This window comes from Rhamphochromis longiceps, linkage group LG6 (assembly GCF_057381845.1).
Source record: "Rhamphochromis longiceps isolate RC_006_pf linkage group LG6, R_longiceps_female_GT1.1, whole genome shotgun sequence".
Lineage (NCBI taxonomy): Eukaryota > Metazoa > Chordata > Actinopteri > Cichliformes > Cichlidae > Rhamphochromis > Rhamphochromis longiceps.
Genome location: NC_140562.1, coordinates 25439236 through 25583080, shown reverse-complemented (window position 1 = coordinate 25583080; position 143845 = coordinate 25439236). Strand labels below are relative to the sequence as shown.

Sequence of the window (143845 nt, the reverse complement as noted above, 5' to 3'; positions counted from 1 at the left end):
TGGCCACTTTCTCATTACTTTCATATATTGTTTTAGTAAGTATCCAAAACATACAAGTTTCACACAAGACAGATACAAACTTTATAAGATTTATATATATCTTTTCCATATGGGTAGGATTCAAATGTTTCATTTTATACACAGACTGTCAACATTTTTAGAAAAGTAGATTCTGTTATTTGAGGGATCTTACCCAGATTTGATGTATTTGTTTACTTACTTTGATCTCCTGGATCTTTCTTATCTCCTGAATTTGTATTTTTTCTCGTTTCCTTTTTCATGTTAATTTTTGAGACCTTGTAAAATGGAAAATGTCACCGTGATGAGGGAATACTTCTTCAAATGTGTGCGCTTGTCTTTCCTAAGCTGTTTAAGCGAGTTCCGTAAGTGAGCTTTCAAAATAAACTCAGGAGTAGGGATGGGTATCGTTTCGGTTTTATCCGATACCGGTGCCAAACCGGTACTTTTGAAACGGTGCCGGTGCTCAAACCGGTGCTTAAAGAATGGAGAGCACAAAATTGGTCCAAAAACCTCTCATGTTCAGCTGTTTTTTGTAAAAAGATAACAATGTTAGCCTTTTCTGCAGCTATGGGGCATATATGGCATCACTCTTGGCTGGAAGCAGTGCTTAATCAATGGAAAAAACACAAACTTTGTCCTAAACCTCTCATGTTTAACTGTTTTCCACTTTTTCTTTGGTCTTTTTAGCCTTTTTGGCCAGGGTGAAGCGAGTATCTGCCATCAAACAAGAGGACAGCTGCATGTAGCTATGATGATGTTTGCTAGTTCACCTTACCTGCATTAATGTAATAACGTGGTTAGCCTACTCAACGTAAATTACACACGAACAACATTAAGCTACTCACGCAGAGAAGAACGGCTGCTGCTGCATCATCATCCGTCATCATTTCTGCTACACTGGCAGGGCTAGGGGCCAGGACTCTCCTCTTCGTGTTTTTGGGGGATGTTGCATAACAGGCAACCCACCCGCAGTAGATGTGCTCGGTGTGAGGTCTCGCAGCAAGCTATCAAATACGGCGCATTTCTCGGCTTTAAAAAAACGCTATGCGTCGCTAGGTGTTTCGTCGGATTCGAGGTGTTACCTCCTTTGACAGTATCACAGTATCAGCTTAAAGCACTTGTTGCAGGCTGCTGAGTTTGCATATATTGCTGTGAAGTACAGCCAGACTTTTGACCGCTTCGCCTTGGACATTTTTAATCTGTAGCTCTGCTCTAAAAGAACGCACGTACCTGGACCCGCCTACTATCCTCGGAAACGTAAAATGATTGGCTAGACGTGTATCACAGCTCAGGAAAAAAAAGCACCGAAATAAAGCACCGAAATGTGCGCTGCTTTTCGGTCTGGTTACTACCGTTTATGTCAGAACCGGTGCCATCATGGCACCGGACACCGGTACCCATCCCTACTCAGGAGACTATGGCATCAGAACCTTGCCTTTCAGTGACATCACCGACTGCCAGTAAAAGTGCTCCTAAGTAGTTTAAAGAAAAACACTATGGCAGACAAAGCCATAATAATTCATATAATTTAATGAGAAGTCGATATACCTACCTATAAATTTTGTTTTTTAAATTGTGCATTTATTTTTTATATAGTGTAACTACTGGACCTTATTTCTCTTTTTAAATCTAGAGACAACCACGTTTTTGAGGTTGTATCACCTTTCCCATAGCTATTCATTTGTGTGAATAGCTATGGGTTAACTAGCTATTGGTGTTAATTTACTGATTAACTTATAAAACACATGCTCAACTTACTGAAAAAGTCCCACAGTGGCTTCCATCCTTATGTTGGTTTGTCCAGTTTACGGCAGAACACATCAAACCTGGGGCCCATGTCAGCCCTACTTGCGGCCGTATATTTAAGTGAAGAAATATAAAGCAATTTGGCACTTGAAGAGCCTTTTTTGTTAGCGGGGGATTTATTTATTTTTGAGTCCAATGTTAAAATGCGTTCTTAAAAAAGTTTAAAAAAAAATTAATATGAAGGTCTAACCCAGGAGTCAGCAACCTTTCTGATGATAAGTGCCATCTAAAATTTCCTTAGAAGTCAACGTGCCATATGATTGCATTAGCAATAAATTTAATAACGCTCTATATCAACAGTTACACACTATATAGACCAACTTTATAGAATTATATTTGTTCACAGATGTTGGCATAGAGCAGATCAGCTATTTTGAAACAAAAAATACACTTTTTTTTCATCAGTAACAAGAACTCCATAACAGCAAATAAACTGTACAACAGAAAAATATCTCCCAAACACTAATATCTTAAACCGAGCAACCAGCTGTGCACTTAATCGACCCCTCACTCAACTAATTAGCCTACCTTTACCAGTGTCCACGGAGGAAGACGCTTGCTCCCTGTCTTCACTCGTAGGCTCAGCAAGTTTAATCTTCTTCGGTGCACTGGTTGTGCCCGCTCCATCTTGCTGGGCCTTACGCTTCACTGCTTTGACCTGGTGTGTATCTGAGCTGGTGGAAGGAGCAGCCTGCTCAGTGACCCTCCTTCTTTTTACGGGGGTCTTCTTTTCTGGACTGGCCTTTCTTTTAGCCATCCTGCTCTTAGAGTCTATAAACAACAACAACAACACAGTAGTGAAAAAGAGTGCTCGACATCAGGACCGGAAGGATTTTGATGCCATTTTAGGAAGTATTGGTTAAATTATAATAACAAGTTTATCCTTTTGATAAAAAACAGAGCAACACGAGTCCATACTAGGTCTACTAAGACTTAGATCTTCATGACACTTGTTGATCTGTTTTTACTGCTGAGTCCAAGAATAAACTTGTCACATTATTTTACCAAAAGACAAAGTGCCCCATTAACCTTTCTTTGATTAGACGTGTTGTAATTATGTTGTTTTCAGTCAAACATACCCATATGGAAAAGAAATAGTACAAATTTATAAAAGACTTGCATAAGATGTGGCCTACTTCATGCAGTGAATCATATCAGGCTTATATGATTTACTCATGAAAGTGGCCACTTTCTCATTACTTTCATATATTGTTTTAGTAAGTATCCAAAACATACAAGTTTCACACAAGACAGATACAAACTTTATAAGATTTATATATATCTTTTCCATATGGGTAGGATTCAAATGTTTCATTTTATACACAGACTGTCAACATTTTTAGAAAAGTAGATTCTGTTATTTGAGGGATTTTACCCAGATTTGATGTATTTGTTTACTTACTTTGATCTCCTGGATCTTTCTTATCTCCTGAATTTGTATTTTTTCTCGTTTCCTTTTTCATGTTAATTTTTGAGACCGTTTAAAAGTGAAAATGTCACCGTGATGAGGGAATACTTCTTCAAATGTGTGCGCTTGTCTTTCCTAAGCTGTTTAAGCGAGTTCCGTAAGTGAGCTTTCAAAATAAACTCAGGAGACTATGGCAACAGAACCTTGCCTTTCAGTGACATCACCGACTGCCAGTAAAAGTGTTCCTAAGTAGTTTAAAGAAAAACACTATGGCAGACAAAGCCATAATAATTCATATAATTTAATGAGAAGTCGATATACCTACCTATAAATTTTGTTTTTTAAATTGTGCATTTATTTTTTTATATAGTGTAACTACTGGACCTTATTTCTCTTTTTAAATCTAGAGGCAACCACGTTTTTGAGGTTGTATCACCTTTCCATTTTCTATTAAAGTACATTAATTAATGTGTACTTTGTTTTCTAAAATAAAAACATCATAGTTACCCAATACCCCGTTGTTGTGTGAATAGCTATGGGTTAACTAGCTATTGGTGTTAATTTACTGATTAACTTATAAAACACATGCTCAACTTACTGAAAAAGTCCCACAGTGGCTTCCATCCCTATGTTGGTTTGTCCAGTTTACGGCAGAACACATCAAACCTGGGGCCCATGTCAGCCCTACTTGCGGCCGTATATTTAGTGAAGAAATATAAAGCAATTTGGCACTTGAAGAGCCTTTTTTGTTAGCGGGGGATTTATTTATTTTTGAGTCCAATGTTAAAATGCGTTCTTAAAAAAGTTTTAAAAAAAAATTAATATGAAGGTCTAACCCAGGAGTCAGCAACCTTTCTGATGATAAGTGCCATCTAAAATTTCCTTAGAAGTCAACGTGCCATATGATTGCATTAGCAATAAATTTAATAACGCTCTATATCAACAGTTACACACTATATAGACCAACTTTATAGAATTATATTTGTTCGCAGATGTTGGCATAGAGTAGATCAGCTATTTTGAAACAAAAAATACACTTTTTTTTCATCAGTAACAAGAACTCCATAACAGCAAATAAACTGTACAACAGAAAATGTAAATGCTATTTATGGTCTCCTCAAAACAATGATAAGAAAAATAAACTGGGCCAATATGGCATGTTTGTTAGTACAGGGATGGACATAGAGCTGGGCGATATATCGAGTTTTTTAAAAATATCGATATATTTTTATATTAGATATAAGATGTGACCATATCCTTTATATCGATATATACGTTATAATTATAGTTGTGGAGCCAGAAGTTTGCCTCTCTTTCGTCCACTTTTGTCTCTACGCAACGTTACTCGGCCTCGCCTCTCCTTCACTGAACACAACTCCCCCTCCTCCCCCATAGCTTCACCTGCAGGCAGCGACAAGATGAACACGGCAAATCTCCGTTAACGAGTTACTGCGCATCGCTCCGTGCGTGGGGCTGGACGGCGTCAACGTGCTAACGAGCTAACCACGCTAACGCCATGCAGCCCACAGGGGCTGCACAGCCTAAAATCCTTTCATTTTCTCAAAAGTTGACAGCGCGCCTTATGTATGAATTCTGGTTGTGCTTGATGACCGCGAACCGATTTTATGTGGAACACGGCGCTCAGCAATCTGTCAAAAAATGTTTTAGTACGACTTTGGTAAGCTACGGAGCTGCACCGCTTGATGGATTGTCGGAGCATTACGGCTACCGAGGAGCCTCGCGTAGTAATATGCACTGTGCTTCAACGTAATATTACCGTATTGTGTGTGTATAAGGACCATAAATGGCACCTGAAGCGGATTTCAAACTCCAGGCTGTCAGTCACGCAGTAGAAGTTGGGAACAGAGCAGCTGTGAAATCTGCCCTTGTTATTATGCTCAGCGTCTTTTAGTTTAAATTTTGACTGCACAATTGTGAGCTTTTTGTTATGGACAAAAACAACATACTTTTCTTTTATTTATGGAGCATTATTTTTAATAAATGCTCATAATTTATTTTTGAGTAGTTTTTTTCATGTACATCTATGCTTTATTTTAATAAAAGTGCCTGTGTGACATCTGAGACACAGCTTTGACTAAGAACTCTCTTTTTGTTCTTACTTTATGGCTTTAAAAAAATATCGAGATATAGATCTTATATCGCCATCCAGCTAAAAAATATCGAGATATGAATTTTGGGTCATATCGCCCAGCCCTAGATGGACATGTTAATGTGACCTTTGGTCTCCCACTCAGAGACACAGGTCTACGAGTGTCCAGCATGCAGACGGCTACCTGAGGACACTCTTCGTGTGAGAGAAAATCTGCTCACACAGATATGTAGAGCCAAATACTGTCAATAAGGCCTCTGCAATGTTCTGAAGACAGTTAAACTTGTCAGGTAGTGATGTCCAGCAGGTGAAAATGCAAGCTCCATGAACAGGCACACCTATGGATTCCAGCTGTGTTCGTAGTTCTGCAAACTTTGACCCCCACAGAGTCAACCTTTTCAGTTCAGTCAGCTGCATTTCAATGTCATCTGTGTCCAGCCAGATTCCATACCCAAATCCACTTGCTCATTAAAGCTTTCTGGTTTGATCATAAAAGAAAACATTGGTCCATACACCTAAAAGCCCCGAAAACGCATTGTGAATTCTGCTCGAGTCTACGGATGTATCCGTGTATTTCCGCGGTGCTGATGCTGCGCTGAGCGGAGAGCTCCTGAAGCCTTTGAAGTGTCGGAATGTGGAAATTTCAACATCGCTTGAAAAAACTACCAGCTAGCAAAGTCCCTCTCACTGGTAGGCTACGTTATTTTTAGCCAACTACAAGTTGAATCTGGTACATGGGGTTGTTAGTTTAGATACCGTCATTAAGAAGCAGTACAACTAATGTGTCTACGCGAGTTAATTTGCGATGTGCTCCGCTGGCACGGCCATTAATTTTTTAATACACCTTCTCAGATTAATTCACTGGGTGTCGTGCCATCAGTTAACCCTTCGCGTGCCAGCTGCGTGGCAGGAGTGCCCAGGATTGCCGACCCCTGGTCTAACCCATGCGAAATACAGGGCTGCAAATTCCCCTCGTCATCTAAAACGATTGCCTATTATTGTCACAAGGGGGCGCTTTGATGCAGTCTTGCTGCGTTACGACCTTGCGTCTTGTGCTCAGGAAGCATTGGCTGTCTCTTCCTATGAGAGCTTCGCAATAATGGCGGTCAAGTGTTTTTTCAACAAAGTATGCAGTGCTGCAAACTAGATAATGAGACCAAATTGTTTGTTTTTTTTTACATATCAATGCTAATAAGCTACTCTTTTATTAGGCCCCGAACTCTGACCACAAAGGGAATAACGTGTGTCGAGTTATTTGTGTTGGAGTTATTTGTCCCGGTGAGTCACTCGCTTTCGTTAGCTACCTGTTAAGTTTAGACAATGTATTTTTCCCGCCGATTAAGCTCAGAAACATTTGAAAAAAACTAAACAAAACACCAATACAATCGGGAACTGTGAGAATGTATTGTGTTGTTTTACTTATCTTGTTGTTCCTTACAGTAAGTACTAGGGGTGCAACGATACACAAAATTCACGGTTCGGTTCGGTTCGATACTTTGGTGTCACGGTTCGATATTTTTTCGATACAAAAAAAATGTTCATGCCTTTTTAATTTGTCATTTATTAAAATTATAAATATATATTTTAACTCAAAAGTACAGTTTTTAAATTTAACCCTAACCCTTGTGCGCGTTTTTTATTTTGACAGCGAATGCGCACCTGCGGACCACTTATGTGCAGCCCTGGTTATTTAGCTCGTCATATTGCAGCCACAGAAATTCTTTTGTCCATGAAACCATGAAGCTGCACTTTCTTTTTGCCTTGTAGTCTGATTTGTCATAACTTCTCTGTTTTGTGGTAAGCTTTTCTTTGGCTGTCACTTCTTCACCCTGACCTGTCTTATTTGGCTCAGAAGAAATGAAATATATATCCTCCTGCTTTTACACACGCACTCACATAAGCTCAGCGATTCTCTGCGCGATCAACCTCTCACATGTTTAAGCTTGCTGCGGGAGATTTCACTTGTCATGTTTGCATAGTGAGCTAACGATTAATAAGACGATGTCAGAGGAATTGGTGCACAAATTTTCATCACTCACAGATCAGTGCTGTCGCTCTCTATACACAGTTCGCGCGATTGCAAAGTGAAAGCAAAAAAACAAGCGCAAATTCAAACGCGATTTCAATATGTCACATATTGACAGTGGCTCACCGATGCCAATGACATAATTACCCAGCTACATTTCTGAAAGAATGCAAAAGCATTGACATATATTTTTCTTCCTACAATAGCCCGACGGGCAGGGAAGAGATAGATTTTGGTAGCCCGACTGAAAAAAATCGCTAGCCCCAGGACGTCAGGCTAGCGATATTGCAAGCCCTGTATCTGATTGAGGAATCACTCATCTTTGGAAAAGAGAGTTTATTACAGAGAAATGGCTCTTTCCAAAATAAAAGCTATACTATCCGCTTCTTCCGGGCTATATTCTCAGCAGCATAAGGAGAATCATGTGCTAACAGCTGTCTAAATGACTCGGCTAAAGTTAGTAGCATGCTTGTTGTTTTTGTCTTTGCACTAGGATGATGTCGGCGTAAATGTGCAGTCATATTCGTTGTGTTCCCACTAGTGATTTCAGGTTAATCTCGTTGAAATGACCTTAACGCCACAACACGGCAAATCTCCGTTAACGAGCTACCGCCGATCGCCCCGTGCATGGGGCTAGACGGCCAACACGTTAACGAGCTAACTGCGCTAACACACTAGCTCCCACCCATGTAATTGAGCATTGCGTGGCACATCCAACATACTGTTTTACTTTAGTCCATGACTCGCTTACCTTCAGAGTCATACGTCACATGAAAACCAAAATAATTCCAAACGCCAGATCTGGAGAGCTTAACTTCTGTCTTGCTAGCTTGCCCTGCGCTCTTCCTTCTGACTATGCTGTCTGTGTTGAGCACTCAGTGGATCTGCGCTCGACAGTGCAGCCTAGGCGGAGTAGTCGAACGCAGATTCACTGAGCGCTCAACACAGACAGCATTGTCAGAAGGAAAGTTGATAAAATAAATTACAAATGTTGTATTGTTCGATACATATGCGTATCGAACGGTTCAATATCGATATGAATATCGTTGCACCCCTAGTAAGTACAATAAGTGTTTAATGTTCTAAGCTACAGATGGTACTGCCGATGCTAGGTGTGATGCTATAGCTGCTATGTGCGGTTACTCAGGACTCAGGGAGGGGCGGCCCTCTGCTGCTACCGGTTGGTGTGAGAGAAGGAAAACGGGATAAAGACATGCTGTGGAAGAGAGACAGAGATTAATAACAGGTACGATTCAATGCAGAGAGGTCTATTAACTAGGGTTTTGCGATAGAAACGATATACGATAGAGATTTTGACTATACCGCTCTATCACGATAGCGAATGTTGATGATGTCATCAAGCTGCGCCTGTTTTGGTCGAAAGCATCGCAGTGGCTACAACCATTATCATCTGCAAATTATGCTCACAGTCATAGCAAAGAGATGAAGCACTTTTGAAATATGGGGAAAGCCAAAAACTGCGCTTCCTCCACTTCCGTAACATTGATACATTAATGTTGAATTCTCTCGCAGCTGCTCTATTCCCATGTTGTTGCAGTATATTAATAACTAACCTCGTATTGTGGATGAATAATCTCAGTTGTTCTCCTGACTGAAGTTTGCCCCGTGTATAGCATCCTGCTATGCGATTGCATTTGTCCCTGACCACCAGAATCCCTCACGTTAACCTTTATTAACACTTAAGTTGGCTTTATTAAACATTAGATCTCTAGCTGGGAAAACATTTTTAATTAATGATTTAATCACTGAGCACAGCCTTGATTTTATGTTTTTAACTGAAACTTGGTTGGACCAAAGTAACAGTGGAGCTGTTCTCATCGAGACGACCCCTCCTAACTACAGTTTTATCAGTGAGGTCAGGGCGAGCAGGAGAGGAGGAGGGGTTGCTGTCTTATTTAATGAATCATTTCAATGTAAGCAGCTATCTCCTGGAAGTTTTCAGTCTTTTGAATATGTGGCTTTACAGCTGAAGGCCCCATCCAAAGTTGTGTTTCTTAATGTTTACAGGCCTCCCAAATACTGCACAGACTTTTTTAATGACCTCAGTGAACTGCTGTCTGTGATCTGTGTTGATTTTGACTGTGTAATTATTGCTGGGGATTTTAACATTCATGTGGACAACCCTCAGGACAAAGGGACTAAAGACCTGAGTAACACTCTGGGCAACTTTGGGCTGACTCAGCATGTAACAGAGGCCACACATAATAGAGGACACACTCTTGACCTACTGATCTCCAAAGGCCTGAGCATTTCAAAGGTTACTGTGTCTGATGTGGGCCTGTCTGATCATTACTGTGTTTTCTTTGAAAGTAAAATCTCAGCCCACACAAATATATCAACAACAGTGATCACAAAACGGTGTATAACTGAACACAGTAGTGCAATTTTTAACCAGGTCTTCCCATTAACACCTGACCTGTCCAGAGGGTCAGTCAATGAGCTCGTCAATAGCTTCAATGCTAACATGTTAAATGTAATGGACACTATTGCTCCCATTAAGGTGAAGGTTATCTCTGGAAGGAAAAAGTCTCCATGGAGAAACTCCACACTGGTGAAAAATGAAAAAAGAGAGTGTAGGAAAGCTGAGCGCAGATGGAGAAAAACAAACCTCCAGGTTCATTATGACATTTATAAAGAGAAACTTCACAATTATAATTTACAACTGAGGAATGCAAGGAGGTCCTACTTCTCTGACATCATCACTAAAAACAGCCATAATGCTCGGGTCTTATTTTCTACAGTTGACAGGCTAACAAACCCCCCTGTGTCAGTGGCAGCTGAACTTCATTCGACCATGGCCTGCAATGACTTTGCCAAATTCTTCACTGAAAAAATCCAAAAAATTAGACAAGCAATTGGTACATCAACAGCAGATCCAGGATATGTACTGTGTCCACCAAAAAACTGTTTAAACACCATGAAACAGTTTCAACCTATTAACAGCAAAGACCTGGAGGACATCTTAGGTCAACTGAACTCCTCCTCCTGCTGTTTAGATGTCCTGCCAACAAGTTTTTTCAAAAAGGTCTCAAAGACTTTAGAGTCAGACCTGTTACAGATCGTCAACTTTTCTTTATTATCAGGTGTGTTTCCAGAATCACTAAAAACTGCTGTAATCAAACCTATACTGAAAAAGGACAATCTTGACAAGACACAAATGAACAACTACAGGCCGATCTCAAATCTCCCGTTTTTAAGTAAGATCATTGAAAAAGCAGTTTCTCAACAGCTCAGTTACTTCTTAAAACAGAATAATTGCTACGATGCCTTCCAGTCAGGTTTTAGACAGAACCACAGCACTGAAACCGCTCTGACCAAAGTGTTTAATGACATATGTCTGAATACAGACAGTGGAAAAATGTCAGTCCTAGTTTTACTGGATCTCAGTGCAGCATTTGATACAGTTGACCACAACATATTACTCAAACGACTGGAGAACTGGACAGGTCTTTCAGGAACTGTACTAAACTGGTTCAAAACATACGTAGAAAACAGGAAATACTTTGTATCAATAGGTAACTTCACATCTGAGCAGACAAGTATCACATGTGGAGTTCCCCAAGGTTCCATCTTGGGACCCCTTCTGTTTAACATCTACATGCTCCCACTGGCACAGATTATAAACAACAACAAAATAAACTATCACAGCTATGCAGATGACACACAAATATATATCACAATGTCACCAGGAGACCGAGGCCCTGTACAGGCTCTTGGTAAATGCATTGAGGAAATCAATGACTGGTTGTGCCACAATTTTCTCCAGCTAAACAAAAACAAAACTGAGGTAATAGTCTTTGGCGCCAAAGAAAAACGATTACAGGTCACCAGAGAACTTCAATCTATACATCTAAAAACCACAAACCAGGCGAGAAATTTGGGTGTAGTGATGGATGCAGACCTAAACTTAGAAAAACACATTAAGACAATAACAAAGTCAGCTTACTATCACCTCAAGAATATATCAAGGATAAAAGATCTGATGTCTCAACAGGACCTGGAAAAACTAGTCCATGCATTCATCTTTAGTAGGCTTGATTACTGTAACAGCATCTTTACAGGTCTACCTAAAAAATCAGTCAGACAACTACAGCTCATTCAGAACTCTGCTGCTCGAGTCCTCACTAAGACCAAAAAAGTGGACCACATCAGTCCAGCTCTGAGGTCCTTACACTGGCTGCCTGTCCGTCAGAGGATAGACTTTAAAGTTCTGATGCTGGCCTATAAAGCTCTGAATGGTTTAGGACCAAAATACATCAATGACCTCCTGACCCAGTATGAACCATCCAGATCCCTCAGGTCATCTGGATCCGGTCTTTTATCAGTTCCCAGAGTCAGAACCAGACACGGAGAAGCTGCATTCAGCTTTTATGCTCCTTATATCTGGAACAAACTCCCAGAAAGCCTCAGATCAGCTGAAACACTCAGTTTATTTAAATCCAGGTTGAAGACTCACCTGTTCTCAGCTGCATTTGAATAAAGCACCAAATCCACACTTTAAGCTTAAATGTCAAAACTTACATTTAACTACTGATTTTATCTACTGTTCTGATTTTATCTGTTTTGATTTTATATACTGTTGTTTGTTTGTTTGTTTGTTAATTAGTTAGTTTGTTTTAATCAATTTTAAATCATGCTTTTTATTTGTTCTTGTTTCTAATGTCTCTGTAAAGCACTTTGAATCACCTTGTTGTTGAATTGTGCTATACAAATAAACTTGCCTTGCCTTGCCTTGCCTTTATCGAGTGGGGAAAAAAGTTGGCGTTCATCCTCCAGCTTCACTGTGCTAATGTTATGCTAACATAGCTGTGTCGCTAGCAATCGCGTAGCACAACATTATATTCCAGGTAGTCCAACTTCAGTAACCATACAAACGCCACTGCTGTTTAGTTTTCTGTCTTCATTTATGTCGGAAGTGGTAGCAGAGCTGTACGTTTTAGTTAGTTTCAAAAATCTCTGTCAGAACATGGTATGTCATGTTTAGGTGGAAAGTAGCGAGCTAACTTCCTGCTAACTTCTAACTCCGTTAAATTTAATAACTTCTGTTTTCATGGATGCCTGGATGTTAAACTTAATTGTTACACCTGGTAAAGCAGCAACGATGATGATTTTATTAAAGATTAAAGAATTTAGACCGTTTTTAACTCTGTGTTCGTTTGACTTTGGGACCTGAAATGGACGGCATTTTGGACCCAGAGTATTCCGCGAAGCTCCTACTACGGCAGCCGTAATTCTCTGACAATCCATCAAGCAGTGCGGCTTACCAAAGTTGTACTAAAACATTTTTTAACAGATCTCTGCACGCCCAAATCGGTTCGAGGTCAGTAAGCACAACCAGAATTCATACATAAGGCGCACTCTCGATTTTTGAGAAAATTAAAGGATTTTAAGTGTGCTTTATAGCGTGGAAAATACGTTATACAGAAGAAAAGAATATATCACGATATATATCGTTACCACGCATGCTTCAAATTATATCACATTAACACATAGTGAGTGAGAAAGGTGACTAGAAAGGAAAAACTCAATGCATCATGGGAATCCCCAGCAGCCTATGTCTATTGCAGCATAACCAAGGGAGGATTCAGGGTCACCTGGTCCAGCCCTAACTATATGCTTTAGCAAAAAGGAAAGTTTTAAGCCTAATCTTAAAAGTAGAGATAGTGTCTGTCTCCCGAATCCAAACTGGAAGCTGGTTCCACAGAAGAGGGGCCTGAAAACTGAAGGCTCTGCCTCCCATTCTACTTTTAAATACTCTAAGAACAACAAGTAGGCCTGGAGTGCGAGAGCAAAGTGCTCTAATAGGGTGATATGGCACTACAAGGTCATTAAGATAAGATAAGGGCTGATTATTTAAGACCTTGAATGTGAGGAGCAGGATTTTGAATTCAATTCTAGATTTAACAGGGAGCCAATGCAGGGAAGCCAATACAGGAGAAATCTGCTCTCTTTCTAGTCCCTGTTAGGACTCTTGCTGCAGCATTTTGGATAACTGAAGGCTTTTCAGGGAGTTTCTAGGACTTCCCGATAGTAATGAATTACAGTAGTCCAGCCTAGAAGTAATAAATGCATGAACTAGTTCAGCGTCACTCTGAGACAGGATATTTCTAATTTTAGAGATGTTGCCCAAATGGAAGAAAGCAGTCCTACATATTTGTTTAATATGTGCATTGACGGACATGTCTTGCTCAGAGAGGGGCAGCCATCTGCTGTGAGCGGTTGTGGTTGAGGGGAAGAATTCTTTGAATTTGATATTTCGGTGTGTTTTAATTAGCTGTAACCTCCCCTGTGTTTCTATGACTAGTTGAGTGTTAGTCTCTTGTCTCTGTGTGTAATTAGTTCAGTTTCTGTTTTCAGTTTTTTGTCTCTTGTACTTTGCCTTTAGTTTTATTTTCAATTGCTCTATTATTTAGATTGAGCTCAGCTGTGTCTTCTTGCACTTATTCAATTTCAAGTCACTTTTATTAATGTAGCGCCAACATCACAACAACGTTTGCCTCCTATGCACTTTATATTGAAAGGTAAAGACCTGACAATAATGCAAAGGAAAGAAAGAAAAGCCCATGTCACAAACTGGAAATGAGAGTGCAGTTGGACCTAAGAGCAGACTCAATCACTTGAAATATTTACAAGATTTATTCATGAGAGGAATCAACTTAAACAGGAGCACGGTCATTAACAGAAACTCTGCACAGGTGACGTGGAAAACCAGGGGGCAGAGAAACAGTCGGGCATGCGGAACACAGGAAGAGCACGGGCTGGAACTTCTGCAACAGAGGAGAGAGGCGTGACTGGACTGGGAAACGAGTGAGAGAAGGCAGAGTGAGAGAGACAAGGCCAACTTTTACAGACAGGTAAGAGAGCGCAGACGGTCATTAGCATCACAGTGGATTCTTTTGTCACACATTAGGTGATCAGTCAAACAGCTCTATTAAATTTATGGAATTCACATTGAGTATAGATGGATATTAAGAAATATGGCTGGGTATCGTCACTGATTTCTAGAATCGATTCGATTCCGATTCACAAGGTCCCGAATCGATTCGATCCACGATTTGATTTGTTTCGATTCGATTTGAATCAGGGAAATTTTGCCTCAGACAGTCAGAAATATTATAATTCTGATCACTTATCAGTACATATCTATATTTTTCTATCTATAAAAAGAAAGCTGACGCTTGCGAGACTTGGTCTGGGTTTTTATAGCAGATGACATTAAAAATATTGTGCAGTCAAAAACGAAGTGAAGCAGAGCACAGTTACAGAGGTTTGATTAGAGACACAGCTAAGCGTACGTGCCGGCGGGTGAGAAAGCCACATCTCAGTGATTCTGATCCGTCGGGTCCGCGTTTTTTGTTTACATCTTTGTGCAGAATCCGTGTACCTGCTCTCATTTACTGTTTTAGCGGTTTGGTGGTTGTAGAAATTTTGTGAGGTTTAACCTGAGATTCTGGCGTTTCGGGCAAAATAAATTTCTATTTAAAAATCGATTCAGGTTTTAATGAATCGATATCACGTTATCCAAGCCAGAATCGATTTTAATCGATAAATCGATCATCAAAACCCACCCCTATTAAGAAATATAAAATTTTCACTACTGAATGGACATTAATGATTCAATTCAACCTTAACTATAGCAACAAGTCACATCTGTTGTCTAGAGGCACTTTACATTGGAAGGCAGAGACCCTATACTATTAGAAAATGAATCCCACCAATCAGAGAGCCCACTATGAGCAAACAATCAGCAACAGTGGGAAGGAAAAACTGTTGCAACCTCTGTTAGATCCAGGAAATCTGTTGAGACGCATTAGAGGTTAGGGCAACAGATGCAAGTCTTCAGAGCAGTGACAGTGTGACTTTCGTTGTGCATACTTTAACCTGATTGAGTTTTCAGTTTTCTTACTTGTCAAAATGCATCATGAGTAAAAAACAATCCTTGACATGGTAATGAAAGAGTATTCTCAGCAAAGTTGAGTTAAACAAGTTTTAATGGAAGTTTAAGTTAAATCTTTTGATTTTTACTAATTTTGATTACATCAACGTAATTTTATTACATTAACCTAATCAAATAAGGCCAATTTTGATGAAGCTCCTGACCCAGCCCAAGCTCTCTATGAAGACGAGGAAAAACTCCCCGGGGGGCCAGAATGATGGGAAGAAACCTCGGGAAAGCCAATTCAAAGAGAGATCCCCTTTCCTGGGATGGCTGGGGGGGTTACAGGAATTTCAGGATAGCAAAATTTAGAATTGGCCAAAAAAAACCAAAAAACAACCTTTTCCTGTTAAAAAAAACCAAAAAAATGAAAGAAAGACAAAAATAGAAAGTTAGGTCACGTATCACACTTATATGATAATATATGAAATGTGTGTGTGTGAGAGATGGGTTTATCTGAGCCAGGGGTGACGCTGGAGGTCCCCCAGCGTTGGGCGCTTCTCCGGGACATCGGTTAAACACGCATCCAGGAAATTCCGGCAGTCTGGAAAGAAAGAAAGGAGAGAAAAGATGAAGATGATAGTTCCAGTGATCCAAGCCATCAGTGAATCTTGAAGTGTGATGTTTTCTTACGTGGGGACAGATGCTCGTTGAATTTCAGTTCGTTTTCAATGAACGTCATGATATTAAAGTCCCCCACATGAAGCGCTTCGTACAGCACCACTCCCATTTGCCACACCGTGGTGGGTCCAGGCCTGTATTTTTTGCCCCAGTAACATTCGGGAGGGCTGTGGATAGGTGTACCTAATAAACAGACACAATTACAATTTCTTCTAAAACAAAAGGCACAAATTGCTACATCTGTGAAGAGCAGGAGCTGAATATGTTACCATAGAAGAAGCAGAACTGCGATTGCTCCGTAGCAAAGCAGCTCAGGCCAAAGTCAATGATACGAACTCGAGGCACATCTGAGCCGGTCTCAATCAGAATGTTCTCACTCTTGATGTCCCGGTGAAAGATGTCTTTCTCTTCCAGGTCCTTTGCTGCATCAACCAGTTGCTTCAGAATGACCTGGAAAAGATGAAAAAGACAGTAATGAGTCAACAGGTTGATGCTTCTCTGATACTCTGTGCTTTCAGTGCTGTACAGTCTAAGGCTCTTCCAGTCAACTTACCTTGGCCTTTCCTTCTGGTAAACATCCTCCATTTTCTCTTATGTAGTCAAACAGGTCCACCGCGGGGACAGGTCTCTCCTGCACCAGGATCAGCTCTGTGCCAAAGTCAAACCAGTCCAACAGAGACACAGGAGCCGACGTTCCCACTGATCCATCTGCTTCAGCTGCAAGCTTCAGCAAAATGGCCACTTCCACTGAGACTTCCTTCCCGTTTTCATCCTGATATATTACAACAAAGTGGATGATGAGGAACAGATGTTTCACAGGTGAACGCTGCACTCAGTCCAGGAATGTAAAAACAGTTCAAGTGTTGCACACTTACCGTCACTTTGATGGGGATTCTGTTCTTGGGAACGTGTTTGATGGCTACCTAAAAGACACAGAGCATTGGTGAGCATTTCCTCAGTATGACATCATTAAAGGTGTAAAACGGCACCTTTAATGCTCAGCTGACGATATTATCCGTTATCTGCATTACTGCCTGTCTTACTCCCACCATCTGAACACTTACTGGGAAATGATCTGTTATCCTGTAGCCAGCAAACACTGCTCCACAGCCGCCATTTCCTAGATGGTGCTCCTGCACATATCTGGCTTGGTATTCCCCTGAAAAGACCCAAATGTTGTTTTACTACAGCTGTGACACAAATTACTCTCTGCTGTACCCTAAATGTTCATTTTGCTCTTCACCTGAGTATAAAAGCCAAGCTGCTTGCTACTTACGTTGCTGGTCGGCTGCTGGATTTTGGACGACGTTTTTGGTTTTGTCCTTTTTCTTTTTCTTGGGTGACTCTTTGCTGTCTCCCGCAGACTTGTTTCTGCCATTTTTTGTGCACCCCTTTGTGTTTTGACTGCAGTCTGCAGATGTGGAAAACAGCAAAAGCACATCAGCGTATTAGATCATACACACAAATATCTCCCAAACACTAATATCTTAAACCGAGCAACCAGCTGTGCACTTAATCTACCCCTCACTCAACTAATTAGCCTACCTTTACCAGTGTCCACGGAGGAAGACGCTTGCTCCCTGTCTCCACTCGTAGGCTCAGCAAGTTTAATCTTCTTCGGTGCACTGGTTGTGCCCGCTCCATCTTGCTGGGCCTTACGCTTCCCTGCTTTGACCTGGTGTGTATCTGAGCTGGTGGAAGGAGCAGCCTGCTCAGTGACCCTCCCTCTTTTTACGGGGGTCTTCTTTTCAGGACTGGCCTTTCTTTTAGCCATCCTGCTCTTAGAGTCTATAAACAACAACAACAACAACACAGTAGTGAAAAAGAGTGCTCGACATCAGGACTGGAAGGATTTTGATGCCATTTTAGGAAGTATTGGTTAAATTATAATAACAAGTTTATCCTTTTGATAAAAAACAGAGCAACACGACTCCATACTAGGTCTACTAAGACTTAGATCTTCATGACACTTGTTGATCTGTTTTTACTGCTGAGTCCAAGAATAAACTTGTCACATTATTTTACCAAAAGACAAAGTGCCCCATTAACCTTTCTTTGATTAGACGTGTTGTAATTATGCTATTTTCAGTCAAACATACCCATATGGAAAAGAAATAGTACAAATTTATAAAAGACTTGCATAAGATGTGGCCTACTTCATACAGTGAATCATATCAGGCTTATATGATTTACTCGTGAAAGTGGCCACTTTCTCATTACTTTCATATATTGTTTTAGTAAGTATCCAAAACATACAAGTTTCACACAAGACAGATACAAACTTTATAAGATTTATATATATCTTTTCCATATGGGTAGGATTCAAATGTTTCATTTTATACACAGACTGTCAACATTTTTAGAAAAGTAGATTCTGTTATTTGAGGGATTTTACCCAGATTTGATGTATTTGTTTACTTACTTTGATCTCCTGGATCTTTCTTATCTCCTGAATTTGTATTTTTTCTCGTTTCCTTTTTCATGTTAATTTTTGAGACCTTGTAAAATGGAAAATGTCACCGTGATGAGGGAATACTTCTTCAAATGTGTGCGCTTGTCTTTCCTAAGCTGTTTAAGCGAGTTCCGTAAGTGAGCTTTCAAAATAAACTCAGGAGTAGGGATGGGTATCGTTTCGGTTTTATCCGATACCGGTGCCAAACCGGTACTTTTGAAACGGTGCCGGTGCTCAAACCGGTGCTTAAAGAATGGAGAGCACAAAATTGGTCCAAAAACCTCTCATGTTCAGCTGTTTTTTGTAAAAAGATAACAATGTTAGCCTTTTCTGCAGCTATGGGGCATATATGGCATCACTCTTGGCTGGAAGCAGTGCTTAATCAATGGAAAAAACACAAACTTTGTCCTAAACCTCTCATGTTTAACTGTTTTCCACTTTTTCTTTGGTCTTTTTAGCCTTTTTGGCCAGGGTGAAGCGAGTATCTGCCATCAAACAAGAGGACAGCTGCATGTAGCTATGATGATGTTTGCTAGTTCACCTTACCTGCATTAATGTAATAACGTGGTTAGCCTACTCAACGTAAATTACACACGAACAACATTAAGCTACTCACGCAGAGAAGAACGGCTGCTGCTGCATCATCATCCGTCATCATTTCTGCTACACTGGCAGGGCTAGGGGCCAGGACTCTCCTCTTCGTGTTTTTGGGGGATGTTGCATAACAGGCAACCCACCCGCAGTAGATGTGCTCGGTGTGAGGTCTCGCAGCAAGCTATCAAATACGGCGCATTTCTCGGCTTTAAAAAAACGCTATGCGTCGCCAGGTGTTTCGTCGGATTCGAGGTGTTACCTCCTTTGACAGTATCACAGTATCAGCTTAAAGCACTTGTTGCAGGCTGCTGAGTTTGCATATATTGCTGTGAAGTACAGCCAGACTTTTGACCGCTTCGCCTTGGACATTTTTAATCTGTAGCTCTGCTCTAAAAGAACGCACGTACCTGGACCCGCCTACTATCCTCGGAAACGTAAAATGATTGGCTAGAAGTTTATCACAGCTCAGGAAAAAAAAGCACCGAAATAAAGCACCGAAATGTGCGCTGCTTTTCGGTCTGGTTACTACCGTTTATGTCAGAACCGGTGCCATCATGGCACCGGACACCGGTACCCATCCCTACTCAGGAGACTATGGCATCAGAACCTTGCCTTTCAGTGACATCACCGACTGCCAGTAAAAGTGCTCCTAAGTAGTTTAAAGAAAAACACTATGGCAGACAAAGCCATAATAATTCATATAATTTAATGAGAAGTCGATATACCTACCTATAAATTTTGTTTTTTAAATTGTGCATTTATTTTTTTATATAGTGTAACTACTGGACCTTATTTCTCTTTTTAAATCTAGAGACAACCACGTTTTTGAGGTTGTATCACCTTTCCCATAGCTATTCATTTGTGTGAATAGCTATGGGTTAACTAGCTATTGGTGTTAATTTACTGATTAACTTATAAAACACATGCTCAACTTACTGAAAAAGTCCCACAGTGGCTTCCATCCTTATGTTGGTTTGTCCAGTTTACGGCAGAACACATCAAACCTGGGGCCCATGTCAGCCCTACTTGCGGCCGTATATTTAAGTGAAGAAATATAAAGCAATTTGGCACTTGAAGAGCCTTTTTTGTTAGCGGGGGATTTATTTATTTTTGAGTCCAATGTTAAAATGCGTTCTTAAAAAAGTTTAAAAAAAAAATTAATATGAAGGTCTAACCCAGGAGTCAGCAACCTTTCTGATGATAAGTGCCATCTAAAATTTCCTTAGAAGTCAACGTGCCATATGATTGCATTAGCAATAAATTTAATAATGCTCTATATCAACAGTTACACACTATATAGACCAACTTTATAGAATTATATTTGTTCGCAAATGTTGGCATAGAGCAGATCAGCTATTTTGAAACAAAAAATACACTTTTTTTTCATCAGTAACAAGAACTCCATAACAGCAAATGAACTGTACAACAGAAAAATATCTCCCAAACACTAATATCTTAAACCGAGCAACCAGCTGTGCACTTAATCTACCCCTCACTCAACTAATTAGCCTACCTTTACCAGTGTCCACGGAGGAAGACGCTTGCTCCCTGTCTTCACTCGTAGGCTCAGCAAGTTTAATCTTCTTCGGTGCACTGGTTGTGCCCGCTCCATCTTGCTGGGCCTTACGCTTCACTGCTTTGACCTGGTGTGTATCTGAGCTGGTGGAAGGAGCAGCCTGCTCAGTGACCCTCCCTCTTTTTACGGGGGTCTTCTTTTCAGGACTGGCCTTTCTTTTAGCCATCCTGCTCTTAGAGTCTATAAACAACAACAACAACAACAACACAGTAGTGAAAAAGAGTGCTCGACATCAGGACTGGAAGGATTTTGATGCCATTTTAGGAAGTATTGGTTAAATTATAATAACAAGTTTATCCTTTTGATAAAAAACAGAGCAACACGACTCCATACTAGGTCTACTAAGACTTAGATCTTCATGACACTTGTTGATCTGTTTTTACTGCTGAGTCCAAGAATAAACTTGTCACATTATTTTACCAAAAGACAAAGTGCCCCATTAACCTTTCTTTGATTAGACGTGTTGTAATTATGCTATTTTCAGTCAAACATACCCATATGGAAAAGAAATAGTACAAATTTATAAAAGACTTGCATAAGATGTGGCCTACTTCATGCAGTGAATCATATCAGGCTTATATGATTTACTCGTGAAAGTGGCCACTTTCTCATTACTTTCATATATTGTTTTAGTAAGTATCCAAAACATACAAGTTTCACACAAGACAGATACAAACTTTATAAGATTTATATATATCTTTTCCATATGGGTAGGATTCAAATGTTTCATTTTATACACAGACTGTCAACATTTTTAGAAAAGTAGATTCTGTTATTTGAGGGATTTTACCCAGATTTGATGTATTTGTTTACTTACTTTGATCTCCTGGATCTTTCTTATCTCCTGAATTTGTATTTTTTCTCGTTTCCTTTTTCATGTTAATTTTTGAGACCGTTTAAAAGTGAAAATGTCACCGTGATGAGGGAATACTTCTTCAAATGTGTGCGCTTGTCTTTCCTAAGCTGTTTAAGCGAGTTCCGTAAGTGAGCTTTCAAAATAAACTCAGGAGACTATGGCAACAGAACCTTGCCTTTCAGTGACATCACCGACTGCCAGTAAAAGTGTTCCTAAGTAGTTTAAAGAAAAACACTATGGCAGACAAAGCCATAATAATTCATATAATTTAATGAGAAGTCGATATACCTACCTATAAATTTTGTTTTTTAAATTGTGCATTTATTTTTTTATATAGTGTAACTACTGGACCTTATTTCTCTTTTTAAATCTAGAGACAACCACGTTTTTGAGGTTGTATCACCTTTCCCATAGCTATTCATTTGTGTGAATAGCTATGGGTTAACTAGCTATTGGTGTTAATTTACTGATTAACTTATAAAACACATGCTCAACTTACTGAAAAAGTCCCACAGTGGCTTCCATCCTTATGTTGGTTTGTCCAGTTTACGGCAGAACACATCAAACCTGGGGCCCATGTCAGCCCTACTTGCGGCCGTATATTTAAGTGAAGAAATATAAAGCAATTTGGCACTTGAAGAGCCTTTTTTGTTAGCGGGGGATTTATTTATTTTTGAGTCCAATGTTAAAATGCGTTCTTAAAAAAGTTTTTTAAAAAAATTAATATGAAGGTCTAACCCAGGAGTCAGCAACCTTTCTGATGATAAGTGCCATCTAAAATTTCCTTAGAAGTCAACGTGCCATATGATTGCATTAGCAATAAATTTAATAACGCTCTATATCAACAGTTACACACTATATAGACCAACTTTATAGAATTATATTTGTTCGCAGATGTTGGCATAGAGCAGATCAGCTATTTTGAAACAAAAAATACACTTTTTTTCATCAGTAACAAGAACTCCATAACAGCAAATGAACTGTACAACAGAAAAATATCTCCCAAACACTAATATCTTAAACCGAGCAACCAGCTGTGCACTTAATCTACCCCTCACTCAACTAATTAGCCTACCTTTACCAGTGTCCACGGAGGAAGACGCTTGCTCCCTGTCTCCACTCGTAGGCTCAGCAAGTTTAATCTTCTTCGGTGCACTGGTTGTGCCCGCTCCATCTTGCTGGGCCTTACTCTTCACTGCTTTGACCTGGTGTGTATCTGAGCTGGTGGAAGGAGCAGCCTGCTCAGTGACCCTCCCTCTTTTTACGGGGGTCTTCTTTTCAGGACTGGCCTTTCTTTTAGCCATCCTGCTCTTAGAGTCTATAAACAACAACAACAACACAGTAGTGAAAAAGAGTGCTCGACATTTTAGGAAGTATTGGTTAAATTATAATAACAAGTTTATCCTTTTGATAAAAAACAGAGCAACACGACTCCATACTAGGTCTACTAAGACTTAGATCTTCATGACACTTGTTGATCTGTTTTTACTGCTGAGTCCAAGAATAAACTTGTCACATTATTTTACCAAAAGACAAAGTGCCCCATTAACCTTTCTTTGATTAGACGTGTTGTAATTATGTTGTTTTCAGTCAAACATACCCATATGGAAAAGAAATAGTACAAATTTATAAAAGACTTGCATAAGATGTGGCCTACTTCATGCAGTGAATCATATCAGGCTTATATGATTTACTCGTGAAAGTGGCCACTTTCTCATTACTTTCATATATTGTTTTAGTAAGTATCCAAAACATACAAGTTTCACACAAGACAGATACAAACTTTATAAGATTTATATATATCTTTTCCATATGGGTAGGATTCAAATGTTTCATTTTATACACAGACTGTCAACATTTTTAGAAAAGTAGATTCTGTTATTTGAGGGATTTTACCCAGATTTGATGTATTTGTTTACTTACTTTGATCTCCTGGATCTTTCTTATCTCCTGAATTTGTATTTTTTCTCGTTTCCTTTTTCATGTTAATTTTTGAGACCGTTTAAAAGTGAAAATGTCACCGTGATGAGGGAATACTTCTTCAAATGTGTGCGCTTGTCTTTCCTAAGCTGTTTAAGCGAGTTCCGTAAGTGAGCTTTCAAAATAAACTCAGGAGACTATGGCAACAGAACCTTGCCTTTCAGTGACATCACCGACTGCCAGTAAAAGTGTTCCTAAGTAGTTTAAAGAAAAACACTATGGCAGACAAAGCCATAATAATTCATATAATTTAATGAGAAGTCGATATACCTACCTATAAATTTTGTCTTTTAAATTGTGCATTTATTTTTTATATAGTGGAACTACTGGACCTTATTTCTCTTTTTAAATCTAGAGGCAACCACGTTTTTGAGGTTGTATCACCTTTCCATTTTCTATTAAAGTACATTAATTCATGTGTACTTTGTTTTCTAAAATAAAAACATCATAGTTACCCAATACCCCGTTGTTGTGTGAATAGCTATGGGTTAACTAGCTATTGGTGTTAATTTACTGATTAACTTATAAAACACATGCTCAACTTACTGAAAAAGTCCCACAGTGGCTTCCATCCTTATGTTGGTTTGTCCAGTTTACGGCAGAACACATCAAACCTGGGGCCCATGTCAGCCCTACTTGCGGCCGTATATTTAAGTGAAGAAATATAAAGCAATTTGGCACTTGAAGAGCCTTTTTTGTTAGCGGGGGATTTATTTATTTTTGAGTCCAATGTTAAAATGCGTTCTTAAAAAAGTTTTAAAAAAAAATTAATATGAAGGTCTAACCCAGGAGTCAGCAACCTTTCTGATGATAAGTGCCATCTAAAATTTCCTTAGAAGTCAACGTGCCATATGATTGCATTAGCAATAAATTTAATAACGCTCTATATCAACAGTTACACACTATATAGACCAACTTTATAGAATTATATTTGTTCGCAGATGTTGGCATAGAGCAGATCAGCTATTTTGAAACAAAAAATACACTTTTTTTTCATCAGTAACAAGAACTCCATAACAGCAAATAAACTGTACAACAGAAATGTAAATGCTATTTTTGGTCTCCTCAAAACAATGATAAGAAAAATAAACTGGGCCAATATGGCATGTTTGTTAGTACAGGGATGGACATAGAGCTGGGCGATATATCGAGTTTTTTAAAAAATATCGATATATTTTTATATTAGATATAAGATGTGACCATATCCTTTATATCGATATATACGTTATAATTATAGTTGTGGAGCCAGAAGTTTGCCTCTCTTTCGTCCACTTTTGTCTCTACGCAACGTTACTCGGCCTCGCCTCTCCTTCACTGAACACAACTCCCCCTCCTCCCCCATAGCTTCACCTGCAGGCAGCGATAAGATGAACACGGCAAATCTCCGTTAACGAGTTACTGCGCATCGCTCCGTGCGTGGGGCTGGACGGCGTCAACGTGCTAACGAGCTAACCACGCTAACGCCATGCAGCCCACAGGGGCTGCACAGCCTAAAATCCTTTCATTTTCTCAAAAGTTGACAGCGCGCCTTATGTATGAATTCTGGTTGTGCCTGATGACCGCGAACCGATTTTATGTGGAACACGGCGCTCAGCAATCTGTCAAAAAATGTTTTAGTACGACTTTGGTAAGCTACGGAGCTGCACCGCTTGATGGATTGTCGGAGCATTACGGCTACCGAGGAGCCTCGCGTAGTAATACGCACTGTGCTTCAACGTAATATTACCGTATTGTGTGTGTATAAGGACCATAAATGGCACCTGAAGCGGATTTCAAACTCCAGGCTGTCAGTCACGCAGTAGAAGTTGGGAACAGAGCAGCTGTGAAATCTGCCCTTGTTATTATGCTCAGCCTCTTTTAGTTTAAATTTTGACTGCACAATTGTGAGCTTTTTGTTATGGACAAAAACAACATACTTTTCTTTTATTTATGGAGCATTATTTTTAATAAATGCTCATAATTTATTTTTGAGTAGTTTTTTTCATGTACATCTATGCTTTATTTTAATAAAAGTGCCTGTGTGACATCTGAGACACAGCTTTGACTAAGAACTCTCTTTTTGTTCTTACTTTATGGCTTTAAAAAAATATCGAGATATACATCTTATATCGCCATCCAGCTAAAAAATATCGAGATATGAATTTTGGGTCATATCGCCCAGCCCTAGATGGACATGTTAATGTGACCTTTGGTCTCCCACTCAGAGACACAGGTCTACGAGTGTCCAGCATGCAGACGGCTACCTGAGGACACTCTTCGTGTGAGAGAAAATCTGCTCACACAGATATGTAGAGCCAAATACTGTCAATAAGGCCTCTGCAATGTTCTGAAGACAGTTAAACTTGTCAGGTAGTGATGTCCAGCAGGTGAAAATGCAAGCTCCATGAACACGCACAGCTGTGGATTCCAGCTGTTTTATTTGTGTTTTGACTTTGACCTAATACTTCATCCATTCATTCGTTCATTCATTCGTTGTGTGAATCTCTAATATAAGTGAATAGCAGGGTCAGGGTTTTTCTGTTATCCTTGTATACAGATCCACTGCAGTTTGATGCGCTGCTCACTCAGAGATAAGATTATACATGTTCAGTCATTACGCTGACACCAGGAGCATAATGGCTGTCATTACGCTTTTTCTTATTTTAGGGGATAAAACCCCCTATAACTACAGATAACAGCAACCAATATGTAAATTATTCAAATGCATTTGATTAATAAGGGTTGTATTATTCCTTTTAAGTTCTGGAAATTAAATACGTTTTGTGGTTAAAGTTTGCTAAGTGTTATCAGTTGCTATGAATTTGTATAAATAGCTTAAACTAATATTGTCTAATCATAAACGATTGGTGTTGTATATAATACAGCTTTAAAAAACTTGAAGGATTTAGCTTTGTGATTATTTTTGTTTTTTCAAAGCCGGTGGCGTAACTGGACATTTTACTTTCTGACTCAGTCTTACTCAAGGAAGCATGAAGCCTGAGTCATCAGTAAAAAGTATAGTATAATTGTGAGGTTCTGCTCCTGTGGAACTAGCTCCCAGTTTAGATTTGGAGACACATGCTGTCTCTACTTTTAAGATCAAACAAAACTTTCCTTTTTGATTAAACCTCAGGTGACTCTGAACCATCCCTTAAGCTTTGCAGGCTCAGAGTGCAGGATGCACAGAGGTTCTCCTCCACTATGTAACTCTCAGTGCTGTCATCTCCTCAACCAGTTACAAGCAGATACCTCCCCTGCCCATATCCTGGTTCTGTCAGAGATTTCTTCCTGTTAAAAAGGAGTTCTTTCTATCCGTTGTTGCCAGTCACTTGCTCACAGGGGATTATCTGGTTGTTTGATCAGTTATGAATCTGCATTTGTGTTTGTAATAAATAATCTATTCCATATTTATTGATAGTAATTTAGTATTTATTCAGTAAAGTTAATTGTTGTTGTTATTACAGTGATTCATTTTTATTTATTTATACAAATACAATTAAACATTTTAAAATATATTCTTTTTAAGTCAAGTTAAACCTTACCTTTGATCTTTGTATTCATTTATTTATTTTTAATATTGATTCCATCTATTAATTTTGCACACTCAGCCAATAGGCATCAGTATAAATAACAAAAATATCTTAAGAAGTTTCTTATGCTTCCACAAAGTGTCACAAAAATATCACCAAATTTTAATTTGCTCTTATATTTATCAGTGAAAACTACAGAAAAAATTCCATTCATCAATTTGTAGCACAATGCGAGTAAGAATGCAAACATACTTTTGGATCTGAGACGGGCTCAAACCTAATGGAGGTCATTAAACATGTAAATCAACAAAAAGTACAATTACATCACAGACCACAAAATATAAGGAGCCACCAACACACTGTAGAAAAGTTTGATTCTCTTCGTCCTCTCAAAAACATAAACAAAAACAAAACCCAGATGCACCAGGCCGTCCACTTGTTTAAATGACAAAAGTAACACTTTAAAAAAAAAATTACACTGAGCACACTAGATCTAAAGATGAGACCTGTTGCCATCCTTGTGTAATTTGGCATACTTGAACCTTTTTCCATCTCCGGTCTTCACAGCCACCCTTCCATTTAGGCCAATTCTGATGAGGCATCAGTGAACAGATCAGCTGAAGGGCCAGATGAATCTCTCAGGTTCGGTGTTAGCTCTGTTGTATTTTTACCTGTTTCTTAAAGACATGTAGTGTTCTTTTCTTCCATTTCCTTGAACTTCCTCAATTCTGTTCATTGTGAGATGGACAGAATCAACTATCTGAGACATGCTGAGATATGTTAGCATTAGGTTAATTTTCAGTTTGGTGAGCTACTTGGGAATTACTTAAATACGATTATACCTTTTAAACTGTGTTACCGTTGACATTTTTCATAGATTCAACCAAAAACAAGGAAACAAATGTGTTTTCATGACAGGATGTTACTAACAAAATGCCAAAGATACAATTTAAAAATGGGTCTTCACTAAGTTGTCTGAGTGTAGACAAAACGCTGGTTCATCCCTTGAATTAGCTGCCTTTGAATTACTCATTGACTTATGAGTGACCTAAAATAAACATTTCACTGAAAATGAGTGAAAAGTCACCCAATGTCAAAAGAAAAACAAAAGAAAGCCAAGAGAACTATTAGTTAACAAAGCAGTCTGTGCCCTGATGCACTGGATTATAACATTAGTGAGAGGTGCTGGTTACTCCCATATCATCAGTGGTTTGGTATCTGATAGTCTGGTGTTATATTTTGCACCGCAGTGAGAAAAGGTAATTAAAACTGACAATGGATCAGCTGTCCCACTAGCGAGTAGATTCACAGTACACTTCCATTTTTTTAACCAACCAGAATAGGTCAAGGTCGGCTGTGCAGCAGGCAGGAATTGGACCTAAAACGTCAGACTTGGGAAACAAGAGGTAAACTTAGAAGCAGCTTTATTGCTTAGCCTTTACCAAAGCACAAAATAATAACAGCTCAACTAATTCTCATTCACACAATGAAGAGGGAACCAACCATGAGGGAGAACAAAAAGAGCAGATTGAGACTAAGACAATATGTCCACATAGGATGATGAGGAAAATACTAAAGGTGAGCAGATCCATCCAGATATTGACAGTATTAATACCAATGCTGGAAATGGTATCAGAGTGAGAGTATCTTGATAGGATTGATCCTTTGTTTCTGTCTTCTAAGTTCAGCAGCATGTAGCCCACTGAATGTCTTCAATTAGTTGTTTTTAGGAAATAAATAGATACACCTCAGACATGCACTCTGAAAAATATCTGAACCTTTTTGTGTTGACTATCATATCTATTTTATTTATATCCCATAGGACATTTAAACAACAGAAGCTGACCCAGAGTGCTTTAGAAACAGGCACATATACATTTCATGTTTAAAAAAACAAACAAACAAACAAACAAACAAACAAACAAACAAAAAAACAGTTTCAAATACATGAAAAGCTGAATGGTGTGTTTTGTTGTGCTAACTAATTATTGTGGAAATTAAAAATCACAGTGACTTAGTGGTTGTTAAAATTTAGAATTCAATGCAAATTCATGATGCTTCATCTCATAAATAATTACACACTGCTCTTTGATACATAAGCTGCTTATTAAAAGTTAAATGTATCAGTTTTGGTATTGGCAATACTAGCCATTTATTTTATTTTGGCATTGGATTAATACCAAAATTTAAAGTATCGCAAACCACCACTAAATATAAAGCACAAGAGACAAGAGGCCACCAGATGAAAACAACTACCAGTGAGACCAAGCCTCAGACATACTAACTTGACACAGACTCAAAACACAGAGGCAAGACTGAACGAACAGAATGGGAATACATCAAAAACCATCAAGGAGCTAGAGGCACAGATACAGGTAATTGTTGTGAGTGAAGTTGCCCCCCCACCCTCTACAAATCAAACAAATTTGATGTCAAATGTTTGTGCAACATATATGGATATATGAACGTGTAGCCTAAGATCTATATTATTAAATGGTAAATATGTGACGGTCAGTATTCGGGTTGTTACTCTAAAAAAAAAAAGAAAAAAAAAAAGTAATTTAATAGTTACGCGGTAGGTTACTCAATTACTTTCTGGACAAAGTAATTTGTTACATTACTTTCTTGTTACTCAACAAAGTGACCTGAGACACATTGTCACATAATCATCAGGTAACAATAAAAACGTGAGGCTGCAGGAAGTCCTGGACTCAGATAAATGCAGGAAAACCAAATGGGCTGTTTCAACACATAATTATTACTATGTACAGGTAAACATTCAAACATGTAAAAATCAAAACATTTAAGCATTAAATATAAATGAAATATGGATTTACTTTAAAGTTGTGTTAGCAGTGTAATACAGCCATTTCTCTACTGGGCACAGTTCGCACTTTACCATCACGCTCTTGTCCTTTCTGCAATAAAAATAAAAGTAATCTGCACATCTCCACTCCAGCATTTTCCTCTTCCACCACACAAACTGAAATCAGTAAATGACTGTAGCACAACTGCACAGGAAGCAAAAAAACTTTTGTGTGAAATTTTAAAAAAAATTCTGTCCAGCTTGCAGATAACTTTCGAACCTTTGTCACACAAATTACAACATATCTAGCCGTAATGTGATTACTGAACTAACAGTAATGCATTACATTATAGCATTACAGTAACACTAATGACAATGAGAGTGCATCAGAGACCATGTGAAAGAGTAATGTAAAAGTAATGTAACGAGCAGTGTAACAAATTTTATTCTCCTGCAAGTATTTTAGTAACAAAATGCATTACTTTTAAAAATGGTAATAATTAATGTATGGTAAATGGCCTGTACCCAGTCATCCACCCATTCACACACTGGTGGAGGCAGCTACAGTTGTAGGCACAGCTGCCCTGGGGCAGACTGACAGAAGCGAGGCTGCCATATCGCGCCATCGGCCCTTCTGGCCAACACCAGTAGGCGGTAGGTGAAGCGTCTTGCCCAAGGACACAACGACCGAGACTGTCCGAGCCGGGGCTCGAACCGACAACCTTCTGATTACAAGGCGAACTCCCAACTCTTGAGCCACGATCGCCCCATGTATACTGCATTTCTTATTTTAAATAAACAACACTAATTCTGATCACTTGGTAAGCAAAACAATTTTATTTCCATTTGTTTGCCATGCAATCCTGTGGTTTGAACAGAGGGAATTCCAGGTATTCTTTGTGCTTGATAGCCAAAAACACACAAATGACATCGTTAAGTGATGACATTTGACTAGTGTAGTCTGCCATTGTTGCTGTTACCCATGGCACTATGGACTTACCAGGAAAGTGAAGACATACACACGTAATGATGTGGTTTAGTGTTTCCAAACCGATTCTTAGGTTTTTACAAGCCCAGTACATGATTCTAGAAAAAGAGTAAGAGCTTGTAATCCATCAAAGGTCACTTTAAACCACGGTGTCAGCAGAGAGTCATTTGCAGAACATGAATGTTGGAGGAGTTGCATATTAATGGAAGGACGATGGGACAGAAGCACACTCTGCACTCAGCATGAGTCATCCTTCATCTGACCTGTGGTACATTTGGTCGTTATGAAAATGCCACGACTGAGATTTTCATCTGTGCAATGATGGAAAAAACTAATGGGTCAAAAATTATTCTGGAAGACTTTACGTAGCATACTAATACAACTAATTTTCTGCATTTTATTCTTTTGGCATTTTACCCTGCACCACAGTGCCTACTCTTACTGCCTTTTGCCACCTGCGACTCCACTTAACTGGTGCAGTGAAGAGTCCACATTTCCTCAATTATGTCCCATCTGTTAAACCAGCAAACAGTGGTGTATTTTGAATTATGAAATTCACTTGAACAATGCCTACATGTGTTAGCATTTGGCTTGTTTCTGAAGCCATGTTTTGTATTTTTTAGGTCTCTACCTACCAATATGCCACTTTATGACTACTAATTACCTGCACAACATTTAAATGCAGCTGAATTCAGATTTGCACACTCTGGTAGTTTTCAGTGCTGATTTTCTATTTTGTGTTTTTTGTGAGATTACAGGTCACTGCCTATTTTGACTAGCATTCATTAGTAGACTGCTGATAAAAGCAGGGTTTCACGATCAAACCATTGAAAGGCAAGATAAACTAAAATATAGGCACTGGCTATAATTACAGGAATGATTGAAGATCAGCAATAACAAAAGTTTCTATTGTTATATAACTGATATAAAGTATTCCGAAACATTTTCAGTGGCTATTTAAATACACTGAAGCCATGCACGGAATAGGTTATATGCAGCTTTTACCAGTGTGTCATCAGGCAGGCTGCAAATTCAACATTTCTAATAAAATGGTTCATATTCACTTACTATCGGTGTTACTCTTTCGACATGTGTTACAAATTGAACTGTCAGTTTTAGCTTTTTTGTACTGCAAATTCTTAGCTGAGATAAGATATATTTATTGCAAAAGTTTTTGTGTTAAAGCTGAAAAAACAAACAAACGAACAAAATGCCTTACATAAGTAAGATGAACTGAAACTCAATGGCCACTTTGGTAAATACACCTGTTTAGCTGCTCGTTATCAGAAATCTCTAATCAGCCAATCACATTGCATCAACCCAGTGTGTTTATGGATGTAGAGATGGTCGAGAAGACCTGCTGTAGTTCAAACTGAACAGAAAAGGGAAGAAAGGTGATTTAATCGACTGTGAATGTGCTGTAGGTGTTGGTGCTGGGTATTTTAGAGTCTTTCAGAAATTGCTAACCTACTGGGATTTTCTACTAGACCTTCTTCCGGTCTTGCAGAGAATGGTCTGAAAAGAGAAAATATCCAGTGAGCTGTAGCTCCCTCGGTCAAAATCTCTTGCTGATTCTAGATGTCAGAGGAGAATGGCCACACTGCTTTGATCTGATGGCAACATTAACTCAAATAACCACTTTTTAAAGCCAAGCTATGCAGAAAAAGATCACTCACTGCAGAACTCACAAGAGACGCTACTGTTGGAAATCAATGCAGCTTCATGCTACAGTTCATACAGCCTCACCAAAATTGGACAATAGAAAACTGGAAAAATGTTTCCTCGTCTGATGAGTCTCGAGTTTTGCTGTCATTTGGATGGCAGGTTCAGAATTTGGTATAAACAACATGAAAACTTGGATCCAACCTGAGCTTTTCCATATTTTCTTCTCCTCATTGGCCTACTGATAATCTAGAATGAAATTTAAAATCTTTCTCCTCACATGCAATGTCTTGACGATTTACAGATTTTATTGTATTAATAACCCCAAACAGAGCACTTCGCTCTCAGACTGCTGGCTTACCTGTGGTTTAGGGCTGTTCGATATAACGATATATATCGGATGACGATATAAAAACGTCTATCGTTTCATTTTATGCTATCGCTTGTTTCATGGTGTCACAAAATAAACTGTTTACAGCATTTTTTCATCCTTTTGATGGTCACTGTAATGGCTATATTAATTTCTTCTTTCTCTCTTTCTCTTATATGTAATATAACCACACTACAGACGGACAAGCGCCTGTTTTTATGCGTTGTCGTTAGCAACAACAACGGTAACACAATCGCGTGTCCGCTTGTTTATGTTTCACATAAACCTTTCACAATAAAGCTCAAGATCCCGTTGAGACTTTTCAAAATAAACTGAATCACGTGAAAGAGCAGATTATTTACGGCTGAGAATTTAAAAAAGAGCCGCCAGGTGCTAAAAAAAAAAACCTTAGACTGAAACGTTAGAACAAGCTTTTCCCCGCAGCACGCCGTGTAATAAATACTCACAAAGAAAACGGCGGCCGTTACAACTTATGTCTAAAAATGTATTGTTTCATGCATCGGTTAAAACACTCGACTCCAGATACATGACGCACAGCTGGAAACACTTCCCGCAAGACGAGCTGCCTGAGATTCACATAATTTACAAAAAATGTTACATTTTTGTGATTTATATCGTTATCGGGATGATAGAATTCTTATATCGGGATATGAGATTTAGATTTTGTTCATATCGCACAGCCCTACTGTGGTTCCTAAAAATCCTAAAATTGAATTTAGTTGAATTCCTTGATGTAGTCACCTGCTGGTGGTGTAATAGTGTAGGGGATATTTGTATTGGCTCACTTGGACCACTTAGCATCAATTGATAAAAGGAATTCAACATTTTTCATATCACAAGCTTTGTGTGCAAGAGAAATGGCAACCAGCAGAGAGAGTGTCAGGAATAAGTAAAAGTGACCTTGAAAATTGTTTTTCTCTACATTAACATTCTGCAGGGATCAGAAGCATTTCTGAAAGTAGTATTCCAGTTTACCTTGTTGTTGACATAGACAGTGCTTCTGTACTCATGTCAAACTTGTCAGTCAAATTCATTTGACTCTTCTGGGATCCAGCAGGATATTCATGTATTACAACTATCAGTTCAACGCATCCACGTTCATGCTGACTACTCCTAGCTGCAGTTTCAATTTTCTCAACTGAAAAGCTGAAGAAACTCGAACTTCCCTTTATAAATGTTAATTTTTGGTCTTTTTGTTCACTTTCTCTCAGAGTACAGTGACATTTTTCTTTGTCCTTTTACGGCCCACTATTGATGATTGGTACTAGAGCACTCAGCCTCACGACAGCTGTCTCAAACACAAATCACGGTTAAATAAAAGAATTGTGCTGTAGGCGTCTTTTTCCCTGAACTTGTATATTGTTGCTCTAGCTGTTGTGCAATTGCTGGCTGATAATATGCAGCTTAGAAATTATTTCTTTCTTCACATATATATCAAATACTCCTCTCACCCCTGCAGGCAGTCTATCCTTCAAGTTTCACTGCTACCAGAGGCCTGGTACCAGTCAAAAGTTTGGACACACCTTCTCATTTAATAGTTTTTCTTTATTTTTACTACTTTCTGCATTGTAGATACATACTGACATCAAATATATGAAGTAAGATATTTGGAATTAGGCAGCAAAGAAAACATGATAAATAACTCTAAATATGTTTAATATTTTAGATTCCTCAAAGTATCCACCCTTTGCTTTGTTGACAGCACTACAAACCCTTGGCCGTCTCTCAGTGAGCTTCATGATGTAGTCACCTGAAATGGTTTTCACGGGTGAGAATTGTCAGAGTTCATTGGTGGAATTTTCTGCCTTCTCAATGGGGTCGAGACCATCAGTTGTGTTGTGTAGAAGTCAGGTTGGTACACAGCTGACAGCCCTTAGCCTATCAGCTAAGTAAAGAGATATGACAGTGCATCATTATTAGGGCTGAATGATATATCGCATTTGCGATAATATCGCGACATGATCAAGTGCAATTTTCTAACCGCAAAGGCTGCGATTATATTATACAATTCATGGGCTGCATCCTCCTGAGGCCGCATTTGTAGACCGATTACGTCACAGCGACGCGCCGAAGGCTGTCCAAATTACTACCATATCCCAGAATTCATAGCGCGGCCCAGCCAAACTCCAGTTTCCAGCAATGGCGGCCGCTACTAAGTTTTAAAATTACTCATACTAATCTTTCTGGGTCACAAAATAAACTTTTAACATATTTTCAGGCGAGAAAGTAGTTGTGTAAACATCAAATATCTGCTCGGTTTATCAAGATATCCCATATTTGCAAAAGTGCTTCGACGTTTTCAGAGGCGTCTGCTACCCACCAGCTCGACAGCTAGCCGGGAGCTCGAGGGTTACTGATGCGGCCGAGAACGGCACAACTCCCGGCACATCATTTTCAGATCACCGTGGAGTTTCGCTGCTCGGGTTAAACGTAATATATAAGTCACTTAGACAACCTAAAAATGTTATTGTTGGGCTTTTTTCAGTGTTTTGTTTGTTCGTGAGTAAATCGGTTTGGCTGAGATTAAAGTTATTAGATTAGATAAAATAAAACTTTATTAATCCCCCGGGTGGGTTCCTCCTTGGTTTTCACACAGCTGACTAAACGTCAAACAGAAAACTTATTAAACAGAAGTATGAGACAGTCGAGAATTTACACCAGTGTCTGGTTATATTTTAGATAGCAAGAAGCAGACGGCCGAGTTTATTAAACTCGACCGAGACAGCGGTGACGCTAATCAGAAGGCTAGACCGTCCAATTTCACGCCTTTAAACTTTAAAGGCGTGTTTGTGTGTGTGTTTATACAATTGCTATTATGTTTGCACTTTATGTGTAATGTTACTGACTGCAGAGATCAGTAAGATGTGTGTATTTTTTATTTATTAGTTTTATTTATTTAATATTATTTTTTAATTGAATGACTGTCTAGTAGTTCACAGATGTCGAAAAACTGAGTGTGGTAAAGCCACTGATTTTTTTTATGTATATTTCTGCAATCTGCACATTGTACTGACTTTCATTTTAATGTTTACACCAGGGTTCCTTGTCAGCACTTTATGCTCAGATGTTTGTAAGCTAAAAATAAACTATTGTGTATGTTCAAATATACTGTTGTGATTGAAGAAGTTAAATAAAAATGTCAGTCATCAATTCATGCATCACCTCATGTCATCATAACAGAGGTCTGTCTTCCAGGAAAGAACAGTTTAAAATTAATGTAATATAGTATTGGCCATACTATATGATGTATTGCTTGTCTTTGTTTAATAATACAGAAGACAAATACCTTAAAAAATAATCGCATATCGCATCGCAATCGCAATATTGGGGCAAAAAAAATCGCAATTAGATTATTTTCCATAATCGTTCAGCCCTAATCATTATTTTAAGAATTGAAGGTCAGTCAGTCTGGAAAATTGCTAAAACGTTGTCCCCAAGTACAGTTGTAAAAACCATTAAGTGCTATGATGAAACTGGCCCACATAAGGACTGCCCCAGGAAAGGAAGACCAAGAGTCACATCTGCTGCTGAGGATAAATTCATCCGAGTCACAAGTTAACAGCACCTTAGATTAGAGGTCAAATAAATGCCTCACAGATTTCCAGTAGGAGACACATCAACTGTTCAGAGGACTGTGTGAATCAGGCCTTTATGGTCAAATAGCTGCTAAGAAACCACTACTAAGGAAAAGCAACAAGCAGAAGAGGTTAGTTTGGGCCAAAAAACACAAGGAATGGACATTAGACCAGTGGGAATCTGTGCTTTGGTCTGATGAGTCCAAATTTGAGATCTTTTTATTTATTTGACCTCTGGATACAGACACAAAATGCAGTTCTTCATGGGTCATGAGACACGCATGTGTTTCCAAACAGCGAGTGAGGAGCACAAATGTATTTTCCGCTGTGTTGCCAACAGCAAAGTGCTGAAAGCTGCAGGTCTTTGAGTGGTCCGGAAGGAGACTGGTTCAAATGTGAGTCATCCCCATAGATGCCCGCATTTCAAAGGGCAGCTTTGGAGCAGGAACAAGGATGTTTACACCCTGGTATAAAATAAAAAATTCTGTCTTTACTCTCGTGTGACAAATACACAAAGCATGATATTTTTTAATTCAAATGTTTAAGCTGTAATAAGGTTTATTTGTCATTGTTAGGGGCACAGCTGTTTTGATTTTAAGGTGGACGAAGACATAGGTGTCTGACATGTCTGTTTGCTGTGTGTCAGGTTACCTAATTTCGATCACGAAACTGTTCCGCTTTGGTGAGGGTCAGTGTCTGCATTATGGGCGCAGGGCATCCAGGCCCATTCAAAAATTGTCACCATGACCCCTCAGATGAATTCTCCTGTCAGACTTTAACAACTATGAGAAAAATTAAGTCATGTAGTTTGGTAATGAAAAAGTCATTGCTCCCTTCAATGCATTCTCCTTGGATCTCACAAATCTCCGCCCGTGTGTTACTGTCCAGTGCCTCAAGACTCCTCACATCACCAGTCCGCATATTATTCCCTGTTGCCAGTTTGCAAATAAATCTTTTAAGCCAGCCTTATTATGACAAGGTTATAATGTGGGTGTATTTTGGAGCATTTTAACATTATTATCTAACAAGTGGAGTGATATAGCTTTCTTAGTGGTAAAGCTAGGTATCTAAGATGATTACATACCAGCTTTACTGAGTTGAATTCTACTATATGTATATCTACTATGCTTGTTAAACTGTAATCAGTGGCATCAGCGTTGGTCCATATTGAGACTGTGTGAACTCCTGGGATCTGTAGATTCATTATCATTCTGTTCCAGGTGAATGTTCCTGGATAAATGTACCCATCAGGTCAAGTAAAAAATTTTCTGTCATAATGTGAATGAATAACTGTGTGGTTATAGCAACGCATCAAGGCTGTGAAAAAGAACTACTCTTTTATTGAATAAACCTTGTACATTTTAGTTAGTGATTTTTTTTCTTTTCTATTTGGACCCATTTTTAAGGGTTATTTCTATGTAAAAGGTTTTTTTTAGTGTGAACATGCTTTCAGCCTGGAAAAGACAACAGCAAAAACCAAGAAAATTATGTACTAATCTATTTGTGTCTCTGCTGCATTCACATGGCCTCTGGTCAGTCTTCGCAGGATCTTTCGAACATATTTAGGTAGAAAAGAAAGTGCTAGTGTCAGATCCTATTTGGGCCGGGTGAGGGTCAGTGTCCGCATTATGGGCCCAGGGCATCCAGGCCCATTCAAAAATGTCACCGTCAGCTGAACTCTCCTGCCAGGCTTTAACAACCATAAAAAAAAAAAAAAATTAAGTCATACAGTTTGGTAATGAATCCTACTCGGGCCAGCAGCTGTGGTGACAACATCTCAAAATCATGCACTTTTACATGATAAAAGTATCATATCATAATATCAGTGGTACATCATCTTCTTCCCTGGATGGTTTGCAGTGAAGTCCATGTTGGCAGTCTGGTTTCTTTGTACTGTTATAATTGGGATCTTCATTGGATCATGGTGTATGGTGGTTTCACAGGCTTTTTCTTTTTTTGCTCTAAGCATGTCATCCTACCACTACACTCACTGGACACTTTATTTGGTGTACCTGTTCATCTATTTGTTAACACTAATATCTAATGAGCCAATCACATTGCAGCAAGTCCATGCATTTAGGCATGTAGAAACAGCAATGACAACCATCTGAAGTTCAAACTGAGCAACAAAAGGAGGGGAAAACATTTAAGTGACTTTGAATGTGGCATGTTTTGCTCATGTTAGATGGGCTGGTCTGCGTGTCCCAGAAACTACTGATCTACTGTGTCTGTGAAGGTTCTCAGTCATCCAGGTCATCGTAGTCAAAGGAGCTTGCAAAGAAAAGCATCTGGACTTCTTTAAGTTACTTGAAGATGTTTCACCTCTCATCCGAGAAGCTTCTTCAGTTCTAAGGTCAAATGGTGGAGAGTCCCAGATATAAACCTAGTGGGAGAAACCCCCCACAGAGGGACAAAAGGACCCCCTGATGATCCTCTAATCGCCTGAGCCATTGAGGTTGCCGTTCTCTTCAATGTGCACAGTGCAGTCCAGGAAAGGCAAACAGTTGTCCTTTGTGTCTTCCCTGGTGAACTTGATGTTTTTTCCACAGCGTTAATGTGCGCAGTGAAGGATTCCACTTCTTGTGTCTTGATTTTGACCCAGGTGTCGTCTACATATCTGTACCAGTGGCTGGGTACTCTTCCTTTGAAAGAGCCAAGAGCCTTCCTTTCCACTTCCTCCATGTAAAGGTTGGCTACAATAGGTGACACGGGGGAGCCCTCAACATCGAAGTTTACCGGAAGCCCACACACACGGACCAGTACCTCCTCTTTGACTCCCATCACCCTCTGGAACACAAATGTTCCCTCTAAGCCTGAAGGAAAAAAGAAGGAACACACACATGTAAAGGAAGCACTCAAAACGTGCGGCTATCCTAAATGGGCGTTCTTAAAGTCAGCAAAGAGGCACAGAAAAGAAGACCAGACACCAGCGAGGGAGGATAAGAAAGACAGACGCAACAACATTGTCATCCCCTATGTAGCCGGTGTATCAGAGTTTTCTCCCAGCATGACATCCCGGTGCATTTCAGACCCAGCAACACGCTCAGACAAAAACTGGTTCACCCGAAAGACAAAACACCAAAACACAGACTTAACAATGTGGTGTATGCTGTACAGTGCAGCGAGGAATGCCCAGACCTCTACATTGGAGAGACCAAACAGCCACTTCACAAGCGCATGGCACAACACAGAAGAGCCACCTCCACAGGACAAGACTCAGCAGTCCATCTGCATCTTAAGGATAAAGGTCACTCTTTCGAGGATGCCAATGTTCACATTTTGGACAGAGAGGACAGATGGTTTGAAAGAGGAGTGAAAGAAGCCATCTATGTCCACTGTGAGCGACCATCTTTGAACAGAGGCGGGGGTTTACGACACCAACTCTCTGCCATCTATAATCCAGTTTTGAGATCCCTTCCCAGACGCCTTAACGCCCACTCACATCCTGGGCCATCTGATCTCAGGAATTCGCATGATAAGGTGGGGCCAGGTTTCACAATGAACTCACCCGAAACTCTGGCTGATTGGGACCCACACCCAGTTTCACACCTTGGCCCAGGCGATTAGAGGATCATCAGGGGGTCCTTTTGTCCCTCTGTGGGGGGATACTCCCACTAGGTTTATATCTGGGACTCTCCACCATTTGACCTTAGAACTGAAGAAGCTTCTCGGATGAGAGGTGAAACGTCTTCAAGTAACTTAAAGTCCAGACGCTTTTCTTTGAAAGCTCCTTTGACTACTGATCTACTGGGAAATAGCCATATCTGGGGTTTACAGAGAATGGTGTAAAAAAGACAAAATATCTAATGAGCTCCAGTTTTCTGGGTGAAGTTGCCTTGTTGATGCCAGGGATCAAAGGAGACTGCTTCAAGCTGACTGGAACGCAACAGCAAATAACCAATGGACACATCAAACTTTTAAGCAGCTGGAATACAGCAGCAGAAGAGCACACCAGATGCCACTTCTACCATCTCAGAAAAAGAAAATGAGTATGAGGTTAGCATGGGCTCACAAAACTAGATGACAGAAGATTGTAACAATTCAGCAATTGATTGAGTAATGCTACTGACCGTGTCCATTCCTTTATGAGCACTGTGTACCCACCATCCAGCATGATAACACATGTCACGAAGCTCAAATATCTCAAACTGGTTTCTTGAACATGACAGTGAGTTCACTGTACTCAAGTGGCCAAAATCTGAGGAATGTTTCCAGTACCTTGTTGAATCTGGAGACACTGAAATCTGCAGGCTGATATTTTAAGAACCTTAGGTGCCTATTAAAAGGTTTTTAGAAATTTATTTTTTCACAATATATGACTTCTGTACATAAGTTCAAATAATTCTTCAAATGAAATCAAAAAGATTTTATTTTCCAGTCCAAAATAAGTTAACAGATGAATTGGTTCATGAATTCACGATTGCTCTGGAGTGAGGCTTGCTCTTATCTTTGAGATGATGTTCCCAGCTGCTGATAACCATGATAAAGCTGCTCTCTGTCACAACTTCAGTCATTTGAGAGGTGCATGAGCCTCTTTTCAGGACAAACTCATCTATACGCCTTTGATTAATACTATTAAAACACAAAACTGAATTATAAGAGGCCGTTACTAATCACAAATTTGGTTATATATCAGTTTCTCAGATGGTGTAGATTTCAATGCCAATTAAAATCTTTTAACTGATTATGTATATCATTAATTATTGACATTGTCTAACCCACAGATTAACTACCCAACGTAAGGTGGAATAGGTTTCAGAATAAACGCTAATATTAATGTGAGAGAAAAAATAGGAGAAAGTGAAGCTACTTCAGTCTAATGGTTCACTGTTGCATTTCACTCATTAGCTAACAAAACTGAAACAGTGTTTGCTTAGCAAGTATCAACCTGAGAAGTTTTTTTTGTTGTCTGTGAAATGCTTTCACATTTTTTGAAACCTCAGTTTCCATTTTCTTTCATCCTCCTCTGTTACATTTGGCTACATTCTTCTTTGTTAGTATTGAGTGAAGTCTTGGCAGATGATATAGATCAGGGGTCACCAACACTGTGCCCGCGGGCACCAGGTCGCCCGCAAGGACCACATGAGTCGCCCGCGGGCCTGTTCTAAAAATAGCTCACCTTAACAACTTACCAGTAAGCTGCATCTATTTTTATTTTTTCTTGCTATTTTTTTTTTTAATCACAATTGCATTGGCGTTAATTTGTTAGAGATAATATATATAAAAAAAGTTTATTATTAAATATTAGATCATGATCTAATATTTAGTGCTAGCTGGTCTCCACGGAAACAGTTGCCGTGAAGACCAGCAAAGGCAAAGGTGAGGAGATGAGGAAAACATGGCGGAAAAAAGGAAGAAAACATAATTTTCACAGTGAATGGGAGGAAGAGTTCTTTTTTACCTCTGTGAAAGATTCATGCGTGTGTCTCATTTGCGGGGCAACTGTGGCAACGGCAAAGCGGCACAACGTGGAGAGACATTTCCGAACGTGTCACACAAGCTACCATGCATGCTAACTACCCAAAGGGCAGCACACTGTGAGCGGAAAAGGCCCGCGAATTAAAGGCAGGTTTGAGCAAACAGCAGTCTTTTTTCACGAGACCGGTGAAAAACTCTCAAAAAGCAACCGAAGCCTCATTTAGAGCTACACATTTCATGATTAAGAAAAAGAAGGCATTTTTAGACGGGGAGTATTTCAAAGAAGCAATGATGATAATTGCAAAAACTGTGCTTAAAGACGAGAAATATGGAAACGATGTAATCTCCACTCTCTCTGATGTCCAGCTGGGGGCAACTACAATTGTTAGAAGAGTGTCGGCTATGTCCGGGAACTTGGCCGATCAGTTGGATCAGGATCTGGCAAAGTGCAGTTGGTTTAGCATCCAGTGTGACGAGTCCGTCGACAGCAGCAGTACAGCACAGCTGATGGTCTTTATCCGGATGGTATTTGATGGTTTCTCCACAAAAGAAGAACTTCTGACACTACTGCCGCTAAAGACAACAACGAAGGGAGTTGACATCTATAACGCGGTGAAGGAGTTTTTCGCGAAGAAAAAGGTACCGTTGGAAAAGCTGGTATCAGTGACTACCGACGGGGCTCCTGCTATGATCGGCCGACATACGGGATTCATCGCTCACTGTAAAGGTGACACAGAGTTCCCAAACTTCATGCATTACCACTGCATCATTCACCAGCAGGCGTTATGCGCAAAGGTGATCGGCTTTGAGCACGTCATGACTCCCGTCGTGAAGATCATAAACAGCATCCGCTTCAGAGCTAAACAGCACAGAACATTCAAGGTGCTATTGGAGGAGCTGTCAGCTGAATATGGTGACCTGCTACTACATACGGAAATCCGATGGCTCAGCAGGGGACGGATTTTGCTTCGTTTTTTGTCACTTTTGGGTGAAATCAAGGAGTTCATGCAATCCAAAGGGGAAGACACATCTCTGCTGGAGGACACTGAGTGGACACTTGACCTTGCGTTTTTAACAGACATTACTGGGAAACTGAACCATTTGAACTGTGAGCTGCAAGGCAAAGGTAAGACTGTTGCTGACATGATTAGTGCTTTAAATGGATTTAAAGCCCAGATGAACATTTTCTCTGTGCATTTACAGAGAAAAAAGGTGCTGCACTTTCCCTCTGTGCAGATGGTGCTGAAAGACAATGCTTCTGCATCTGAGACTTTTGACAAAGTTGCAGAAAAGTACACTCAAGTCATAAACCGACTTGGTCAAGAGTTTGAGAACAGGTTTTGTGACCTTGATCAGCTTGAGCCATGTGTCTCATTTGTTTCCAATCCTTTCATGAATGTGGACACAACATGCATTGCTGAGCAACTAAGTTCAATGTTCAGCTTGGATGCTGGACAGGTGGAAATCGAAATTGTAACATTGCAAAATGACGTCCACCTCAAAGCCTATCTGGGTGCACCAAACTTTTGGTGCCTTGTTGACACAGACAAGTACAGTGGTGTGTGCACAGCAGCTATGAAGGTTGCCAGCCTGTTTGGTTCAACCTATCTTTGTGAATCAGCCTTTTCTGACATGAACTTCATCAAGAACAAACACAGAACACGCCTCTCCGATGCACATCTGCAAGACTCACTCAGAGTTGCAGTGTCAAGTTATACCCCAGATTACAACACACTGGTGAACAGCATGCAATGCCAGGTTTCCCACTAACAGACAAAGAAAGCCATATTAGATGTTCTCAGTGGCAACATTACAGTGTCATGTCAAAGTTGAATTTAATTATTGAAAAACAAATGTGTTTGTTAAGTGTAACATGTGACAATTTGCTTTAAAATGCTGCCAATTTGGTGAAAAGTTCTGTAAAATTTGAAAGTTGATTTTTTTGTATGTTACATACATACAAAAATAATGTATGTAACAGTGCATGATTTGTTAAAATTTGTTAGTGGTAAGTGAAAATGTTGTAGAAGTGATCACTTCAAAATGTAAATACTTGCAGAGATATATAGAAATAAAGCGTTGCATATTGATATTTATGTTTCCTACCTTGTTTCCTAATTGCATTCTTTATAATTATGGTGAAAAATAATTAACATAATTAGTGTCCGTACATAGATGAATATCATTAATTATTAATGATAACACATAATTAAGTTAAACTGAGGAAATTTGTTATTTGAGAAGTGTGTGTCAAACTGGTAGCCCTTCACATTAATCGGTACCCAAGAAGTAGCTCTCACTTTCAAAAAGGTTGGTGACCCCTAATATAGATGATACTGCCCCCATGGCTTCCTGTAATGTACTGCAGTTACAAAAACACATTTACTAGTATTAGTATATAACAATAAAATTCAGCGTCAACAAATTTTTGTAGTTGACGTCATCAATTATGCCGACACATTGTTGCAGCCCTAAAGATGAACAACCATATTTGCATATACAGCAATTGATTTTTTTTTTTCCATTTTGTTCATTATTTTTTGCCTCCTGCCATTTCTCACCTCCTGAAAGCACAAAATAGTGAACCACAGAATTCTGACAAACAACCAGGAATCATCAGTATTCCAAATAAGCAGGACTGAGCCAAGCAGTCATGTAATGAAGCTGTTCTATCCTCCTGACTACCAGGAAAAAAAAATGTCCAATCAAAAAATTTTTTAAATCCCCCAATGTTTGTAAAGTAATTAGAAGACTGAAATAATTTTTTGGGAAAAAAAAGTTTACATTTTTTAGATATCACATGTCCACTGCAGAGGACATTGGAAGGCCGAACGTGTAAAAATGAACTTTGATGGCAAACATTTGCTTCAACTCTTCACCAAGGAGAAGTTTGAACTCAAGGAACTTTAGTGGTTTCTTCCCCCAAAACTGCAAGTCACTGCTATACTGAAGCCACGAGTTGGTGATTGCCAGATCAAAAAAGTAGAAAACTGCACATACTGTCAATTTCTGAGTGTGAGAGACCATCCTGTAGAAACTCAACATTCAATATGGTCCACGTCACCTATATTGGTAGTGTACTCAGCAATTGCCAGTGGACTTGGCACATGGACAAACCTTTTGTTTTTCTTAAACCATCTTGTGCGTCTGTCCTGAGGTTGATTGCCATAGGCAGAGGATGCCATGACAACTGTCCAACCACTTAATGACAGCAAGTTCAGGTCTGAGTACCATCCCTGATGCTCCTCCTTTCTTCTTCAAGGGCTTATTCCCTATGATCTTCTTCATCAGACAACTCAAGATCTGAGTTTCCCCTCATCAAACTGCAATAAATTTCTTTCTGCTTCTAAAAAGGACTCCTTTTCTGGTCATTTAAAAAAAAAACAGAACAAAATGGAAGAAATGACTACAAATGTCCACTACGGAGGACATTTTTTTAAACACTTCAATACTATACTAAAATGAAGTTAGAATTAAGCATACTATGTTTTAATGTGTTATTAAGAGACTTATTTAAAATATGCTAACATTTATAGCTAAAAATTCCCCAATAAGAAGTTTTATGCACTTTTCTTCCCATAAAATGTCCTTGCAGCGATGGCTGCCATGTTCCTTAATGAAAAAACTAAAGTTCCCAAAGCTCCACCCCTTCACATTTGGTATCATTGGAAAGCCCTAAATGTCCTCTGTAGATACCAAAAGGAGGTAATTCTGTAGTATGCAGTGCATGGGAGATATTCAGGTTTAGAAAGGTGCTCTACAGAGGACAAATTTGCATTGCTGGTAGTCAGGAGGCTATATGGATATTGCTTTTCTTCAGAATATGTCTACTGCCCATAAACATGTAGTGAAATCAGAAGCATATGTATTTTTTTCATTTTTAGCTTTTTTCTTTTTGTTTTCTTCCACATGAAGAACTAAAGATAATACATGTTGCTGTTGTTGAAACCAGCTGTTATTGTCTAATGATAATTCAGTTTTATTCGCTTTAAAAAAAAGTATTTTTACAAAAAGTTGACAGGTGTGTTTATAGCTACTATTCTGATCAGTGTTGCCAACTTAGCGACTTTGTTGCTATATTTAGCGAGTTTTCAGACCCCCTTGGTGACTTTTTTTTTCTAAAAAAGCGACTAGCGACAAATCTGGCCACTTTTTCTGATGTTATTGGAGACTTATTTATGCTGCTGTGGGCACCTCACCCGTGCCAAAGCCCCCAGCTGCTATCAGGGCAGGAGATGTGCACACCTGTGCGTCCAAACTGCAAATGAATCACGCACGAGCAAAGTCAGTTCTTTTACTCTTATGCTGTTTTGTGGATCACAAGGTTTAAAACTACTTATACACACACACACACACACACACACACACACACACACACACACACACACACACACACACACACACCCTATTTCAGGTCACTCTTTCCGGTCCAAGCCGGATAAAGGAGCAAGGTTGGTATTGTGACATGGAAAAAAAAACAATTGCTAAAAGAAATTTTATTTGTAATTCTAAATAAATTCTAAATGCATTTAGGACGTTTGTTACTCACTTTATGTCTCTTCCACGATGTTATTTCTCTCTCCAACAACGTAGGTAACAATGACATTAGCATGACCAATTATGCAAATTAGGCAAGGACGTCGTTTAGCGACTTCTAGCGACTTTTAGGACAGCCAGTAGCGATTTTTCTTACTGAGGTGTTGGCAACACTGATTCTGATATCCTGTGTGGTAAAAAAAATAAGCTGTTGTCCTCCATGGATTGTAAGATTTGAAAAGATAAACACAGCTTCCAAATTTTAAAAATGAAGCCAGCACAGTTCAGTGCAGGGTTGCTTGCTGTGCTTTCAAAAAGTAGTTTGACTGCATCAAAGTCTCCCCCGCGCAGACATCTGTTTTATATTCTGTTCCAAATATTACTAAATAGAACAGATGCTCATTTTTTTCATTACGAGTTTAGAGCAGGGCTGGACTGGGACAAAAAAAAATCAGCCCGGGCATTTTGACTAGAGACCGGCCCACCAGGCATTATAGGAAAAGCCATAAAGCCTTTGAATGAAAACAAATGCTGTTGTGACAGTGATGTACAGTCTTGTTGGTATATGTATGATTTCTATACATTTTACATCAGATAAAAACTTTGGTTGTAAGATTCAGATAATTATTTAATAAAAGCGAGACATTTTAAATGAGAATAAGAAAAAAGTATTTCTTTGTGCCCCCCTTTCCCTGTTAATGCCCTACCTGGCCCCCCTGGAAAAACTTTGCTAGACCCACCCCTGCACAGTTACCAGCTGTCAGCTACATAGAAAAGGATCCTGGTGTCATTTGTCTCTCAGAAACAGTTCATAACTTCCCTTCAACTCATTCATGTCACCTAAAAGGTAAACCTGTTTCTCCATCACCTCTTCAGCTCTGATGATTCAGTAAGGACATCTCCTGGTTTCATCTTCATGTTTCCCTCAATATCCATCCATTCCCTTCCGCTTTTCCTCATCAGAGGAATTTGTTAATTTGTTATATACCTGTTAGAATTGTAGAAGCATGTGTAAATTAGCAGCAAAACAAGTGCAATTAGTTTGTAAAAGCTGCACTGTTGATAAAATATGAAGCAAAATAGAAATGGCCTCGACCATAACAAGGAAGTTCGAGTTCTATCAGGCAAGCAAGGTAACAACTTGGCAGGCTGCTAATGAAAACTAATGTGAAAGTGGTCACAAGTGGATCAGGCAGAACAGACGATGTAACCCTGTTTCACCTTCAAGTGGGCAGTGGGAGTAGCAGGATGTGCACTGCAGCATGAAAAACACCCTGATGAAACATTAACAATTACTTTCTTTGATAATGTCAAGTAAACATGCAAAGCGCTGATAAGAATGGCATTACCAAGCGAAGCTCTTTATCTACAAGCAGATCTTATCTATAACTATAACAGAATTTTTCTATAACTAAGTTTACACTGTTTAAACAAGGATCCAAAGCCTGCACTGCAGCTTATTGTTAGAAGAAAAACTCAGAAAAAAGGTTTAAAAAAATGTTCTGCTGGCATTTAATTTGAAGATAAGAGAAGCGTTTTGCAAACACTTTGAATCCCCAGGGGTTAAATATCTCATACCGTCTTTCTGCTCAAACAAAGTTTTTGTCACCTCCATAAAAAATAATCTGTGTGTGTGTGTGTGTGTGTGTGTGTGTGTGTGTCTTTGAACAACTGTACAAATCCCGTGTCCTGTTATTTTTCTCTCAGCCTTTCTCAGTAAAAATATGTTTTCATGTTCAGCTGGTGTTTTCAAAAGTGGCTTAATGCTTCTAGCACTTTTTGTTTTATGCAAATCCTTGCTAGTTGCCAGAAGCTTTTTCCTCTGTTCCCTAACTCATACAATTGCATCTTATAACTTTGAGAGCATTCAAACTCAGAAGGGTTAAATTATATTGATTTTGTACCTAAGACAAAAAGTAAATTTATAAATTTAAACATTTATGTTCTTCGATCAGTCCCTTCTTGTTTTAAACAATTCAGGGAGAGAAGAGTAAAAACACACACATAGTATACAGAATTAAATAGGGAAAAGTTTTTTTTTTTGCTGTTGTTTGTTTTTGACTATATTTCTTGAAAATCAAATATTCAGTATAAGCACCAACCTTAGGAGCTCAAACAAAATCAAATTCAAAAATCAGCCTTATTCAGTCCTTAAGGCTGCCTTCAAAAGTCCCTGCTGACTCGTGTTAAAATGCACCAATTTAAAGAAATAAACCTTTCATCTAAAGATGGTCGCTAAAAGTGTAGACAGCGATTGCTATTTCCGCTTTTATTTGACCTCCATGAGACTGATGAGAAAAATCTGGTCTTGGCACATAAGTGCTACAGTACCTGTTCACCTGTGCACAAAAATAATGAAAGCAAGTGAATTTAACTAGAAAGCAACAGTCCATTCTATGTTGTTAGCATCTCAAATTCATCAGAAAAGCTGAACCCTTCAAAGAGCGCAAAATGTGGTTGAAAGACTTCTGAGGCTTTCAGCATCTCCATGGCGACAACCTGTGTGAGACTAAGCATGTGAAGCTGGAAACGGGCAGAAACCACACAGATGTGTCATGCATAGAGCTCACAGCATATACTGGCTGCTAATAGTTTTAATTTCCTCTTGAACACATTTTCTTTGAGGGGAGCACATTTTCTCGTAACTGTCTAAAAATCTGAATTTTAAATCGTTTTTTAAAATATCTACAGCACATCAGCAGTAACGAGCATTCTGACTGGTTTACCAGCATTAGAAGCCCAGCTCCATGCATTAAAAAAAAGACTTACTTCTTACTAGCAACAGTGCCGCACTTATGGACACTCTCGAATCCTGCTAAGGCATTTTGGCAGTTGGTTTTTTTTGTTTGTTTTTTGTTTTTTGCTAAATGGAAAAGTGCATTCCCGCTGACCATTTTTAAGCACAGCAAGAGATATCAGTACACAAAGACGTGCTGTTTGAACAGTGATATTTCCAGTGTTGGGACTAACGCGTTATTAAGTACATTATTAAATACAGTCCAGCCCTGTGTGCAGCTCATCTGCAGTCTGGTGTTACCTACATCTTCCTATTCGGAAGGCTGAATTTCCGAGTTCTGAGTACAATCAAAATCACCACGACTGCAGTTTTTGTGTTGGATGTAAAAAGCGCACATGACGCTGTGACGTAGGCTAGAATCATGGCAGCAGTCAATGACGGTCCAGGTGTGGGATTTCTCTTGTGGAAATATGCACATTATTTTTCCTTTCTATTGGTAGGTGGCACAGTGCACTTGTGGCAAGTAAGCAAGCTAGAAGACTGGCAAAGTTATGGAAGCAGCACATTAACAAGAGAATTCTGAGTAAAACCAAAGTTACTTTCCCTAGTAACTAGTTACTTTGAAAGTAACGAGTAACTTGAAGTAACTGAGTTACTTTTGATGGAACTAGTAATGTAACTAAGTTTCTAATTTAAAGTAACTTACCCAACACTGGATATTTCTGATGGCTGCACATGCCACTGTGAGACTAATGGAGGTAATGGAGCACTTTGCATGTACCTGCTTATTCTTACGCAGCCAACAAAAAGCATATGCATACAGCACCACTTCACACACAAAATCTAAAAATGTTTTCAGCTTGCTAGAATAATAATTTAATGGAATTCATAGCCAAAGAAAACTCACTTTCCTGTGCAATGCTTTAAGGCTCTACTATTTAGAACACAGTTTGTCACCTCCAGATTGAATTATATGATACAGACAAAGATAAAGTCTGTTCAAGCAGCTAGGGGTTTTTTGTTATCTGGGGTGTTTTTTGGGTGAGATTCACCCTTTATTCAGTGTTTGATGTGAGAATATAATCTTTCAAGCGCAGGTTCTATAAGTGCTTTAGTCGTTTGAAAAAGACATGCTCGACTGGAGTTGGGGGAGATGCAGTTTATGTTAGATGAAAGGCACAGCTGATGAGATGGGGTGAGAATACAATCCTTCTCATCACAAAGGTCAAATGAAAGCACATCAAAATGCCTTATTTTTCCATCGCTATTAAAGTAAACATTTGGCAAGTGATGATAAAGCAGTCGACTCTGTACTGAACAAAAATGCATAAATACACACAATGTGCAATGTACTGTTTTAAAATAAGGAGGATTTAAAATGTATAACGTGCTGGCAGAAAATTGCCAGGACATTTTCTGTGTTTTATGGATTTTATTTTTTTTACTTTTTTCTTCTTAAAACCAGGTTTAAGCCCTGATCTTGCACATTTTCAAATTACCTGTATATCATTCTGTTTTAGGTTCACTCCATATTTTTCCCCTGGCCATCCACACTGCACCTGCGTGGCTCTATACTGAAGCTGTAACGTTTCTTTCAAAGCCTCTCCCGGAAGTGGCTTAAGCACATTAGCTTAAGTACTGCACACTACTTAATTACAATTTAGAGGCACTTCTGTTTTTTCATTTTGAGAAACTTTAGACTTGAAGATTTGCCAGCGGTATTTTTCTTTGCTTGTTTTTAGCAACAGAAAAATACACAAACAAGTTATGAAATCTGAACCGTAATATTTGATATTTATTTATTTATTTATTTTTAAAGTCTGTTGACTAATCATCTGCTGAAAGATATTTCAGAGTTTTCAGTGTATCCAGGAAATCCAGATAAGGGATATCCAGCTCAAAACTTCCTGTGTCATGTGTTGTTGTTTTTTTAATATGCAACAATTTTTAAAAAGCTAATAAAAGGCTGCGCTTTCATCTGATAATGGCTATGGGATTTCATTTTGGCAAATGCAATCATTCTTTTGCTCTCCAGACAGGCTGTTTATCTGAATGCAATGAAAGCCTGCTAGGACTCTGGCTCTGAATGAAAACCAGGAAGTTTGCAGTACCATAAATCTCTGTATATAATTGTGATGGATGCATGCAACCACACAACTGAGATACTTAGTTACCTGACCTCCGCTCCAGTCCTTCCTGGTTTGGCTGAAAGAGGAGGATGAGGGTGGAGCTGGTTTAAATGCAGAAGCCAATAAAGTGGACTGGACCATCTATTGTGATCATGCAGGGGGAATGGGGTTCTTCTTGAATGATGGTTAGCTGTTATCTCTTTAGTTTTCACCTTTGGTGTATATAATGGTTTATTCATTTGCTATATAACTGGAGCTGTTTCTCATTTGGGCAGGTCAGTTTGTTGAGTTATGTTTTTGTTAAATGACTTTTGAGTGGCGGTCTGTTAAGTTAACCTCTTTTATGGGCCCACTTGGTTCTTAAAAACTTTATTTTTTGTTATTTTGAATTTTTGTAATCATCTTGTCCTTTTTGGGGGTATAATAAAACCCATTTTTTTGAAGATTACATTTGTGCCTGTGTGTTCCTGGCTGCTTGGATCATGACAATTGGTGGCAGCAGTGGGATACAGCCAGTTTAAAAAAAAATACACACACACACAAAAAAGGCACAGTTGTTTTTTTTGGGGTTTTTTTTTTTTTTTTGAGATTTAAGATTAGTTTATTTAATAACCATTTCCACAACAACCAACATTCAGAATTAGCATCATCACAATATTTCATATCAGGATACAATGATAGAATCTGAGACACAAAGGCTATATACACTACACAATTAAAAACCAAATGATGAACCAGATAACTAGTGAATAAGATAATTAGCTAATCAAATTATTCAAAAGACACGTTTGATGCATTACAACAGAATAGAAAATTATTTTCACAAGGCACATTTATTGAACAACAATGGGACTGTCTTGCATGCAAATGACTATTTGCATGAGATAAAAGTTTCAGGGTTTTTTTTTCTTTCTCCCCACTCCTTATCAAACCATGCAGAGAGGAGCAAGGAGTGTGAGAGTAGTCCGAGGAGATGTACCAAGCCAGCAAATGGGCTCAGAAGGACAAGTCGATGCAGAACAGGAGGAGAATGGAGCTTCTGGAGGGGTAGACAGCACTGAGGGCCAAGGTAGGGAGCCAACGATATCGGATCTGATCTCTCTTCTCCGTTCACATATGGGCCAGCAGGAGGCCAGAGAGGCTAAACAGAAGGAGGAAAGTGCAAAGCAAGAACAACGTTTTAAAGCACTTCAACACCAGTTTCAGTTGTTACAGGTAGAAGCACAAGCCCGCACTTCTCCAGTGCCTGAAGGTCAGGCAGCTGAATCACCTGATCCAGAATCTCTAGATGATGACATTCTTCCTCAAGCTGGTCTTGGTATATCAGTTACTGGTTCATCAGGTCAGTCCCATTTTCTGGAGCCTAAGTTACAAAAACTCACCAACGAGGATGATATTGAACATTTTTTGATTACCTTCGAACGCATTGCAATGGCCTGTCGGTGGCAGAGACATGATTGGGTTTTTCACCTTGTACCGCTGCTTACGGGCAAAGCAAGAGGTGCATATGTACATATTGATGTTGATGATTTTTTGAATTATGACAAGGTTAAGGCAGCTATTCTTTATAAATATGATATCAATCCTGAGACCTATAGGCAGAGATTTCGATCTCTTGATGTAAACCCTGCAGAAAGCCCTAAAGAGTTGTATGCACGGCTGAAGGAGCTTTATGTAAAATGGGTCCACCCTGAAGATAAAACCGTTCAGGACATTGGGGAAATCATCATCCTTGAGCAATATTTACGAATGCTATCTCCTGAGTTGCAGGTGTGGGTAAAAGAGCATAATCCACCCTCTGCTGCAGAGGCTGCAAAGCTGGCGTTAGTATCTTGCCCAAGGATATTTGGCATCCTGGAGGCAGCCTGGGATCAAACCACCGACCTTCTGATTAGTGGGTGACCTGCTCTGCCACCTGAGCTACAGCCACAGTACAATGTTGCTGTTGAGGGGTTTCTGCTGCTCCTGCTGCTGATAGTGCTGGAGGGCAGGGCTGTGTTGATCTGAGACTCTAGACATTAAAAAGTCCATAGGAGAGACGGTAGCTGATTAAACAAGTATCATGAGATATTAACAAAATGCAAAGATTGGTGACAGCGCTTGGAACCATAAGGACACAAAAAACTGTGAGAAATAATTTAGGCTCTGTCTGTGAATCAGTCTGTGTCTCTGAGTTAACTTGTGTTTCTCCTACAGCTCCGGACCGCAACAAATGCGCGTGCTCTTTGTGAGCTCGTTCCCGGCTCGTAACCAGCGCGTTCTGCCGTCAAGGGCGATCATTGGTTAATAGTGATCATGTGACTGATGCAAGCCAGATCCTTTTATTTAGCAAAACTGTGATTAATAGTTAAATATTATTGTTGAGGGGCACAGACAGGACTTCGCACGCACACATTAAAAAAATAATAATAATAATTTTAAAAAAAAAAGTTCCCTCAACAAAAGGGCACTTTGGGCACCCATCAGGAAAGGGGCGGGTGCTCAAGCCGCCCCCCCCCCCCCTCTGCACGTGCCTGTCAGAGAGGAAGTGTCATTAAAATGCATGAAATAGCAAGTTAAAGACCCAACGTATAAGACAGAACTCAGATCATTGGTGGCCAATTAATATTTCCTGGGACTGTTGTGGAGGGCAACTCCGATAAGCTTACAAAGAGATAAATTTAACACTGAGCTGAATGAACTTCAGCTTATTGGTGCAGCCTTTCACTACAGTTCGATGTTCACATGTGGCCACTTGGGAAAATCTTTTGCCTGCCTTAGAATTAGATGATCCCCTCTGAGCAGTAGAAAGGTAGCGATATTAAGGAGGAAGAACCCTCATTAGACAGGAAGAGACTTCTGACACAGGCATCAATCCAAAGTGACCAATAGGGAAAAATTGATAAATATGACTGACATTGCTGTCATCAAGCTGCCCAAACTTCTGTTTTGACAGAGCTGGTCATACTTGTTGATGATCAATTAATCAAGTGAATTTGATTATCGGCACCTAGCTGCTACTTATGCACTTACTACCTATGGAAAGAAGTAAACGTGTACTTAGTTTTTAACAGGACTGGATAAAGTATTTTAGACACTTTCTTTTTCATATTCCTGTATATGTAGCCTTAAGAGTTTGCATCCAGATATACTGCAATCTAGACAGCATTTTTTACTCGTGTTGCGTGTTTCAGCAAAACACCTATGATTTGAAAAATATGTCACAGAGGCGCTGCTCAGAAGCTGAACAGTACTGCTTATCAAGCAAGAATGGAAAAACAATTCTCTTTCTTTTCAAAAGAACAGTAAATGATCCTTTCAGTTCTGAAAGGGTTACAGCGTTGTTAAAAGAAGATGAGATGCAGCGCAATGCAACACAATGCTCCCGGCCTTCTGGAAATGTGTTGGTGCCATTAAATTAAAAAATCTGTTCAAAAAATGTTCAAGATGGGCTTTACGTCTACCAACAACTGCTCACACTGCCAAACCAATTCACCGGACAATTATATCCACGCTCTTTGGTTCTGTCCACCAGTTCAGAAGTTTTGGCGCGAGATATGTGAAGACTTATCAAAGTGTCTGAAATGTAACATTCCAACTTCCCCCTTTGTGTGTTTGTTGGGCAGCTTAGATAATGTCACTTCAAAAAAGAATATCGCCCATATGGTTTTCACTGCCCTATGCATAGCCAAGAAAACAGTCCTCATGAACTGGAAAAATAAAAATAATCTTAATTCTAACCAATATAGAAATTATCTATTAGATTACATTAGTCTTGATACAGAAACTGCTCTCCACATGAGATCGATTGCTCTGGGCTCCTTTGATCAGCTCCATCACCTAGTGGGGGTGGGGGGTCATAGTTTGGTCCATCAGGGTGTACACCTCACCCCTGGCGTCGTTGCCCACCTCTCAATTTTAAATACACGTAGACATTGAGGGCTAGCAGGAGGGACTATGCGCTTACCTGCTGCTCTCTGGCAGGTAGCTCCATGCCCTCCTGGGTTTTAAATGCACCTTAGAACACACATGCATCAACACTACAATGAGCAGGTGGAGGGAGGTTTGGAGTCTTCTCTCACCCCCGTTCTCTGCGGCCTGCTGGAGCGGGGGGGCTAGGAGGAGGAGTTGGCCATCCGACTGCGGTCTGGAGTGTGGGGCCTCCCTGCTGCTGCGGAGTCGAGGCGGTCTGCCTCCCCCCACCGCAGGGAAAAGGGTAACACCACCTGGGTCTGGGTGCAGTTCCCCCTCCAGGGGCAAGGGTACCTAGACCCGGTTCGTAGAGTACGCTTGGGGAGTGTGATCGTGTGTACAGCGTCTCTTTATGTCTGTCTCCACGTTGGTTGAGTGTGGAGTGAGTGCATATGAGAGCATGAGGGTGGGAATGGATGTTTGTGTCTGTGTGTGCCTGTATGTCTGTGTCTATATGTCAGGTTGGGTATCAGACGCCACCTTTCTGGGGACATCTCAGGCCCTCCAAGGTTTGGAGGCCTATCTCCCCCCACCACCACTTCCCCTGCCAGTGGCGGACTCCCTCAGGTGTCGGTGCGTTGGTGGTGGTGATCACACCCACAAACTACACCCTTTTTGGCTCCTACCTCAAAGCACACTGTGTTCTGTTGATCTTATGTGCTGCACAATAATGTTTAATATTTAGTATTTACTGTCATATTCCCATATATCATTGTGATGCTGTTTATTCTATTACTCTTGTTCTCTTCTGCTTGTTTTCTTTTTTCTTTCTCAACAGGTGATCGATAGATGCATTTTTTTTCTTTTTTTTCTCTGCCCGTTCTGTTGGTTTTTGTCTTTTGCCCTTCTCCCCCGTCCCTCTTCTCAGCTGTTTCTCTTTCCCTCTTTCTTTCTCCCCTTCTTTCCCCCAGTCAAGTCTGTCCCGTATTCAGCAAGTGAAAATAAAAGAAACAATAAAAGGTGAATCAAATGGACCATTACGGCAAGGCTGGGATGGTCAGTTTGGTAAAGTAAATCCGTTGGGCATCTTTCTTTGCCTTTAGACAACAATTCTGATGGCAAAAGAGCCAAACGGGACAGACAAAAAATAAATAAATAAATAAAAATAAATTAAAAAATCTCTTTCTAAAAGCAAGAAAATACAAGGTTTCAAGTATTTGCAAGTATTTGCAATGTTGTCTTGGTACTTTGTGTTTTCAGATACATTGAATATGTTACTAATTAGCAAATAATTATTGTGTTTTCTATTTACAATTTACACAATGTGCAATCTTTTGTAATGATACTTTAATAATGTCTGTCATTGCAGACAGTAAAGCCTTGCTGCAAATGAGCAAAAATCATTTTCACACTGCAAACAAGTGCATTGTCAAAACAGCAATTAAGATGATAGGTGATTTATTTGGAGCAGGTTAAAGTGATCTCTTTTCCATCCATAAATACATCTCCCACCTGTACCAAAATATAATGATGCAGAAGTGCAAATGGGTCTTTTTGTGCTACAGTGTTTGATTCCAGTACTTCAAAGGGTCATAATGTTACAGCAGGGGCATGATGACATTGCATCTCCACAAAATCATAGTTGTCTGTTCACTCTTTTGGAGCAGATGAGGCTAAATCTGTATGCTAAACTAGAATAGTTCCACCACCTCAGGTAATGTAAATTAAATAAATAACCTGTTGAATTATTATACCTCTTCTAAGGTCCTTGTAGTTTACCTTAGTATTTTGACTTTATACTCCAGCTCCCGTATTTAAGAGGGAATATTTCTCTTTTTTTTTATTCCACCGAGTTTATCTGAGAACTATTACAGCATATTAGGACTTAACATCATCAACATGAAAACTTAACATCATACAGTTATCATAAGCTCAGCTCAGTGTATTTAAACTCGAATGTTGGTACTTTACTACAGCGGTCCCCAACCCCCGGGCCTCGGACCGGTAGCGGTCCATGAGTCGTTTGGTACCGGGCCGCGAGAGTTGAGGCTCAGGTGTGAAATGTATAGTTTTCAGGGTTTTTATCAATTTTCAGCGTTATTTTGTTATCGTTTTTATCGTTTACTTGGTTTTCCTTGGTCTTTTCACGTGTGCTATGAATAAATGTTCTTTTTTTCGGTACCGGTACTAGTTTTATTTTGTTGTATTTATCCGCGACACCTTAAAGACCGGTCCATGAAAATATTGTCGGGCATAAACCGGTCCGTGGCGCAAAAAAAAAGGTTGGGGACCGCTGCTTTACTACAGGAAATGTGAGATGAGAGATGAGATAGCCTTTATTTGTCAGTTGCAGGTCTTTTTCCCGAAGATGACCGACCTTGCCGACTGTACATGCAATACACAAACATCACATTGGGGAGACAGGTCAGGCTAGGTAGCGAGGAAAAAAAACATCGAAATGTGTAACATGTAAACATGCTGTAGTACTGCAAAAAGGACATCTTTTGTGATCCTATTCTTCTTCTTTGGCTGCTCCATTTAAGGGGTCACTGCAGCGCCTCAACTGCCTCCATCTCACCCTGTCCCTTGCATTCTTCTCTTTCACATCAACCCTCTGATCTTTCCCTTTCTCTCCTTCTACATCCCTTGTCCAGTATATCCATTATCCCTCTGCACATGTCCAGACCTTCTCAGCCTTGACTATCTATCTATCTATCTATCTATCTATCTATCTATCTATCTATCTATCTATCTATCTATCTATCTATCTATCTATCTATCTATCTATCTATCTATCTATCTATCTATCTATCTATCTATCTATCTATGCCCTTGCATGAATTGTAATTACCTATGTAATAAAGTATTAATGGGAACAATTTTTTATCATGAGTAAAGCATTCAATCAAGTTACGCAAATATATATTTAAATTTAAAATGTGGGAGTGAAAACAGAAAAATGAAGGTACATCAAGGGGTAAAATGTTCCCATTTCATATTAACTATTCAGACATGTTTCAAAGTCTAAAAGTTCTTCTAGACTTTATAATTATTATGTAAATGGGAAAGAATTTCTCTCCTAAATATCGTAATGTATTTATCTATAACTATATCTGCCATTTGTTTCAGCGTTCGTATTTTCATTTTCCCTACGTATGACGCGGGTTTGGCGCGGTAGTAGTTTCTGGTGACGAAACATTTAGGACATATGTCACATGTAAACCGACCAATCAAATCGCTGTAAAGATTAAAAAAGAAAAAGAAAAAACAGCCCCCTCGTCTGCGCAGACTCAGTCACTGAGGAAGAGTCAGAGCTCGCGTCCCACAGAGGATTTCACGTCTCCCTAAAAAGGTACAAAATTGCCACTTTTTTGTATCGTTTCAGGTGTCATCGGTGGTCACAAGTTTAGTTTAACGCTATTAATAGTCGCTGTCTGTATTAGAATGTAAACGGTAAGCCTGTTTGGTTGGGGTTTACTTATGTTTTTGTGGTAACCGGCAAAAGCAAGCTAATCCGGCTAACGTTACCAAGTAGTAGTTAGCTTGGCAGCTTTATGTAAATGCTAACGTCAGCTTTTGTTTCATTGAGCACCTCTGGGCTCCCCTCGTGCGACTTTGAGTGACCACATTCACACTCACCCAGCCTATGAAAAGCTTCATTAGAGGCGGCTTAAAACACAAAACAAGTACAGTTCACAGGTTGACACATTCAGTGTAGTCTGATATTAAGCTATGGTTCTCTGCAGTCAGAGTACCATTGACAGATTAGGGAACTTGTATTGTAATTACGATGTTTTTGCTGCAAATTGTTAAATTAGAGTCCAGCGGACTCTTAGATGACCTGTGAAAGCTCATTTGGTTGAACACGAGCATGGGTATGTTTTTAATGGCACTTGTTGTTTTGTGACTGAATGGGAAGATTTAATGTACTTTCCCATACAGTGCAAGTTACTATCATGAGTCAGCTAAAATCATTGAAATCCACCTGGTCCCCTGTGAATGAGTTAACTTTTTTTTTTAAATTTTTCACAATAACTTTGCTATAATTAATGGGGCAGTATAAGGTTTAATATTTATATATATATAGAGGACATGGGGATGGGTAGAAATGTTATGCTTTATGTACAAAACAAGTGCTCTGCGAATGTCTGATCAGAAGTAAATGTGACTACAGCAGTAATGATCATGTAATACAGCATAATGATCTTTTCTGAATTCAAGCCTGTTAATTTTTGCCATAAAGTTCAAATGTTAAAGTTGAACCTAAGAAAAGGCGTCATTTTAGCACAGAGTATAAAATGTCCGCAGTGAGGACCTTGGTTTCCTGTCGGTTTTCTCATCTCTCTGCTGCAAAAGCAACCTGAATGAGAAACGTTTCCACTGACAGGTCATAAATTTTGTTGTGTAATGTGTGACCTAAGGCAAACGTGCTCCGTTTTTACATAAAAAATGCTTGTGTTGCTCCCAAACACATCCAGGCTGACAAGTCTTGCTACTGCTGTTAAAGAAAGGTCAATTGTGCTCATTTCCTCTCCGACTTTTGTTGATGGTGATTCCTGATTATTCTGATTCACAGCTTCCTTTGCTTCCTTCTATTCATGGATTGAATTGCATTTGTGTTTCTGTGTATCTTTATGCATTAGCTCTTAGGAGCTCATCATCACCTGTAAAGCTGTATAAGTATCGGGTTGACGGGACTGAAGGAAGCGGCACGTCGTACGGGGAGCTGCCTGCTGAAATCGCCATGAGTTACAAACCCATTGCTCCTGCACCATCTGGCTCCAACCACACTCCACCAGGTACTTTAGGACCAGCTTTAATGTTGTGCAGTGCCGTTATTAGCATGTTGTCAGTTTCCTGTGGTGTGTATGTATAAAACAGTTCACACTGTGACTATGTTCAACAGTCCCATTGCCTTCATAAACCAGTGCTGCCCCACACAATATTTTATCAGTCATTAACAATACAGCATAATAGTATTATTAAACTATTTTTTAAGATTTTACATTTGAAACAAAATTGCTTGTGTTTTAGGTTCAGCCTTTAATGTGTTCTATCTCTTCTCTCCTTCTGGCCAGGGTCTTCTGTGCCCTCTCCCTCTCTTCCATCGTCGTCCAACTTCAGGCCAGCCTTCAGTGACTTTGGCCCGCCCTCCATGGGCTTTGTTCAGGTACAACAACAATTTAATTGCTCTGATACTTGAATACAGACTGCTTTAGTAAAGAGTTGTCATGTTTTTACTGAAGCATAGGTCACCAAACATGGATTTTCAACCACTCTGATTATGTCAATACTGGACCTTAACTGAGTAAATAAATTAAAAAAAAAAACAACTTGTGTATTCACATACTTTTCACACTCATGTCCCAGCCTGGGGTTTGATTAAATTCACCTCTTTACTGTTACTGAATTATTTCTGAAAGGCGTGATAAAATCTGCTTTATTTGAAGCTGCACAGAAGTTTGTTTTTGTTCCCATACATCCAGCAAAAAGTGAAGCATTAGGAGTTAAACAGTTAAGTTTAAGTAAGTTAAGTTAAAGCATTACAACATACAAGAAGATACTATAGAAATGTCTATCAGTAAAGTCACCCTCTAAGGTAGTAGAAAAAAATGTGCCTTTCTGCACTACTTATTAGTGCTATATTGATTAAGTACAGTAAATATTGTTGGCAGTGGAAGGCGGTCACGGTTTGACTGAAGCATGTTTCATTAGCATAAATTGAAACCACTGAAGGGAACTTGATTTCAAAAGAGTTCTGAGAGGACATGGGAGCAGTTACATTATTGTTAGATGAGACAGTGAATACTTGAACACTACAATACTACATCATTGCAGTATTATAATTATTTCATCATTGTTACACAATGTTCCCTCTAAGCTGCGCGCGTGCGCAATTGCGCACAGCTGGCACAGTCTCTGTGCAGAAAAAATCTGCATTGCGCACAAAAAAAATCCTTACCTGAATTGAAATTAAAGTAAATACGTTAACAATTCTGTTTTATAGTGTTAGTCAGTGAGTGACTGGCTGCTCCCCTATGGGATTAGAACGATGCCACCTTATCCCATAGTCCAGCCAATGATGCGATTCACATTCGTATATACGCAGCTAATCAACGTCGTTGACAAGCTATGACAGCGTCCTTCTGTGCCGACACTGGTGTTTTAGCCAGCAAAGCGGCGTGGCTGATGTGGAGTGAAGCCACATTAATGACAACGTGTACAACCATTGGAGATGTGAGCAGGACAGACGGGAAAAAGTCTGGACTTTATACCACTTTTTAAATTGTGTTGATAGGTCATGTGAAACCAGAGTTGTGATAAAAAAAGAAATATACAATGTTTGGTTTTCTTTCTTCCTTCCTGAAACAGTAAAAACAGCGTTTTATAAGGAAAACGCTCGAACGCAATCTCCGCCTGTTAGCAAAGACAAAACCAAAACACCCCCACTCTTTCCTATTGGTCGAAAAATGTACCATGTCGAGCAATCAAAACATGGCATTTAGTTGTAAAGAAACGGGAGGAAGTTTTAGAAGTTACGGCGGTTTTGAGATGTGAGTGATTTGGGACATTTAGCGCAAATCTTGTGTAGTTAGTGTGTAGTGTATTCAATAGTTTTGTTGTGTGTGTCAGAACTAAATGTTACAGGTGTTACAGGAGTGATGCATCTCCTGTTGTCAGGCCTGCAGGTATCAGGCTTTTGATGTTCTCCTTTATCATAGTGGACAGAAATTATTTTCTTGGTGGCACAAATAATTTGTGTGGCATCAGATTTGATGCAGAACACCTGATTGTTCTGTAAATAGTGTGAAATGTTTGTTTAAAAAAAACCTTTTAGGTAAACAGCTGCAAAAAACTTTGTTGTTTGCAAAACTCAGTTACTTTTTTGAAGAAGTAACTATATAATTAATTGCCCAGCATTGGTCTTTATATACTGTATTTTGCAGACAGAGAGTTACAGGACTCTCTCCCAGACCTCAGACTCATAATACAAGTCAGAGCTTTATAAAAAAAATAAAGTTGTGTTTTCAAAATTGGAGTTCAAGTTATTTGTACTTCCAATAGTGTTAACATACTACACAGGTCATGAACAAGATTTCTTTTAAATTTTCATTGTAAGTGGGCTAAAGCAGTTAATTAAAAGTAGTCTAACATAAATGTAAATGCTGTAATTTGATTATTTTAATAAACCATGTAACTTGGATGGATTCGATGCTGGCGTGATCACAGTGCACAAGTCTGCTGTTGCTCACAGTGGTCCAAGGGTCCGCTCAGGGAGTTTGTGTGTTCGCTCAGACACATGAAAAATTAGAGGGAACATTGTTGTTACATCTGCTGTAAAAAGCAAACATATTTTTCATGTCATTCTACAAAAAAAGAAAAAAAATCTACATTTTTTCATTCATGTCTGGTGTGTATGTGGAACTGTGACATGACTAACGTTTTTTACTACTTTCCCAAACAGCCTGTGAAAGTGTCCCAAGGGTCCACCTACAGTGAGCTCCTGTCTGTCATTGAGGAGATGAGCCGTGAGATCAGGCCCACGTATGCAGGGAGCAAGAGCGCTATGGAGAGGCTAAAGAGAGGTATGTTTTAGTAGTCAAAAGTGCATGTCAGTAGGATTCAGATCATTGTTGTTGTTGTTTCGGTGTTTGGGGGGTGGGGTGAAGTTTTTTGTTTTTTTTTAATGCATCTATTATGCAAATGGAATCAGAGGAAGACTGGTGAACTGTTCACTTGCCTTAGCTCTTTGGTGAATGTGGATTTCACACAGCTTATTCTGAAAATGCTTATTTACTAGCTGCAGTAACAGTGCTCTGTTATTATCCTTTTATATAAAGAAAATTGTCTCTGACTCCAGCTGAAGACTTAAAGCCCAATAAACACATTTATAAGAAATTTGCCAGGTAAAGCCCCCCATGACAGCTGGAAGTTATCACAGTCAGTTATCCACTAAGACACATTTGTCAAAGTGTGGGGCACAGTGAAGAATTTAGTGAAACTGAGTTGCATACATGCATTTAAAAGATAAGGTTTGTCACATGACTGTGCAGTCCTGTGAAACTATAAGTACACTCTATTATTTGGTAGCTTGTGTACATTTAGCAGCAATAACTAAAAATAAGTTCTCATTTTCTGTATGGCTGAGTTTCATATCTTTGGAGTAATGATCCCACTCTTCTTTACAAAGCTGCTTCAGTTCATTGAAGTTTGCAGGGATTTGTTCTGTACCTCCACCACTCTGATAGTTCAAGACAGATGTTTGTGCTGATATGCTGTGTTTGATTTGTGTTGTGCTGTGCATTACCCAGAATATCTCCACTTTAGTCTTGTGTGTCCAAAATGCATCATTCCAGAAGTCTTGTGTATCCACAGTATCTACACCTCCTTTGGTCTTATTGTAGAACAGGATCAGTTGTGCTTTTTTTCCCTTCTCTGGTATTTTCATCCACCATTTTGTTGAGTCCAGATTTGTGCATCACAAACCAAGAAGATCTTTAGGCCATACTCGACGGGCTTGTTTGGATTATATTGTAAAAATCTGAACCTTCCCGTGAATGGCACAAGCGTTTGTCTACAGTGACACAATCACTGGGGATAAACTGTGTGTTAGTTCTTGTTGTGTAAAATAACCTAAGTGGTTGCACTCTTTGTGGTCCACAAAAATATATTCCTGACACTCACACTTTGTAAGAATATAGGGTAATTCCATAGGAAACAAATGCAGGAAGTTTGGGGTAAAAACACAAAAACTAGAATTTTATTAAAAGTATAAAAGGAAAGTTAAAATTTTAAATGGCATGATAGCCAAAAAGTGTTTTTGAGGTATAGCTGGAATATGAAATGACAGCAACTTTTCACTAATTAGGTAAGAAAACAACATTAGCGGGTCTTCTTTGAAATACTTTTATGGGTTAAATCAACTCAGTTTTCTTGGTTAATGAGAGACCTCTAACTTGGCAGTAATGACTGTTGCGTTTGTTGTATTTGAGGTTTTTTTAAATTTCTTTATTTTTTTGTAAACTTGCCTTGTGTTTGTGTCATACAGGTATAATCCATGCCCGTGCACTGGTCAGGGAGTGTCTTGCAGAGACGGAGAGAAGCGCCCGCACATAACCTTTTGGACAAATCCCTCCACCTGGCACTGTTTTTCCTGTGACACCTGCCCACATCGTGATCCCCATTCGATGTTTTATAACCTTTTTTTTTTTTTTTTTGTTATTATAAATTAAATCCTTCCTCTTTCCACTGGCTTTTTAGAGGTGCATTATGCCCCCTTGTATCTGTTCACAGCATTTCCCCCTCGCCCATTTTGGTAAAGACAAACTTTCTGCAACTCGTTGGGCGTACGCAAACAGAAAATTTTATATCTATTTTAAAAATGTGGGGAATTTCAGCACATTTTTAGGTCAAGCTGGGGATATCAAAGTGGATGGGAATGTTTATATTTGTTCAACAATGGGATTTGACCAAGAAAGTTGACTTTTTTAAAAGATGTCCCCACTGCACCAGTGCTCCTGTGTCGATTTTGAACATCCAGTTTTCAACCCATGAGCATTTTCTGTTATTCTGTACATCTTGAATATCCTCCTGTTCCTTTCACCCTTGTTTTGTTTTCCATATTTTGTAAACACACATCGGATGTTTCTCATTCCCAAGAACTCTGTATATCTCATGTCAGTTTGTTAGTATGGAAATTTTGTAAACCAGATTTTTGAGATTCGGTATGTATAAATAAAAAAAAAAATCACAAAAAAACTGTAAAATGCTTTTTAGGTTTTTAAGATGTTACAGTAGGTTTTATCAAACAAATGTGACTCAACATCTTTGAATGGAGTGTTTTTTGTTTTTATAAAAGTAGTTGAAATGTTTATTGACCTTGGAAATAGTGTTTTGACAACATACTTGGCAGATTTATTTCTTTATTTTTAGGAAATTAAACTCAACGGCCTTAATCTAGAAAACGTTTAAAGAGCAAGGACAGTTTGTTTTTTTTCACTCAAGACTTCTGATTGATAGAAAACATCCAATTTTTTTTTTTAAATAAATCCAGCTCTATAGGCCATATTTAACAAAACACAAAGCTGAGGATAAACACAGATTTATTTACAGTTCCACAATCACAACCTCAATAACATGTCACTGCAGGCAAGCTTGGGCTAAATGACGCACTGCTTCACATGAACAGTAGAGTAGCTCTTTCTAAGCAAGTGAATGAGATACTGTGAGTTTGCGCAGAGTACATCTTGACATAAAAATAAAGGTAGTATTTAGTACATACGTGAAATAAGTACACAGTAGAAAGCAAAGACAATGAAAGTGTTTTATAAGATTTTCGCAGAGGTTACGTTTCATGGCCCACGTATCATGTAGTCATGGTGATTCTGCTGTGACCATAATAGAAAGGGGGTGCGAGGCAAAGATGAGATACATGATTGTCCAAAAAAACAAGATTTTCTGATCATTTTGATCATGGTAATGGGCTCCCAAATTGCAGATAAGTTGATCATTAAAAGGAAAACGCTCCCTTTAAGAAGGTAAATGGAAAAAAAAACAAACCTTCCTTTAAATTAATATTACAGACTGAATTAATGGCTGTGCCTTACATTACAGTCCTCTAAAAAAACTGGGTTTTCACTTTAAATTCCAGCTACAACAAACATTTTCAAATCAAAATCTTAATTTAACATTTAGAGGACTAAAGCTGCAATGCAAGTTTTGTTTGCGCATCGACCCGTGGCTGGGTGTTTGGCTTGGATGGAATAAAAGTGAAACGCCGAGCGCACCGACTGTTTCTCTCCTCCATCTTGAAATTAACAGGCATCCTCTCGAGTCCAACTCATCGAGACTTCAACCCTGCAAGAAGGAAGGAGTATAACACGCTTCATTAAAACACAATACGACTTACTTACAAAACAAGCTCCTCACTTGCGGGCCTGTGAATATGATCAGTGCAATTAGGAAAAACTCAAACTGCACTGACTGTAGTGGCAGTAGCTGGTGGCGTGTTGTAGTTGAACAGGTCCTTGTAGCGACCCTTTTCCTCCTTCTGTTTGGAGCGGATCCTCTCCTCCATGGTTTTCAGCTCCTTGGCCACAGACGGTCCCAGAGAAGGATCCAGTTCCAAGAGCTTCGCGAAGTCGGCTCGCGCCTCCGTCTCGTTCCACACAGCAGCGTGGGCTTTAGCGCGCTTGTAAAGGGCCTTTACATTGTCTGTTAGGAGGAGGAAGAACAGCTATTCAAACTACAGCATTGGTGACACAGGGCAGGGATAGCTCAGTAGGTAAAGTGGTTGCCCATGATTGGAAGGTCAGGGGTTGAATCCACTGAACGGCTACCCTGAGGTACCCCTGAGCAAGGTACTGTAGCCACCCACTGCTCCTCGGGCGCTGCACTGGTGGCTGCCCACTGCTTCACTGGGTGAATGGGTTAAATGCAGAGGAGTAATTTCTCTACAGAGACTAACACATACACATCATTATTAGATAGGAGCTCAACTGGCTTGTTATCCATCATAATTTGCAAATTATTGTAATGTGTGACATGCAGAAAGAACGTTTTTTCTAAACCTAACAAGAATTTAAATCCACTGAGAAGTCGAGGAGGCCCGAAAACACTCGTTTTATTAAAATCTGACTACCACAGTAGCAGGAGGAGCAATTCTTGTGCCTTGCCATCACATCAATCCTTCGGACGGATGAGCTAACGAGAATAGCAGCGTCCAATAATATTAATGACAGTGAGACGCTTTTCCATGCCATAATAACCCTGAACAACTGCACAGTTCACTTGTATGGCATGAGATATAGTTTAGTGTTTGTATGTGCAGAGGGCAATTGTGAAGCAATCAGCTGTCACAAGTAAAATAACCTACGTATAATGATTTATTTTATTATGCTGAGCACCCTTGTGTTGGTGATAAAACTCCCAAATGGTAAAGAATAAATGCCAAAAATAGTAACAGTATTTTACCATTTTAATATAGAAATGAAAAAAAAAAAAAAACAAGACTAATACGACAACCACAACTGATACGATCAGTCAGGTTCAGGCTGGTTTCTGCGTCTGTTCAACTTTCTGTGTAATACCCCGGAGTGGATCGGAGGACATGGGCATGACATCGATGCGTGGTTGCATCTGTGGCCACGAGGTGGAACCAGGTGATCCACTGACCCAGCTCCAGACCTAAGCCAGGAGGTGCGACTTATCTTTGACGATGAGGCTAGTAGTTGTGGCGGTGTCAGAGTCAAGCGTAAGAGGGGTAAATAATTGAAGTTATGCAATCTGCGACAACTTTGACAAAACTGACTCTAACAGAGTCACATTTGTTTAAAAAAAAAAAAAAAAAAAGATTAAAAGATGTATTTTACCAAGTTTCTTAGCAACGATGATGTGCCACAGAAAGGCAAAAGGGAGAAAGCAACTAATGCTGTATTATAAGCAAGACGCTACAGGGCTCTTGAGTGCGACCAATTTGGTCGCAAATGCGACCAAATTTTTCAGTGGTGCGACTAAAAAAAAAACCCATTTGGTTGCACCTGTGCGACCAACTGTTCAGGTAGCAAAAAAAAAAAAAAAAAAAAATCTGCAACCTTCCCTGTGGTCAACAACAGACACACATTTTGCCCCTATCGTGGAATAACCTATCAGAGATAGTAAGGGGCGGGACCTCTCTGATTGGCCGTGGTCCAGTTGAAAGTGCAGGTGGAAGTGGGAGGTGAGTAGCTTGAATAAAGCGATATCAATTCATTAAATCCTGAATCGACTTTTAAATATAACTGTGTTTTGCCAGAAACGCCAGATTCTCAGATTAAAGCTCACAAAACCATTTCAACAACAACCAAACAGCAAATGAGAGCAGGTACACGGATTCCACACAAAGACGTAAACACAGAACGACCCGACGCATCAGAATCAACTTTGTCTTTCTCGGCTTTCTCACCCGACGGCCCGTAGACGGACACGCTGTCGGAGCTTAGCGATTCTGATGCGTCCGTTCCGCGCTGTGATAACGTCTTTTTGAAAACCGGAATCGAATGGATTATAGAAATCAGTGATGATACCCAGCCCTAGTGAGCAGCCTAGGCACGACAGAAGTGGATGTAGCTGCAATAGGAAAAGAACTATTGCTAACTTTTCTGTTAAGTTAAGGCCTGATCCGTCTGAAATTCATAGCCAGTGCTCTGACACGGTGTCATCAATCTTTGAATGCTGAAAAAGCACAGTGTATCCAGAAAAACACATTATATTATATCAATTATTATAAAATTTGTGTGCCCCTAACTTTTGTGCCGGTACGCCTAACTTTTTAAAGTTAGGCGTACCGGTACGCCCATGGCAAAAAGTTCGTCTAGAGCCCTGCGCTAACGTTTAAGTGGTGTCATCCGTCAGCAGTGAAATTGGTGCAAACTAACTAAATTTGAGTCATGCAGCCTTACTCTCGTATTTGAAGAGAAGGGACGAGCAGTGTTCGATGACCTCGTAATACTGGCCCTCGAGCAAGAGGCACTGACAGTAGTTGAGAAGCAGTGTTGTGATCATCCCGTCCAACTTTAACCAACTTTCATCTCCAGGTTGCTCCTGAATAAAAGATTTCACAAAGTATTAACAAAATGACAAGAGACACAAATCTTAATTCCACTTGAAAACATATTCAAGGAAGGAAATGTATGACAGCAATGTGTCCATGGTTATCAGTGCACAAAATGCATGACTGTCCCCCAACCTTGATCTGTAGGTTTTTAAGGCAGGCGATGCCATTGTAGTATTTGTCTCTGGCCTCACTGATGTGGCCTTCTTTGAAGAGCTTGTTGCCCTCCTCGTGGATCTGAGGCACAAAACTGAGTTTCTCTTTATCCGTCATGGCCCACACATCCAGCTGGAATGACCCGGGAGGAAGAACCTGGGCAGGTAGAGAGACACATGAAGTATATTTAGTATATTTGATGCACCTACTAATGGAATATAATGAGTGTATTTACTGAGGAAGAAATTTGAAAAATATATATTTTTCACTAGTATTTTCTTTCCTTTTTCATGATCCCATGAAAAGCTTGAAAATATTTCATATAGATAGAATATAGATTAAACAACTTTACAGTTAATACAAAGTTAATACAGGCTGAAACAACTATTTGATTTATAGCTAATTAACTGAAAATTATTCTAATAATGATTTTTCATATAAAAATAACACATTTTTACAGTACCAGCTTTTGACAAGTGAGATTCTGCTGCCTTTTAGCTCATTTAGTCATTGATCTACTTAATGGATAACGTAATGATAATAAAATAATAATATTATCCTTCACATTTAAAAATCTGACAAATCAAACATGCAGAGCTACCTGCTGTGGTGACGTTTTGTGAATAAAAAAAAAAGCTCTATTAAGTTTGGACTACTGGTAAGATCAAACAAGCATAATTAAGGTGTCACTTTGGACTAACAGCACAATCTTTAATGGCCTAATCAATAAAGAAAATACAAAAATATATATGTACAAAAACTCAAGTACTGTGTTGGTGCTATTACTGGAACCCAACCCAGCACCACCATTGATGTTGCTCTCCTTCCTGCTCACCTCCAGCAGCTCGATAGTAAAGACAAGTGGCTGTGGATTGGCTTGGAGATGATCCAGGTCCTTGTGGCCCAGAGAGTGGTGCGAGTGGATCTGGGCAATGCCACAACAGTGCCTCTGGCCTTCCAGAGGGTCCTTACCAACACTGATGTTTCTTAAGGACTGGGACACAAGCGGATAAAGTGCTGTGTGCTGAGGAATGAGACAGAGATACAATCAGCCCTGAGGAAGAACGAACTGTTAAACCAATCAATTCCAGTATCACCAGCTTACCAACCTTGGTGTCACAGGTAAATTCTGCAACTTCTCCTTCTCTCATAGTGATGACCAGTCTTTCCCACACAGCCAATTTAAACTTTTTGCCCAGGATGAGCTCCATGGGTTTACTGCGGCCCCCCATGGTTCTGGAGTCATCCAGCACGGTGCCCTCACACAGGCTGGTGCGGTAGTGAAAGACCACCTGATCATAAAAAGGGAAATGGTGTTATTACCTAAAAGAAGGAAGAATTAGCACCCCCAAATGACATATCTGTAAAGGTCTGCGTTGTATCACACTGTGACCAATCACAAAAATGAAAAATTGACTGACGTGAGAGCTCGACGAATCAGAATTTACAAACACAGGCCGTCCTGTTCCCGCCCCTATCTTTCCATCAGATGAAACAGAGGGGGGGAAACGAACCAGGCCTAAAACGATCCTAACCCCGTCTACTACTGTATCACCATAAATCGACAAAACACTCTAGCTTGTCGGTGATGTGTGTACACAGAAGCGTCCGATACAGCAAAGACTCGGACTGACTCGAGTCCAAAGTGTTAGCAAAGGTATAAACGCCGATAGCATTAGCTAACGTACCTCGTCGCGTTACTCAGACTAAAGCCTGGATTGAACCCGATCAGTCGCTGGGACCGGAGGTCTTACCTTAGTTCCATTGGGAAAGGTCGATAAGTCTCCTTTACCGGGACTGGTTAATTTCTTTTTAATTCCCTCCGCGAGAAGCTTGCGAGCCTCTTCCTCCATCCTCGGTCGACTCTCAGTTCACGAGATATCACGATCTTTCGCGAGTGCTGTCGTTTCGTAAGACGTCATTAGGGGCGTCATCTAGCGCGAGCTTTTCGTTTTAAAAGAAAAACAGCTGTAATGGTTTACAATTGTAGATGCTCAGAAACAAACACGCAAAATAACGAAATAAATAGATTAAAAAGACTATTATTTACCTACGCTTTTATTACATTGATATTACCTCCTGGTAAGAACAGTCCCGATGTCGCCAGATGATGGCGCTCTCGAATATCGGGATAATGCAACGTATTTGTTTTAATTACAAACACACACAAAACGTTTCATATGTTTTTACTTTTTATGAGTTCTCTATGTACATTACTGTGCAAAAGTCTTGAGCCACCCCCTCACCTTTTTATATTTTCTTTCCGAGGAGAGAGACTTAATTGTGTCTTGCAGGTCTTTCAGAGATTTTCTTTAGACATTGGCTGCTTTTTTCTTCTTCTTTTTTTTAAAGTTTTTTTTACTCATTTTCAGTCCAGACCTTGTACCTTACAATTTTTAGAGGAATGTTTGTTTGTTTGTTAAGTAACTTAACACTGACCCACAAATCATTCAAGCACAAAACAAATCCAGTGAAGACTTGACACAGGACCTGAGAGATTCTTAATAGAGCCATCTACTGTTGACTGAAGACTCATCAGAAACTGTCTAACTGGAAGGGTGGCTGTCAGGAAGCCATTCTGAAGGAAGGAGACCAGAGAGAAAAGGCGGAGGTACAGTCATCTGTAAAACACAGCGAAGCCTCTGTCGTGGTCGGTGCATTTCAGCCAGTGATGTTGAAGATCGTGCCACATTTGATGGGAATATGAACACAGAAAAGTGCCATCAGATTTTGACCCACCATGCAATATAATCTGGAAAGCATCTGATGGGCAACAGCTTCATTTTCAGCATGACAGTTATCTCAAACACACTGCCAGCAGCATACACACCATGCTTATCTGTTATTTCTCCTCCTCTGTGTGGATGTGAAAGTCTGCAACCCACTGATTTCCCACACTCTACCTGCTAGCCTCCGGCAGATGGACTTGCATCATTTTTGTGAATTACCACTATTTTTTCTCATCGTAATGGTCCAAACATTGTAGCTTCATACAGAGTGATCATCAGTGCAGATCACCAAGAACCCTGTTATTTTTAAGAAAGTGCTACCTTACTCCTGGCTCAGCAGTTATCTGACCAGTATGACAGGAAAGCAGCAGAACCCAAGTGTCCTTCATTGGGTTTGTTATTATTGCTGTTATTTCTTTTTAAAACTGGGATCACTGGAGATTTAGATATTTAGAATAATCTATTGTCAATTTAAATGGAAATAGTTTCTGTTTATTGGGTCCAATTGCTCTTTTTAAGAGTCAATTAAATCAACCCTGAACATTCAAGTGCTTGTTTAGCTTACTTTCATATGCACACTCTACAGAGATTAAAAGCCTGCTGGTTTGTCATACTCATAACTGGTCTGATCAGGCTTGAAGTACCAAACCAGTGGCAGTATATGTAGCACAGTGCTGCAATTCAATTCATTCTAATAGATATACTGTGATTCTAGCCATAAACCCATCTGTCCTAGAGTAACACCCTATTAGAAACACCACATTCACTAAGGTATAAGCATCCAGAGTAATGTTTGAAATGTTGGAGACTCATACATCTTATGCATTTTTACTAGATGTGTAGACTTTATATTTTTATATTGTTTTAAGGTTAAATGAATAAAAGAAAGTGCAGGTTTATCAGTTTGCTTTAAAAATGTACAAGGATCAAATCAGGTGTCATGTCTTATCTGATCTGGCCACTTTTTGAATTATGGCAAATGTGAGCTCTGAAAACTTGTTCTAGCTCTTTTCTGTAGTACTGATTCTCTCTTCATCTTCACCTCTCCACTACCTCTGTTTTTTAATGTGCATGCCACATGCCTCATCTTCTCTATTCTCACCTGCTCTGTCCTGTTGTTGCTTCTGCTCATTAAAAAAAGATGTGATCAGCATATGCTCCTCCAAATCTTACCAAATTTCATTTTATTGTCCTATCAATTAATACTCTAATTAATATGATGTTTATTTATGTGAAAAACAAATTAATGCACTTTGGAATTGTTTTGTAGATTTAACAGAGGGAATGGCATCAAATCATGTGTGTTAATCACAGGCTTAAAATGGGTTCTTTGCTTAGTTGTCTGTTACAGGTAGACCTAACACTGACTGATTTAGGTGCCTTTTTATGCTTGAATGATTCATAGGTCAGTATTTTAAATAAAAATCTATAAAAATGGTTAGATACAAGGACCGGTCTACTGCTCAAGACCAGTGTCTCTAAGCACATTTTTAATTTAAGCTGAATGATGAGACTCCTCCAGGGCAGTAGGTCCAAAAATGTTATCTACTATTTTTTTTTTTTACTGTTTTAATTAACTTATTTTGTGGTGCATTTTGTAATATTTGCCAGCATAATGAAAATAGCCTTTTTGTTATATTTGTGACTAAAAATTTTATGTTAAAGTATTCTACATGTTTCATTTTACATTACTGTGAAATATAACCATATACCATCCAGAAATGATCACTAATTGACTTTTGCAATGTGAAGTTTATTAGTTTTTTTTAGTGTGTGCTCAAATATGGGACTTTTTCATATTTTAAGGCAATAGGATTTTTTGATGTATCCCGGTTCAGATCAAATTTCAGGCTTTTATCCTTAATAGCTTGTTCAGACAGGTTCAAACACGGCCTCAAAATCTGAAAAAGAAACATGCTGGAAGCAGGTCAATGGACCATTTAAAAAGAAAGTATTACATTTAAATTGAAAGTAAATTTAACAGCAATTATTACATATATCCAAACTTTGGACCATGAAATTGTATATAACAAATATATGTGTGTGTGTATGTGTGTGTTTGTGCAATCCTAATGCTTCTGTTAAATAGATTTGATCCATCAGCCTTTAAAAGCAGACCCAAAGCTACTTCTCAATTAGCCTTACAAATTGAATAAATGCGTAATACCTTTCAGAACAGTGGATGAATAGAGTGAGTAAACACGTTCTTAGAACCAAGAAATAGCAGAAGGTCAAAAATAGATTTCTCTGAAAAATGCACTCAATAACAGATGCAGAGGTAAATGCCTGATTTTGAACAATATAACATCTACATTTTAAATATATATTGTGAAATATATCATGATTTAAAGGAATGGCTTTTCATTAAAACCAACTGACACAAATTAAAATATACAACATTTTATTGTAATTTCACAGTCATCTTTCACTTAAAACAGAATACACAGGCGAGACGGTGGTCTTTTTGGTATACACATACAGTAATGTCAGTTCATGGAGTGGAAATATAGTGAAGGCGCTGAGTGGTAAAAGTAGGAGTGGTCAATATGTCAAACAAACCAAAAACAAAGAAAAACAACAAAAAACAGGTCAATATATCTTATGAGTGTCAAAATACCATTAATTATAACATAGTTGAAAGAAATGTAGTGAACATGTCTGGTCACATGAAATTTCATTTTTCAAAATAAGGTAGGTAGAACAGTTTGAAGCCTCTTCTACCACGGACTGCACAGCTGATGTAAATCACATGGTACACTGCGGGCGAACACACAGAATGGCAATATTAGCATTCATCAAAACAAAGCTTTGCACATAAAAAGACAAGTAAAAGGTTTAAGAGATAAAATGAACAAAATTACCTCCAGGGATAAACAGAAGAAATCCAGGAATGAAGAAAATAGCACTTGAAATACCTGTGGGGACAGTTTTATCAGCTACAGTCAAGAGAAAACACACACAACGCTTTGAGTTCTTAATTAGATTAAGAAAGTACTACTTAACTACCGGTCCATTTAACATTTACATGCTCTGAAACAGCCAGAAATGCTAAGTTAAATTAGAGGATTGATGAAGTTTGCCTGTACAGTAAATCTGAAGCTACAGCTGCATAAATATTGAAAATGACTAACTACTCTTTTGACAAGATTAACACGTTGTTGTTGGAAATCACTGCTTAGTTTTCTAACAACATTAATAAAAGGTGTGAACAAGAAGGTGAAAAAGTATCTTATGATTATAAATTATGTGGCTGAAAGGAAGGCATAAAAATGGAGAAATGGTAAATGGCCTGCATTTGTATAGCGCTTTTCTAGTCCATAGGACCCCAAAGCGCTTTACACTACATTCAGTCATTCACCCATTCACACACACATTCACACACTGGCGATGGCAAGCTACATTGTAGCCACAGCTGCCCTGGGGCTCACTGACAGAGGCGAGGCTGCCGGACACAGGCGTCACCGGGCCCTCTGACCACCACCAGTAGGCAAACATGGGGTTAGTATCTTGCCCAAGGATATTTGACATGCAGCCAGGAGGCAGCCTGGGATCGAACCACCGACCTTCTGATTAGTGGCTGACCTGCTCTGCCACCTGAGCTACAGCCACCCCAGAAATGGACACCAGAAACAGCCAAACTGCAAATTCCTAATATATAACCATCAATATCGATGGTACTTTCACTTTAGTTAGGCAAAATTTAAGTGGTGGTATCAAAGATTTCAGCTGTAGCTCAATCTGTGATATTTGCAGCTGCCTGTGGGAACAGCAAACCACATTTATAACTACAGCTCACAGAATTTTGTTGTAATTTTCATAAACAAACCAGGAAATAATTGGCCTCTTTCCTTCACTATGTGATCTCATTTTATGTTGCACATGAAAGGAGTCTGAACAGTGTAAAACACTTGAAAAAAGAATGCTTGCACAGCTGGGCTGCACTTACAGACTTTCTGGTTATAAGCAAAAGGAAAAAATAGTGCATACTTTACAACATTTTAAAGTACATGTCTAAAAGTACATGTCTAAAGGCCCCTATAATTAGATGGAATTTTATTGGATTTAATTTAAAACGACACTGTAATTAGATTTACCCACAAATACTTAAAGGTAGTTACACAAGAATAAGGGGGTAACGAGTCAGTTTTTCACACGAATTATACTGCAAGTAAATGTAAGTAGTGTGTAAGTAATTTTAAGTAAGTAAGCAATTTAGTGGGAAAACAAACAGACAAGCTTGAGCCATATTATGCAGCGGCTTGATCTTGCCTAACTTGTTTTTCTACAAAATTACTTATTTAAAATTACTCATGCAGTACTTAAAAACGTACTTACACTCTACTTAAATTTACTTGCAGAGTATAATTTTGCTTTGTTTCCTGTAAAAATCTGGCTTGTTACCTTTAAGTATATAATTATATTGTAATTTCAAATTAAATACATTGAATTCCTTTTAGTTACAGGGTAAATACTCTCTTTGTGATTATAAGGTGTTACTAAATAATGCAATACTTGAGCCGTATGCACAATTACTATTATGCTAGTTCATTTGGAGGCAGATGGTGACTTAGCAGATGTACATTTTAAAGAAAATCTTAAAGGGGTGAGTAGAATAATTCATCAACTAATGTATGACAAAATAGCACAGAAGTTGATGCAGATGTGATTAATAATGTGTTGCTAACTTTCAAAATTCTCTACTTAAAAAAAAGGGGGTAAGAGAGCTCCCCCCCCCCCCCCCCACCCACCCACAATTCTTGTGGTGATGATGCTCAAGAAAAGGCTTGGGAGCAGTGATAAGAGCATGAATTGCTCTGAACAGGACTCGGGGTTATGGAAGTATGCCCAGTCAACTTTAGATAACGAAAGTTCTTAAGCAGATTTTACAGCTTAATTGCAGAGATGCACCTGCTCCTGTAGCTACTTATGAAAGGCAAATTGATCTAATTTCATCTATTTTGACTCTGGTGACATTTTCTTAATATGTTGTGGGTGAGCTCATCCCAAAGAGCACATTAATTGCTTGATTTCTGCCTCAAGCTGGAGAGGAGACACTCTATACAAAAAAGGCAGACACGACTAATTTAAAGTGCCTAACTCGCGGTGAGCATTTGAAGCTGATATTCGTGGAATGTGTTGACCAATTTAATGGGAGGTGCTGATTTTTGTAAAGGGGAAAAGCAAGGCTCATTTGATCTGAAAAGACTTTTTAAAACTTGCCTGACAGACTTTAATTCATTATGAATCCTGGTTGTACAGCCAAAGAAATTCTGAATAACAGTTCTGAACATATAGATACTTGATAAAATGCGCTGGGTTTGGACAGAAATACAAGATGAGAAGTATTGAACACTCAGCTTTTTAGAGGTTTGGAGGCAGAAAAATCAAAAGGGACACTACTAATCAAAGACAAGGCAAGAGAGGTTCAAGATAGTTAAACATGTGACACACAGAGCCACTACCGGGCCCAGCAGACCTCTGCACTATATGGAATGTGAAGTGTGATCTCATTCAATACAAACTTATCGCAAGCATGCAGTCAGAGCATTGCACTAGGGCTGCACAATTAACCAAATTTGAAACTCAATCACAAACATGATTGACCAGTGCTGCAAATGCTTGTTCTGTCAATTGAGTACAAAGCAAAAGTAAATCAAGCGCCCCTTAAATCAGTGCCTCATCACGTGCCTGCATAAATAACGAAATTCAAATGTCTGGTAAGGCAGAAGGTGAAGAGCTTGCTCCTTGAAGCAGATCCTCATCTGCTGTTTGGTAATACTTCAGATTTAGCACAAGAGATATTAACCAAGAATACTTCATACGCAAGGAGTTTGCACTGCAAGGCAACACGAACTAAGTTATTCAACCACCTGCAAACACACCACAAGAGTATATGAATAGATGAAGGCCAAGAAAAACAATGCAATGTTTGCTAACATGAATCATCCAATGTCAGCTCATGTCCATAAAAGCAAGGGTGGATACGACACATCACAGTAACCACCCAGCTCACAAAGACATACCGAAATCACCAACCAATTGAATTCCATTTGGCCAAAGATAGAAACACAGTGAGTAATGGAGGGTTCAGAAAAAATGGTCAACTTACTGGAAAAAAGATATTTTATTTCCACAAGATTTTTCCAATGTGGCAAAGCCTGTCCTGTCTGCAAAACATTGCAGGTATAATGTGGAGGGATACACAGCTGTGGACTACTATGAACTTTATTCACACCCATACTACACTTACAATGATCTAACTAAAGATTTCCCTGACAGTAAGAAACAGTGATTCTTGTATAGGTTTGTTGCTACATTACAAACATTCTGCTGACAACATTGTGTGTAGTAACAATGCGTAAGCTTGAAGAAGTTATTTTAGAGGACAAGTAGAAGTTTTAGGTGTTCTAGGTGAACTTGTGATCACCGTCTACAGCCTAAACCTTAAGCCATCTGTCATTTCCAAGTGCAAATGCTCCTTCGGTTCCCAGAAACGGAGGGACTTTTCAGCTGAATTTAAATTATCAGGGTGGCTGTTCCCCCAGGTGTAACCATAAAGTAAAACCTCCAGGCATCCAAGAAAAAGAGGATTTAAAGAGGTTCAGTGGAGTTTGAGGTTAGCGGGAAGTCGGCCAACTAGTTGCTACAAAGATTATGCACCATGTTATCATTTATTTACAAAACCCCCCAAAAATGTTCAGATGCTGAAGATGCTGAGCGAGGGTTAAATTGTTCTCAACAAAAGCAGATGCTGACTGAGACAAACCATCATGGCAAGTCTGAGATGACCCCTATGCACTAAGGTCAGTCAGCATGAAATATTTGCACTTTTCACTTTCAAGTGTAGGACAGTTATCTACCATGGATATAATAAAGCCACCGGTTGCTAGGGAAACATGTGTTTTCTGACTGGTTGGCAGTGGTTGTTGGAGGAGATTGAAAACCTCAGAGCGACTACTTTGGCTGGATTATCACCTTAATTGTCATAAGGCGGTACAAAAAACAAAGAAACAAGCAAAAAAGGCCCACTGTACATGATTCTTGTTATGATTCTGTCACTCCAGTCGTAAAAGCAGACAGACTGTGAGATCTGGACTAAGAACTATACTGTCCTGTAGCAGGCAAGGACTATGGCAGCTTTCTGTGTGTTCTTTTGTGTGTCAAGATAACACAGAGATCCTCCCACTTGTGGGAAAGCACACCAGCACTAATGGACTCTAATAAAAACATTCCATTCTGAATTATACTATTTAATCCACTATATAAGTCCTGCATTCATTCATGTTTGGTCTGTTTATGATTTGAAAGAAGTTGAGAAGTGACGCGCTTCTTTGTGTATGCTTGCATTTGGACTAACATGCATTTCTAAAAAACAACAACAACAGTCTAAATGCTTTGCATGTCAATATTTTATCTTCCTTACCTGCACTTGGATTGAGCTGTATGACAATACCTGTGAAAATAAGAGCTAAAACAAAAACAGCACAAACATTATAGGTTTGAAAGGTTCTGTTTTTATTAGTTTGGTTATTCCGGCAATAACTCTGTCATAATCTGTTGATCAGTGCAGGGGGACAAAGTTCACTGTGCAAAGTGCCAAGACTATCATTGCCTGACACAACACGGAACAAACTACCCGGTGTAGCATTGCAAAACAATTTGGAGTGGTGCCTTTGTGTTAATGTTAGAGCGTCATTTTGAAGTGAACTTAGAATCAGAAAGAAGAGGTGTGTTTGTCCTTTTCGACTGCAGTCATTTAACTGGAGATTAGCAATTCTTTTGAGTTTAAAACCAAAATTAAATTAAAATCACTAAACCATCTACAGTGGGAGCAGGCAGCCCTTGTTACTGTGATGCTCCCACAGCCAAAATGAATCAGGTAAACATGAGAAAAACAAGTTTCTCTCAGTAAATTGTTCTGGTTTGTGTGTTTCATACTTAATAAGTAACAAAAACATGTACTTACCAACTCCAGTGATGAGGAGAAGGAATGAAGAGAGAACAACCCTTCTGTTTTTCTTCACCAGCGGATGGGACACCCACCTAGGCGAAACGTGTTTTTAAAGTAACCGTGTTTGTTATGCTTCTCCGTGAGAGAAGACCGAACTTACCCGCAGCAGTGCGCAGAAAGCTGCGTGACTGAACTCAAGGTGCTGAAGGACCACTGAGAGCTGCAGTAAGACAGCGTTGCAGGGTCACTGTGGAGAAAGCAGAAACACGCTTCATCTCACATTCACAGAAGAAGCAGGGAAAAGAAAAATCACGCCTGAACTACAGAGCCCACCTGATTTTGAAGAAGTTATTGAAAGAGGAATTCCCGTTGTTGCCCAAGGCGTCTTCATTTTCCAGATTCTAAAACAAGAGGAGATGGTGGATGTCATATAAACGGCAAAGAAAAATGTATAGCTCGCAGAGAGGAAGCAAAAGTAATACTGTTATTATAGTCGCTGTTTTTTTTTCCCTATTTCTTAAGGACGTGACTTTCAGATATGTTCATCTGCTGTAGAAATTTATTAGGCCTCCCACTTCTTCTTTTGTCCACACATGCCCAGTTTGTCCAGTTTTATTTTTGAGGACACACTGCACATCATGCTAGGAATCTTCTTGTTGGTGCCAAATGTTTATTTCATTGTGTTAAACTGTGTTATCTCTGGCATTGCTCATATATTCGCCAGAGGAAATGGGAACAAATTATGTGTTTGTGTGACAGGCTGCTAGGAATGAAGTGCCAGGAAATATCATTTAAAACTGGTTCTTTGCTAAGTTGTCTGTTAAGTGTAGACACAGTACAGGCTCATGCCTGGAGTTAGATACTGCTTTTATCCTTGAATGATTCAGGCAGGCAGTGTAAAGTGGAGAAAAAAAAACTGGAGAACTAATACCTAACACCACTTTGCTGCTTGTAAGCAAAATAAATAGAAATGAAGGGCAGCTCAAGACTTTTGAACAGTAATCTACAAGAGTCACTGGCCTTCACAAATATGTTGTGACACGTTTAAAATAGTTCTTTTCACACGGTTAACAGCCCAGCTCCATCACATCTTACAGATTCCATTTTACCAGAACTTACTGTATCTATGTGTGTTTCCATAAATCCCTCCTTGACTTTCATAACTTGAACAGCCACACTTGGCACACAAGCCCAACTTAGGCATCTGCCAATTGTTTTTTATATCACATATTATGATTTTATTATGTTGCCTAGCTACCGCCAGTCACAAAATGACCAGTTTTAACTTTTATGCTCCTATAACACATTGTAAAAACATCCTATTGTTTTAATTTCATTGCAATAATGTCTCATTCACATCCACAAAAGTTTAATTATGCATTCAGTATTAGGATGGATGAGGGTGCCTAGCAACCACCTAGCAACAGGCTAAAATGAGCAGCTTTTACTGTATAAACAATATCTACCACCACTACTTTTCTTAAACTTTTCTCAGTGTTGGTAACTATATCTGTTTGCAGCAGAACAGCACAAAGAGATCACAGATAATTGGTGTGTACAAGTTGTGCTAATACAGCACTGTGCTGTCAGTGTCAGTCTTTGTGGCTCCTACAGTTCTCCAGAGTATAATGGGAGGCAGAGCCTTGAGCTACTAGACACATCTTTTGTGGAAATAGCTCCCAGTTTAGGCTGTGGACAGACACCCTCTCTCTTCCTTTCTTTAAGGTTGAAATATTTCCTTTTTTGAAGATTACAGTCAGAGCTAGATGAGGTAATGCAAAATTTAAAAAAAAAAAAATGCTGCTTTATGTTCAAACTGCTAGCAGAAGCTCTCGTGAAGCCTGCTCTTTCACTCCACATAGATTCAAATCATCTCATTGTTACACGTCATTAAAATTGTGTGCTCCCAAGGTTTATTTCTTTTCTTCTTTATTCTTTGCCATCTTTTCATGCTCTTGTTTTCTTTCTTCTTTTGTTTCATTTCACTGGCTGCTGCCGATTGCTGCCCACCTTAAGCCTGGATCTTCTCTTTCAGTCCTAAAAATGATAAGTTAGCTGTCTTCCTTGCTCACAGGGACTTGCTGAATTCTTGAGTTTGTAGCTACGAATTCGTAGTGTTGTTATAAAAACACTACAAGCTAAAACTGATACCAATCAAAAAGGAATTAGACAGCCTCTCACTGGAAATGTAACAGCAACATGAAAACAGAAATGCAAACAATGTTTTGTATCTCTTGTGTGCATGCTACCTGATACTTGAGGTTAGTGGGTTCAGGGGAGGCGGCAGCAGGTGAGGGATGATTCTGAGGTTTGGAGAAACTCAAAGGGCCAAATGTCATCTCTCCTCCTCCTTCTCTGTCCTTCCATCCCTGCGGCTCTCCGTCAGTCACAACCCCCTCCTCATCTCCCTCCAGCACAAACGCATCGTCGATGGTAAACTGTGTTGCCATGGTGATTCCCTCTTACACCCTGAGGTCCTGTAGCCGGATGCTCACTGTGATTTAAGAGTAATAACGAATGTTTTATGGATTTTTAATCCCTCAAACCGCAGGAAACAGCCTGTGAAAATACTAACTCAGCAGCTGCTGAGTTTTCTCTCACCAATCACAGCATTTCCCTTTAAACGTTTAAAGTTCGCTCATACATGCTACACTACATAAAAACTAAATAAAGTAACTCCACCACTTTCGAATTAGTTTAAAAGGCGAAAACAGCTGCCGTGCTGCCTACACGTAACAGCGGATGGGATCGAGGCTAAGTACAACAGAGCAGAGGCTACACGGCTTTCCTGTAGGTCTCTGCCATTGTTTGTCCTCATTCTTCTGTCCGATCAGATGACCAGGAGGAAAACTTACTGTCTTAAGTAAATCCTTTCTCCTGCGAAGAAACTTCGACTTCTGAACTTTGTTCGGAGACGAGTCACATTTTTGTAAGCCCTGGAAAAAGTGGTTTTAAAGCCTTCTGTTAGCAGTATCTTAGTTTTTCTTCTGTAGTGCGACTTCTTTAGAAGTTTGGACTCTCTTCTTTTTTTTGGCAACCGGCAATCGATTAGATACGACTGATTACGCCCAAAGCGCTCTCTTCGCGTGCGAGCCAGGGCGCCGAATCGAGTGTCGTTTTATCGATCGATCCGCTAACTTTTGTTATGAAGGAGAAAAAACTCAAGAAACTGGGTCAATCATTACAATTTATGAAATTCCTACGAAAAAATAGATGGCAAAGCATTACATAAGTCACTCGAAATTTCTCTACAGTAAGTGGAAATTTTTTAGTTTAAAGCATGAAATTGTGAGACAATAATTCAAAAAGGCATTCACTGTGTGCGTGTGTGTATGCTGAATAATATAAGATAGCTAAAACAGATTAACGAATAAGTTAGGATAAATGATAAATACGATAAAATGAATAGGAAGAAACTGAAAAGAAATGAACAAACGTAAGTCACACAGCTGTCACATGATGTGTGTGCAGCTTTTTGTTGCAAGTTAGAGATATGTTATATAATTTAATACAATGCATCTCGTTAAAGATGGTCACGTTTGGTTCTCACTAACTTCAGGGATAGTATAGAACTAGCAAAGCTGTATTTTATTCGACGCAGTTTGTCAGTCTTCTTTCATAATTTTGATCAAGTGTAAAAACACAGTAAATATATAAAAAAAAGATTTATTTTATTAAAAGCACGAATCAATTCAAAAACATCTTGACCTTGGTTGTTTAGGGCAAAACCTATCAGAATATCAACAAAAGTGTATGTTTGCATATTCGTGTTCATGGACTGTGGTCATCTAATGGAGGAAGGGCATCCTGTACCCACAAGCCAGTAATATATTACCAAGGCTAAATAATGTCAATTAAAGAGCTGGAATCTATTTTGTGCGTTTTTATCTTTTGCTTTTAATCAAACAGCATTCCAGCTTTTCATTTACTGGAGTTTTAGTGTATTTTGTTTTAACATATTCAATATTCATTAGCAGTGCACTTAAGAACTGATAACAACAAATCAGCTAAATTAATGTATTCTCCATTTGGATATAAACACACATATAGATTTACTGGATCTTTGTATTTACATGCATAATAAATTTGGTAAAGCTGCCTCTTCTCCCATAACTAGAATGATTTTTTTTAAAGGCTCTAAGGAAGTATTTATTTTTATATATAACTTGCTTTGAAATGTCTCCAGTTATGGGTATGCTGATGAAGAGGAAAACCAGTTGAGATAGTCGACACACTACAGTGAAAAATTAATATTTCACAGGACTTGATGCTGTCCAACGCATTCAGGTGTGTGTTAATGCAATGCCATATTCCCTCAAGTATTAGTCATCTCAGCAAATCACCTAAGGCCAAACTGTGTGATGCTCAGAGAAACTGCAAAATACTGCACGTCTTAGTTCATAAAAATACAATAAGACAAAGACTCAACAACAAAGGTTTGCCAGGAGAAAGCCTCTTTTCTCTAAAAATAACATGGTAGCATCTGAACAAACAACAAAACGCACGCGACATTATCCTTTGCACAGATTAAACCAAAGCAGAGATGTTTGGCCATAATGCACAGAGACACATTTGTTGAATCCCAAACACAGCATAGCAGCACAAGTACCTCATACCAGCTGTAAAGCACAGTCGTGGTGAGGTGATGATTTGGGCTTGGGTATGGACACTTTGAAGCCACTGAGTTGGCCATTTAACTCCTCTGTACACCAGAGTCAAATGTGAGGCAGTCTCTTTGGCACCTAAAGTCCAAACTGGGTTATGCAACAAGCAAGTCTACAACAGAAATGCTGAAAAAGACAAGAAATCTTATTCTTATTGAAATGCTGTGGTGAGACCTTAAAAGCACTGTAAACATACGAGTGCCTATAAACCTCAATGAACGAAAGGGACTTTGTAAAGAAGAGTGGGTCAAAATTCCTCCACAACAATGTGAGAAACTGATAGTTATACAGAAATTGTGGTTCTACAAGCTAAACTGAATCATGGGGTGTACGATTTTTTCACAGTACTCTGTGCAGGATTGCATAGAGTACTGTGAAAGCTGCCTTTGTTACATGACTGTAAAAGATGCAAGAGAGCCAGTTTCCAAAAATGGTAACACTTAACTGTAACCGATTTTATTGGCAGTTTTGTTGGGTTTTTTGTATGTATGTTTATTTGTTTTAAAATGATTTTCATATTTTATGTGTTGGGTAACATCCCAATCCCAAATAAATTAAAAATTATATCTCAGCAAAAAACAACAACAAACAAACAAACACTTGTTCATTCATTCAAAACCAAGCACAAGAAAATCCAATAAATAATAATACAAAAAATTTGATTAGGAAATAAAAGTAATGTAGAGAACCGTTGAGTAAACTATGCTTCAGATTAGGTACACCACCTATACCAGGTTTATCTATATTAATGAAATAGCAGTTGTTGTTGTTGTTTTTGTTTTTCCACTGATATTATATGAGGTTTTTGTGGCTCCATGTTGTGGTGCTTTGCACCTGAGAGGATCCACAAATCTTTCTGCGGTTGTGTTTAGAAGGACATGTAAAAAACAATCTGCCAAATCAAACATGCAGAGCTGCCCACCGTCTCACCCCTTTGAGAATTAGGAAGCAACCGAAAAAAACTTTAAAGTCGTTCTGTTGTAAGATGTTTCTACACAAATAGTAAGTAAAGTAAAGATGTCGCCTGCCAGTTAGGACAAGCTGGGTTTTTACTTTTTTATGTCCTTGTTTCTCTACCCACCACAACCTTCAGCAAACTAACATAAAAGGGAGTGAAACTGTCTGTCTTCCCCCATAATACCCGTGTTTCATTTTTCTTAGCTGAGATGATGTGTTTTGCAAATTCTGCACTAAAGCACTGATACTAGAAGTAATGAAATTTATTTGAAATTATGTTTGAAGGTGAAATAAACACTGAAATTTGAATATTTTCACTTAGTACCTGTTGCCAACATGTGAAATCATGTGATTTCCAACAAGTCAGAAGACTTGCATTATGCAAACAAACATCTCTAAACCAACAATCACAGATTAGTCATTGTTGGTTGCAGTTCAGGCGAGCAGATAGTAAGAGCTGCTGGTTGCAGTGGACACTGGTTCAATGTCAGAGAAACCTTACTGACAAATACTCGTATCAGGACCGAATCTGGACGCACAGAAATTCAAGAGCTGTAAGTTATGTATTTGCATGTGTGTGTGTGTGTGTGTGTGTGTGTGTGTGTGTGTGTGTGTGTGTGTACGACTAACCCAACTCGAATATGTTCAGCTACTTCCTAAAATATGTAAACATATCTGACATGAACAGGAAAATGTGCATATGTGTCTTTTGATTTTTGGAAATCTAACGAGGCAGTGAAATCCTTGTAATTACAACAGTTTAAGAAACTTTGAATGCAGACTGATATCACTACTTCACAGACTGCGCCACATATTGATCTCTCCTCCGGCTTGGTGCCACATTAATTTTGAAATCCTCTCTCGTTTGCAGATGGGACAAAAGGCCACACTTTGCTTCCTCCTGCAGCTCATTTTTGAGGTAAATCTGAAGTAGTGCAGGACAATATCTTTACTAATCCACAGAAACTTAAATGGCAGGTGTTTTGTCTCTTAAATTTGTAAAGGTTTCATTTGATGTCTTTCTTTCCTCCTGGTCAGCTGTCATCATGCACACAAATCAGGGTGATACCTGACTCTACGCTGGAGCTTCCCTGTCTCCCAGCAAATAATCACTTCATCGGAGTGGAAGCAATCACATGGAAATTCAATGGTTTTAAACGGCTTCTGTTTTTAGTGTGATGCAAATTTTTGCTGCTTTTATGTACATATATGTATATAACACATGGCCTTCTTTAAACTACAGGTGCCATCCTGCTTCAAAACTATCAGCCCGTCGCTTCAGACTTTTCCCTCCGCTTTCAGTCTGTCACTAAAACCAAAGAGGGCACGTACGAGTGTCTGTTAAAGGGGAGCGATATGGAAATAGTACGAAGGTTTGACGTCATAGTTGATGGTGAGACTCTTTCGTCATCATACGACCACTTTTAATTTTACAGTTAGTGGAGCAACGAACAATAAAGTGTTTGCTGTTTGTCTGCTTTTTGTTTCTTTTTGCAGAATTCACTGACTATCAAATGAAAGTATTTACAAAGTCAGATGTTAAACTCCCTTGCAATATCCCAAGTTCCAGAGAAGTCAGCGCCAATGCACTGTGGTTCAAAGAAAGTGCAAACGGAAGAATAAAGTTGAATCTTGACGATGACTCCGCAGATGATAATAAAAAAATAGAGCTGATTTTTCCACTAGACCACGATCAGAGCATCATGGTCATAAACGCTGGCATGGAGGATGCTGGTATTTATGAATGTGAACTGGATGATGGAAAAAAGCTGAGCTCTATAAACCTTACTGTGGAAGGTAGGGGGCTTGTCAAATTTAATAGAGATTTAATAGATTTAATGATTTCCACTGCGCGTTGAGTCAGTAAGGGGGGGGAAAGGATCGATTAGTTGCATAAAACATTTTTATTTATGATTTGTTTCAGTTTTAGCTCCTCCTACAGCTCTTCCTCACACATGCCAAGGCTCCACCTCACCATGGGAGCCCTGCCCGGAGGAGAACAGCCGCACAGCAGAACCCATACTGAAGGAGTCCATGACAGAGTTTTCAATGAAGCTGTATTATTATCTCAGAGAAATATATCCTTCTGGCAACATGCTCTTCTCTCCTGTCAGCATCGGTGGGGTGCTCTCCCATTTGTTGTTAGGTACGAAAAGAGAGGCGAGTCGCTATTTTAATGTAATCACGTTGCAAATGTTTAGCATTCATCATGTTCTCCAGTGAATCCTTTAAAGTTTTCCAGTTTCATGCATCACCATGTTAAATTTGAGATAAACCAACCAGATAAACCTGCAGGTAAAAAGTTAAGATACCGTTTTATGTTTCAGTTCGGCAGAATTTTAGAGGGTGAATTAATACAGTAATGAACAAAGCTAAAGAAATAACAGGTTACAGGTTGATATTAAGTTCCTCTTCCAAAAAAAATTCTGTTTCTGAACTGGTCTGGCTTTCGTTAGGTATTATTGGTTAACGTCTTATGTGGTTAGCTCTGTGATAGACCTTTCCAGGATGTGCCCAGCTTTTAGCCCTATGACAGCTGAAGAAAACGAGTAGAAGATGATCGATGATTGGAAATGAACTGAATGGATGTTTTGAAGTGTAACTCAAAAATAGAAATGATGCTGTGATCATACAGCACTGCAATCTTCTGTGAATGTCCTGGACTTACAATGTTTCTGAGCTCATCAGCGTAACTAGTGAAACTGTTTATTTGACCACTCCTAATATTCCCGCTCTCTCCCTGTGTTGGAGAGTGTTTTATATATGAAGCCTAAGGATGGCCCGTTTTTCTTCTATTATGTCTTTTGACCAGATGTTATGAGTTAAAAAAAAAAAAAGCTTCCAAATGTAAATGTTGCACCTGAAATAATCTTCAGATCTTTCACCTGCTGAATTTATTAAGAAATAACAACAACAAAAAAAAAAAAGCTCACAGCTGTCCACAGCACAGTGCATTTTCCCATTACATTTAAGACATTTAGAGGGCTGTGTAAAGGTCATGCCATATTTTTTTCTTAAACTAAAGGAGCCCCTGGAGTAAATGTTTCAAATAACTGTGACTTAAAAATGTTTTGGTACACAGCTAAAAAGACAAAAAATACACCAGTGTCTCAAAAATCTATGGATTCAACTGTATTTTTAAAATCAAACATGGCTTGCAGCTTCCTATAATGTACTAAACGTATTGTTATTGTCTAATTGTACCTTCAGGTGCAAGGAACGATACCCGTAAGGCCATTGAGAGCGCTATCTGCGTGCCTCACGACTTCCACTGCGTTCACTCCCAGATGAAGAAGCTGAGAGAGAAGCTGGCCGGCTCCCTGCTGATGGCCTCTCAGATCTACTATAATTCACGTATTACTATCACAGTGTGAAGTATATCACAGAGCAGAAAATCACAGAGATAAAATGATTTCTATTTCGGCTCTCCTCCTTAGACATGAATCTGAGTGAGTCCTTTACCGACCAGTCGATCCAGTTTTATGATGCGGAGCCCACAAAGCTGCTGAATACCACTGAGGAAAACACACAGATGATCAACAGCTGGGTGGCAGAAAAGACCCAAAATAAAATCACAAAGTTGCTTGACTTTGTCCCACAAAGTTCACAGCTGATCCTGCTCAACGCCGTCTCCTTCAGCGGTCAGTAAACTGTGCGCACACCTTCTGCACATTTCAAAAATGTGGAGACTGATAAACTGTGTTTACATGTGTTTTAGGTCAGTGGAAGGTCAAGTTTAACCCAAACAATAAAAAAGGATATTTCACAAAATTTAATGGTGATGTGGTAACGGTGCCTCTTCTCTATCATGACAAGTACATGGCAACTATGATGTATGATCCTCACCTAAAGGCACAGGTAAGGAACAAACCACCAACTGACACTTTTCACAGCAATATGTGTCTAAATCCTACACAGACCTTTCTGCCACAGGCAACAGAAGTGACATCCTGTCTTCATCGATTCCTACAGGAAACATGCGTGTTATGTTTCTTTAATGTTGAGCTTTTCATCTTTAATGCACATCTAAACTGCTCTACTAACTCACAAAACATACAGTTTGAACAGTAGCTTTATGTTTAAATTTCATCTGTCATTTTACGGTTATTTTAATTTTATATCACAATTACTATGCAGTTTATTCCTGTATAAGTAAATATGCTAAAATACTTCAGATCTATAGCATTCAATTTCCTGTTCCCCAAAGGGTCAGTTTCTTGTCTCTAGTCTTGTCTCTTGAGCTATGACAGGTATCAGAGTCGTAACCAGAATCCAGCATCTGATAGTCCATGATTCCGGCGACCTGCAGTCCTGTGCAAAAGTCTTGAGCCACCTCTCCTTTCCTTATATTTTACTTCCAAGGAACCAGACGGTATCATTTTTTAAAGTGGTCTGCAGCTCTCCAGGCTTTCTGAAGGTCCCTTTATAGTTTTTCTTTGGACATCGGTTGCTTTTTCTTTCACTCATTTTCAGTCCAGGCCTGTGTAACTGACCATTTTCATAAGAATGCTATTACTACAAAAATGGGAAAAGTTTTTTTGTTCCTCAAGCCATTTAACACTGACCATTGAAATGAACAAACAAGTAAAGAAACAATTTTAAATTCTATCTTCAGGCACAAACACAATTTGTATATTTTTTTTGTTGACTCTATGCAAAATAACAAAGATAACACAGTTATAAGAGCATTAAATAGTATTTTTGCACCAACAAGGTGATTCTAAAAAAGCTTTTATCTAAAGGGTTGGTGTATTTCAGCATGCTGTGCAGTGTGCCCTTAAAAAAAAAGAGGAAAATGGACAAGTGGAAGACCAAAAAACAAAAGCTATCTATGTTTCCTCAGAGAGTTCAGGCTGTGTTGAAGAATAAAAGCAGATTTTGACTTTCAGGCACGTTAGAATTGTACAAACTCAGTTTTTGTCATATATATCATATTTTCATTATATTGCTAAACATTTTCCAAGGAAAATGAGCGATGGCTCAAGACTTTTGCACAACAGTAGATATCTTTAAGTTGATAAACACGTCGGTGGCCTCAGTGCACCGTGGTTTTGCTCAGATGAGTTAGAGAGTCAACAGTTACTAAATTTACTGCACCACTGGTGCATTTTCTTTTTTCACTCCTTACAAAACAATACACAGAGAATATTTCCATCTCATGGACAACCAGATGACTTAAACAAAGTTAATGCCAGCCAAACAGTTACAGGCACTGATACTATCATGCGTATTACGATGATGAGATACATTTTTTTACATCTCAGGTTTATTTTAAATGCCAGTGGTAAAAACAGATGGTCTCATAATGATCTCTTTTGTCACTTATTAACACTTCCAGTATTTTTTTAATCTTTTTTGGCCAACAGGTGGCGAGGTTTGCCCTCACAGGAGACAGCAGTCTTTACATCCTGCTGCCTTCCACCAACACAGAGGCAAAGCTGCAGGAGATCGAGCAGAAGATGACCGACAGGACTGTGGTTCAAATGATACAAAACATGAAAACAGCATCTCCTCAGCATATTGAGGTCACTCTGCCCAAAATCAAACTGAATTTCCAGCCGGAAATGAACACGCTTATCAAGAAACTAGGTTGGTTCATCTTCTGTGCTCTCTTCTCTTTCCAACCCAACATCTGACCTTTTTTTGTATTACCAAAAATAAACACCACCCATGCCTTCATCCTGTGCAGTTTAGCTAGCAGTAAACATTAGGTTCCCATTTATGAAATATGTCTCTACGTTTGCTTTTTGATCTCAAAGCATCTCCACCACATGCTTGGCTCTCTTACCTGCTTTCACCCTCACTACTACCTTTTCTGTACTTTTCACTCCCTTTCCAGGACTGTCAGTGCTTTACGAGGGTGCCGACCTGTGTGGCCTCTACCCTCAGGAGAAACTGTTCCTGGACGACGCCAAACACAGAGCCTTCCTCGCACTGACCGAACAAGGAGTGGAGGCCGGCGCTGTCACCACCTTGTCGTTCTCCCGCTCCTTCCCTTCCTTCTCAGCCCTGCGGCCTTTCATCATGCTGCTGTGGAGTGACCACACCAATGTGCCGCTCTTTATTGGCAGGTTGACCGAGCCGTGAGAGGAGAACATAACGAGGGATGGGGAGTAAAATGTGCAGGAAACGACAGGCAATGTTTAACAAAGGCTGCTTTGCTGCTGTGTTTGAAGTAATTTGAAGAATTTTTCTGAAAATTCAGTTGTTAAGAATCAATATTGCTTTAAATAGTCTAGTTACTAAAGTGAGCAGTGACTTGTGGATTTGGATTATCTTCCGAGATGATGATAAATAAACACATATCTACACAACACACATGGTGCTTATCTTATGTTCTTGAAGAATCACATGTTCAAAGGAGGACAGACGCCCACTGATACAGCTCTGATTTATTTTGAGAAGTACTTACACAAACCCACCACAGGATGGCAGCCATACTGTGTGATTGACATGGACAGTGAATACACAGGGACTGCAACAGTGATTTTCCCATCTCATTCCCTCCTCAGCCCTCCCACATCATCACCACTGATAATAATTCAAGGAAGACGAGTGTCAAAATCGGCGACAGTAAAGGTTTTTTGTTCGTTAAAGCGAGAGCTTGCTCGGAAAAGCGAAGCGAACTGAGCAAAAAAGATACCCTGAATCGTCGTATTCACAAACAAATACACAGATGGCGAGGAGTCTGAATGCATGGCACGTCGGCATTCAGAACGATCAGCTAAGGTTGCACTCTATTATACAAGCTGATGGGGATTGCTAAACATGCAGCTGTACTGCAGATTGAAATGATTACATAAGCAAAGCAGGGTCAATAGACAAAGAGTCAGAAAATTCAGTGACTGTAAACAAAACGAACAGATCCAGAGACGGAAACAAATAACCACCCAGCCAGAAATGTGAACTCTATTTGATCACTGCCAACCAGAAATGTATCCTTAATGCCTGGATAATACGATAATGTTGTTTTGGTTTGATTATCTCACTGCTGACGTGCTGGGAGTCTCAATGTGCATAGACAGAGTGCAGAATAAACCTACCACCCTTTTCTAAATCTTACTGAATGAAAATATCCTGAAGCCTAAAAGTGTTTTTTATTAGTGTCCAAGCCCTTTATTCTTATCCTAATCCAACTTTGGAGGATCTACTCTCTCTCTCTCTTTTTTTTTTTGTTTTTTTTGCTGTCAGCAATCAGACATTCACAAGGTTATCGAAGGACACCAAGAATATGAGCAGCCAGATCGATTCAACAGTTAGAAAACTCCCCGAGGCCACTGACCCACCGTGCATGTGCTTCTCTGAACAAGTGTATGGCCAGAGCTGCTGTGACAGATGAACCAGGGGACGACATCTGATATCCTGGCAGGCATGTAGATAAGTTTTATATATATGAAAATGCTGAAATGTGCACAAAGATCCACGGCATGCATGCAGCCCGATGAAAATGGGATCTTATTGTTGTTGGATCTGTGCGTTTCCACTGACCCTGAAGGATGTAATCCCCCTTTACACCGAGAGGTTAAATTATAGGAAGGCTCTTGTACCAAAAGCAAAGTTGTATCTGAACAGGAATTCCTGTGTTTAATAGACGTGTAGATGATTTAGAAGAGACCTGATATTTAACAGGTCAAAAATAACGGGACAATCAGACGAAACACTGACTCCGTCTGATGGCTGATCTCACCTTCAGCCAGATGTCTTCTACCAATATCGAATGTCTGAGGTCGTGCAGATGTGGGTTAGGGAACCTTTTCGAGCTGTTTATAAAAATCAGATAACCGAACTAATCAAATTCCTGTATCTTTAAATTCAAAATATGTGACACCGCACTGACGAAAGAAGATGTTGCATAACTGGTGTTTCTGTTGGAGCAAAAATTACATCAGAAATGCTGCAACACAGTGCAGGATACTCTGAAAGACATCGTTTTGCCTGCTGTGGACACAGCTTTGGGCTTTCATCAGACAGGAGCAGTCAAAGGTTACGCACCACAGTATTTGCCTTTCTTAAAGTTGCTCTTTTGGCTTTCTGGCAGTGGGAGACAGAGATAGCAAAGGCCTGGAACAAGTGGCCAGGCGCACTCGCACCACTGAGGCCTGCGGTGGTAACAGAGGATTTCTCTCTTTTGTCCTTTTTTAAAAAACATTCCCTCGCACCTCTGCGCTTCTGAATTCGGATGGAGACGTTTTGAATGGGGCATGACGTGAATACAGATTAACAGACGCTGCACAGGCAGAAAAAGCAGGCACTCATAGTCTCACAGCCTTCACGCACGCGCACATTTTGACACATTATCGTCTCATGTGAAGGTGGATAAAACACCACTGTCACCAGAAGACAATGAAAATACATAAAAACAATGAAAAGGTAAAGGTAGAAATCCACCGAACGGATCTTTTTGTGCTTTATAATACGGTGTGTTGTTTTGCATTAGATAGACATCCACGAAGATAAGAGACTTCTCACGACAATCATCCTTTCGTAACATCCCTCCCCCGCTCCTGCATCTGCGTACCACATAATGAGTCACAAAGGGTGCACATACTGTCAGGTACTTTCACTGAATGAATTTTGAGTGCATTAGTCTCAAATCTGGTCATTATGCATAAAATTTGAATGGACATGAGCAACTTCTACAATACAGTACGGTCTAAAGCACAATTTAGTGAGCTTTGTTTTGTTACGTCAACACTTTAATGAGGACATTGTCACAATTTGGTTTACCTTGGAAAAGAAAAGTATTCAGATTACACCTTATTACCATCACTAATATTAGTATGAATATCATATACTAATACTCTGCGCCGTATTTATTGGCAATATGAGACAGATTTTAATCAGTATTGTTATTGCATGTTTTATCCTTTGTTCTTATTTCTTCCTTACTCACATTCTGTTATCGGCCATCGTTCAGTGAGACATAAATGTGTGTGTGTGTGGTATAGTGCATTTGCATGTGTGTGCATTTATGCGTTTGTATCATGAATATCTTGTATAATCTAGTCCGGTTTGTCACTGCTTGGGGCTCCTTGCTGCGTGAGCGTATGCCAGTACTCGACTTTCTTCCCTTTGTTTTTGAGACACTCGAACCAGTGTCTGAGTCTCTCTCCGCTCGCATTGATGCCCAGCTCCACTCCTCCTGCAAACACAGAGAGAGAGAAGCAGAGGAAACAGAGAGGAGTCAAGAGGCGAAGGAAAACTTGTTTGCTGGTGAGGACGATAAAAGGAGACAAAAACTGGGAGGAGGTGAAGATGACTAATAAGGAAACAAAATAACTAACAAACTAAAGAAAGAAAAATTTGAGTTTGCTTTTCATTTTTTTTAAAATACTCTTTATGAATCTGAAATTCCTGATCCTTTTAGCATAGCTATCAGAGGGAAAACAATCACAACACTCACTTATGTGAAATGTTTGCAGGGACCAAAGAATGGTCCAGATCTTTCTAAAGAGCCCCCAAAAATCTGGGAAATACTGGATCATCCTTACCAATGCACTGTACATTATCCTGGGACCTTACAAAACATTATCTTTACAGTTTAAGTAACACATTTCTCATGAATTGGAGTGGCAGTGTAGAGTGGAATATAATCAAGTTCAGTACCTCAAAATTGGTACATTAGTACAAGGCGTGTTTAAAGATTGATTGAATCTACCAACAAAAAGCAAAAAAACAAAGCATCTCTGCTTTAAATTTTACCCCTGTCTGCTCCTAGATCTTCTCCTTGTGAAGCACTGTGAGCATTAAGGCACATCTGCTATGCTTGGACTGCTCCCCAGAAGTTCCAAACATAACGAGAGTTAATTGTCCAGTTTTAGCGGTCATTATTGGGGAAGCCTGCAGACTCCAAGCTTGAAGAAGGGGCATTAGTTAGGAGCACAAGCAGGAGCATATGCTCACAGCTTTATCAACTCTTTCAGGGTTTTGCATTGTGAATTTGCTCCAAAGGAGTCCAACTGGACCACAATTTGTGTCCCGAGGCTTCAAAAGAAGAACCATAACTGCACACAGCTTTAGTTATGGAGCTCGCCCTCGTGCCACCATCCACCTACCAGTGCTGGGTAATCACATTACAGTTTTCTTCAAAGTAACGTGAACTGTGATGAATTCAATAATTACACCTACTGTAATACTGTTACAGATGTTAGTGATTAATGATCATCAAATGCGACTTTTTCCTCCTAAACATTTCCCTAATCAGCTGATTTCAGTTGGGCAGGGAGTGGACTGCAGCCTTTGAGAGGTGGCATATGGATGTTGCTTTTATTTTTATTTTTTATTGCATGATAAGAACAATAGCCTGATCGTAAAGTGCAGATTGCATCCAGGACAGAAGCAGCTACCCATTGCTTGTGATAAGAGAGCCAATGCTCTCTGTACAGACAGCATGCTAACACAAAGCTAGCCAAGAACACAGAGTGAAGTGTAGGGATGGGAACTGATAAGAATTCAGTGCTGCCGATTCCATTACTGATTCTCCTATTGAGTTCTCACTGGCTCTGCTTTGAGAGTGACCACCATCGCTAAGCAGCATGTCATAAATGCTACATTTATGCAAATTTCTCTGTAAAACGACCTGAAACACACTGTCTCATAATTACCATTTAACAATATAAACTGAGGCTACACACCAACACAAATGCCAATCCTAACGAGGACACACATGTGATCTTTCTCTTAGTGTTTAGGTATGAACACAAAGTTAACAGCACAAAGCAAAGATGAGAACCAGCACAGAGACTTTCAAGTGATTCTACTGTAGAAACATGAACAGGTGGAAAGGAAAGCTGCAGCCTGACCGATCATCAGTTTGTTACCTGTTGAATTTAGGGTCTGGCTGCTTGGCTGGGGTCAGCATTCACTCAGCTTTATCACCACTCTGGGTTCTTGGCTAGCTTAGCGTTAGCATGCTGTCTACAGGATGCAGTTTGGACTTTATCATTGTGCTCTTGTCCATTTGTACAATACAAATAATGCTAATCTCCATATCCACTCTACACACTATTTTCCACCTCCTGAACATTAACTGAAATCACCTGATTGTAGCTCAAGTGCAACTGAAAAGATAAGTTGATAGGCAATGACTGATCAATACTGATTGATAGGAGAGCACACTAATAATCCCCGTCCCTAGTGAAGTTAAAGCTGAGTGTATGTATGCTGCCCCCCAGCACAGCAGCCAGAGCAAAAACAGCAATGATCAGTCAGTCTTGCAGGACTTTTGTCTTATGTTCTAACAGAACACCACTGTGGCGATTGCTGTAAAGTGTTTTTGGGGTTGTTGACTTTGTACTCATATTTAAACACTAAAAGAAAGGTCTCTGGTGTCCTTATTGAGACAGGAATCTGTGTCAGTGTTTAGAAGGTAAAATGCATCTCATGCTATGCTAAATGAGTAACACAAGAGTAATGTAATTACTGAGTATTTCAACTAGTTTTTTCTCCAAGGACTGATTAATGCATTACTTTTAAAAAAGTGACAAATACCTTCTTCTGAGTAGTAACCCCAACATGGCCACTAGCATGACCACACACATAGCACAATCATCGTAGCTCTGAGATCCAGCTTCTAAATGTGATCATCCTTCCTAAAATATAATTAAAAGTGTGAGGAAGGAAGGGAATCCAGTGTGGGATAGAGATGAGCAATTGCAGATCATAGTTAGACTTCCAGGAAGCAAGTCGAGGAACACTCAGGGCGAATCATAACTACATGACCTTAAGAACAGCAGCAATATTAATAAATGTATGTTTTCTGTGAAGAAGTGCAAATCAGTTGTTGTTGGGGTTTTTTGTTTTTTAACTTTGTTGTTAAAAAGTAATCTTTAATAATATTTAATTAGGAACAGCCAACAATGCATTATATTAAAATTTATGTAAATATCTTTATTTGCTGCCAGACTGTCATGTAAGGACAGAAGGAAGCAAAAAGGCCTTCATGTCAAATTTTCCCTGACGGAGAGAAAGAGAAATTTAAGGTAGCTGGAAAATAACAATAAATTGAAATTTTGATGACTGATTTTACAAGAATTGGATGCGCTGGGAATAAACAAGTGGAGAAACAAGAAATACTTCAAGTGAGGTAATGGAGCCACTGGAGGAGGAGCGCAACGTATGATAAAGCTGCACACAGCTGTCACGCTGGGGATACAAAGTCTTTCTCTTGGCTGTGATTGCATAAGAGTGCCTCAGAAACTGACAGCCATGAGCAAACAAAGCTCGGTTTTTGATCTACGCCTTTTCTGAGCACGGGACCGAGCGTCGCCTGAGACGCTGCTGCTGGGAGGAGAAGAGGAGCGATCTACAGATCATCCCTCGCTTTCCTCTCACAGAATCATGCAACTTGTAGAACAGGTCTAAACCTGTTGACAGAGTTTCGATAGGATAATCACGCACAACACTTTGTCAGTTTCGCTGCACGCCCCCGCAGCACTCCCACCACCTCCCAACAGTGATCGATGGAGTGTTCCCCGGGCCCGCTGGCTGATAGTGACAAACGAATGGCCAGCCATCCTGACACACACTGGGGGACAGAAGAAGGATGAGGAACTGGAGCCGGGGGGAGACGTGGCGGCTGACGCACAGGCTGGTGGGCTGGTGCGTGCCAAAACTCGCATGGTTTTACCCCTGCTCTCTCCTCACTTCTCCTCCGCTGCAGATCCCTCTCATTAAACCCCACCAGCGGATGAATAACTGCTTGTGGTGAACCAAGCATTTAGCAGAGCCATAGATCTGAAAGAATCAATAGGCGTCAAAGTTCCTACTGAAACACTGAACTGCATCTGAATTTCTCTGTTCCACACAACTTTCCAATCCTTTTATGGGTGGAGGCGTGTCCAGCAGTGTTTTTGGGCCATCAGATCAACAGTTTTACAAACACCAACCTATTAATGTTCGATCACTCAAAGTCCCTCACAGGACTGACACCTGTAGGTGAACACGAGTAGGTGAAGGTAAATTAAGGTAAATAAGTGTTTAAAAGAGAAACCATTAAGACTTGCTGTATATTAAATTACATTTGACTTTTTAAGCAAGCATGTCGCATAGCTTTATATGTTAAATATTAAGCTTATTAATTTGGGTAACCTGATCTTATCCCTCATAAACATCAAGCAATAATTAAAGTCTTTTTTTTGTATGTGTATACATTCAAAGCTCTCGACTTCCACAGTTTTAAATGCAACATGTTCAAATACAACACATTTTAAATGAAAAGCACTAAGGGAAGCACAGATGGCTTTAAAATTTCTAAAGGACACTTTTTACCTGCCCTCAAAATTTGAACTGGAGCTTGATTTGATGGCAGCGCAGTAACTGGATTCATGGGTTTCTGTCTGTGCAGTTGTGGCATCATTACATTGCAATAAACATAAAGTCTCTTGCGATTTGGCATCGTGATTAAAACCAAGATTGAACTGAATCGGAGATATCAGACTTGGAACACAGTCCCACTGTTTTGAGACTGTGCTCGCGTGGCCTTTTCATCAACTCTTTATCCGCTTTTTTAGCTTTGAGACTTGACTTTGAAGGGAACCGATTGGAAACAGCTCAGAGGTTTAGATTTGGCTCATGGTGAAGATGAAATTTCCCAACTCTCTTCATGCGCATGTTGCTCCCTCAGTTTATCCATTCGATTCATTGCTTGAGTTTACTCACCTCTGTGATGTGACATCCTCTACATACAGTGGCTTGCAATAGTATTCGGCCCCCTTGAACTTTTCCACATTTTGTCACATTACAGCCACAAACATGAATCAATTTTATTGGAATTCCACGTGAAAGACCAACACAAAGTGGTGTACAGGTGAGAAGTGGAACGAAAATCATACATGATTCCAAACATTTATACAAATAAATAACTGCAAAGTGGGGTGTGCATAATTATTCAGCCCCCTTTGGTCTGAGTGCAGTCAGTTGCCCATAGACATTGCCTGATGAGTGCTAATGACTAAATAGAGTGCACCTGTGTGTAATCTAATGTCAGTACAAATACAGCTGCTCTGTGACGACCTCAGAGGTTGTCTAAGAGAATATTAGGAGCAACAACACCATGAAGTCCAAAGAACTCACGAGACAGGTCATGGATAAAGTTATTGAGAAATTTAAAGCAGGCTTAGGCTACAAAAAGATTTCCCAAGCCTTGAACATCCCACTATTAGTCGTGCACTGCACAAAGTTGGCCTTTATGGAAGAGTGGCAAGAAGAAAGTCATTGTTAAAAGAAAACCATAAGAATTCCCGTTTGCAGTTTGCCACAAGCCATGTGGGGGACACAGCAAACAGGAAGAAGGTGCTCTGGTCAGATGAGACCAAAATGGAACTTTTTGGCCAAAATGCAAAACGCTATGTGTGGTGGAAAACTAACACTGCACATCACTCTGAACACACTCTGTCAAATATGGTGGTGGCAGTATCATGCCCTGGGGGTGCTTCTCTTCAGCAGGGACAGGGAAGCTGGTCAGAGTTGATGGGAAGATGGATGGAGCCAAATACAGGGCAACCTTGGAAGAAAACCTGTTGGAGTCTGCAAAAGACGTGAGACTGGGGCGGAGGTTTACCTTCCAGCAGGACAACGACCCTAAACATAAAGCCAGGGCAGCAATGGAACGGTTTAAAACAAAACATGTCCATGTGTTAGAATGGCCCAGTCAAAGTCCAGATCTAAATCCAATCGAGAATCTGTGGCAAGATCTGAAAACTGCTGTTCACAAACGCTGTCCATCTAACCTGACTGAGCTGGAGCTGTTTTGCAAAGAAGAATGGGCAAGAATTTCAGTCTGTAGATGTGCAAAGCTGGTAGAGACATACCCTAAAAGACTGGCAGCTGTAACTGCAGCAAAAGGTGGTTCTACAAAGTATTGACTCAGGGGGCTGAATAATTACACACACCCCACTTTGCAGTTATTTGTTTGTAAAAAATGTTTGGAATCATGTATGATTTTCGTTCCACTTCTCACCTGTACACCACTTTGTGTTGGTCTTTCACGTGGAATTCCAATAAAACTGATTCATGTTTGTGGCTGTAATGTGACAAAATGTGGAAAAGTTGCAATACTTTTGCAAGCCACTGTATTCTGCTACGACAGTAAGCCTGTTTTCTAATGGTAACGCTTACAGAAGACCACTGCACTGGAACTATGCTTGCTCGACCTCTTTATCAACTGTTTTTCTCCATCTCTCCTTTTTTTTTGTTTCTGTGTCATTTTTCTCTCAGACCCAATTAACATCATGGGCAGGCTGCTGTAGCTAAACCTGTAATGATAATGGTCGGGGAAATGGTTGTTATCTGGGGCTGTGTGTGGATCTGATGGCCTTTTCCCCCAGCAGGGCTTATAAGTCATTGGGTTTATCTAAACAGGGGGTGTCTCCCTTCAGCCTACCGTCTCTCCCACACACAAACACACACGTGCGCACACTCGCGCACACTCACATTAGACAAAGTAAAATGCTTTGATCTGAAGGCCTCCGAGCTCATAGGGTGGTAATCCATTCTCACTGTGCCTCCCTACCAGTTCTCCATCACTCCTTAAGCTCCCATGTTCTCCGTTGCTGTGATATACACACCGGGCCATGCCAAAGCTTTTTAGCAGTCTGATGAAGCTGCAACCATCTAATGTGCCAAGTCTATGAAGGATGTGGACCCAGAGAAAATCGTCTTCCTTTTTGAGTTTTCCCCTCCATTTCCTGTTCCACTCAAACTCTTCTTTGCTCGCTCAATCGTTCTCCTCAAGCCTCATAATTACTTCTCATCTCTCTAGTTTTCTTCCCCCTCTCTCTACCCACACTCAGCCTGTTTTTTTCCTCCTTCTTTTTTTATCTTTCTGCTCCGCTTTCATTTCAACAGTCTGCTACGGTCACATTCTTTGCTTTGCTGCTTTCCTCTCCACTCCTCCCCTCCACACTACAGCGTTTCTGAGCCTACCTATGAAGTCGTTGCTCATTCCCAAGTCATAGTCCCACACAGTGATCTCCAGGGTCTTCTTCGCCAGCTGGTCCAAGGATACTTCATATGAAAACTCCTGTGCAGGTGGGGTACATGAGAGCATATTTACATCAATGATTCATAAACAGGTGATTGAAAGGAACTGAATTCCTAACTCAGCACGTGTTCTGTGATACGCTGGGTGCACCTGCAGGATATGACACAGTCCCTTTAAGGTATGCTTAAATTGCCATGCTTTACATTGGGAGCTCAGTAGAGAAATCAAAGAAGTTGTTAGCTGCGGTGTGGTTAATTGCAGAGAAAGTGTGGAGCTGTACCTCATTGAATTCGGGATTGAGAGTCTTTTTCTTCACGGAAGTCTTGTATTTGGACTTTTTCCCCATATCTGGCTGTAAGACGCTGAGAAAGAGAGAGAAACCAGATAAAGACATGAATTCAGCGTGATCTTGGGGAATCAGGGAACATGCTGTACAACCCCTGGAAAACAGGCTGTCAGAAACTATTACTCAAATAGCCACGGTCAATGTCTTAGTTAATCTTTGCCTATATTTCATGAAATTCTGCTACTTGTAGGTTAGTGTTAGTGTTACTGACAAACAAATGGAAATGATCACACACATGCATATTTAGCATTGCTGTGCAGTAATTAGTGTTAGGCACAAATAGAGACAGTTTACCATCTGTCTCTAGTGGAGTGGAGACGGATGGTAAACAGATATTCTTACACCACCAGTTTTGCACAGATTAACATACAGTGATTGTATTTTGTTTGAGAAAGTGAGTGATCTCAAATGTAAAATAGGTTTGTGCAACAGAGATCTTTGAACTCCTGTCAAACAGAGCCAGAACTTCATTATCAAACCAGCTAATCCACAACTTTTTAAAATCTTTGTCCGTAAAGTTGACAGTAAAGTCTGCTGAATAGCAGAAACAAAAAGGGAGAATGAAATTTTGCAAAATGTCTTTATGAGATAACTTCAACCCAGAAGTGTTTTGAACAATGGCAGGGACAGAGAGCAGCTGAAAGAGAACGAGAAAGAGACAGAGGAGGATTGTAGACCACAGCAAGATCATAATCGTGCTGATGTTGGAGGAGTATACGCTCCAGAGAAGAGGCAACAGAAGGGTCGCTGGAGGGCAACGGGATTCATCATCAGCATAAATTCAAAGTCAAGATGTTCAGGCAGTGAGATATCACACTCTTCCAGCCTTTCACTGTCAATGACGAATCCTGGCCTGACAGCTGATGCATGCAGAGCTGGAATCAGAGCGAGTGAAGGATGGAGGGGATGCAGGTGGAGCAGGAGGAGGGGGAACTGACAGAGAGCAAGGTGGCACAAAGTTTGAATCTACTGTTGGATTCTAGTGCCTTTTAATGTAAACTTTAATGCTTATCTGTCAGCTTAGTATCTGAGTGCACTCCCTTCATCAATGCAGACCTTTTCTTTGTCAACTAGAAAGAGAAAAAAACAACAGATGCTTAAGATTTTATGATGGAGAGTTCAAATGTTGTGTCCACTAGGTGGCAGCACATCAACCACCATGACAAGGTGAATGCGTTTGTAAACTGCAGCTTGTTCAGGTTCAGCAGACAAAAAGACAACATTTACATCCCACACATCCCAAACCATTCATGGCTCTCCAGTAACTTCATTCCACAAACTCATGGTATCAAAGAAAGACATAACTGTGGGGGGTAAAAAAAACAATTTAATGTAAAATACACAACAGAATAAAAATACTATTAAGGCTTTGGATCAGATTCGTACTGATGAGTTCCAGGAATCTAAATCTGAGGTCTGTGCTTCCTCTTTGTGCTGCTTATCCAACATCTTTTTAATTTCCTCTGCTGATCCTGTTCTAGATGTAGGAAACAGGCCCATGTTCAATGGTAATAGTCACAATTTATCAAGCAAGCCTGGAATCTCTTTATTGTGGGTAAAGTAAGTTAATGTACTTCATCTTTCATAAGTTGAGATAATCTACACGGAAGCTAATAAAAAGCCAGAAACTGTGGTGTCATTTGTTTTCACTTAGTTAGGCTGCTGTAACGCGAGTGCAGGAAATAACATTATAATCTGTGCGGCCTACCCAGCAGACTGTTTGGGGTAAACATGAATGATGAATCAACATACATCCATGATGTACAGATGTTTTTATGTTCCATCATAATGCCAAATCAGAAGTCAAGACTCATCAAATAAGGCAACATTTTCCAGTCTGTTGTCCAGTTTCGGTGAGCCCAACAAAGTGACAAATGAGTGTATACAACTCAAAGTCGGTCCAGTTTCGTACATCAGATTAGCCTGACAACCAAATGCATCAGAGTCTGTCTTCTTAGAGAGAAGTTAAATATCTCTGAGCAATTCAAAATAAGTATCCCCTGGGTAACAAACTAACTGTGTGCCTATTAAAGTCCCAATTACTGTGTTGTTCCAGTAAAAGCCATCAACTTAAATGTTTCAAACAATGTATAAAGACGAGACACAGGCTCAGCTAAATGTTTAAAGCATTAAAAAGCTCATTATCGCCACAAGATGCATCCTACCTGGTGTTTACATAATAGTTTGGTTTACTTCACAAGAAATAAAAAAGAAATCTTAAAGAAACTAATGAATCAATTAAGACAGTCGGCCAAGCAAAGCATCTTTTTAACCCCCAGCACGTGAGGCGGTGAAGTGAAAGCTCGAGGACATCCGAGCCTTAGCTCTGCCGACTCACATTCTGCATACGCCTCCAAGGGCAACTCACGCGGGAGAACTCATATTTTCAGAATAACAAAACATTCTTTGACACCAACGTTCGTAATTAAGATCGGGTAAATGGAAATAAAGGCCACAAAGGAGCAACCGAACTGTGCCCAATTTGCCACAGAAAATTCAATGTGAAAAATAATTCACGACGCAGGATGCTGGTCCACAGAGATACGGGAGGATAATCCCCTCAGTTTTTCACTAACAGTTTCTTTAAAAAGAACAGTGGGGAACAGCAAACTAAGTAACCACATGTTTATGTGCCGTATACGTACACCGTTTTAGCTCTGTGTCACCGGCTGACAGTGACTGATAAGGTTAGCGAGCTACCGCAGCTGCTGCTGACAACCTTTAAACGCTGTTCACGAGACAAACTGTGTTTGTAATGTGAGGCAACATGAACAAGCAGGACTCATCTTTAAAAAGCCCCATAAGGCGTGGACAAAGAAATGAGAACGCCTCCCCGTACACATACTATTAAGAAATCTAATGCAGCTACACTACTACTCAAAATGTTATGGTTTGTCTACTGGGAGTGACCAGGATGGACAGGATTAGTACATCGAGCGGCAAGGCTGAGATAGTTTGGACATGTGCAGAAGAGGGATTGTGGATGTACTGGATGAAGGGTATAAAAAGGGGAAGACCACAGAGAAGATTCACAGAGTGAAGGGTTGGTGTGACAGGAGCATGAAACAGAGATAAAGGAAGATGTTCCACTGTGGTGACCTCTAAAATAAGGAGTCAAAAGAAGATAAAGATATATATTAATAATATTTTTCATATCCTTTTCTTTCTTTTTTAAGAGTTAGGAGATGTCCTCCAATGCACATTTGTGCAATATCTCTAAAGTTAGAAACATCCTGTTTCTACAGTAGACAGGCCTGACAGCTGAATGCTCTGCCTCCCAGAGTTTATGTGTGACAAAAGCCAATAGTGGAGGCTATTATAGTACAGGCAGTTCCATAAGAATCAATCAGTGCACCCTAACTCACCCCATTAGAATCAACTGGTTATTTTCCATGATGACTGCATGACTAGACTGGAAAATTAACCACAAGTTAGCCTGCAGTCTGAGAGTGAAGCACTCTGTTTATTGGAATAATATGGTACTCTGAGGTCTTTGAGATATGATGGGGTCTGATTATTCACTATCGTGTATGTGAGGAGAATTTTTTTAGTTTTGGATTTAACAGGGAGCCGATGAACAGAAGCTAATATGGGGAAAAAAACTATGGTCTCTCTTTCTAGCCCCTGTTAGAACTCTCACTGCAGCTGGAGAAAACTTCAAAAAGTAAATCTGGGTAAATGTGCACGGGTTATACAACCATCCAGCATTGGTGGCTGGTCCAAACAACTTACAGTGCATTTGATACCAGGTTCATCTTTTGGTCACAATTCCGTCTGTGTCAAAATAATGTCCCAGTTTAGTCAAACAGTCATTGAAAAATAATCATTTGATTCTAATGGGGTCCATTAGGGTCAGCTGATTGATTTTCTAATGGAAGTGCACTGTTCATTTCATCATTATGCCAGTCCCCTATAGGCTCTTCTGACACATGAACTCTGGAAAATGCTGGGAAAGGACATCACACTGATTTTATACTTGAGAGCTAGCAGAGTAAAAATGATTTAGTCCCGTCACTCTCACTGATAGGAGCAACATATCCAAACTGGCCCGGACAGTAAGACAGTCCATCACAGGGGTAACAAAGCAAGAGCACACTCTCACATCCACACCTACGGCACACCTACCTCATTAATCAGCCTAACAAGCATGCAGTGCTAACTGCTGCATCGCCATGCTGTTGTTGTTATTTTAATAGATGCATTAAAAATTAAATGAAATGTGTAGTCAGGACAGCAGAATCAACTTCTTTATTTTTGCCCAAAATGTTTCTTTCCACCATGGGACCCACATGACGACTTGACAACTCTCCAAAAAATTCGGTACCACCGTGGTGGCAGGTTGAGGCAGAGGCTGACAGAAGAATGAGAGCAGCCCTGTGAGTGAGAGGGGGGAAATTGCTGAAAATGACAGGGGTAGATGGAAGAGAGGGAGCCAACGTTAAAAACAGGGAACAAAAATAAGTTATGACACACAGATGTGCCAAAAAAAAAAAAGGAGTCACAATTAGAAGAGAGGAGCTAAATATATGCCTGCTGCAGCGGAGCCTCATGATCTTTTTACTTCGTTGTGCAAGAACAGAGAGATAACCAAACTGTAAAGCACGGCGGTGTGCTTGGTCAGCATGAAGGATTTGACATGTTTGCACTTTTTCTGCCCTTACATGGCTTTTTTTTTTCCGACAGACTTTTCTTTTTCATGTTTTAGATTGTGCATAAAGATCAGGGTAAAAGACTCAGGGCTCTTTTGAAAGATGTCGAATAATTTAGTCTTTAAAATGCTAATTTGTCCTTTAAATGGAAGACAAATTAGTTCTAAGATAATTCTGACCTTGTGTCACTTGATTGGCTTCTAAAAGCTTAACGAGAGAGAGAGAGACTGACTGGACTCCTTATGCAGTCATCTCTTCTCTTTTGGCCTGGTTCCCTGTGGCTTTCATATATAAATATATGCACACAGAAATGAAGAATGGTTGCTTTTTTGAACCTTTATGCCATATTATTTATAATGTTATTATTTAATAGTAAAAATGTGTAGCCTATACAGGGAAATAAAACAGTGGTTAGCATGGACGTTCACACATAAATGTCTCATCAGTATGAATTCCAAATCCAAAAAAGGAAAGTCATTGAGGAAAACTGAGAATGTTTAGACACATTTCTTTTCTGGCTAAAGTTTCTGTCACACAGGCCTCGAGACTATTCAGAGACCACCTGGCAGCTGCTGGTCACCGGAGGAAAAACGCATATTTCACAACCGATCGGCACGTAGTTTCTGTGAAATCAGTTACTAAAGCATCAGTGACTCCCTGGCAACCTGAGGTTGCTTCAGAAAAATGGGTATTCCATGATCAGTTGGCAAATTGCTGCTTGAAGATGTTGGCAGTTACGGGGTGAAACTGCTCACAAATAGATCTATTGTGCTGTACCAAAAAACTCCTTGAAATTGCTTTTGGTTGCTAGCAGGTTGTCACAGTTGCCCAATGTCACCTGCTAGTCTCTGAGCGATAGAAAAAGATGAAGTTCAGCTTCAAGTTAAAAGGCGAACCTTTTAAAAAGTGTTGATGATGCAACTTTTACCTTGAAGGTGAACATTGCCCATTTCTGGTTCACGTCACTCCTTTTCTAATTTTACTACCACAGGTAGCAAGTATTTACAGACACGTCAGCATCTTCTGTGCCAACTGGCAAATGACTGGCAATCACCCAAAATAATAAAGAGGCTTTTTGTGCAGCTCCCTGCTGGAAACAGAGAGACCTGTGGTTGCCAGATGGTTGCTGAGCAGTTTTCAGGCCTGCATGACCATACCAGTATGCTTCAGCTGTGGCTGGACTTTACCCTGCCTCTCACCCTGTGGTGACTGGGATAGGCAACAGCCCCACCGCGACCCTGAATCAGATAAGCGGAATAGGATGGATGGATAATCGACTGCTGCATATTTTATTTAATATCAAACATACTGTGTGTCTGTATAGACCTGAACATGCTGATTGATATGTTCAAAGAATTTTGGGTTTTCTTCCAGTTTCATTAAACGCAACAAGAAGAATTAAAATTAAAATTAAAATCAAAATCACGAGTGCCAAATAATCATCCACCTAATGTTAATAAACAGTTTGTATCTGATCAGCTCTCTTTCTCTCTCTCTCACACACACACACACACACACACACACACACACACACACACACACACACACACACACACACACACACACACACACACACACACACACACACACACACACACACACACAGGCATCAAGATATGCTTGAGCTGCAGAGGATGTCTGGTTTTACAGCTGCAGGACATCAGTGAACTATGTAAATTAATTCCTGTCGATTTAATTGCTCAGTACACTTAAGGGATGTAATTTACCTGTGCCAGCAACATATTTAACCCCCTTACTCCTTATTTGTTCAAAGTTAACTTCACTAAAACTTCACGGCGTTCATTATGCTGGTTCTACGGTGTGCACTGACAAAAAAAACAGCGCCTTGAGCTGCACACCTTCAACAGCTCATCCGCTGAACTGAGGTAAACACGGCTCTGTGTGATGGATACAAAGTCCCTGATACGCGAACACAGAAGGGAACAAAAAGAAATGCTGGCAGACGGGCAGCTGAAAAGACCCAAGTGCCAGAAATACGAATCGGATCAGGGCAGAGGCTTAAACGAATAATAAACGACAAGAGTCAGCATAAAAGAAGCAGCTGGTACAATAATGTAGAACAAGAGGAGGAAGACACAACTGAGAGAAATAACATGTACCAGTGTGCACAAAGCCAAGCAGGGATATAAGATAGAATCAGTTGTGCATTCTGGGTGCACATGTAATTTTACCTTTGTTCTCTAAAACATTGTATTAGAAGAGACACCGATACTGTACAACGTGCCGGCTTTAAAGTAAAGAAACAACTCCTCAGAGAAACTGCTAGTATGAGCATTTCCGACTTTCTTGTTTCAGTTGTCAACAGTTAATAAAATGACTCAGAAAATGTCCACTTGCACGAACCTTTGACACCATTAGCTTAAAAAGCAGTTTTCAGTGCAGTGATTGTAGGTGTTCCTCTTATTCAAATCAAACTACTACGCACTGAAAAAGTACTCCTTCACCTCACTGTAGAATACGTCATCCAGACTTTCCTGTAAGCCTGTACTTACAGTTCAGCAAATGCATGTCATTTTTACCTCAGATGTACTCAGAGGAGGGTGTTATTGGCAAGGAAGCTGGGTGTCAGGAAGCCTGCGTGTCAGACAAGCTGACTGGTTCTCCAAAAGTTTAGTTCAGAAGAGAAAACATGAATGCGTTTTCAAGCTTCAGCCACTAGATTGGTTGAAACGGGAGAGAAACAGTATGTTTAACCTTATGCCTTTTCAACTGGGGATGTGTTTTCTTTACATCCCTGTGTCATTTATTCATAAATTATAAATAATGAGAAAACTACCCATCACCCTTAGGCAATAAACAAACATCATCAGGTTCAAAAATGGAAGGCTCAAAGAACGAAATTACCTATTGTTAAACCATAAATGACGTTATTGCATCGTTAGAGTCATCTAAAGAAAACAGAAAGGTGCTTTACAACCTTTTCAGTATTATTTTTTAGCAACCTTGTGCTGCTTCTACCTTGAAGCCTCCCACTGTTGGAGGTGGCGTTGGTTACAAGATTTGCTGTCCTGTGTGGGAGCTTTCACTCTCTGCACTGTTGGTGCTTAAGTGCAGCAGGCACGCTGGAGATTTAGCTGTGTGGGTTTTATCTGTCACCGTGCCTTACAGGCAAGCCGGTACAGTATCAACTATAGTTCTGTTTCAGACTTTGAAGAGACCTGCGTTGGCTGAGAAAAGAATTGATCTCACTGAGAGTACAATGTGATCAGAATGCATCCACCTCCACTCTGCAGGACCTTCCATGTGTCTCAGCGACTGTCGCAGAAACACATGGAAGCTCATAAAGAGTGCTGATCTGCTTACTGCGGTGTATAATGTCAGTCAGGCTCTTGTTGACTTCACATTCCTGTCTCTAATGTAATAAAAGCCTGGAAACAAAAGAAATGAAACAGCTTTTTACAGTTAAAAATAATCTGTGGATTCTACAAGCACCCCAAAAAGTTTCATATAAGAAAGTTTTCGCAGAACTCTTTGCAGTTCTGTGCAACAGACAAAAACTAAGTGAATTAGTGAATCAATGTGAATTAAAAGTCTAAGGAGCAGGTTGGTGGTACTAATAAACTGCACTTGATTATATGATAATCAGAAAATGTGAGCACCTCTATAAAAGCAGGTGTGTGTACACACAAAGCCACAATCCTCCCAGGAGTGGAGATCCAAAACATTCACTCTAAGGTCAGTCTTCGCAATGCTCAGAGAAACTAGAAAAACACCTGAAAGCTATATCTCAGACTCTACAGTCCTCAGCTAGCATGTTAAATGTTAATGACAGGACAATTAGAAAAAACCTGGACATGTTTGGCTTGTCTGGAAGGGAAAGCCTCTTCTTTCTTAAAAGAACATGGCAGCAAGGTTTAGGATTGTAAAGTTGCCCCTGAACAAATCACAAGACTTCTGGTGCAATATCACTAGCACAGATGAGATCAAAGCGGAAATGTCTGGTAAGAATAATAAACCACATTTGGTGAAACGCAAACACAGCATATCAGCACAAACAACTCACGCCAATGATGATGATTTTGGGATTGTTTTACAACCACAGGTGCTGAGGTACCTTGCACTCCTTGGGTAAACCAAGAACTCCTCCACATACCAAAGTATTCTGATCATGAAACAGTATAATGATCCCAAACACAGCAGCAACTCTACATCAGAATTTCTGAAAAATAGAGAATAAGAGGCTTTGCAATGGCCCAGAAAAAGTCCCCTGACTGAAAAAACTTGACTGAAATGCTGTGCCAGAGCTTAAGTGAGCTGTGCATAAACAAATGGCAGCAAAGAAGAGCGGGCCTAAATTCCTCCGCAGCGTTCTTAGAGACTCACAAAGTCAAACAGAAATCCGTTCCTTCAGGTTCATGCTGCTAAACGTAGGTTCAACCAGCTACTGAATCATGGGGTGTACTTAGTTTTTCACAGGACCGCCACAGAGTCCTGTGAAAAACTCTGAATCTTGTAAATACACTTTGATGTTTGTTTGAGAATCTTAATGAGCAAAATCATATTAAAGATGCATTCTGATTGCTGCAGCATGTAATTTATTCAAAGAAGCCCGCTTTATTGATCTATCCAGGCAGCCTGGCCTGGATAGATCAATAAAGCATACGTCTGATGTACAGTAGTTTCTGTAGCTCAGAAAATGTTGAACTGAGGTTTTGGCAAAAGAAAGTAGTTACTGAGATCATAAATCAAGAGAAGTGCAGGGTAATTTTCTAATGGACTTGTATTCAATCACTATCTTCAAGGATGTAAATTTGAGGCACTTCTCTTTCAATCCTGGAGGCCACATCTTTCTTTTACATACAGCCTCTGGGTGTTCCTTGTTTTACGACTGCAAGGCGTCTATTCTAATCTCTGAAGAGCGTCAACAATTAAAGATCCCTAAACTAAAACCACCATGGAATCAGATAAACACCAGGTGGCTTTCTCTTGTTTATGGTTAAAAGGGGTTGTGATTACAGCTAAATAAGATAAATGTCAGCACTGATAAGACAGCACACTAGCAGTCCAATCTATGCCTTTCATTTTGCAGTACCATAAAAACACCCAAACACTTCCTGAATTAAATATGAATCCTTAAATTAAAAGCTGTTCCTGAGCATAATTTGCAGGATCCCAGGTTGTTCACGGGTATCTAACACGACTTACGTTTTGACAAAGGGGTCAGAGTAGCCGTTGGAGTCCATGGCGGCCAGATGGGCGCAGCGTATGATCCCAACCAGCAAGCAGCCCTTCTCCGTGTTATAGCACAGTGACACCAGGATGCGGCCACGCTGGGGACACAAGAAGCTACAGTGTCAGACAGAGCACCTGTTTCCACTCTGATATTTCCCTCTTCAGCGAATAACCACAGCGGGAAATCCTGCGGCCGGGTCAGCAAAGTTTCTCAAAACACCTGAAATACTTTCACCGTGTAGGATATAGCGTGTTAGCCGAGAGGTTTGGAATTAAAGCTCATAATTAAAGGTCTTATCTGGGCTGGAAAAAATGACACTGCTGCCTTCTCCTTTTAATCTCCAGGTTGAACCGTAAGCCGAGTCTAATCAGAAACCAAAAGCTATTAGCCTTCGTCTCTGGAATCACAGAGAGACGTGAGATAATCACCACCAGGGGAGGAAAAAAATCAGTGTAGTGGCAGTGGTACTGGTCTAAATTACAAACTGTAGCTTCTCTATCAAAGGTCATGCCTTAAACATATATACTGATTAAAAACACATAATTAAACTTCCTCTAAGATTATGGAAGTAGATGACAGATTAGGATTAGGACTGTTGGAAGGATAAATTGCATGAGACATGGGAGATTAATAAGGCAGTGGGTCATGTTTTAGTTAAAAAAAACAACGATAATGATAAAGAGGTTGATATCATTACCTCCTCTTCTGCAACTAGCGCTCCCTGCTCCTGTGTTTGATTGTTAGTTTCTTTATTCTGAAATAATAAAGACAGGAAGAGAGATCACAGTGCATAGTACATTGCATTTTTCTGTAATGCTCTAATGTAACTTAGTAATCACATTGCAGTTCGTAAGCACATCATTGAGACGTTATATTGCATGTAAGGAAAAAAAGTGCATCTGTCAGCATTGATGGTGCTTTACCAGATGTGCAAGTGCCATGTCCATAGACACAGTATTGCAGATGGAGGCTTTTGAACTGATAACAACCTGCATGGTCCCTCTTCTCTTTAGTCTGTAAGGCGTGACGCTCATGTTTTCCAGAAATAAATTCACATTTGGTTTCCTCTGACAGAACAGTTTTCCACTTTGGCTCAGTCCATTTTGACGGGCTTAGCGGAGATAGCAGTGTTTCTGGGTCTTGCTCACATATGTCTTCTTTTTTGCATTATGGAACTTTAACCTACACTTTTGGACAACACATTAAATTTCCAGAAGTGTTGCTGAGTCCATGCAGTGTTTTCCATGACAAAATCTGTTTTTAATGCAGTGTCACGATGATCACAGTCATCCCGTGCTGAAGCCTTCACCCTTGCTCACAGAGATTTCTCCAGATTCTTAGTCTTCTAATGAAGCTTATGCGTAAGTTCGAGACGGCTGATCGACTGTCTCACATCTGTCTGCTCCCAGGTGTTGCCGGCTAAATCTAAGCTTCTCGTCACTTCCACTTTCCCACGCTGTCAAGCTGTTTGTGACATCAAAGCTCTAGTCCAATCATCTTTCTCCGCTTTAAATCTCACTGCGCATCTGTCATTTCCTTTGCGGACCCCTTCGTGCAACCCACATCACCTAAACCTTCTTTCTATGTGAAGACCATGCACATACATAATAAATATCACATATTTGTCCACACAAACACGCACACAGAGTAATGTACACATACCTGTGCAATTCTCTCCAGGCCCATGTTGTAGCGTTTGCTCTCGCCTTCTTTCAGTTTCTTCAGAGCCACTCTCACCTCTCCGATGAATTCATTTCGTCCTAGTCTGTCCATGTCACAGACGCACAGCCTTCAATAGACAAGAGGTGCAGGCGAATTAGTGGCAAGTTTTCAATCCCTCTTGCAACTGTGCTGCTCTGCCCCAAAGTCTTGAAGCAAGCAAATAATGCACCAAAATATCCAAATGGCATCTGAACAGTGCATCCGCAACACGAGATCAGTCCACTGTGTGTTTTGGGTTTTTTTCTCATTGTCTTGCGCCCATCAGACATACCACTCCCATGTAAGAGGCATAAGATGTTTTAAAAAAAGCATTTTCCACAGGAGCTAAAAGAAAAATAATGATGCGTGCTGGCACATTAAATCTACAGGGATCTCCTGGAATAAAATCTTTAATCTCTCACACACACATTGTTTCACTGCAGAAATCATGGATTTGTTTGTACGTATAATATGAATCAATGTATAGCTGCCTCTATAGTTTATTTCTCTTTAGATGCACTCGGAATTTAAAGCGAGACAACTAAATCAATAACTTTGTCTCTACTGCTACAAAACTGGTTATGTAAAATGATTTCTTCCACCGAGAGCACTTATTCAAACTGATGGTTATGTTTGATAGAAAGCGAGTTTTTCATCAGCTACAGTTGAGTCTTCACAGCCCATCGCCCGCCACAATACTCTCTCTGCTCCGATATTCCCAGAGGGACTGTAGCTGCTTCACCTCTTTCTTCACTGTCTCATTCTAAACCTCTCTCGCTCTCTCTCTCTCACACACGCACATTCTTCACACACACCTTCCCCCTCTTCCTGTTCTGTCCCTGTCCTGCTGACATTTGGACTTTTGACATGCTGGTTCCAGTCTTTTAGTCATAACGGATGAGTATCTCTAGCAGAAGCTTCAGAACAGCTCTGACTCACGACCACGGCTGTCAGATGATTTATGTCCCTTTGCTCTGTCATACATGTAGGGTGTCTGTACTGAGACAAAGGTTGGCGGGCAATGTGACACCATTTCTGCTCAAACTTCTTCTGTGATGATTTTTCTTTCATTTCCCCAGTTTAGGAGTTCCTATAAAACCAAGCAGATGCTGGTAGAATCTGTTCAACCTCTTGTGCCAAGTTTGGTTTGATATTATTGATAAAATCCACCACATGAGAGTAAAATGAGGGTTTCCCATTCATAGTGTTAAAAACAACTACGAAGACTGGCACTAAAATGGCTTTATACTGTGCTGTGAAAAAGTCTAGAAGCACCATTCGTTTTTTTATACTTTGGTAAGAAAAGGGGAAATAGGTGCAGTGATTTATTGAAACATGTGCAAACATTCATGGAAATATGGTATATAAGGCAAAAAAGATTTACAATACTTGAAAATCTATTTTTGGTATAACAACCTTTATTCAACAGGGCCTGACCTCCCTCAGACAAGCTTTTGTGTAATTTGGTTAAGTAGTGTTTCCTATGATAGTGTCGTCTGTCCAGACGATCCCACAATGCATCAATAATGTTGAGGTCCCGGCTCTGGGGAGGCCAATCCATGACTGATAGTGTTCTACTGTGATTCTTTCTGTCCAGGTATTACACAGCGGCAGTATGCGGGATCACTTTCATGCTGAAAAATGAAGCTGTTGGTGATGAGATGGTATTTAATAGTGGTTCAAACTGCATTTTTCTGCATTCATAATTCCATTAGTTTAGACAAGATCCCCAACACCACTGGCTGAAATGTAGCTCCGCTGTGTCCACAGATGGCTGTACACACTCACCCTTCTCCTGATATTGAAGATAATCTGAACTAAAATTTTTAAATTGGGATTCATCACTCCATCGGACCTGTTACCACTCATTTTCAGTCCTGTTCTTGTGTGATTTGGCATACCTCAGCCTTTTCTTTCTGTTTCCCTTCATTAAGAATGGCTTCTTAAAAGCCAGCCCTTCACTGAGATAGTTTCTAATGAGGCTTCAGCAAACTGAAAGGCCAGATGTATCTTTCAGATCCTGTCTTAGGTCTTTGCTGCAGGTTTTCCAATTTCTTAAGGGTGTGCCTTTCAGATCGTGTTCATCTGCTGTGGTTTTTATGGCTGCCACTTCTTCTTTTGTCTTTCATTTTCTACAGATTTTCTGACGACACACTGCACACAGTGCGGAGATATGCCAGGTTTTCAGCTAATGTCTTTTTGGAAATCACAGTTTTGCTACATAAATACTATTTTCTGCCCGTCGAACTGTGTAATCGTTCACATTTCTTGTAATTCTACAAATTACTGATGTGTTTTTGTGACATCTAGTTAGTGTGTTTAAAGATACAAGATCGAGTTAGGTGACTTTTAATGCTTGAATGATTCATAGGTCAGTATTAAGTGGCATAAAAAACACAATTTCCTTATCAGGGTTGTCAGGTCTCTGTGTGATAAAAACCAGCCGATTAAAATGAACCCAAAAACAGTCCAGATCGTATTTGAGGCAGGCAAACTCTAAAATGACAAGTTTGATCTCATAATGAAGTCACAAAAGCAAGAGTTATTACAGCTCTCTTCTATTACAGACATTAATCTTTACCAGTATTTAGTTTTAAACAACAATTGAAGCACAGCATTCACGAGGCGTTGTCTGTGTAAACTTTCATGGCTGTTGATAGTTCAGTTTAAAGCCAATTTATAAAGCTGAGTCAACTCCAACAACAATATCATCACCACCCAACATCTAACACCCAGCCAACATATATATTTTTTTTACTCCTTGATCATATTTGTACCTGACTGAATCTCATCTAAGCCACCTGTTATGGCAATTTCAGCCTCCATCTAATACCAAATCAAGCCACAGATTTATTCCTATCTGCCCACATCCGAGGACGGTGGAAGTCTATTATGAGGCAGAGGCATGGAGAGAGAGAGAGGAAAGAAAGTGAAAGGAGACAGACTCGAGCTGGCTCTGAAATCATGTTTGTACTCCTTTAACACGCACGCACGCGCACAAACACACCACATCTCGTGATACCCGGCTCTCATCACACCTCCACATGATCAATTTCTCTGCTGATCATTCAGAGCCTGACAGACGTTTCAGTTGTAAATGTCAGAAGGACTTTTGAAAGATTGTCCCCAAGGTATGCATTCATGTTTGACTCATCGCATTTATTTATTTTTTGTGTGCATTAAAATGCACACAAGAGTGGTGTCATTGAAATAAGGGGCTGGATCGTGGTATCACATTATCACTCTCACTGCTCTCTAAATTATTAAAAATACCGCCTAAAGGCAGATTCACACTGCGGCAACTGATGGAGAAATTTTGGGCCTAATCCCACAATCACGTGGCCCCGCAGTGATAAAACAGGCTGAGTCTGTCTCATCCTGAGAATTCAAAAGGAAGCAGATATATCTATAGCGAACTATCAGCGCTGAAGCTGTGCAAAAATGATCTCAAATGTCTTACCCTTCCTGACAATTTTTGCGAGTCATAACCTGTATAAATAAGTGGCAAGGTTGGAGGTTTTTCCAGTCTGTTTTACTGCAGTGGACTTTTCACTCAAGACGAAAGCACCTCCGGCAGCCCGCCGCACCAATTAAAGGATTAGCTGGTATGAGGCCAACCGTAAAGTCTGGATTGAGGACGTTAGTTATTAGTTTACTCAGCTAGTTCATTGTTAATAACAGAATGGACCTCCAGCAGCCCTTAGAGATACAGTCTGCACACTGAAGCATTGAGGCGTTGCATAAAGGATGTAAAGAAAAAAACAATAACGCTGAAACAACTTTGATGGCTTTTTCAGAACTGTCTTTAATTTAGCCGTTCCCTTTTTGTATTTTGCCTTAGCATAATGGTTTTATATAATCACACTTAGCGCAAATTATTGAATGAAAGATGAAAAAAAGAAATAAATGCATAAACCCACTCACTGAAGAACTCTTTTTTTATGTCCTGTTCTACAAAGAGCAGCGCAGGAGGATGGACTCTCACTCCCACTTTAGCACCATCAGAAGACGCGGTGCTTAAAATTTCCATGAAATCAAAGCCCATATTTGGTACGTGTACAGGGTTTTTCTGCAGTGGCCATGTAATGCATTCACATCTACTAACTATGGCTTTATGCAGTAGCTTTTAGTGGTTAAGCTATCCATTCCTGCACTAGATTCTGACTAAGAGGGATTCACAGCAAATTTCCTTTTGCAACAGAGTCAGATAAAAAAAATGACAAAGCAGCAAAAAGCAATCATGGAAACCCTGATGAATTTGTCACAGAGGTTATCCCATTGGTGTTTTATAGCTAATCATTTCCAACCCCATAAATGCACGACTATTATACACGTATATATCATACGTCTCTAGAGGCCTGGCATTAATATGTGTGAGAATTCATGAATATTTCATGCTGATTATGTCGTAATTTGTTCACAATCCGCTTTAACTTCTGCCAGAGCAACGTCCTCATGGTTACTGCAATGTGGTTGTTTTTGCACAAAGTGCACACCACCTCACTGTTTTTGAGGCAGTGTGATGATGGGCAAATGTGCCATCCTCAGTTATTTTCAACTGTTTCTGGGCAAGAAAAGACTGAGAGGAGTAATTAAATGTAAAAAGAAAAAACCCAGCAAACAAACAAACAAAAACAGGTTTTGCATCTGTTTCACTGACACATTCACCTAACAAGCAAAAATCCCAGGCTATATCCTGGGAGGAGACACAAATCCCTTTGGGGTTGCATCAGGAAGGGCATCCGGCATAAAAATCTCAACATGCAGAGCTGCCTGCTGTGGAGCCCTGCGTGAATATGACAGCAGCCAAAAGTACTTATTTATCTATTTATTTGTTTTTATGAGCACCTGGTGGTAAATAACATGCTGCCACTACCAAAAAAGTGGCAGTAATGCACACCTACAAGCTTTTGGCCAATCACTAACAACAAAAAAGTAAAAGTAAAATATGTGTGAAGTGGCGAGACACTACAGCCATCAAACAGAAAAAGACTTGTTGGTTCAGAGTGAACATCAAGTTTGATTTTCTTCAATCACTGCTGAAGACTAGAGCATTAACTTTGGGAAATCCTGATACCCCCTTTTTCCTTTTCTCCAGCTGTGCCCACAGCATCTGTGAGCCAGCATCCTCCAAGAGCGTGAGCCTTTCTGGGATTTTGGCTTCCTAAGTAGATATTTGGCATGGAAAACTACAGAATCAAGTAACTAAATGTCACTGCTTCATCTGTCCCGAGTGCCAGAATGCTGATGCAACCCAGTTTGACAGCTACACAATCCAGAGCTCCTTCTGTCTGATACAAACTCCTAATGTTTTTTGCTCCAGATCTGCTTATTCATGAATGAGTCGAAAGCTCCTCATCAGGTAAATCACCTGAAGCACTGTCATTAACACAATACCTCCAATTTCAGAGCAAACGCAGCTATCAGCTAAACCTCCTTCAGAGCCACTGTGCTCCTGTGACATCACTGTGCCTCGGCTCACTCAACGTAACAGTGAAACACTTTTTTGTGAGGATAAATGAGGAGGAAAAAGACAGCTCCTTCTCTTACTTCAGCACTATAAAAAAACAGAAACAAATTACTCTGTCACTGCAAGCTGGAAACAAAAAACAGCTGAGTTTATATAAAGAAATAAGTAAGAGCTTCCCATTAGATCAGAGGTCTACATACTGCGACACTGTGTGCCCAAAAACTGAGGTGACCAGATTTTTTCATCACTCACAGCACGGGTATATTTCAGTATGACAATGCCAGTTTTCATCCTTTTTCACACATTTGGCCCCCACAGAGCCCAGACCTTAACCCCTGTGAGAATCTTAGGGATATGCTTTAGGAGAAGACCTTACGCAGCAGCTCTGGATGGAAATAAATGTTGTGACACTGCATAAGCTTATGGAAATGATGCCAGAGTGGATGCTCGCTGTCATCAAATATGAAGGCGGTCCAATGAAATATTAGGGTGTGTGACTTTTGTTGGCCAGCCAGTGTAAATCAGGTCTCTCTATAGCTGCTAGACATGAGAGCACAATGGCAAACAGCTGCTTAAGGAGTGGACCAACGACTGTTACATAACAATCATGGGCTACACCATGTTAACACACTTAAATATAAGGGACTATAGCCTTATGACAATCTACTGAATCAATATGAAGACTAGTTTGTGCAGAACAAACATGCCAAACAACACAACTTTGTATCACGTATCAGTTTGTAACACAGCTATGCGACTTTACTCGAGTGGTTCGCTCTCACCACCCTCACGGCGCCTCCTTTTGGCCGCAGCTGTTTTCAAAGAGTCACTCGCTGTACATTACCCGCTCGACACCAAATCCGCAGACAAACTCAGTTACTGCAGGTTTAGGACTGCGTGGACGTAATCCTTGCGCTTACATAAAAACACATCACTTAAACACAGGACCTATTGGATGTGACAGGACGGCCCAGTTTGACAGTGCACTTTGCACTCTCCAGGCCTTCGGGCGAGTCTACGAGAATGCCGAGTCTGGGCAGAGTCCCTCCCTCTCAGCAGTGCACAGAGCACAGGGATCAAATACTACAGCATCCCCAGCAGAGCAGATGCAGCAGGGCACAACCCCAGCGAGTAAACATCTCTCTGGGGATCCCTATCTGCTTTCCCATTCTCTGACTTCTTGCCCCTTTCTAGGGAGTAATGAGAACAAAGTCTGTTTATTGTCTGAGGTATTGTGCTAGTGCCTGAACTCATCCAGAGAGACACTGATCCAATTTTAAGCCTCCCCTTCTCCTCCGTTCTCCTTACTTTCAGACAGTGTCTCATTTACTGTCTCATATATATTACTGTCCTCGTTCTTTCGTTTCTTTGGCCACCCCTTTTGAGAAAACTCCTCCCCAGCTCTCTACTCGTTTTTTTGTCTTCATTCATCATTTCATCCATCTTACACTCTACTCCAGCTACTCTCTCACACTGCCAGTTGACCTCTTGGATTCTCTGCGTCCCTCTTTTCTCTCGTCTTTGTCAGTCTTGGCCTCCCTAGTTTCCTCTTCCACGCACCCTCATCTGTCACTCGACATCATTCGCACTCGACGCCACTTCTCTCTCTCTCTCTCTCTCTCTCTCTCTCTCTCTCTCTCTCTCTCTCTCTCTCTCTCTCTCTCTCTCTCTCTCTCTCTCTCTCTCATCATCATCATCTCTTGCTTGGCACTGGTCACACTCCACCTCCTCCTCTTTCTCATTTTGGCAACCCAGAGCCCCCCTGCTGGTCTGTGGCTGTGAGCTATGTCCTTGAACAAAGGTCAGGTGGGTTTCCTCTAGTTTGAGGGGCCTCTCCTCAAGCTGTTGTTTGCATGTCAAGCGTGGGTTTTTTGTGGCTTTTTTGGGTCGGGAGAGTAAATGTTTTTGTCTCAAACGTACACGCTCAAGGACATTTGTTGTTTGAGTGTTTGTGTGTGTATGTGTGTTTTCTGACTACATGCAGAGGAAGGGCCATGCATGATCTTTCCTGCCAGTGATTGCCCTTGACATGGACACAAGAGGATAAGCAACACACCTGACTGCCAGCCTCTGTGTGTGCTGAGTAGATGGGACTCATGTGCGTGTGAGTAAATGCACTTCCCTGTGTGTGCATGCACGAATGCGTGCATAGCTTCTCCGCTGCATTTCCACAGGATAAACAATGCTATCCAAACCTATTATGAATCCTCTGACTAAACCCGACACTGATTACATGTTCACAAACAAAACACACAAAAAACTCTGCCTCTGAATCAGCGCACAGACGGGCACGCGTGCGTCAGAGTTTTTGGGCCAAGATGGCTACGTTTGACCTCAATCACTCCGCATGCAGGACGATGTGGGAGGAAGGAGGGCGGAGCCTCCTGGCAAAGCCAACACCTGGGCAGTTACTGCAGCAGTAGCAAGTGGAACATTTGGCTGGTGTCACTGGGCTGGAATAATGAATTACAGTACCTGGAAAAGCCCACTGGGAAGCAGACTGGCTGTTGGCAAGTCACTGGAGGGTTTCAAGTTTGGGTTTTCATCATTCACATAATAAATTTTGGCTCTCAGGGAGGGCGGGGGTGTAACAGCAGGACTGAAATCCAAAGCTGAGTGCCTACCTGAGCGTTTTGGTGGTCATGTCTGCTGCAGTGATGCCGTGATACACCAGCGTTTCGTTCCACACAGGATTCAGTGTGTTTTTCAGGGTTTTTGTGCGTAGTTTGTTTGCCTGCAGAGGAAAAGCGAGACAGATGAAAAGAGAGTCACAGAAAGGCGAAGACCTAAAGAACAAACAGAAGAGTCAGGAATGTTCAAAGGGCAGGAGAGCAAATTCAATAGCTCAGATTCACATAATACAAGAAAAAAATAAGAGAGACAATAGATCAAGAAAAAAGAAAGTGAAAGAGTGGGGACGCATCATTTTTCACTGTCCCTTTGGACATCACAGACATCTGCTGCCTGGGCTATTAAAAAAAGAAAAAGAGGTGAAAGCACGCACGGCTACCTTCACCTCACCTGTCCGTCTGCTTCCTTCTCAACATGATTAGAGAGTGCATTAGCACCAGCCAGACCGCCAAAACAAACACCGCGTCTCAAACGCAACACGACACAGCAGCCAATTAAACCGTGCAACACAATCATCATGAAAAATTAAACCTTTCCAGAAGAGGAAATGCTCCCGAGCTCCTAATGGCTTCAGCAACCATAAATAAAGTTTGCATCTACGTGCTGCCTCGCTTGTCTTCCGGGAGTTCTAAGCTTGTTTGATTTTTATCTCAGGTTTAATCAGGATGCTTATATACTTGTATATATATGCATATATGCTGTATTTGGATTGCATCCCATAAAACGTCTTCAATTTCTACAAACAAGTAGGACCATGATGAGACACTGGCAGAACGAACTGACGGGTTAGTAAAGTGCAGATGTGTGTTTTTGTGTATTTTCTCCCTCTGTTGAAAAAATACATTAATAAACAACAGTTACTTTGCATATTTTAATTTGACTGCAAGTCTTTTGCTTAATGGAGTATTTTTGTGCTGTTGCTCTTCTTTCACCACTGCAGGCTATGCAAAATTATACTGTATGTATGTTACAAATACACATTTCCCTCTTAATACCCTCCTGCTCGTGTCTGAGGCGTGTGTGAAGTCAGATGCCTTAACTCTCGTCCTCTCTGCCACTGTCAGCTTCTTGCTATAATGCCTCAGGGCCAGAGGCTGAATGCTCCATGCCATCTTCTTTCTCTTTGTCTGTTTTTGTCCCCTCGTCCTATTGTTCTGCCTGAGCAGAAATTCCCTCTTCTCCCCTCTTGCCTCATCTCTGTCTCCTCCTCTATTCTCCGTGTCCTGCTGGAAACATCTGGCTTATCGACCGCACTCGGCTCTTCAGAAGTTGGTCGATCGAGGAAAACAAGTGTCTTCGATTCGTGTCATTTGTTTGATTCATCAATGTGCGAGACGAGCCACGCTTAAGCAGCATCACGACTTGCAGCGGTGTTTCACCGCCTGCCGTGTGCGTGCCAGCACAACTCAGCAGAACAGTTATTTTTGTAATACTCATCACTTGTTTGCGCCCGGATCAGGTTTGGTTTCTGCTCCATCTTCAAACAAAAAACTAAAAAAAACACCACTTCCGTCTCTGTCACTCCCATCCTCCGTTTTCCCTCTGTACTCCTGCCTTTTTTTGTTTTGCTTTGTTTTTAAATGTTTTATCAGTAGCACTCCATCTGTCCACCACACCACCCCCATCTGTCTGCATAGATCATTTTACATACTTCATACTCCCTCTTCCTCAGTCCCTACTTCCCAAAGCTCTGAATGAATATTCTTTTCATGTCGGTTAGTAATGGAGAGATGAAGATAACGGTGACCATCACAGACGTGCACTAAGAACTACAACTCTATGTGTGTGTGTAAGAGAGGGAAAGTGGGAGCATCTCTGTGTGGTTATGACTAAATCCTTAGCATGTGTCAGCACATGTACAAGGTCACGGTGAGCATGTGTTCTTGTTGTGCACTCGACAGCGAGGGAAGGCACGCTTAGCTGTCTGCTGGTTAAAGAGTGTGTGTCGGTGGGTGTGAGACAGTAGGAAAGGAAGCAAGGAAACGTGCCGGGGCAGAGGAGAGATACCCCCCACCCCCATGTGGTGGGTATTTAGCAAACAGTCATTCATGGATACTACTCATTGACGCCGTCTCTGCGTCCCTCCACCACCGCCTATACCCCCCATCAACAATTGCCTGTTGACGTGAGCCGTGTAACAATCCTCCCTGTTTCCATGACAACCACCTGCTGCTGTCCTCCCCTCATCTGTCTTTCCCTCTCTCCCCCCTGCCCTCCCTGCCTCCACTCCCCCCTTTCTTCCTCTCCTCTCAGTTGTCTCCCTCTCTGCACACTGTTGGTATTTCAAGGTCAAAGAGGGTCACAGGCAGATAGTGAGATAGAGACAGAGATAGGGCTGGCGAAGTGGGGAGGTGAGAATTACAACAATGGGACAGAAGACAGACAGAGGAAGGCTGGACGACAAAAATCCCCCAGACGTCGTTATGGCACCTTAAGACTTCAGACGTTTGCCTTGTTCGGGCTGTGCCGCCTTCATCGTCTCCACCGGCAGCACTTTCATAACCTCATTTGGAGTCAACTTTGAGCCAAAATGGCCGACAACAGGTTGTATTATGGGGTTGCTGCTGTTGTGGCAAGCTTTATCTTCCCTGCTGCTTGAGCTGAAAACAAGACAAGAGAAGTCCAGTGGACCAGAACGTGTTTGCGCTCGATAAAGAGGAGCACCGGACGAGCCACATTAAGCAGTAACCAACTGAAACGCTCCCTGCTCGTTGGATTGAAGCGACACACACACAACAAATTAGCTTGCTCCCATGTTGCATTTTTGTTTTTCAGGCTTTTGACCTCTTCATGATGTTTCATAAGGAAGAATCCACAAGGGGGGATTTCACATAGAACTGCATCTGGGTTTTTTTTTTTGGTTTCCTCAGTAAGTGATCTACTTCTACTACCAGTTACTGCGTGACATACAAGCTCAACGACAGTTAGTAACTGGGACATCCCAGCGTGGCGGCATGTTACGATAATTGCTGTTGAGGTAAGGGTGAAGCAGTGACCTTGCTAGCCCCAGGGAGAAGATGCAGCTTGACGTATGGATCAGCCAGCCCATTGGAGTCCATGGCTTTCAGTCCCTGTGGACACAAACAGACACACAAACACACAAGTACTATAGTGTCAAAGGTGATGTCATGGTGCCCTCCAACTATTCACACGTAACTGTCAGGGTCAGAAAAAGACAGCACGTACGACGGATCTGTTTGACAGCAGTCACATCTCAGTAGTTCTTCTGGCGGTTTTCTCCCTCTAGGCTAGTGTTTTCTACCTCCTTTGTAATGTCCTCAAGGGAACTGTTCAGTGAGATTTGCATAATTGACATCATGGGAGTGCGTGCAGCATGCAACGGACGGCTCGTGTCCTTGCACGATGACCAAAATGTGTCTGCGAGAGCAACCTAGCAACATTATCCAGCATTACGTCGCGCTATGAGATGATTTAGTCTTGAACTGACAAGCTGCCGAGGCTACGTGGCAAATTTGTTTCCCTACAAAGGTTGAGAGACAGGAGTCTGACGTCTTCTGCAAACGTAAAAGCATTACAGGAGAATTATTTTCACTGGGCCTTCAAGGAGGATTACGCAACGGCACACATGCAGACAGACAGCCTAGTTATAAAGAAGATTTTACAATTGCGCGTACCTTTGCCTTGTGAATAGTACAATGCAGACAGTTGTTTTCTTGATCAAAGAGCAGGTTGAACTCCAGCGTTCCCAGGTAGGCTATAAAAAAGAAGAAAAACAACCACGCACAAAACACACCAATTACTGTCAGTAAAAAGCAGAGACACGTTCAGTCTAACACACACTCAAAAGCTCTGAGTCATATTTGTAGCAGATGGGCTCTTCAAAATACGATGCTGCCTAATATGAATTGATCTGTCTTGTTTGATTACTGTTTGGGAAAGAACAGAAACCAGAGCCCTGCTATTGCAGCGCGGTGTAATAAATCATTAGAGCCGCTGTGTCACATAAAGTGGGAGTGACAAACACACAAACACAAAATGCTTCACTCCACAATTACTCTGCAAGCATATGCTGTGCTTCTGAAAGGGGAAGGGGGAAAAAAGCAGAAGCTCAAATCAAGTAAAACAAGATAATGTTCCACTCTAAACTGCATAAAACAGCGTTGTTTTTTTATGCTGCGGTGCTTAGTCATTTTCACATGAATGAAAACCCCCGACTTTGAACTTCGAACACAACTTTCCCCACCGCAAAACTCACTGTCATCATCATCAGAGTCGATCAGCTCCTCCCTGTCACCCTCATTCTCCCCTCTTCTCTCGCCATCCTTGTACCCTCCGCCCGTCTCCCCATTGAAAGTCTCCTCTTTCAGGATCTTCTTCTCCCTGGGAGGTGGCGGCGTGCAGGGGTAGTCGTGGAAACGCGGGAAGAAGTCTGAGATCTGTGGGATGGGGAGGATGGGCCCTGGGCACACGTTAATGGCAAAGTGCTCCTGCATAGAGATTTTGACCGGCGAGGGCGGGGGCGGGGCGATAGAGTGGGGCGTCGCCAAGGGGGAGGAGGCGGACGAGGAAGGGGTGGAGGCGGAGGAAGGGGGGATGGCCAGGTGGGAGGTCGAGGGTGGCGGTGGGGGCTTGGAGACACTCATGTGGACTGTCAGACGGGACTGTGGAATAAAAATGGAGAAGTGAAGCGGAGAAGGACAAAAAAAAAAGGTGAGAAAGACAAAGATAATTACACGAAAACACCGTCAGCCTCCTCTGACTCTGTCACACTCCACTTTGCAGGGGGTCAGCGGTTTTCAAAGAGCACACTGGTCTCGTATTCACATGGAAGGATGGGTGAACCCATCACTAGTGGGCACCTTCAAGCAAAGGTCTGAGTCCCCTGAGATGCATTCAGGCTGCACTGAGATGCAAGAACTCTCAGATCTCTGAGATCATTCAGACCACATTCGGAGCTGGTCTGGGCTGTTTCTGTTAGCACTATGTAAGGAGAAAGTTTACCTTTCTGCCAGAAATGCTTTGTCTCTCAAAGCTTTTTAAAAAATTTTTTTTAATATATCTTTCATTATTTTCACTTCTTCAGTTATATACAGGCACCAAAATAGGTAGATATAGCAAAAAATAAAGCCTGCGGTTTAAACCCACCTTCATTTAAATGTTTACTGTGTCTTCCAATCTCTGCGTGGCAGAAAGCCACTGAAGACAAACTTTTCCCATGAGAAATGTGCCCTGCACCAGAGTGAAGGACCACTTACTCAATCCACACCCTCCACATAAGTGGATCCAGCTAGTATTTATTTGTCTTCTTCTTTTATTTTCTGGCAGACTATGCACAGGGAGCGCGTTGCTGCCTCCCACGGGTTAAAATCAACACTATATTTCCATGTGTTTATTTGCATATGGAGCAGGGAGGTGAAAATCCAGTCACAGGTGGTCATGACACGCATCTGCAACATCCTGTGAAAAACTGAAATGTGTTCCTGTTTTAATCCACTGATGAAATCCTGACCTGTCAAAAGCCAAAATAGAATTTGCCAGAACCTTTGGCACTTCAAGCATGACTCACACATTGTGTCAGCACCGAGTCTGTGCTCTGAATGAATATTCAAATGCAATGCTGTAGAGTATGAACAAGAGATGTCACTTGTGTATCGGTTCTCAAATCCATCCCTTACCGCCCTCTGTTCCCTCTTCTCTCTCTCATCTGCAACTCCCCGGAGCAATATTTACATAATACTACTTGGAGCCTTTCTCAGTCCTTAGCATATTTGTACCTAAATGAAGCATAATGACTGTTTCTAGACTCCATCATCATTAAGCCAAATGCTCTAATTTCCTATTTTCCTGGCAGTAATTAAGAAATACTGAAGATGTGCTATCTCATGTACTCCCACGGTGCTCTTGAGTCTTTAATATTTCAAGATCCTGTTTGATTTTATTGGTCACAGTAAAAAAAGAAAAACAAAAAAACCCAACAACAACAAAAAAAGAAAAACCAACTTCAGACTGTTTACTGTCGCTGTCCCAGATTAAAATGCTAAATATAAAAATAACTCCATTAAAGAAAAAACTGGCTTAGTGTGTGCAAAAATATACAGATGCACTTCATGAACGAGCATGACGAAGTCACTGTCGACAGCCACATCACAACAGCAGGTCATGTGAGGATGCACGCCAGTCGTCATCCTTCCTATATGTTTCACATGTCCATGATGTCACAGCTTTTTAGATTCAGCTGGTGGCATCTGCTCCTTAATATCTGAGCAGTTTGTGTTTCACACACATCTTTCCAAATAAAAGGGTTTCGCTCTTTAGTGTTTGACTGATTCAACTTGATTCGTTTGTTGAAGGCACAAACGTTTCCTTAACTTGAAAAGTTGCGTGTGAAAGTGCTGAAGCAGTTTTCATTGCGGATGACTTTCCTATTAATTAAAAGTGCACAGAAAAAAACCTAACGCATGTTTCAAGAGCATCTTTCTCTTATCTGTCAGATAAGAGAAAGATGCAATGATAAATCGGTCGAATGGTGTTGCAAACAAGTCAGCATTCGCTGACGGCAGCGGACGATATATATTTGTTGTGTCACATCAGTTTTGCACTGGCTAAATGTTCAAATGTAGTGTGATGAAGACCTGAAAGATTTGTTTCTCTTGGCACAGAGGGGGCGATTCATTAGGGAAAAAACAAATAGACTGAAAATATTCTCTTACCAGCTTTTTGGCCAAATTGTTATCACAGTTGCACTAAAAAAATAGTTTTTCACCCTCAGCAAATGTGAGGCAATGAGTCTGAGTAAAATGCAACTGAAATAAATAAAATCAAAGGTTTATTCATGCAAATAATTAATTAATAAGGAAAATGTAATTGGTATAAACTGAGACTGTACTCAAGCAACATTCACTTGACCAGATTCCATTAAATGTAAAATTTTGTAAGAAAATTAGATGAAAAAATTGCATGTAATTAAATTAGTTAAAGTCAGCATTTCAGGCTTTTTTGGGTTTTTTTGACTGTGGGCTGACCAAGGGTCTACAACTCAAAGATAGTTCACGAAAAACAGAAAATCATGGAAAAATTCGGAATCGTTGCCATTTTTGCATAACAAATGACTTAATCAGTCTTGAAAATTGTTATTGATTATTGTCCTGTCAATTTGCACACAGAATAACTGATTGATTGTTTCACCTCCTTTGAAATGAGCTCGAGCTTTAATGAGACTTTGCGGGAATGTCGTTCGATGTCATCTTTTTTCACAGTGAGCTTAATTTCTCCATCTACATGAGTCAGAACTCGAGCAAAAATCAGCAACGGGGGGAAAAACAAAAACAGACTAACAATGCCTTGTTTTCATCAGCATTGGTGTAGCTCCTCTCCAGTCTACGGTGAAGCTCCACGCACAAACATTCACGTGCATGTGAGGCTGAATTTTAACGCACCTCTGTGTCAACACCTTAACTCGCTTTTGAACTTGCATCTGTAAGAGCATCCTGCATTCCTGACCATACTTCATTACACACATTTATTCACACCCTCAACACACATAAAGACCCCAAACCGCCTGTCCCCGTCCTCAACAACTACACTCATTCAGTCACTCACGCCGCTCTTACGTAACAGCACCTAAATTCGCTGCTTGGGAACCCGCGTTCAAATGTTCACTTGCAGCATGTTGCTTGCAAACTCATTCGCTCGCGTCCTTCTACATACTGAGACGCGCACATGCGAGCACATGTGCTCACACACACACAGACTTCCAGACACTCGTACACACATTCACAATTATAGCCACCCTCAAAAAAACATACCCAGGGACAGTCTTCATCTGTGCCAGCACTCCATCTTGCCTGCTCTCACATCCTCTGTCTCTCACACTCTGTGGAGCATGCAGACCAGCTTTGAGTCAATATATCCTTCTGTACTCTCTCTCTCTCTCTCTCTCTGCTTTCTCCTTGTCTCTGTTCATCGTTTGCTCTCCTCTCCCCTCCCTCTCTCCCTTCCCCTTTACTTGTGACGTATGTGCTTAAAATCCACATCAGTCGTTTCCATACTGTGCATATAGTACTGTCACTCACTTTCTCAGCAGTGGGGAGAAATCCGGGTAAAAAGGCAGGCTTGGGAGGGAGAAGTGTTTGTGGGGTTTTGACAGAAAGGGATAGAGAGGGAGAGAGAGTGACAGACAGACAAGAAGAGCAATACATCGGGACAGATGGGGAGACAAACAGACATACAGACAAACACAAGGCAGTAGGAGCAAAGACAAACACACAGAGACGCATATATATATATATATATACATACAGTACATGTGGAGGGAAATGGGTGTGAAAACACTGACTGCACACAATAGGAAACATTACTTTAGGGTGGGAAAAAGGGGGACGGGGGCACTAGCTGAAGGACACAGAAAGGAAATTAAATTCAACGTGTTGACTGAGCTCAACAAAACACACCGCCAACCATTAAATTACACTACCAGATTACTTTGTGTGGGCTATGACTACAGCCAATATCAGACAAGCATATGTGTGTGCGTGTGTGTTTGTCTGCATGTGTCCAATTCAAGAAGAGCTGATAGTAACGGCTGCCACCTGCCACAGTAATAAAATGAATCAAAGGCAGCAACGCATCAGTAGCAGTGGATTTATGTGGGATGTCACTGATGGAAATCAGCGATGGACACAAGGATGAGCAAGAATAGGACTGACTGAGTGCGTTAAACCCTGCAAGTTTATGAGGTTTTTAAAATTAGAGGGCTTATTAGCATTAGAAAACTCCAAATCAGACATGTATGTCGATTTTTGTGTTTTATTTGTTGTGATAATACTTTTTTAACCCCCAAATCCTATTTTCTAAGAGGTTCAACATGCATTTAGACCTGGCAGTCATCCAAATGTATGAAATAGTTTATACTTTTTAGTCATTCAAAGACCTTAAGGCATAAAATGTGAACTGTTTGGTGCAATAAAAATGTTTTATGGTCCTGTTTGGTTACATTATTAAATTATCTTCAAAGCGACTGGTTAGTAAACTTTCTGAAGTGGATTTTAATCAAGTCAAAAGAAAAGAGAATATCTGAAGGAAAAATTAAAGGAAAGATAACATTTTGTAAATGTTAGCATGAGGAGCATTAAGGTCGATGGGACATGCAGCCAATATCAATAAAACACGAGGCTTTGATAGGAGGGGTGAAGAAGGGGCCATCTCCAGTATTCTAAGGAAAAGGGGAGAACAAAGATGGAAAAATGGATATAAAAGAGAAAATATCCAGTCTCAATGAGAAAAATGAGAGTAAACCAATAAACCTGGGTGGCAGCTCTTTGGAATCCCAGCAAAAAGGTTCATGGTTCAAATCCCAGCTGGGGGAGAGTTGGCATGTCCTCTGGTGCTCTGGCTTCCTCCCAGAGTCCAAAGACAAAGTGATTTTAAATTGGCCATGGAAGTGAGCTAGCGATAGTGTATAGCACAAACAACTGCACAAAGACATGAACGCTACATGATGTGTCATGTAGAGTGGGAGCCCATTGGAAGGTTGTTGGTTTGATCCCTGGCTGCAGTCAGCATGCCAAGATATTAAGTTGCTGCAGATGTGTCTGTCGGAGTGTGAATGTTAGATACAAAACACTTGTATAGGCAAGTTGTATAAAGTGCTTTGAGTAGAAAAGTGCTATATAAGAACCAGTCCATTTACCACGGTTAAAATTCGCCTTCAGTCTAAAGAGCTTTGAGAAAAGCATTTTAAAAACGTGAGTATATTTGTTTTGTCTGATATAACTGAGTTTCTTCAGAGACACAAACAGGCTTTTTGCCTTTAAATGACCCGATTTGTTTGAGACACTTATTCCAGCTATGATCTGTATATAAAAAACAGACATAACGTCAGGTCTGAAAAGTCAAGCCAGTGTCTAAGTGTCTTAGCTCTAAATCTTTGTAATGGCCATCAGAGGGCATCTGGTTGTGAGATGAATGAAGCCCAACTGACCCCACTGCTCACTGAATTTATGATCTTATAAAAAATTCCTGATGACATTACAGCCTCAGTAGTTATGCAACAAGTTAAATATGTAATTAAAGTCCTATTCAGATAAAAATACAGAACAAAGCAGGATGTGATTTAGCTTAATTTAGTCTGATTGACGAGTCTCCACCATATAAGCATGCATTCATCGGTTTTCAGTTAGATCCAAGCTTTGTACAAACTAGTGGCTAATATTAGGCTGGCTGCATCCATCATTTATATACAGTCTATGATTACCTCCTATTTCATTGTGATAATCTTGACTGGCAAAAAAACCCCAAGTCATGCTAAGGGTAAAGTGGAGTACTGTGGTCATAGAGCACAAAGTTTATGGTGGATGAGGGGAGCGTCACTGGAGCTGCTGAAAAATTGCTTTCAGGTGGGAGTGCAGCATTTTGACCCTTGTCTAATAATAACAGTGTGTTTATTCTGGCAACCAAGATGACAAGAGTTGTCTGATAGCAGCTCAGCTATTCTCAGAATTACAGAATTACACCTGTCCTATAATTACTAATATATGTAGTAAATGCTGGTCTGAGCTGCACTCAGTGGGTTGGCGTAAACATTAACAATGTCATTTTGCATTGTTAAAAAGTAACAAATGATCAACATCAAGCATATTCAGTTATGTTAATGGTCGGAGGAGAAGAGGGGTAAATGCATGTGGGTGTGTCAGCTCATCCATTTATAGGCAGATTTAGTCTGGGCATGTCATCACTATCAGGATTACCACATCAATATTGCGTTAACAAACCATTACACTGTTTATTCATTAATTTGCAAGAAGAACATGTTGGCTAAATGAGTTGAAATGAGATAAATGATTACTCAGTGTACCGGTGCCAAAATGAACTATTTTTAAATAGGTGCTTTCGACATGCGCCACATGCTTCGAGGGGCTTGAAATTGATTCTCCTACAGTAAACATCTGCCTGAGTTCTGGCTACACAGACACAAAGTCTTCATGGTGTTGGTTTCCACACAGCTACTCAGCCGTCTGGTGAAAATGAAGAAGCATAGGTGAGCAATTTCACTCCACCCACAGCGTCAGTTATTAGAGTGCTCATAGCTGACCTCCAAAACTCTCAGACGCTCTTCATGTGTCTGTGCACTGTAGTCCACCAGGAGGGCTCTTGCAGCATGTTCAGGTCATGGATGAACAATGAACCACAGATTTGTGAGGCACTTTTGCTGAGTTAGTTTAGCAAAACAATTGCAAAAAAAAGTTTTCAATTATCTGAGTGGTGTCTGGAACACCAGGGGGGTTTGTTCTTTTTATTTTTTATTTTTTAAGCTGGACGGTATATAGAGGAACAAGGTTATAGGAGAGCTATATTGGTTGGCTTTTGTAGGTAGTGTATTTAGGCTATTTAGTTGTGTGGCTGGGGGAGGCATTATGTCTGATGTGGTGGTTAGTAATACCAAAGCACCACAGGGGCCAGTCCTGTTTCCATTCCTGTTTACTTTGTACACCTCAGATATCGAGTATATCAGTGATTCATGTCACCTGCAGAGGTACACTGATGACATCGCAGTGGTTGGGTGTGTTAGGGGTGGGCACCAGTTGGAGCACAGGGAGCCGGTGAAGAATTTTGTCAGGCAGAAATCACCTGCTCCTGAATGTCAGACATTCAGAGATGGCGGTTGATTCCCGGAGGGGAAAAAACTACAGGTGAGGAGGTGAGGAGGTTAAATCAGTGTTCATTTGAATGACATACTGAACTGGTGGAGCAACCGTGATGATGTGTACAAGAAGGGGATGAGCAACACACCCTACTTTCCGAGGAAGCTCAGGTCCTTCAGTGTGTGCAGAAAGATGCTTGAGATCTTCCACCTGACTGTGGAGGCGATTTTACTGTTGTCTGCTGGGGGGCAGCATCAGTGGGAGAGAGCTGTGCAGGATCAACAAACTAATTCACAAGCCAGGAGTCATCACTGGCCAGATTCTGGAGGTGTTTGAGTAAGTGAGGACAAGAGGTCACTGAAAAACTGCTCTCCATCATGGATACCTGTCACATCAGCTCCATTCATCACCACACAAGCAGCGGAGCTCATTCTTCCTCAACATTATTCAGTTATTGATGGCATAAAGAATACTTCAGGAAATCATCCATACTGTTATCAACACTGTGTATTAAAGCTTCTTGCTGTTCTATATCTATCTCTCTATACAAAAGGGCTCTAAAGAACCATTTAAATGAAATGTAGGTTACTATATAAGAAAACCTTTATTGAATCATGTCTAAATAACTGAATAATTTTAGGATTTGTGGGGTTTTCTTAAAATCCTGTTCTACACCATTGCAGATGAAGTTTTTTTTCATTTTGTTTGCTCTCCTCAAAGCACTGAAATCATCCATCCAAAACATTAAACAGCCAAAACACAGCCCAGAAACAATGCCTCTGCTACTCTGGATTAATCACAGGCATTGTTTTTCACAGTAACATTTTCCTATGAAAGAAAATGTCTGTGATTTTTACACACTGTATGAGCAAAATGAAGGGAATATAAATGTTTGTGAAACATGAGTACCCTGTATCCAGAATCACTCGATTTGAATGTTATGGCTGTTAAATCTCTGATATCAGCTTTATTTACTTGCATTTCTGTGGCTAGTAGACATCATCAGTGATAAACAGGAAACAACCCAGAATAGGTGTGTGAAGCCTCTGGCTACTTTAATAAGTGCATGCAACATCTCAGGTGAACGTTTCAACCTCACTACTAATTATTTTGATTCTGTAACCCAGTGAGTTTACACGACTCAGTAATGCACTACAACATGTTATTGTTAATTGGGATTTATCATTACTCTGTTAATCACTGAGTTGATCAAAAATAAATCAATAATAAAAGATAAATACTATAAATATAAGAATAAAACCCAAAGAGTATATTTAACACCCCTACTGGTTAGGAAGGAACAAGCCCCGCCTTCCCCTGCTCTGTACCGTCACGTGCTCAGACACAGAGAGAGACGGAGGTGCACGAGACCATCACTGATTTTCACCGCCAAGCTTTTCGCTGGAAAATAACTATTAACTTGATAAATTGAGCAAATATCCATACCGGAGATCTGCATGGACCTTGGAGAAACGGACCTGATTTATTGTGAACATTTCGGACCTTGAAACCATCGCGGTGAGTCAGAAGCTGTTAAGCTAACCTTGAAGCTAAAAAGCTAACAAGAAGTTAACAGGGAATATAATGGCCCGATTTCAATGTTGTAGATCTGCGCGGGAGCGGATGAAGTGGACAAGATCCTCTCTGAGAGTTGAACAAGATCCTCTCTGAGAGTTGAACAAGATCCTCTCTGAGAGTTGAACAAGATCCTCTCTGAGAGTTGAACATTAGAAGTGTGCTGGTGAGTTAAACTGGGACTGGGCGAATCAGGCTAATTGAAAAGCTAACTAGCCTAATGCTCATAGCTGTAGCTGACCACGTTTTCACTGTGGGAGAACACACGGGGTTTCTCACTGAGTTCAGCCATTTTGAGCACTCAGCTTGTGTGCTGATGATGTTCTAGTATTACTTGTTGAATATTAAACGCACTAAAATTAGATGATGGAATAAGTTAATGTTGATCTTAAAGGTCATGAATCTACTTTATTTTGTTACATTTGATGCTCGAGCGGCACTGGATAGATGTCAGTGTGTATTCTTACTGTGCTGATACGTTACCACATACTGTAAAACTACAGCCTGTGGGTTTTTGTATATTCTTTTGGTAATTTTATTCTGTACATTGAGTGTAAATAATATATTGCTTCATTGCTATGCAGTGTAAAGCAATGCTCCTGTAATTCAGTTAAAGGGCAATACTGTAAAAAAATAATCTACCATAGTTTATGGTTTATTTCTGATTTCTGATAGAAATGTGCACCTTGACGATAGAATAAGCTGATTGTGATTTAAAGATTGCATTCATGATTAAGATGCACTGTATAGACTATAGTTAGAAATTAGAATTAATGTTTTGTGCTTGTTTTGTTATAGCACTTACATTATTTACATATGGCCATGTATATCATTAGAGTGTGAACTGAATTAGTAATAGTCCTGTTGTTTACAGGCTAGGTTTTTTTATGGGATCGTGAGACCTGGATCTCTTCCTGACGAGGAAGATGGCGAGCCTTTCCCTTTGAACCGAACCGAACCACAGCCATTCTGAGTTGGCCCAGAAGGGCAGGTTGCTCTTCTCTCACGAACAATTGCAACAGTGCGGTAGGACGAAATCGCACCAATCACAAACTTTTGACCTGTTGGATTTGACTTGACTGAACACTGACTATTAAGCCGGCAAGACTGACATATCTGAGCTCAGATAGGATTCTGACTGTTATTATTATTGCTGTCACTGTATTTTATTTTATGTTTTCATTCCTGTTCATAAAATGCTGTTAAATTGTTGCTAAATAGTTTAATACAATTCATAGCAACTTTACCTGTGGCTCCAGTCATTCTTCTCCACGCAACTCCCTTTATCCCTCCTGCGAATCTAGCTATTGGCCCATTCTCTCCATCTTACTTTAATTTCCCCTACCCTATCCTGTACTTGGCTACAATTCCTAAACCAAGCAGCAAGGTAAAATGAAATTTAATAGCTACTAAAAACTGAACCAAGGCAAAAAATTAGTATGACTCAAACACTCTGGATAATAATTGATGGTCTTTAAAAGTGAAATCTCTACCTCACCATTAAGTGAGGTAGACTGTAGAATAGAAGGGCCTCCTTCTTGTGGAAGTTATTTTGGAATAACGTGTGACATTTTTAACTTCTAAAATTAGTTTGAAGATCATTTTATTATACATATATAGGCGGTGGAAGGAATACTTCGAGGACCTCCTTAATCCCACTGACACGTCTTCCGAGGAGGAAGCAGAGTCTGGGGATGAGGGGAATGACCCGCCAGTTTCCGGAGGCGAGGTCACTGAGGCAGTTAAACAACTCCTTGGTGGCAGAGCCCCTGGTGTGGATGAGGTCCGCCCTGAGTTCCTGAAGACTCTGGACGTTGTAGGGCTGTCCTGGTAGACACGCCTCTACAATGTTGCGTGGAAATCAGGGGCAGTACCCCTGGACTGGCAGACCGGGGTGGTGGTCCCCATCTTTAAGAAGGGGGACCGGAGGGTGTGTTCCAACTACAGGGGAATCACACTCCTCAGCCTCCCTGGGAAAGTCTATGCCAGGGTGCTGGAAAGGAGAGTTTGTCCGTTAGTCGAACCTCGGATACAGGAGGAACAATGCGGTTTTCGTCCTGGTCGCGGAACACTGGACCAGCTCTTTATCCTCTCGAGGATACTTGAGGGTGCATGGGAGTTTGCCCAACCAGTCTACATGTGTTTTGTGGACTTGGAGAAGGCATTCGACCGTGTCCCTCGGGGTGTCCTGTGGGAGGTGTTGCGGGAATATGGGGTGTCTGGCCCATTGCTACGGGCCATTCGATCCCTATACAACCGTTGCAAGAGCTTGGTTTGCATTGCCGGCAATAAGTCGGACTCGTTCCTGGTGGGTGATGGGCTCCGCCAGGGCTGCCCTTTGTCTCCGGTTGTGTTCATAATTTTTATGGACAGGATTTCTAGGCGCAGCCAAGTGGCGGAGGGCTTTCACTTTGGTGGCCTCAAAATCTCATCTCTGCTTTTCGCGGATGATGTGGTTCTGTTGGCTTCATCGGGTGAGGGCCTCCAGCACTGGAACGGTTCGCAGCCGAGTGTGAAGCAGCGGGAATGAGGATCAGCACCTCCAAATCTGAGGCCATGGTTCTCAGCCGGAAAAGGGTGGAGTGCCCACTCCGGGTCGGGGATGAGTTCCTGCCCCAAGTGGAGGAGTTCAAGTATCTCGGGTCTTGTTTGCGAGTGATGGGAGAAGGGAGCCGGAGATCAACAGACGGATTGGTGCGGCGGCTGCAGTGATGCGGACGCTGCACCGGTCCGTCGTGGTGAAGAGGGAGCTGAGTGTAAAAGCGAAGCTCTCAATGTACCGGTCGATCTACGTCCCTACCCTCACCTATGGCCACGAGCTGTGGGTAGTGACCGAAAGAACGAGATCGTGGATACAAGCGGCGGAAATGAGCTTCCTCCGAAGGGTGGCTGGCCTCTCCCTGAGAGATAGGGTGAGAAGTTCGGCCATCCAGGAGGGGCTCAGAGTAGAGCAGCTGCTGCTCCACATTGAAAGGAGCCAGCTGAGGTGGTTCGGGTATCTGACAAGGATGCCCCCTGGGCGCCTCCTGGGTGAGGTGTTCCAGGCATGTCCCACCGGGAGGAGACCCCGGGGCAGACCCAGGACACGCTGGAGAGATTATATCTCTCGGCTGGCCTGGGAACGCCTTGGTGTTCCCCCGGATAAGCTGGAGGAGGTGGCTGGGGAGAGGGAGGTCTGGGCCTCTTTGCTTAGGCTGCTGCCCCCGCGACCTGGTCCCGGATAAAATGGATGAAGATGGATGGATATATATATATATATATATATATATATATATATATATAAAAAATAAATAAATAAAATGCAGTTAGTCAAGATTTCCTGTATCTTGCTTTTTATTTCCTTCACCAACATGCTCTCGGCCCTCCGTTCACATACAACTCAGTTCTAAAGAGTTTGTTTCTCCACCCGAAGACATTTTAAATCCTGGCCGGCACAGCAGCTCCAAAAAGTCTGGAGGCCACAGATTACAGCTTAAGTCTGTAATAACTGAATTATTTCCATGGTTAAGAAAAATACCATCACAACATCTATCTAGAAAGATGTAAACCACTAGTGTTTATTGATGATTGCTGATTGTGTGACTGCTGTGTGAAAATGTAGTGTACAGGACTCTCTACTCAGCCAAATGCTGCAAAACTGACTGATCAGTGCTTCACGGTGCAAATGGATATAATGACCCAAAGCATCTTGCAAAATAGCCCAAGAGTTTCTCAAAGCAAAAAAAGGGATATTATTACATTTTCAATGGCCAAGTCAGTCACCTGATCATAATCCAAAAGAGCATGCTGTTTAGTTATTAAATACAAAACTGAATAAAAGAAATCCCCGTAAACAAGCAGCAACTGAAGCGAGCTGCCGTAAAGGCCTGACAGAGTATAGCAAGAGAGCAAACACAACATTTGGTGCCGTCCATAGCTTCTAGACTTCAGAGACTCATTTCTTGTAAGCATTAAAAAATAATACTTATATCTAAAATTATGTTAGCTTGTCTGATAACCTTTGAGCCTCTGAAAATGTTGTGGCTGATGGCTGTAATTCAGAAAAAAGTTAATGCAAAATCTTTTTGTTCAAATCCTTTAATTAAAGATGAAACTCCATGCTTCAATCACAGTTTGTAAACTCCTCTGTGGTGGTGTGTTATTGTACAAATAGTTATCGTCCTAACTGGCTACACTGAAACTGTAGGTTTGGCAAAATAGTTTATATAATGACATAAAAGCTCAAAATTTTGAGTTACTTCCATTAAACGAGTTTTTGCCCAATCAATGGCTCAAATTTGGAGTCTACACCTAAAAAATGTATTCAATGCTAGCAGTGAAAACATCATAACTACAGCTCACCAATGAGGGGAGTGAGGTGGTAAATTCAACAGGCACATGCTCGGTTTACGCTGTTCTTCATTCAGGGTGTCATGGATTTGTCTGGTTTAACATGTCCAGGCAAGCTGTGAGGAAGAAATCCAATCAATTGTGCTTGAAGAATGAAGTCTGCTCAGTGGTGTTGAGGTATTGATCTTTCTTAGGGGTAAACATTGCATTGTCCATGAGCTGACAAAAGTGAAGCACGGCGAGCAACATCCAAAGAAAACGAGTGAAGTGAGTTCCAAAAAAAAAAAAAAAAAAAACGTAAACCCTGACAAAGAATGATGAAAGGAGCTGCATAAACTGAAAATATTAGTCAGTGATATCACCGACTAAAAACCTAAATAAACAGTAAAAAAAATAGAGAGAAGTAAAGAGGGAAACAATGCTGGAAAACAGAATCTCTGAACAAAGCCGTTCAGCTGCCACACACGCCTCAGCCTCCGTGTCAGCGTGATTAAAGCATCCACATCGCTCATGAGTATAATATGAATAATAAACATCTAGAATAAGTGAGAAAGAGATTGGTGGGAAGGAGGGAGAGGCTGTGAGCAATTTGTGGAGAAGCATTTATCCAGTCCTTCTGCATGGCAAGATAATCTCCTCCCATTACTACAGCACAAAGCAGTGCAGGTTTTCCATTAAGTGTATAACCACAGCCTCCCAAGCCTCTCACCCAGCCATTAGCTCTGAGATTAAGTAACTCTATTTACATACTTCAGCACTAGCATATGGTGAATTTTTTAACATTTGACCACAGCACAGGCTAAGAAACAGCATAAATCTTCTGATAGAGATCAAAAGAACTGCTTACCGTTTCCTACACTTGCCCTTGCAAATGTGTGCAGACAGACTGCCAGACTATATTAAGTTCCCGAGTAACTTTGCTACTTTTTGCAAAAAGCAAAGCCACATTAATGGCATGGCTGCTAAAGTCAAACTAAAATAAAAATTCACCCGTGACACAGCTGTGTTTTAGCGTTTTCTAGCATTTCCTACTTTCAGCTCCAAAAGCCAAAACCATATCGCTCACAGGACTAGAAAAAAAAAAGAAATTTTGTTTCTTCATTTCATCATAATAAAATGAGTTCAGTTGCTTTGTCTCACTGGGCCTTTAATAGGTGGAAACAACCTCAACAATCTGACCGTTCTACTCTATATTTTTTGCCACCTTACTTCAACCATTGTTGACCTGAAATATAAAAATGCTGTTTCAGTCGTGTTTGTTTGTGTTTGAGGGACGTGTCTGCTAATATAACACAAGAATTTCCTTCACCTAAACACACAGTAGGCTATGTTATTTTTCAGGACAAACAAAGTGTTTGTATTTGTGTGTGTGCGAGTGTGTAACCAGTTTTGAAATATGCTTTTAACATGAAAGTCATGGGAGGTTGACTTGCGTTTGGAGCCAGCCTCAAGTGGCCATTGGAGAAACTGCACCTTTCTGCCACTGGGAATAGAAAAGACTGGGAAAAGGAGTAAGGGGACATCAACAGTATCTTATATCAAGCAAAACACTTTATTTTCTTTCTTCGTGTATGCGTTAGCCAAAGACAGTTTTTCCTTCTTTGAAGTGTGGAACAGTGAGGCGCTGTATCAACATCTTATTAAGCAGCCGCCAGAGGATGTTTCCTGATGAGCACATGATGTGCATGATGCAAATTTTCCTCCTGTGAGAAACAGTTTGAGTGGCATTTGAATTCTGCTCAAGAATTGTTAAGAGGCACTCATCGCATTTCAAATCAACGTCAATAACGGGGAACTGAATGAATATAACAGACAGGTTGGCGGCTGCATTTTTTAACAGGTGGCTAGCTGCGGATGTTCCCCCAGGGTGGCAGTTGGTGTCACAGGTGGTGCTCGCGCTCCACATCACTCCGCTTCGAGGTGGGGGTGGAGTGATCGGTCGCATTGGAAGAGAGCGCTGCTCTGTCAAGGTACATTATTCTTCTCACCACATGCTAAATCCTGCATGCGGAGCTTCTAGTCTCGCACGAGAAGCCGCTCCCCCGTCCTTGTTTTTCAGTCGCTCTCAGCCCTCCCTCCCTTCACTGATATGATCTACTACCAGGCTCAACCTCAACTTCTACGCCTTTCTCCTTCTCCATTTCTCCCTCTGAGGGTTTTTTCTTCTTTTTTGACACAGACAGATTCCATTAACTCTCTCTCTGATTTGTCCTTAACTTTGACAAGCAGGGTCACACACACCCCAAAAAAGAAGAAAAAAAAAAACAGGTGTGGAATTTTTTTCCCGTCTACATTCACGCACAATGTCACCAAGCAAGTTTTCATTTTTCTAATGTTTTGTGACAGGCACAGCCAGCAACGCAAAAGAAAGAATGACCTCTGTCAAATTAAATGACAGACTGACAGAAGGATATTCCCTCAGGCTAAATGTGTTATTTCATTTTTTCCCCCCTTTGTTTATTTTATATGTGTCCCCTTGCTCTTTTGTAGTTTACGTGCACAATGCCCCCCTGTGGCATTTAGCTTCGCTGTTGTTTCACTTTCGATTGACTGTTTTCATATAGCAACTTCCTGTGCAGTGTGGAGCCAGAAACATGCCGCTGGATCTGAGTCGGGTTGCTCAGGAGCTTTGAGGTTTCCTTATTTCTTGTTTTGTCTCTCATGAGATTGAATTACTCTCCTGCTGACGCTGATCTCCAGCCTGCTGTTTCAACTCTGAAGCAAAGCTCAGCACAAACACAGCCACATTATTTGCCACTGACCCAATTAGATCCTGAATAGATACCATGATACACTCTTTCGCTGTCCTTGCCAGCTCCCTGATTTCTTAGTTTTATTCCACTGCTTTTGATGAATGACTTTGCTTTTTAGAAAAAATGACAACTCAGTGATTAATTGCACGTGGTCTTTCTCTCTTACACTGCCCCCCTCCTTTTTCTATTTCAATTTATGTTTCTGGCCCTAAAAAAAAAAGAAATCTATCTTTACCTGGGTTTGCCCCATCAGCATATTCCCATAAATAAAGCAGGGGGAGAGGTTGCGGTGGTTGCAGGGAGCGGTGGAGGGAAGTGTGGCCCAGAGGCAGAGCGGTGGGCATGTGCGAAATAGAGGGTTGAATAGACAGAGAGGGAAGGGGGAGAGACGAGCCAACTGCTTCAGATCAGGAGTGTGAAGGTGACTGCAGTGAAGAAGTCAGAAATGCGTTTTAAAGAGCAGGAAGCAGGGAGAAAAGAAAAGAGGAGGGAATAAACACGAGCTTAAAAAGAGAATGAAACATTTCCACAGCAAAAACAGGAAATCCATGAGCACTTCCAGAACTCCAGGTCCTTTCATAATGGTCTTTTCTATCAAACAACAAACAGAGCGTGACTGCAACCATGAGCATCGGGGCAGCAGATGAAGGGGGAGAATGGGAGCGTATTGAGATCGCAGCGATTGCAGCGAGGTGTGCAGCCAGCGTCCCGTGGCAGGATGTCATGCTATGTTTAATGAGGCAACCGTGCAGGCAATTAGTCCCTGATAGGACATTATCAGTCAACAATAAGTGAATACTTCATTAAACACAAAACCCTCCAATAGCCTCTCTTCTTTAGCGTCTCGCTTTTGCTCATTTGTTAACACACTCAGCTCAGATAACAACAATTTACAGCTGAATTCTTTCTTAATATTATTCTTAGTAATTTGCATCAGAAACGACTAAATTTGGGAATAAAGAGTTAGAGAGGCAAGGTTGAGATGGTTTGGACGTTTGCAGATAGTGGACGTATTGGAGCTGCCGGGCAGGAGGAAAAGAAGACATCAGAGAAGATTTATGGATGCGGTGTAGTCGCTGTGAAAATCCCTAAAGCAAGTGGCAGAAAGAGGAAGAAAATACGATCTCAATAATGTGCCAAGTAAAAAAATAAATAATGGGGGTATTGTTCGGTGAGAAAATATTCAATGTGTTTTTCTTGCAACATCAGCTCCGATCCATACAGCAGTTCGCTCATCTGCATCATTTTGTACCTCGTGGCTGTTAGTTGCAGTGGGAATTGCACCTTCTGATGTATTCTGAGTATCCTTCACTCGCTTCAAAGCTGAGAGAAGTTCTGAGATGGTTGTGTTTGTAGTTTGCAGTTTTGGCTGAGCGATGTAGCAGTTTCCCATCATCAGTGGCAGCCTCAAACAACCCGAATCAAATTTATAATATGCAAAGAAGATGACCAAGTTTTGTTTTTTTTAAAGTAATGCTATTCACTGGCTTCTTGATTTGACTTTTTGATCACTATTTTTTTTTCAAAGATCCTACAGTAATAGTGAGAAAACCCCAACAATCAAACGCCCTCCTATAAGCAAACACTTAGTGACAGTGGGAAGGAAAAACTCCCCTTTAACGGGAAGAAAGATAGGCAGAACCCGACTCAGGGAGGGGCGGCCATCTGATGCGACCGGTTGGGGATGAGGGGAGAGCTAGAGATAATAAGTAATGATTAAAAGCAGAGTGTTGAGTGTTGAACAAGGTGAGTGAGGAAGAAATACTCAGAGCATCATGGGAAGCCTACAGCAGCCTAGGACTACTGCAGCATAACTAAGGGAGCGTTTAACTGTCACCGAATCGAACTATAAGCTGTGGACAGTGTCTTAAATCTGAAGCACAATTTTCCTTTTTTGTTACAGTTAATCAACTTAACCTGTTTTAAGGAAGATGGTGAATTTGATTTTTCTACTGATTATGTCAACTGCTATGTCAAAAGCTGGTCGAGTCCTCCAGATCCCTCTAAAAATAACAGCAAAATTAAAACATTTGCAGTGCAGTTGATGAGAGACATTTCTAAAATTTCTTGCACTAAAAGTCGATAACGTGAAAAATGGCCGCATCGGTGTTTCACGCTGCACTAACGGCACCTTTGCCTCCATCCTAACCAAGCTAACAGAAAAAAAAGCCGATTCTACTTAAGTCAACAATTCAAAGGTCCACACTCCATTGGGAGCTGAGTGGACCATGAAATGCACATTATTGTGTTCACTTGTCTGTTTCTGTGAAGGTAAGGGGTAAAATAAGTTTCTACTTCTCCACAAAAAAAAAGCAAAACGCTAAATAAGGGCTTTGGTTGGATGCACTAAGCATATTTGAGCGTGGCGAGGGTTGCACAGGGAATAGGTTCTTCAATAGTTTCCCACTGCTGCGCTGCCTCAACGCGCAAAGAACAGGGGAATGAAGGGGGAGAGAGAGGAATGGAGAGAAAGCATAAAAATTAGATTATGCTTTCTCTCCAGCTTTTGTTTTCCTTT

At 40.4% G+C, this 143845-nt stretch overlaps 9 protein-coding genes across 10 annotated transcripts in view; 4 read left to right on the top strand and 5 right to left on the bottom strand.

The window, feature by feature from the left end:
* The window catches only part of LOC146668074 (serine/threonine-protein kinase pim-2-like), a 6928-nt gene extending 3512 nt beyond the window's left edge, over window positions 1-3416 (bottom strand). Inside the window, exons 1-2 of the mRNA XM_085408586.1 lie at window positions 3230-3416; window positions 2356-2598 (exon numbers count right to left, since the gene is read on the bottom strand). Coding sequence (XP_085264712.1) covers window positions 2356-2598; window positions 3230-3290 — 304 coding nt within the window. The 5' untranslated portion in view covers window positions 3291-3416. The remainder of the gene's footprint in view (window positions 1-2355; window positions 2599-3229) is intronic.
* An 11351-nt stretch (window positions 3417-14767) lies between these two features.
* On the bottom strand, window positions 14768-23646 carry LOC146668073 (uncharacterized). Its single transcript, XM_085409868.1, has 11 exons — window positions 23351-23646; window positions 22503-22745; window positions 20509-20751; window positions 17495-17737; window positions 17226-17360; window positions 17014-17108; window positions 16825-16872; window positions 16503-16721; window positions 16219-16399; window positions 15962-16132; window positions 14768-15872 (listed from the first exon to the last, which is right to left on the bottom strand). The coding sequence occupies exons 1-11, from the start codon at window positions 23409-23411 to the stop codon at window positions 15781-15783; spliced, it is 1731 nt and encodes a 576-aa protein (XP_085265994.1). The 5' UTR covers window positions 23412-23646; the 3' UTR covers window positions 14768-15780.
* An 18401-nt stretch (window positions 23647-42047) lies between these two features.
* LOC146668072 (general transcription factor II-I repeat domain-containing protein 2-like) lies at window positions 42048-43024 on the top strand. The gene is made up of 2 exons (XM_085408820.1): window positions 42048-42882; window positions 42993-43024. Exons 1-2 carry the CDS (start codon window positions 42048-42050, stop codon window positions 43022-43024), a joined length of 867 nt encoding a protein of 288 aa, XP_085264946.1.
* A 15298-nt stretch (window positions 43025-58322) lies between these two features.
* cdk2ap2 (cyclin dependent kinase 2 associated protein 2) lies at window positions 58323-64808 on the top strand. The gene is made up of 5 exons (XM_085409867.1): window positions 58323-58401; window positions 59693-59848; window positions 60128-60219; window positions 62515-62635; window positions 64099-64808. The coding sequence occupies exons 2-5, from the start codon at window positions 59794-59796 to the stop codon at window positions 64164-64166; spliced, it is 336 nt and encodes a 111-aa protein (XP_085265993.1). The 5' UTR covers window positions 58323-58401; window positions 59693-59793; the 3' UTR covers window positions 64167-64808.
* Window positions 64809-65135: 327 nt separating this feature from the next.
* On the bottom strand, window positions 65136-70711 carry aip (aryl hydrocarbon receptor interacting protein). Its single transcript, XM_085409865.1, has 7 exons — window positions 70551-70711; window positions 69906-70088; window positions 69632-69820; window positions 68776-68952; window positions 68489-68630; window positions 66034-66263; window positions 65136-65906 (listed from the first exon to the last, which is right to left on the bottom strand). The coding sequence occupies exons 1-7, from the start codon at window positions 70647-70649 to the stop codon at window positions 65901-65903; spliced, it is 1026 nt and encodes a 341-aa protein (XP_085265991.1). The 5' UTR covers window positions 70650-70711; the 3' UTR covers window positions 65136-65900.
* A 3198-nt stretch (window positions 70712-73909) lies between these two features.
* On the bottom strand, window positions 73910-82529 carry tmem134 (transmembrane protein 134). Its single transcript, XM_085409866.1, has 8 exons — window positions 82332-82529; window positions 81726-81970; window positions 79810-79877; window positions 79637-79723; window positions 79492-79568; window positions 78949-78993; window positions 74387-74440; window positions 73910-74282 (listed from the first exon to the last, which is right to left on the bottom strand). The coding sequence occupies exons 2-8, from the start codon at window positions 81924-81926 to the stop codon at window positions 74200-74202; spliced, it is 615 nt and encodes a 204-aa protein (XP_085265992.1). The 5' UTR covers window positions 81927-81970; window positions 82332-82529; the 3' UTR covers window positions 73910-74199.
* Window positions 82530-85514: 2985 nt separating this feature from the next.
* serping1 (serpin peptidase inhibitor, clade G (C1 inhibitor), member 1) lies at window positions 85515-92340 on the top strand. The gene is made up of 11 exons (XM_085409863.1): window positions 85515-85651; window positions 85969-86016; window positions 86136-86247; window positions 86341-86490; window positions 86595-86894; window positions 87022-87243; window positions 88308-88451; window positions 88535-88738; window positions 88816-88955; window positions 90464-90686; window positions 90937-92340. The coding sequence occupies exons 2-11, from the start codon at window positions 85969-85971 to the stop codon at window positions 91182-91184; spliced, it is 1791 nt and encodes a 596-aa protein (XP_085265989.1). The 5' UTR covers window positions 85515-85651; the 3' UTR covers window positions 91185-92340.
* A 1314-nt stretch (window positions 92341-93654) lies between these two features.
* On the bottom strand, window positions 93655-128945 carry doc2g (double C2-like domains, gamma). The gene is made up of 11 exons (XM_085409864.1): window positions 128837-128945; window positions 125287-125692; window positions 124706-124785; window positions 124067-124141; window positions 121064-121173; window positions 112931-113057; window positions 111966-112022; window positions 111241-111365; window positions 101360-101441; window positions 101022-101118; window positions 93655-94239 (listed from the first exon to the last, which is right to left on the bottom strand). Exons 2-11 carry the CDS (start codon window positions 125672-125674, stop codon window positions 94100-94102), a joined length of 1281 nt encoding a protein of 426 aa, XP_085265990.1. The 5' UTR covers window positions 125675-125692; window positions 128837-128945; the 3' UTR covers window positions 93655-94099.
* Window positions 128946-133794: 4849 nt separating this feature from the next.
* cabp4 (calcium binding protein 4) overlaps window positions 133795-143845 on the top strand; it is a 45380-nt gene continuing 35329 nt past the window's right edge. For both annotated transcript variants that reach the window (XM_085409861.1, XM_085409862.1), the window contains exons 1-3: window positions 133795-134188; window positions 134278-134411; window positions 135120-143845. The exon at window positions 135120-143845 is cut by the window's right edge and continues 7998 nt beyond it. The gene's annotated coding sequence lies outside the window, so the exon portion shown is untranslated. The remainder of the gene's footprint in view (window positions 134189-134277; window positions 134412-135119) is intronic.

Bases quoted from the DNA above. Each gene is read 5' to 3' on its own strand.
- LOC146668073 (XM_085409868.1), bottom strand. From the start codon at position 23,411: ATGAAAAAGGAAACGAGAAAAAATACAAATTCAGGAGATAAGAAAGAT. The intron at 16,400-16,502 runs GTAAGTTGACTG...CATCTTTTCCAG, and splicing joins TACCAGAAGGAAAGGCCAAG to GTCATTCTGAAGCAACTGGT. The intron at 15,873-15,961 runs GTAAGAAAACAT...CTTTCTTTCCAG, and splicing joins CAACGAGCATCTGTCCCCAC to ACTGCCGGAATTTCCTGGAT.
- LOC146668072 (XM_085408820.1), top strand. From the start codon at position 42,048: ATGATAATTGCAAAAACTGTGCTTAAAGACGAGAAATATGGAAACGAT. The intron at 42,883-42,992 runs GTAAGACTGTTG...CCCTCTGTGCAG, and splicing joins CTGTGAGCTGCAAGGCAAAG to ATGGTGCTGAAAGACAATGC.
- cdk2ap2 (XM_085409867.1), top strand. From the start codon at position 59,794: ATGAGTTACAAACCCATTGCTCCTGCACCATCTGGCTCCAACCACACT. The intron at 60,220-62,514 runs GTACAACAACAA...TTTCCCAAACAG, and splicing joins CCTCCATGGGCTTTGTTCAG to CCTGTGAAAGTGTCCCAAGG. The intron at 62,636-64,098 runs GTATGTTTTAGT...TGTGTCATACAG, and splicing joins TATGGAGAGGCTAAAGAGAG to GTATAATCCATGCCCGTGCA.
- aip (XM_085409865.1), bottom strand. From the start codon at position 70,649: ATGGAGGAAGAGGCTCGCAAGCTTCTCGCGGAGGGAATTAAAAAGAAA. The intron at 70,089-70,550 runs GTAAGACCTCCG...TTTTATGATCAG, and splicing joins CCTTTCCCAATGGAACTAAG to GTGGTCTTTCACTACCGCAC. The intron at 68,631-68,775 runs GTTGGGGGACAG...TCTTTTATTCAG, and splicing joins TTAAAAACCTACAGATCAAG to GAGCAACCTGGAGATGAAAG.
- tmem134 (XM_085409866.1), bottom strand. From the start codon at position 81,926: ATGGCAACACAGTTTACCATCGACGATGCGTTTGTGCTGGAGGGAGAT. The intron at 79,724-79,809 runs GTGGGCTCTGTA...CTTTCTCCACAG, and splicing joins AATAACTTCTTCAAAATCAG to TGACCCTGCAACGCTGTCTT. The intron at 78,994-79,491 runs GTAAGTACATGT...TTTTTGTTTTAG, and splicing joins TCTCCTCATCACTGGAGTTG to CTCTTATTTTCACAGGTATT.
- serping1 (XM_085409863.1), top strand. From the start codon at position 85,969: ATGGGACAAAAGGCCACACTTTGCTTCCTCCTGCAGCTCATTTTTGAG. The intron at 86,017-86,135 runs GTAAATCTGAAG...CCTCCTGGTCAG, and splicing joins TCCTGCAGCTCATTTTTGAG to CTGTCATCATGCACACAAAT. The intron at 86,248-86,340 runs GTTTTAAACGGC...TTTAAACTACAG, and splicing joins AATCACATGGAAATTCAATG to GTGCCATCCTGCTTCAAAAC.
- doc2g (XM_085409864.1), bottom strand. From the start codon at position 125,674: ATGAGTGTCTCCAAGCCCCCACCGCCACCCTCGACCTCCCACCTGGCC. The intron at 112,023-112,930 runs GTATGTGTACAT...TTATTATTTCAG, and splicing joins GCCTGGAGAGAATTGCACAG to AATAAAGAAACTAACAATCA. The intron at 101,442-111,240 runs GTAAGTCGTGTT...TCTCTTTCTCAG, and splicing joins TCTGACCCCTTTGTCAAAAC to CGTCTTACAGCCAGATATGG.